Source organism: Thalassophryne amazonica, chromosome 14 (genome assembly GCF_902500255.1).
Source record: "Thalassophryne amazonica chromosome 14, fThaAma1.1, whole genome shotgun sequence".
NCBI classification, from domain to species: Eukaryota; Metazoa; Chordata; class Actinopteri; order Batrachoidiformes; family Batrachoididae; genus Thalassophryne; species Thalassophryne amazonica.
In genome coordinates, this window is record NC_047116.1 from 28,153,183 (window position 1) to 28,285,225 (window position 132,043).

General features: G+C 40.2%; 2 protein-coding genes across 3 annotated transcripts; both read left to right on the forward strand.

Moving 5' to 3' along the window:
- The first annotated feature begins 38,192 nt into the window (after positions 1-38,192).
- atp5mc3a (ATP synthase membrane subunit c locus 3a) lies at positions 38,193-49,393 on the forward strand. 2 transcript variants are annotated; one of them, XM_034187229.1, is made up of 5 exons: positions 38,193-38,278; positions 38,478-38,574; positions 48,296-48,370; positions 48,749-48,939; positions 49,093-49,393. In XM_034187229.1, exons 2-5 carry the CDS (start codon positions 38,536-38,538, stop codon positions 49,205-49,207), a joined length of 420 nt encoding a protein of 139 aa, XP_034043120.1. In that variant the 5' UTR covers positions 38,193-38,278; positions 38,478-38,535; the 3' UTR covers positions 49,208-49,393. The 2 variants fall into 2 exon arrangements, with proteins under 2 accessions (XP_034043120.1, XP_034043118.1); XM_034187227.1 differs by having other exon boundaries at positions 38,271-38,362.
- Positions 49,394-57,001: 7,608 nt separating this feature from the next.
- atf2 (activating transcription factor 2) lies at positions 57,002-118,903 on the forward strand. Its single transcript, XM_034187230.1, has 12 exons — positions 57,002-57,082; positions 60,119-60,191; positions 61,372-61,468; positions 61,543-61,661; positions 61,771-61,896; positions 62,243-62,421; positions 63,856-63,970; positions 97,037-97,123; positions 103,387-103,599; positions 105,481-105,687; positions 110,998-111,103; positions 117,122-118,903. Exons 2-12 carry the CDS (start codon positions 60,144-60,146, stop codon positions 117,340-117,342), a joined length of 1,518 nt encoding a protein of 505 aa, XP_034043121.1. The 5' UTR covers positions 57,002-57,082; positions 60,119-60,143; the 3' UTR covers positions 117,343-118,903.
- The last annotated feature ends 13,140 nt before the right edge of the window (positions 118,904-132,043 follow it).

The following is a 132,043-nucleotide window of genomic DNA, read 5'->3' on the forward strand; positions in this document are numbered from 1 at the left end:
GCTAGCTTATGAGGTACTTGGGTTTTATTTTATGTTATCCCTGTGTTATTTATATTTCCTAATTTAGTTTTCATTATGTTGTTTGCTGCACTGTGTGTGTAATATGTTATTAATGAAATTTTAAAACACAAAATGTTTTTAAAAGTATTCCAATGATAGAATCGTTAAGCACCTTTAGCATTGAAGAAACTGATCAAAACTATTTTGATGTAGGGTTTAAACGGCTGTATCAGAAAGAAAAACACATCCAGCTGCACATATTTCTTTAAATGTTGTAGCAGTAATGTACTGACAATTGCAAAGTAGGTTGGTGACATTATTTGCTGGCTATTTTTGGAGTATGATGGATTTTTTTAAACTCCCAGGACAGCTGCCTTGTTCATGGTTCACTCTCATTCATTCACCAATAAACCAATTTAAAAATAAATAAATAAGTAAATAAATAAATGACTTTATTTTTAATCAAACAATGCAGTTGAGTGCTAATCATGCTTTAATACTAGAGTTGGAAAAAGTAAATTTATCTTTTAATAAGCATTTCTATGTGTCGTTAGCTCTGTTATGAGCATTTAATATTATTACAATGATAATAATAATAATTATTATTATTATTATTATTATTATTATTATTGTGCTTGCCACATAGCTTTTGACTCTTCCTTTATCCCAAATTAATTTAATCCTACATTTAGCCCGGGTGTAAATCATTACGGCTAACACTGAATTATATAAATCTATACCATAGGCTGCTGCACTGAGTGTAATCCATATCTGTGGAAGCAGACATATGCCACTGGCCCACTTATAGCTTAAATGACTATTTTAGTTAACCTTCCTCTTTAAGTCTAACATATTGTTATGACTGCATAGTGTACTGCATAATTTCCATGGCATTAGCATCAGTCATCCCCCGCTTGCTATAAATACATCTGACAGCAGAATGGTTTCAGAACGGTCCTTTTGCAGTATAGCGTGCAAGACTCCAGAGGTGAGGTACTTTGATCGTACAGCTCATGAAATATTTGCTGACTTCTATCACCTATGGGACTGCTGTTCTGATGGAGCCAATGATATGTGCCCCTATTAGTCTCTAAGGAGTATTCCTAGCCCACTTTCACCCGATCTGTGCCAATTAAGTAGCAGAATTATGTATATTAGCCGGAGTCACTTGTACTTCCATGCAAAGGAATGTATATAGGGAAGGATGACAGAGGGATACCATTGAATAATTAGAGTGAATTTTCAGAGCCCTGGAAACTCAATCATATGCTGCCATATGCTAACTATTTTTAACCTATTCTTTTTTTCTCCCCCGCCCTGTCTTCTTTCCTTCATATATTCTGCTGCAGAAATCAAGAAGTAACTGTGTCCTACTGAGCCACTAAAATGATGTGAGCAGTTTTTACTGTTTTGAAACTTGTGCATACAAAACAACTCTGTCCAAGTCTCTGGCTGACATGTTTGTTAGGGAGCACCAAGACTTGACTTGGACATTCATTCTCCTGCACCTTGTACTACTGTATGGTTGTGAGACTTGGACACTAACCAGTGATCTAAGGTGACTGGATGTCTTTGGTACAAGGTCTCTCTGAACAATCGTTGCACACCACTGAAATGACTTAGTGTCAAATAAGCAGTTGCCGCGGGAGGCTTAAATAAGGCATATTACATGCAGGTAACATCAGCTACAACATTATGGCCATGTGGCACATTTTTCTGGGCTTGGTACAGTACACCAGTGCCTCATTCTTGGGGTGCTTTCCAAAGGTGGAAATGGACAAGTTGTCTGTCTGGATGGTTGTTAACCAGAGCGGTTCTGTTATGTGGTGGATTCAGCAATGCCTGGCACAAGTGGATGCTCCCTGTAGTAGTAGTAGTCGTAGTAGTAGTTTGAATGTAAAATGTAAGATGCAGTCTGAATGTAAAACAGCAGCATTTGTTGTCAGACTAGCGTAGAATATTCAAGTACACTTTTATAATCAAAAAGCAGCTTCTGTTACTTTGATGGCCTGGCTGGCAGCAATGCAAGGACACAGCTATTTAGCTAAATTAGAGGTTGCGCGTGGCTGGCATTATAACCGTACAAGCATCCTGCATATGTTTGTATGATAGTATATAATACTACTGATGTATCAAGTTCCTGTTAAGAAGAGTTATATTGTATCAGTGATCTGTTTATATACAGTAGTGAGTGTCTACAAGTCTTTGCTTTTCCAATGAGTCAGCTAAGGCTAGCTTATGCTAGCATGGTACCAGTGAATGATTTAAAGCTCCTTTATTTGCTTTGTTTTTTATGTCAGACCTACTTTGGTGAGAACATTATATTCTGCACACTACATATGTACTCTTTGTGCATGTAAGATAATACTCCACCAAATTTTATCTGATGTAGCCAAGAAACTTGGAAAACAAATTAATTCCACCTCTGTCCCTTTATGAGCTATTTACTGTCCCCACTGCAGCCAATCTGCCAAATTTAATTATTAAAATTCCACATAAGAACAGAGGATGATTAAATCAGCCTGTTCAACCAAACCCTCATGTAAAAATGAAAAAGACCTCAGCAACAGTGTTTTAATCTGACAGGATTTTGATATTTTGTCACATGTTGGCTTTTGAAAATAGCATTTTTGTTTCCACATCCACATCTAATGTTCATTTTCATTTTTCTTTTGTTGTTGTTGTTGTTGTTTTTGCTTATCAGACATCAATAATGAATAAGTAAAAGGAATGTGATGGTTATGCTTGAGAAAACATTGATTGAGCTCCTCAGAGTTTGTGTAAACTCATTATGTCACGCTTGGCTTGTCATCCATTCAACGCTCAGAGCCGTGGCTCTTCTTCACCGAACCGGCTGCTTTGTGGAAACGCGGCATGTCAGAAGCAGACCTCTCATCCTCACAGTCGCACACACTTCCAACAGTCATCAGTATTCTAACGACTCACCACCACCATCCCAGCGTGTTTATTTTTAGAGATAGAGAGATTGATGAGATGCTCATATCATCCTTAACCACCAGCTAATTAACTAATTAGGACATTCAAATGAAGGCTTGCTCTGGATAATTCAGCGTGGCTTTGGCATGGGCGAACAGCTCTTCATTCAAACTTTGACTCAGCTTTGGGATTTCAGTATCACTGTGCCTTTCTTATGCTTCACAATCACCTCAGCGGCACCAAATATTTCCATTCCATTATTGACGACGCTAGGTAGTGATTAAATGTAATGATGCATTAATATTCATGTATTCATATGAGTTCCTCTGTTTCACACACAGGTGGATCACATATAGATCAGTGAGGTGTCACTGAATATCAGTACCAAAGTGCTACAAACAAAGGAATTCCTTTGTAGCGCTCCCCACTGTGTGGTGTGATAATGTGAGTCAAATGTTCCATTTATGTTACAGTTACACTATTGTTCTGTAGCGTTTTCTCTGGAGTGTCTGGGTTTGCAGTTGTCCTTGTTCAAGACTAAGATCCAGGCTTTCAATGACTTACTGGACTCTGCCATCGTACGTGTATTTGTATGTGACTAAACCTACAGGGACATTCACTTATCTTGGTTCTCTGACATAAAGCTTATGGTGTCATAAGGTTAGTGGACATGGGGGTTTGGCAATGCCGATATCTCTTCTGGAGAACAAAGGTCCACGTCTTTATGGTCCTGGTGCTTCCTTGGACACTAACCAGTGATTCAAGGCTATGACTGGATGTCTTTGGTACCAAGTCTCTGGAGGAAAATCTGATCTGCTTCAGGTTTCTTTTTCAAGAAATGTAGAGGGAGTTTTTCCTCCCTACTGTTTCCTGTGTGCTTGTTCGGAGGACCTTCCTGTTATCAAGTGTCGGGGTGACTTTTGTTGAGATTTGCCACTGTATTGAATTGAATTGAACTGAATTAAGGTTCCTCCGGTACTGCTGGAATGAGTTGCTAAAAGGAATGGTTACTTAGGGAGACTCAGATGAGTAGTATCACTTGCTTAGCGAGGGACTGTCAGCTACAACATGTTGGCCATGTGGTGCGTTTCTATAGACATGATCCAGCACATAGTTGCCTCTGTGTTGAAGACCTTAGTGGCTTTTAAAGGCCAACAGGATGCCCACATATCACCTGGATAGATGTTTTGAGGGACGGGAATGGACCAGTTGCCTGCCTGGTTGATTGTCATCCAAAACCCAGGCCAGTTCCATGGTGTGGTGGATGCCGTGACTTGTTTTCTCTGTATTGTTTCAATGTTATTTATAAATGTTGGATAGGAACATTCAAAGAACCTTTGCCTAAACACTCCATCACACAAGTGTGACAAAAATAAAGCAATAGTTGTTTATACAACCCCTGGCAAAAATTATGGAATCACCGGCCTCAGAGGATGTTATTCAGTTGTTTAAGTTTGTAGAAAAAAAGCAGATCACAGACACGACACAAAACTAAAGTCATTTCAAATGGCAACTTTCTGGCTTTAAGAAACACTATAAGAAATCAAGAAAAAAAAATTGTGGCAGTCAGTAACGGTTACTTTTTTAGACCAAGCAGAGGGAAAAAAATATGGACTCACTCAATTCTGAGGAATAAATTATGGAATAACCCTGTAAATTTTCATCCCCATAACTAACACCTCCATCAAATAAGATCTGCTCGTTAGTCTGCATCTAAAAAGGAGTGATCACACCTTGAAGAGCTGTTGCACCAAGTGGACTGACATGAATCATGGCTCCAACACGAGAGATGTCAATTGAAACAAAGGAGAGGATTATCAAACTCTTAAAAGAGGGTAAATCATCACGCAATGTTGCAAAAGATGTTGGTTGTTCACAGTCAGCTGTGTCTAAACTCTGGACCAAATACAAACAACATGGGAAGGTTGTTAAAGGCAAACATACTGGTAAACCAAGGAAGACATCAAAGCATCAAGACAGAAAACTTAAAGCAATATGTCTCAAAAATCAAAAATGCACAACAAAACAAATGAGGAACGAATGGGAGGAAACTGGAGTCAACGTCTGTGACCGAACTGTAAGAAACCGCCTAAAGGAAATGGGATTTACATACAGAAAAGCTGGGGCTGCATGTCAGGTAAAGACACTGGGGAGATGGCTGTCATTACATCATCAATAAATGCACAAGTTTACGTTGATATTTTGGACACTTTTCTTATCCCATCAATTGAAAGGATGTTTGGGGATGATGAAATCATTTTTCAAGATGATAATGCATCTTGCCATAGAGCAAAAACTGTGAAAACATTCCTTGCAAAAAGACACATAGGGTCAATGTCATGGCCTGCAAATAGTCTGGATCTTAATCCAATTGAAAATCTTTGGTGGAAGTTGAAGAAAATGGTCCATGACAAGGCTCCAACCTGCAAAGCTGATCTGGCAACAGCAATCAGAGAAAGTTGGAGCCAGATTGATGAAGAGTACTGTTTGTCACTCATTAAGTCCATGCCTCAGAGACTGCAAGCTGTTATAAAAGCCAGAGGTGGTGCAACAAAATACTAGTGATGTGTTGAAGTGTTCTTTTGTTTTTCATGATTCCATAATTTTTTCCTCAGAATTGAGTGATTCCATATTTTTTTCCCCTCTGCTTGGTCTAAAAAAGTAACAGTTACTGACTGCCACAATTTTTTTCCTGATTTCTTATAGTGTTTCTTAAAGCCAGAAAGTTGCCATTTGAAATGACTTTAGTTTTGTGTCATGTCTGTGATCTGCTTTTTTTCTACAAAATTAAACAACTGAATGAACATCCTCCGAGGCCGGTGATTCCATAATTTTTGCCAGGGGTTGTATGTAACGCAAATGACTGCAATGTTATCACAGTGTTGCTGCAGGTAGTCAATCATGAATCAAAATCATACTTTTTTGCTGTTGGATTTATTTGTGTTTTTTGTTTAGGTTTTTTTAATCTGTCTTTGATACTGAACTTGGAGTTAGTTGCAAATCATTTGAGGTTTGTCAACATACTTTGGACACTATCAAAACTCAACTAAAACTACAGCTATTGCCAGTTTTTTGCAATATAGAAAAGTATGTGCAATGAGTGCCTTTACAGTCAGGCTTCAGGGCCTATATCCTCAATGCCAAAACATCTTTTAAATGCTATGAGAACGAATGGCACCATTACAAAGTGCTAAATGCTTTGCAACACCTTTTTTGGAATGTGTTGCAGGCCTTAAATGCAGGACTGGATGTGTATTAACAATTGAAATGAAGCTGATCACAGAATATGAAATATCTTTGGTGCTTACTGTCTTCAATGAAACAGAAGTCAAAGTAAATATAAGAATCGCTGCCTTTTTTCCATTTTCCATACCATCCTAACGTTTTCTGATTTGGGATTGTAATGAATTCATTGTCTTTAAATTTGGGGGAGATAAAAGATGACAGCATTAATTGTTTTTGAATTATTGCTTATAGAGTAACAATGTAGCACATGTGCGAGTGGTGATTGAGACGTTTTGAGCCTGACTCAGAAAAGTAGGGTGTGGTTCTCCATCTTTTGCATTTCGAGAAACCAACATTGAACCCAGGGAGTCAGAATTTCTGACATTCTCAAGAAATGTTGGTTCCTCAGAATGTAAAAGATGGAGAACCACTCCTTTTGTTTTCTGGGTGAGGCTCAAAACTTTTCAATCATTCCCATAACTCTGCAGGATAAGGAGTTGGGTTACCAATATTACAGACCTGAGATCAGTACCTAATCATACTACCTGTCTGTAACCGTAGACAAGACACTTCATTAACATTGTCCTAGTTTATACAGGTATACATGGGTATTGACTTTTGACTGGGGAAGTAACCTGTAGTGAATTACTACGTGTACGTCGACTATTATCCACTTCACACTACGGAATCCACAGGTAAGCACTGACACCAATGGACCGCCAGGTCTGTTCATGGTTTTAGAGTATCCCAGAATCCTTTGCGCGCTGGGGAGGGAGGCTTGATAATGGCTCAGCTTAATGCTGACTTTAACATCGAAATGCCATAGACATGCTAAAAAGTTAGCATCGGTCCCGTTTTTAAGTTATACATCTTTAAACTGTTTCAGAAGACCATAACAGGGTCAGTTTAACATTAAAAAGGTAAATATTACTCACAGACATATGCTCTTTAGGGTTTTAGCAGGGAAAAAAAAAAAGATTAAGATAAAAAAAATTAAGATAAAAGTGAAATAAAACAAAGAACAAACAAAGCAGCAGATCGAAGATCGAAGCAGTGCTTCATTGGTTCAAGGTTCAAGCCGCGCTGCAGAAACGGTTGATTATACAGACCCACTGCAGGGTCTGTAATCGGTGTCGAGAAATGATCATTTTCCTGACAAACATCCCCAAAAACAACGGCCACTCTGAAAGACCGATAAGGGAATCATTAAGCAAAAAGGCTATTAATGTCGATGGATGGAATAATTTCTTAAGGATACCCGAACACGCTATGTGTATGTATATATATATATATATATATATATATATATATATATATATATATATATATATATATATATATATATATATAGTTGCCACAAACGCTTGTTTACGTGCGAGATTTGACACCGTAAAGGCGTCTATATAGGTAGGACGTCTTCTTCTTCTTACACAATGCTGGCAAGTTGAACTAAACCACACACCCACTCATGTACATTTTTGTTGTATAAACCCAACACTGTTGGGAGCACAGGGAATATCAAACACCTTCTATGTTAGCTTGTAAAAAGTGCAGAATATGACCCTTTACCAAGAGGGTTGTTTCAATCTTCAGAGGTAACACATTGTGAAAACATTATTATTTAACAGAAACACGTGAGAACAGTTGAAGATAGTCTGTGAGCTTTTGGTGTGTTTTTCTGCACTTCTGAAGAGTTTCCATCGCGCTCCCCTTAAGCTGACTTTGAACTCATTTGCTTCATAGGTGATTTCAGAGGCAGAGATTTCACTTTGTGTTGTATAATTACTTTATTACCATTGACTCATTGACCTGCTCACCTTCTGCTCATCGTTTTTAGATTTTCTTCGCTCAGAACCCGGCGTATTTGCACCACACACCGTACTGTGTCAGCATTCTTCAGGCTTGAATTGGACGGAGACATGGATGATGTCTTATTGCTGTTGTCTGGAAGCGATTATGCAGCGCCGAGTCTCTCCATCATTACTGAGTTGATACATGTTTTTACTTCATTCTTATCTTTAAAAAATGCTTCTGACGCTCACATCTGTGGGTTTAATCCCACATGGCTCCATTTTAAAGGTTAATAAGCCTCTTAATTAAAGGATAAACCTGGTATTGAACACAAAATGTAATCACCAAAGGATTACCAGCGAGATGAATATAGTCGTAGCAATTAGTCCAACAATTAAGGTTTTAGTGCCGGACAGAGATGAGAGAGAGCTCTCGTGATGTGTCATAAAATTCATAGAGTTGTTAGTGCACCAGCGAATGCGTCGGCTGCAGTTTTACTGCACGTGCGCCCAGCGTGTTGGCGAAACATGGCGTCCCAGCGGACAGAGCCGCAACAGCTGTTCTCGCCTGAACCCGGCGTTTCGCACAATATGATCGCTCCATTAGCGAGCGAGCTCCCCAAAACAGCCACATCTGCGTTCAACAAAGGCACGTATCGATAAACAAGGCGGCAGAACAATAAAAAGATCTCTGAGCAGGAAATCCAGCCGTGCACTTTAATCACTGATATTGTTAATCAATAAAGCAGCTTCATGTCATTCAATTAAAGTTTTATTTGCAGCAAATGTTTGGTGAATGTGTCTGCATGTGGTTTGTTTTGTTTTTTTTCATTAGCGAGACCATTTGGGGGCCTTGCAGGGGAACGGAGGTGGCAGCTGCTGATGACCAGTCACCGTGGGGCAGTTGTGTTTGTAATTGCATTTTTCCACCTACAGAGGGTGTTAAGAATCCTTGTTAAAAGCTGGGGGGTGGGGGGGTGAAATCTCACAGTAACAATTATTGTAGAGCAAATTACCAGGTAGGTAATATCCAAACTGTCAGGAAAGGTTAAGAGAAATGAGAGCAGAGGAGATGGACTGTTCAGACATTCATCATGGCCATAGTTGCCACTTCCAAATTGAAAATTGGAGGGAAAGCATCCTTCATTTTCTCAAAATTTGCCCGAGTTAGATCTGATTATTACTGTGATTGACAGAAAGGGGGCAGGATAAATAAATAGGAAGGTAATTCATTTGGCTGGTTGCTGCTTAGACGCATTCCAACATCACTAAAGTGTTTTCGACAATAAAAGATGAACATGATGTGGCCACATGTGTCATCGTGTACCATTATAGATGGGCATGAACACATGTTAATAGGCAATATTAGAAAAACAGCACATCTTGGAAGGATTTCTTTAGCAGGATCGCCCACAGGAGAGTTTCTCTCCACCATCTGTCTCTTTCAACTCCGTCTATTACATTTACACCGCACGCTTGGAAATGTAGCTTTCTGGTTTTAATGGGAATGTGAGGAAACCGTAAAATAAATATTCTCCATCCTCTGGCAACGAGCGCATTGTGTGAGCCAAAAGCGCTGTCCGTGTTCATTTGCAACAGCCCCGTCCTTTGAATTCCACTTATGCCAAGCTATAAATTCAATTATTGAAATTATTGATTATTGTTTCTTGCATGAAATCAGTGAAGCACTAAAGAGGTTAAAGTCAAGGAGTCATAAAAACAATAAGCAAGGGTGTGAAAAAAATCTTCTCCACTCAAGATTGGGTCAATATTTAGCCTCTTGCCATATCACAGGATATAATAGGACATGCTCCATGTGTATTTATAGATTGCAGACATCTACTTGAAAAATGGGAAAAGGTTTACGCATTATTGATCCTGGCTTTTATAAGTTTACTCAGTAACACGTAGGTAACTTGAAAGTGACAGTGTGTAGGATTTAGTGTCATCTAGTGGTAAGGTGGCAGATTGCATTATGCCGTTGCCAGTCAATTTTGTTGCCATTCACGTTTTCGCATCTTTGGTGACGGCGATTGCCTTCTCTTGTGAAAAGCAGTATGCGTCATCCTCCATTTCACAAAAATGAGGGTTCTCAAACTTATTAGCCTGCACTAGCAACCAGTAGACAGTTTATAACAGAACAACCACTCACTTCCTTTTCCTTCAGTTTTCTGGCCACGCTGCAAAATGCGAAAGATGACGTATGTCCCTTTTGGGCTACTGTATCAATATGGTGCTACACCTTGACGGTCTCCATGAGGAGGAACCTGCTCCCATCTAGATATGAAGAGTTCATTCTAAACTCATGAAAAAAACAACACTTCATTTAATACACTAATGAATAAATGGCTGTTAATGCTGTATTCCACTTATGCTAATAGGCCTACATCCTACACACTGTAGCTTTAATGTTTTGGGGGGGACATGCATTATTTTGGGACATGATCCAGTTTGACAAAAAAGTGGGTCTGAGTATCACAAAAATAGTCTTGGACAGTTGGTCCTGAGGGTACACATGTTTACGAGACAGGTTTTACCTGCCAAGGAAGCGCGAGCCAGTAAACGGTTTTCTAATGATTTTGCTTATGTTTTAGCATGTACACAATATTTGCATTCCCACATTAAGCTACTAAGAAGCTATTACATTCCCTTTTACTACATGTCATATATGCTTGCATGTCTGTGCACTTATTGCAGTGGCTTAAGCCATTTGCAAGCTGTGACCATTGTTGATTCAAGGTGAGACCTGATATCATTGCCATATATGCCAGTGTTTTTATTGTTATTTTCACGAATTGGCCCATTTTGTCATTTAATTGAGGCTCATGGGCTTGGCTCTGAAACAGCACACAGGGGAATAAGACGTCAAGCGGCTGAATTTCCACAGCCATTAACCGTTCCACACTCAATTAGAATGCATAGAATCCTGACATTTCATAACTTATGGGTCTCCAGGCTGATATAACCCCTGCTATAAAAGAAGCTACATTCCAAAGACGCCCCACCAGATACTTACATCCACTTTGATATTTAAGTGTTTGCTTGGTGCATTTTGCAGTGCAAAAATCAAGGCATGCATGATGTGATAAAACCTTGCAGGGAGTTCATGTTATTACTGGTGTTGCGGCGTTAGTGTAGCATAAACGTATCACTCTGTTGTGCACAGAGGATGCCACAGATTGCTCTTTAGATGCAACGCCTTCTCTAACTATCAATTACATTCAGTTTCATGGCAGCATTCCCATATTTCCAATGTATAATAAATCATGTTGCATAGCAGGAATAACAAGGATGCAGGGTGCATGTGTGACACTGTTGTAATACAACATAAATATGAAATATGAACAGCAGCAAATCGAGGCATTTAATAAAAACTAGGATTTGTTACCCTGGTATTAACTATCTTGGGAAAGGTGATCCTGACAATCAGAATTATGATGATAGAAATGTACTGTGATTGCAGTTTAATTTTCTTTGGTGATCTCTCGCCACCATTATAACTCAGCTTGAGAACAGACAGGTCCTATTTGCCAGGTAATTAATAACAAGCCGCATAGGCAAAATTTAGCTATTATTTCTAATATGTTGCGTGATTGTGAAAAGCACCTTTTCCAACAGTACGATTGCATTCATTTATATCTTGTTATTTTGTAAATGTTTTCCATCGTGTAATTTATACAAAGTAAAGGAAAATTTTCAGCACAGCCATCAATAACCTAATTTAAGGAGAGACTGCTGATTGCTTGTATAATATAGTATGTTACAAAAAGCAGTATTAAGCATTCATAATGCCTAGTATGTTTGTTAGATTAAGTTTTAAATGGTATTTGGTCCCTCAGTTCTCCACCAAAGCATGGTGGACATCAATATACGTCTGAGGCTGTGCCATTCCTTTACATTTATATCGCTGCCATTTGTCTGAAAATTGTGTTGCCCTCATGAATTTGTGTTGATAAGCTTTTGAATGTGATGTCACTTGATTGGATGTTCTGTTGCATTAACCCTAAGTGATCAAGCTATTTCAGCAACCGACTTCGGTCATTTGTGAAGCCATTATATTTTATACTTTTTTAATGGCTGTGTTTGTGTTTATCATATCTATACTCCTTCCTTTATCAGTAACAGATATTGTGAAATGTTAGAATTAATTATTGATTTTATATGATGAAAATCAAATCCTGACCCTACATAACTTTCCGTTATCATTGCTGCACCAATGGGACAATTCCTGTTTAAAAAACAAACAAAGAAAAAAAACTGTTGGAGAAGTAGATTGACAGATTAATGGTAGGACACATATGTCTGATTAAAAATGGCATGTATAAATATTTGGCTGAGGTCATAAATGATCCCATATAACTTGACTATCAGACTCGATAGGCAGGATAGGCTGGACGCAAATGCAAAATGCAGGGACACAGCTCAGTAGAGACAGGACGTTTACTGGATACACAGACTGGGGTCAGTACACAAAAAGGCAGTCCAAAAAGAGCAACAGTATCAAGCATCAGGCAACAAGGTGTGGTTGGAGTACACAGGCAGATAGTCAAAAAACTGATGAGACAAACAAGCAAGGCAAGAGAACAAGAACTGAGCTGGAAAGAAGGCACTAGGCACATCGATCTGGCGAAGAGCAAAGGCAAACAGTAAAGCTTATAAGCACTGCTTATAAGCAGTGAAAAATTGCATCACAAATTTGTACAGCTTTTCATCCTGACTTCATCCTAACAGCTCTTCATGCCTCCAGACGGCTTACAGTGTGGTGGATTTGTGTGTGTGTGTGTGTGTGTGTGTGTGTGTGTGTGTGTGTGTGTGTGTGTGTGTGTGTGTGTGTGTGTGTGTGTGTGTTAGAAGAATTAGCAGCGTCAATTATCTCCTTCAAATTGTCATCTGCCAGCAAAACAAACTCCACCATGTTTAGCTAAACGCCGCCCCCGGTAGTGTGAGCATGCACGGTGGTCGGGACATGCAATAACACATTTCACCAAAATTAAACACAATGGCAAATAGTACAAATAATATATGTCGTATGACATACAAGCCACCAATCAATGACAAGGATCCACTCAACTGTTATATAATCTCCTATAACTGCAGGGATGCAATGATATCGATAGTAATGATAACGGTGCTATTTTGTATATCAGGGACATTCATTAAATATGACCAAAATAACCAACAAGCACCTTGTTTTGAGAACTGCCCGTGTCATGTCCTATTCAAAAAGTCCTACAGGGGTTCAGCCTTTCTTTAACATAAGTAAAGGGCCGCCAAGGGAAAAAGATTGGGAACCACTTGCGTAAAAAACTATACTCAACAAAAATATAAACGCAACACTTTTGGTTTTGCTCCCATTTTGTATGAGATGAATTCAAAGATCTAAAACTTTTTCCACATACACAATATCACCATTTCCCTCAAATATTGTTCACAAACCAGTCTAAATCTGTGATAGTGAGCACTTCTCCTTTGCTGAGATAATCCATCCCACCTCACAGGTGTGCCATATCAAGATGCTGATTAGACACCATGATTAGTGCACAGGTGTGCCTTAGACTGCCCACAATAAAAGGCCACTCTGAAAGGTGCAGTTTTGTTTTATTGGGGGGGATACCAGTCAGTATCTGGTGTGACCACCATTTGCCTCATGCAGTGCAACACATCTCCTTCGCATCATCCGTGAAGAGAACACCTCTCCAACGTGCCAAACGCCAGCGAATATGAGCATTTGCCCACTCAAGTCGGTTATGAGGACAAACAGGAGTCAGGTCGAGACCCCAATGAGGACGACGAGCATGCAGATGAGCTTCCCTGAGACGGTTTCTGACAGTTTGTGCAGAAATTCTTTGGTTATGCAAACCGATTGTTTCAGCAGCTGTCCGAGTGGCTGGTCTCAGACGATCTTGGAGGTGAACATGCTGGATGTGGAGGTCCTGGGCTGGTGTGGTTACACGTGGTCTGCGGTTGTGAGGCTGGTTGGATGTACTGCCAAATTCTCTGAAACGCCTTTGGAGACGGCTTATGGTAGAGAAATGAACATTCAATACACGAGCAACAGCTCTGGTTGACATTCCTGCTGTCAGCATGCCAATTGCACGCTCCCTCAAATCTTGCGACATCTGTGGCATTGTGCTGTGTGATAAAACTGCACCTTTCAGAGTGGCCTTTTATTGTGGACAGTCTAAGGCACACCTGTGCACTAATCATGGTGTCTAATCAGTATCTTGATATGGCACACCTGTGAGGTGGGATGGATTATCTCAGCAAAGGAGAAGTGCTCACTATCACAGATTTAGACTGGTTTGTGAACAATATTTGAGTGAAATGGTGATATTGTGTATGTGGAAAAAGTTTTAGATCTTTGAGTTCATCTCATACAAAATGGGAGCAAAACCAAAAGTGTTGCGTTTATATTTTTGTTGAGTGTATGATGTGATTTACTTTTAGTTCAAATAAGGAAACGATAAGGGGCACATACAGTAAATGACTAAATGTCATGAAGGAAAATGAAATTTCTCAGCCATTAGCTTAAATGCTGTTACAGGTAACATTTAGCAGCTGCTGTTTTTATTTATGTTTTTGTTTGTGTCATAAAAGAAGGCAAATAATGAGCCATGAAACTGTAACGTGGATAGATAAGACACTGCAGAAGACAAATTATTTAGTTATTTCTTTTGAGTGTGAGCCAACAGCAAACCGTAATCAGTTCTAGCCAAATTTTAACTCACTGTGATAAATGAGGAGGGTCCACTAGTCCTAGGGTCCACTGGTCCTAATCTATTTATATTATTTGATGTGTGTATATTACAACCCAAACTGATTTTGAAGTTCACAAATAAACATATTACTTTCAAATAGCTAACAACCCAGATCCAGTTTTGTTCAATTTACAAAAGTAAGACATATGATTCTGTTGACATTAATCACCTTTAATTGTACAGTTGTCTATAAATTTGTTGAATTGAAAATCAAGAAATAATGGTAATTCACCATAATTATGTGTTTTGTTTTGTTTTTGCCACACTTTTGTAAGCCTACCATAAATGTAAAAACAACTTCAACTTGCGTTCCTTAATACTAGGACTAATGGACACTAGGATTAGTGGGAAATTTCCATTATAAACCATCTACAGGTAGCTAGCTGACAGACAGACAGACAGACAGACAGACAAAGATAGGTAGATAATTGAGTGGTCCTAAAAAATAATCGTAGTGTATGAACAGTTTCACTACTTGAAAAATGATTTAGTGTCATTCTGCTTTACAACTAGATGAATATCCCAGTCTGCTTCACACAATGAATTTCAGACATTTTACAATGGTTTTAAAAAATCAGATCATCCAAAAATTGCATGCAGTTTTATTATTGGTATTAAAAGATTAATAGTCAGATCAGCGCATCACTCAATCACTGAATCTGCAAAGTTTCCATTGTCCTCCCTTTAAAAAAGGACACTTTGTTCATGTTGCTATATTGAAATGACATCAGTCTTTATTTTATATGGTTTATACAGTATATCCTTACAAGGCAGAGAAACTATTTAATGACTCAAATAATGAATACCAGCAAATAATGTAGAGGTGATGAGTTTTAAGAGACTACCTCCTAATAATAAGGTACTGAACATGAATTAGGACCAGAGCAAAGAAATTGAAGTCAGAGGTTGGGTAATAGATCGCACTCTCTTTGGGTTCTCCCTTGGTGGTAAACCAATAAAGCTAAAATAGGTGAGGCCCTGTGCCACGCACACATCAGCCATGCCTTGAAGGAGCAGCCTTCTATAGGTCACTGCTGCTGCGACTCTCGGCAATATGGCAGATTAACGACAACAGGTTGAGCTCTGCACTTTTGCCCGCCCGCAATCTCAATTATGTCTGTCTTAATGTACACTGAACAGCCACAATCGCAGGGCCATGGACAGGGTAAACACACTTGCAGGAAGCAGACTAGTGACAGGATAATAAAGTGCCATGATTGATTCAACTTGCTCTGTGCCAGATTGGTTTATTGTGTGGGAGGAGTGGTACCAGATTGTGTAGTTTTCCAAGACATCCTTTGTCTTGATTCAAGAGAAAAGCCGAGGCAGCCTGAGTGATTTTATGCAAATATAATGATCTATCTACCCATAATGTCTTCAATGATATGCCGTATATATAAATTAACTCTACCTATATTCTATTCTAGTTCTGTTTTGCAGTATGTTTTCATGATGCCAAGCATTCAGATGATCTAGAAAGGGTTAAAAAACCTAATTCTGTCTTATCTGTCTGATATGCTGCCAGCAGAGACTGTTTGTCTCTGCTCGTACATTGGAAAGAGAGTTAATGCATATTAATTGGGCCTATAAAAGCAACTAATTGAGCATTCCGGATCTTGCTGACTTGGGAATCTGTGAGTGACATTGTGCAGCTCCAGAACCCACACCAGACTGGCTTTATTAGCTCTCTGAACTGGGATGTAGGTCAGGCCATTAAAAGCAGGAAGGGCTCTTTCACTAAATATTGTTGTGACAGCCTCATATTTGACACCCCAATCTGTGGGAGACATTTGACGCAGCCGTTCAGCGAACAGCCTTAAATAAGGAAACACTATATAATGCACTGCAAATTTAATCTGAGTTTAAAGTCATTTAACTGAGCACAATAAACTGCATGCATATGTGTCCAATAAAAATAAACAGTGTTCCATATGAGTGCTAAGTAGACATGCATTGAATACCAGTATGTTACAAGCCTCACATGCACTATAATGTCATTTTATTAATAAGATTGTTTTTTAAAGACTTCCTTATATGTTTTTGTACTAATTTTTATGGATATTTACTCTTTGTTGTTAAAGATTTTAACATGATGTAAACGTGGCAAAAATTGATTCATTAATTTATGTTTTTACCATACAAAGTCATAAACATCTGATGTCTCTAAATTAGAAACAACTGGGATAAAATTTAAGAAAGTTGTGCTTAGTACAAGCAAAAAAACTCTGTCATATAATAAATGTATACATAAAATGAGTGTTCTGCTTTCTTGATTGCAGTTCTATGCAGTTGTTCTGTTCAGATTTTGCTGTATGTCTGTTGTGTTGATCAGTACGTGGTTCTGTGAATGATGTGTGTGAATTCTTACATTGAGAAGCTGTGTTAAATGGTCCTACTCTTATAATAAACACATAACAATAAAAACAATCTTGTGCCTATGCTGGGATTTAATGCAAACTGTTATTTCTCTAGTGCCAAATTTGCTTGTCAAGATTATTTTTCTTTTTGGCAAATAAATAAATAAATAAATTGAACAATTTCCTAGAAACAACACTTTTTACTTCCCTGAAAATCCTTTATTGTTGTGTATAATAATTCAACATAATTCAACAATAATTCAACAATTTACAGTGATAACTTTGCATCATGGGAGAGGTAAGGTGAACACTGTGGTTGTGTATCTTGTCTGTAAAAAAAAAAACATTTATTTTGACTTTAAAAAGTGTGTTTGGGCTGCTGTAAAGTTTGAAGTTGACTGAACTTGAAAAGATAAGTTGAGACAACTTTTCTAATGATTTAACCACTGCAACATAGTACTCATTGCTTTTCGTGTCCTGAACTATAGATTCATGCTGAGTGTCACATGTTTCAGAAGAAAAAAAAGATATGCATCACAAAAAATAAAATGGGTAATTTCATGTCTTTCCTATGTTCTGTTTTGAGTACTTCATTTTGTGTCACTCTCACATAACTATAACCACCTGGGACTTTGAATCACATGACTATTTTATTTTTATTTTATTCATTCATGTTCTGAACCTGCTTGTTCCTAAACCTGCTTGTCTGGCACCCACCCCTTCCCTTTGGGGGAAGGGGTGGGTGGCAATCTATCACACAGCTGACAGGTATAAACAAACTGTTTTATTTATTTATTAATTGCTGTAGTACACTTTTTTCTGAAATACATGTTGCTGGGCAGTCGGCACAAATCCACAGATCAATTATTTGTGACAATTACATGAAAAACATGATATGATGTTGCAGTTTGAGCATTTGGTGAAATTCTGTTGTACCTGCATTAATGACAAATGCCCACTAGGTGGAGATATTGCTCCATTTCAAGAACCTTGAGCACAGGCTGCTGTGTAATACAAGGACACCAACCTGTTGCTTATATTAATAGATGGTTGAATCATAAACACTACATCTACTTATCTTTTCAAGTTCACTGAAATTAAAAATTGAGCACTAACTTGTTTAAGTTACAACAAAGTTTTGTTCTGTTTTTACACTGTTGTATTGTGATTGAAGCCATACTTGCATTTATTGTTTATGTTTTGTAGGAGCTAATTAAAATTTTAGCTTTAAGATCATTAGCTCAACTTCAGTTACACTTGTTGCAAACACATAGTAATAATAATAATAATAATAATAATAATAATAAGAAGAAGAAGAAGAAGAAGAAGAAGAATTGTATTCATTCAGCACTTTCAGGTACATTTCAAAGTGCATCACAATACCAGTTTGACAGAAAAACAAATAATAAAATGTATTCATTCATTCATTCATTCAAAAACACAACTGTTTAAAAAAATACACAAAAACATTAAATGATAAAACAGATGAACAACAAAACCAAATATGCAGGAAAATTAATTAACATAGTACATAATTACTTAAAATGTAATTTTATGTCACAACAAAAGCAAAACTTTTTATGTAACATCAGAATTCATGAACAGACACATTAAGTTTTATGTTGGGGGGGGTCAGTCTTAAAGTGAAATAAACCTAAACCAAAGAGAAGTAAATAAATCACCATCTTAAACCACAGGTAGGGCCATAATTTTTCAATAGGGAGCAACACACTGCAATTACAGATTGGCCTTAAATCATATTTAATTGCTCTTTTGTGTAGGAGAGTGTGACTGCAGTTTGACTGGAGCTCAGAATGTGCCATTCTTATAATCTACTGTAGTGTGTATGTGTGCCACATTCAGTCTGTCTATCAAATCGTGTCTCCATATGCCTCCTTTAACAACCTTCTGTCTGCAAAACCTAACATGCACATCTTTTGTGAAGCGTTATGATGCAAAAAACCCCCACAGTGGTACATAATAGTAATAAACACAAAGGTCATGCACATTCCATTACAGTGGCTACCTCATTGTCTTTTTTCTGTCATCAGCTTTAGTTGGCATCATAAGCCATTTGACTGTAAATCTTAGTAACCTTGAAGTCGCTAGAGAAAGCTCAGATCCGTAAAGCAATCATCACACGGCTGCCCCTGTCAGCCACGCTCCTGTTCACACAGTCACTGCCTGACTTTCCTGATGTTAAACAGAAGAAGGGAAAAAGAAATAAAAGCGATTGCTCACGCTGGTGTTTGTAAGAACACGGTATCACTTCTAAACGTGCTCAAAATTCAAAAACTATGGGCATTATAGTGGTTCTGCTGAGAAATTACCAAGGAAAAAAGACTGTACAGTTGAATTATCCAAACATGGTAGATATTGATGTGTTGCAGACTTTAAAAAAAGGCAGGATAAAGACCAATGATAGTGCACGCCTAAGCATTTTCAATACTACGTCCAACTGCTCTCCTAACTAGCAGCGAAAAGATCAGCGTTATTATGGATTTGCTGAAAAATCAATTTTCTGACTGCTAACATCCTTTAAATCTTTCAGAGATAAAGAATGCTTGGTACATAACTGTAGGATGATTTCCAGCATTATTAGGAAACTGTCTGCTGACTCCTTTTGTGGATTATTGGGCTACTGTGGCCTGATGCCTGCCAGCTTTCTAAATGAAAAAACTTAAGTTTTATAATCAGAGTTAAAGGAATCATTTTTTTCTTCCACACACTCAACAGTTGTGGTGGGATTTGATATTGTTTGTGTTATAATATCTTAACGGTTTATGTGTGGTAACAGAATATGGAACACTAGATGGTCCATTGACTTACTCCAAATGACAGGATCCCTTGAATGGAATCTTGATTTCATTTGTCATCACACTGCCCCAGTTGCTATGTCTTAAACATATTTTATGGATAAATCATGAGTTTAGCAATAGATTCAACTTAGTATCGCTCCTCCAAACAGTTTATGTGCGTAATTGCCTTGAACATAACACATACGTACAGTAGTTGGTAAAAAAAAATGGCAACATACATTGCAGTGACTCAAATTTTACAAGAGCTTACCACATCTGCTGTACAGTCTGGATCTTGCAAAGTCCCCCTTTTTCCTTTGTCCAAAGGTGTAAGATCACCTGAAGGGGCACTGTGACACAAATGATAAGAATAAGACAGAACTTTATTATCCAAAAGGAAATTGTTTTGCCAGAGTGCCGAGACAGTAGACAGTAAACATTGTTTTTTTTCTTCTTCTTCTTCTTCTCTTTTTTTTACAGTGAACAATGAATACATGTTTATGCAAAATGATTGAAGACACTTGTACAAGATGTTTGACAGTATTGCACATAACTCTGAGTAACTGACAGTGTTGGGCACAGATAACCAAAAAATTAACTTCAATAACAGATAATCAGATAACTGAAAACTTATCTTCGATAAAGTTAAAACAATAAACCACCCAAAAATGTGTCGGAAGTTAGAGATAACCGATAAATTCCAGTATTGTCTCCGGTACACTTACAACTACTAAACAAGCTGATTTTGAGTTTTAACACAACGATCGCTTTTGGAAACATCAAAAGCAACAGCAGACCCAAACAATGAGTCAGCACTTCTGTCTTTGAGCGTCCTGCCCCCTGCTGGAAGCTCCTGTTTACTACATGGTTTCCGGCACAGAAGCAACTGAGAGGAGCCGCAAAGCTCAACTCTCTACCCAATCGCAGCGCTGCTGTCAGGCCGAGGTCGTGGAAAATAAAGCAGTGCTGAGTTATGGTTTGGTGTATAAATAAAATGAATACTGATGGAATAACTCCATTAATGTCAATTCTGTAATTTGTGCAAAGTTAAGATATAACATATCTTTTAATGTTGAATAACGCACTAATTCTGAAGTTTTGTAACAAATACAGACAGATGGCATTCTGGGTAAAATGTTCCTCTGCTCACACTGATTGGATGATTCATTCTATGTAAACCAACACGTTAATGTGAGGTGTGTCGTGTGCTGGTGTTTACAGATAAATGTGCTTTTGTAAAATATGCCCTTTTTTTGTCCAAAAAAAAAGGCATTTTCAAAAAAAAAAGAAAAAGGCAAGTAGTAATTAGATAACCATCTGATATAAACGGTGTCAAAATAAATAGAACACTGCCATGATCTACTGGTGCCAGTGCGGGTTTTGGCCCTTTTTTAGCTGATTTTTCATTCGTGCGAGAATTTTTTGGATCACACAGAGTTTCAGGTTAATGACGTGTCCTGCATCGTTTAATATACATGGAGTAACAAGCTGCGTTTAACATCTTATGACCACCTCCTGATTGGCGATCGTATGGTCGAATGAAAATCAAACCTGTTTGATATTCTGGTCAGCTGTCGTGAGGGTATCCTACTGCTGAAGCGCTACAAGCATCCAACCTCTTGCACTGTGCCTGTGCAAACACTGCAGACCTGTCTTGTAATGTTTTTTGTTTGTTGTTGTTGTTGTTGTTTTTTAAACTTTGATGTCTCCCATCGAGAGTTTTTGTAAATTTAGTTTGAAAAAAGGCTTCTGTTTACGTTTTGCTTCTGGAAACACAAGTCCGACGTGTGGTTTTTGAATGTACAGTGAGTACAGTGATTGAAAATATCAGCCCAGCTTCAGTTTGAATACTGCCATGAACACTACTGGCCAGTAGATGGCAGTAGAGACCTTGAAAACTTGCAAACATAAAATTCCAGATAATCTGTGTTGCTTCTTGCTACGTTTAAGATGCCTGGAATTTAATAAAAGCAAACACAATAGCAACATCTGTAAACCCAGAGAATATATTCACGTGAGTTTTAGGCACTAGAGTTTAATGCTGTTGTCCTGATCAGAGTGTCTGAAATGTATTTCTCCTGTCGTGAACGTACTGAGATTACCGTACTGAGATTACCCTATCACCCATAATGCACCTGGACACAGCATGCCCACACTAAAACCTTAAAAATTAACACATTACTTTAAAACTAAAACATATATCTGATATTTTCATTTTATAAAACTTCAGAAGTGACGTTAATGTAAATAACTTGTTCGAAATAAGTTTGGTTAAAATTTGAACCATAAGTTAAAAAGTTTTTTTTTGGTGACCAGTTCTCCTTTGCCTGCAGAGGATAGAGTGGTTTCTTCTAGAAGCAGCTCTCCTCTGTTTGCAGAGGGTAGAACTACACATCTGTTCACTTTTGTTTACCACGTTAACGGTCTAAAAATTATCCGGTTACAAATTTATCGGAAGATAATTAGTACGATAATGATTTTCAAAGTTATCTGAAAAGATAATCCAGTAATGAAAACTTTATCTTCGATAATTATCGGTTATCGGATTATCGGAACTGTGCCCACCACTGGTAACTGAAAACTCTGATCTTTATGTATTCATCCTGCAGAAGGAGGGGGGCGTTATACAACCCCTGGCAAAAATTATGGAATCACCGGCCTCGGAGGATGTTCATTCAGTTGTTTAATTTTGTAGAAAAAAAGCAGATCACAGACATGACACAAAACTAAAGTCATTTCAAATGGCAACTTTCTGGCTTTAAGAAACACTATAAGAAATCAGGAAAAAAAAATTGTGGCAGTCAGTAACAGTTACTTTTTAGACCAAGCAGAGGGAAAAAAATATGGAAACACTCAATTCTGAGGAATAAATTATGGAATCATGAAAAACAAAAGAACGCTCCAACACATTACTAGTATTTTGTTGCACCACCTCTGGCTTTTATAACAGCTTGCAGTCTCTGAGGCATGGACTTAATGAATGACAAACAGTACTCTTCATCAATCTGGCTCCAACTTTCTCTGATTGCTGTTGCCAGATCAACTTTGCAGGTTGAAGCCTTGTCATGGACCATTTCCTTCAACTTCCACCAAAGATTTTCAATTGGATTAAGATCCGGACTATTTGCAGGCCATAACATTGACCCTATATGTCTTTTTGCAAGGAATGTTTTCACAGTTTTTGCTCTATGGCAAGATGCATAATCATCTTGAGAAATGATTTCATCATCCCCAAACATCCTTTCAATTGATGGGATAAGAAAAGTGTCCAAAATATCAACGTAAACTTGTGCATTTATTGATGATGTAATGACAGCCATCTCCCCAGTGCCTTTACCTGACATGCTGCCCAATATCATCAATGACTGTGGAAATTTACATGTTCTCTTCAGGCAGTCATCTTTATAAATCTCATTGGAACGGCACCAAACAAAAGTTCCAGCATCATCACCTTGCCCAATGCAGATTCGAGATTCATCACTAAATATGACTTTCATCCAGTCATCCACAGTCCACGATTGCTTTTCCTTAGCCCATTGTAACCTTGTTTTTTTTCTGTTTAGGTGTTAATGATGGCTTTCGTTTAGCTTTTCTGTATGTAAATCCCATTTCCTTTAGGCGGTTTCTTACAGTTCGGTCACAGACGTTGACTCCAGTTTCCTCCCATTCGTTCCTCATTTGTTTTGTTGTGCATTTTCGATTTTTGAGACATATTGCTTTAAGTTTTCTGTCTTGACGCTTTGATGTCTTCCTTGGTCTACCAGTATGTTTGCCTTTAACAACCTTCCCATGTTGTTTGTATTTGGTCCAGAGTTTAGACACAGCTGACTGTGAACAACCAACATCTTTTGCAACATTGCGTGATGATTTACCCTCTTTTAAGAGTTTAATAATCCTCTCCTTTGTTTCAATTGACATCTCTCGTGTTGGAGCCATGATTCATGTCAGTCCACTTGGTGCAACAGCTCTCCAAGGTGTGATCACTCCTTTTTAGATGCAGACTAACAAGCAGATCTGATTTGATGCAGGTGTTAGTTTTGGGGATGAAAATTTACAGGGTGATTCCATAATTTTTTCCTCAGAATTGAGTGAGTCCATATTTTTTTCCCCTCTGCTTGGCCTAAAAAAGTAACCGTTACTGACTGCCACAATTTCTTTTCTTGATTTCTTATAGGTTTCTTAAAGCCAGAAAGTTGCCATTTGAAATGACTTTAGTTTTGTGTCATGTCTGTGATCTGCTTTTTTCTACAAAATTAAACAACTGAATGAACATCCTCCGAGGCCAGTGATTCCATAATTTTTGCCAGGGGTTGTACAGTCTGATCGCCACCAGTAGGAAAGATCTCCTGTGGCCTTCTGTGGTGCACCTCGGTAGCCTCAGTCTTTGGCTGAAGGTGCTCTGACAGGACATCAGTGTGGCATGCAGGGCGTGGGAGGTGTTGTCCTGGATGGTGAGCAGTTTCCTCAACATCCTCCTCTCCGACACCTCCATCACAGACTCCACTTCCACCCCAGGACAGAGCCAGCCCTCCTGATGAGCTTGTTGAATTTGTATAAGTCAGCTGCCTTCAGCCTGCTGCCCCAGCACACTACAGCATAGAAGATGAAGTTGGAGACCCCTGAGTGATAAATCATCTGCAACATATCTCTGCAGACATTGAAAGATCTGAGCCTCCTGAGGAAGTACAGTCCGCTCTGACCTTTCTTATACACAGCATCTGTGTTTACAGTCCAGTCCAGTTTGTTGTCAATGTGGACACCCAGGAACTTGTAGTAGTCCACAATGTCCACCTCATTTCCATTAATGGTAACTGGGTTTGAACAGGTCTTTCACCTTCTGAAGTCCACCATGAGCTCCTTCGTCTTAAATTTGTTGAGCTGCAGGTGGTTGAGTCTACACCACTCCGCAAACCTGTACTCAGCCTCCTGGTCAATGCCGATGCAGCCCACAATGGCAGAGTTGTCCGAAAACTTCTACGGGTGGCAGGACTGTGACCAGAACCTGAAGTCTGAGGTGTAGAGTGTGAACAAAAAGGGAGACAGGACCATCCCCTGTGGAGCCCCCGTGCTGCTCCTGATGGTGTTGGATGTAATGATGCTGCAGTGCAAGCAGCTGTGTCACAGGTGCAGACAGAAGACACCCAATTTCTCAAATGACAGGATGTAGAAACCTGTCCGGCATTCGTGTACGTGTATGGTAAGGGAAGATGTCTGTGAAAAAGTAGTGACACTCCCTGATAGAGAACATTACAAGCTTTAAGCAGATATGTGATACATGTGAGTATCTTGCTGGTTATTGAAATAATCGTGCAGGAGAACTGTTAAGCTAGTCTTGTTCATTTGCTACCTAATGTTGTGCTATTGAGCTGAGTTTTTAGGTGCATCACAACATTCAGCAGAAATGGACAAAAACCTGTATAAAGATGAGATTATATTTGATATGATATGCCAGAGCTCAATATCATATGTATGTAATATTTTCTGTGCCGCAGTTAAACGATGGATGAATCAAGTCTGAAACATGAACTCCATCTAACCAGGTCTGTAACTGCAACTTTAGGGGGGAAACAAACAAGAAGTGCATCAAATTCCAAAAGGCAAAACACATTTGCAGAGCTCAAACTGAGAAGTGGCTTGTTACATGGAGCATTGTAAATGCCCTCTATTATTATCATGTGAACATGTCCAACATTTGTTCAAAATGGTTCTAGGAAATGGCCACAGACAAACTGGAGACTATAGGGTGACAGCCAGCCAATGTGTCTTGACCATCATAGTCCAAATGATGTACACTTTTTGGTTGATAATCTATAATCAAAGTAGTTGTAGAGACAAAACATAAATGATGTCTCCCCAGCACACTGTACTGCAACAAATATAAGGTTTTTTCAACATTGCATGTGCATGAAGCACAGATGGAAAATCACTTTCCATTGATATTCAGTCTCACCACAGAATGCTTGAGTACTGCTGGAATGACTTTGTGTCATTTGGGCTGTTATTTAAGGAGACCAAGATGAGACTTACTATTTGCATCACTAGAGTGTGTCAGTTGCAATACTATGACCATGTGGTGTGTTTTTCTGAGGATGAGCAAGTATGTAGGTGCTTCATTTGCTAATGCCCCCAGTAAGTGGACCAGGCAATGGGATGCCTACATAATACATGACTGCTGCAGGTAGATGGCTACTTTCAGGAGGTAGGGATGGACTGCTGGTCTGCCTGGGTGATTGAGGACCCACTGTGTCATTATAAGGCAGTGGGTATGGAAACATAGAACACCATTACATGCTATTAGTCTTGATCTGACCCTGATCCTCCATCAACACAATGCACTATGCCACCTATACAGGAATCACTATATGTGGGGATTATGTACTTTAGAATAATATAAACAACAAATTCAAATGTTTTTGTAATGTCACCATACACCTGATAAATGTAGAGCACATGGCTCTGTGGGATACTTGATTGACTAGCAACATCTAGACTGGGGTTTGATTCCAGATGTGTGCTTCAGGCTCTCTGTCTGTGTCCTTGGACAAGTCACATCATCTGCATCGCCAGAATCCACCCAGCTGTAAATGGGTACAGGCCTTGCCTGACGAGTATCCTGTAATGACGTACTATGCCATTGCAAACATTTTGACCCATCCTCTTTGTTTGAGTGGATTGGTATGACTGATGTGTCCTCACAGTCAATTTTTCCATGTTCCATTTTTACTCACTGTGTTTCAGGTCAGGTCTAGAAGCATACACACGAGTTATGGACTTCCACATCCACCACACTATGAAACTTTCTTGGGACCAGGATTGAAAACATCCAGCAGACAAGCAGTCAGGCCCACCCCTTGAAAATAACATTCTATCTACTGCAAACAGATGAAACATGGATATCCCCTTGGCCTGTTTCAGTCACTGGGGTCCTCAAAACTGAGACACCTATATTTTGGATCATGCCTAGAGAAATTGTCATAGCTGATGTTCCCTTACAGAGCACCTGTTACTACTCATCTCCATTCTCCTTAGTTAACTGTTGTTCACTTGACTGACAGTGTTATGTGGGCCGCTGAAGAGGAGGTACTGCTGGCCCACCACCACCAGAGGGCGCCCTGCTTGGAGTGCGGGCTCCAAGCACGAGAGGGCGCCAGACCCAGAAGAAGTGACAGCTGTCATTCATCCTCTGCACCAGCTGTCACTCGTTCATCATCATCATCATCATCACCATAAAGGCCGGACTGCAACTCCACCTCCTCACCGAGAAATCGACTACTGAAGAGCGACGGCTTCGCCTCACACCCCAAACCAGATAAGTGGTTAATCAGGAGCTGCACGAGTGTGTGATTGGAGGTGGAGGTGCTCCCTCCTAACTGTGTGCAGACTGTGGATTACTGAGTGTGCGGATTCACACTCATTCATCTTGTTTCTGCTTTCTGCCAGCAGTACCAGGGTCGACAGCCGAAGACAGAGGCCACCTGGGGACTCGGGACTTGGCGGCTCCGGTGTTCTTCAGACCGTTGGTGGTGGAAGCCGTGTGGGACGTGGCTTCTCTCTCGTCGGGGGTCTTCTATCTTCGAGCCTGCCCACACGTCACCTGGTGTCAATTGACTTTGCAAATTTTGTGTGTATTTAGTTGTGTATTATCACAACATTAAATTGTTACTTTTTGGCTTATTCATTGTCCGTTCATTTGCGCCCCCTGTTGTGGGTCCGTGCTACGACACCTTCCCAACAGGATTTCTCGGCCATTCGTCATGGATTCCGAGGGGCGTCAACCCGAGCTTGAACGGCCAATGGAAGAGCCAGGAGCGCAGGCGTCAGCGGGAGGCGTGTTGAGTGAGTTGCAGCAGATCTTAACCGCCTTCACGACTCGGTTAGATTTAGTGACCGAGCAGAATGTTCTCCTTAACCGGAGGGTGGAAGCTCTCACCGGCAGGGTGGAAGCGCGCGATCAGGGCGCTGCTGCAGCCACTCCTCTTGCTGGTCCTGGGTCTGTAACAGACGTTCCACTGGTCGTTCAACGACCCCCCCCACCATCCCCTGAAGCATACATAAGCCCTCCGGAACCGTACGGGGGCTGTGTTGAGACGTGCGCAGACTTCCTCATGCAGTGTTCGCTCGTCTTTTCACAGCGCCCTGTCATGTACGCGTCAGACGCCAGCCGGGTGGCTTATGTTATTAATCTGCTTCAAGGAGAGGCACGCGCCTGGGCTACGGCGCTTTGGGAGCAGAATTCACGGCTCCTAACGTCTTATACTGGGTTTGTACGGGAGTTCAAACAAGTGTTTGACCATCCCAACAGAAGCGAGACCGCTTCGAGCGTGCTGCTGTCAATGAGACAGGGGCGCCGCAGGGCAGCCGAGTATGCAGTCAACTTCCGCATCGTGGCAGCGAGGTCCGGCTGGAATAACGTTGCGCTCTGCGCCGCCTTCGTAAATGGACTGTCTCCGGTCCTGAAGGAGCACCTGCTGGCTAAGGAGGAACCGCGGGATTTTGACGGGCTAGTCGATTTGGTTATACGCTTAGACAACCGTTTAAATGAGCATTGTCGGGAGCAGGCCGGGGGGTGTGACCGGGCACGAGCCGTCCCTCCCCCTTCTGGTTCCGAAAAGGTGACGTCGTCCCCACGCTTCACTGCCAGAGAGCTCCGTGTGGCTACAGCTCCCCCTGCTGAGGAGGCTATGGACATGAGCAGGGCCAAAGTGAAGACAAACATCAGACAAAGGAGGCTGGCCCGCGGGGAGTGTTTTGTCTGCGGCTCTTGTGAGCACCGGCAGAAGGACTGCCCCAAACGGTCAAAGTACAACGCCCGTCCTTAGAAACTGGGCTAAGGGTGGGCCATAACACGCACGCGGGGAAACCCCGCAAATCTGCACGAATCCCAGTAACGATCCTTTTGGGGATTTAACCCTTCACGCCCCAGCACTGGTAGACACGGGGTCGGAAGGGAATCTGCTGGATAGCAGATGGGCAAAGGAAGTAGGGCTCCCTCTGGTGGCTCTGCCGGCACCATTGCAGGTGCGAGCACTAGATGGCACCCTGCTTCCATTAATCACACATCAGACACAGCCAGTGACCTTGGTTGTGTCTGGAAATCACAGGGAGGAGATTGTGTTACTTGTAACACCTTCTACCTCCCGAGTGATTTTGGGATTTCCATGGATGGTGAAGCACAATCCCCGGATAGATTGGCCATCCGGGGTTGTAATGCAGTGGAGCGAAACCTGCCACCGGGAGTGTTTAGGATCCTCGGTTCCTCCCGGCACGACGGCTAATGAGGAGGTTAAAGTCCCCCCCAATCTATCGGCAGTGCCAAAGGAGTACCACGATCTTGCTGACGTTTTCAGCAAAGATCTGGCGCTCACTCTTCCCCCGCACCGACCGTACGATTGTGCCATCGATTTGGTCCCGGGCGCTGAGTACCCGTCCAGTAGGTTGTACAACCTCTCACGTCCGGTACGCGAATCAATGGAGACCTACATCCGGGACTCTTTAGCTGCCGGGCTGATCCGGAACTCCACCTCCCCGATGGGTGCTGGTTTCTTTTTTGTGGGCAAAAAGGACGGCGGACTCCGTCCATGCATTGATTACAGAGGGCTGAACGAGATCACGGTTCGCAACCGATACCCGTTACCTCTGTTGGATTCAGTGTTCACGCCCCTGCATGGAGCCCAAATTTTCACTAAATTGGATCTTAGAAACGCGTACCACCTGGTTCGGATCCGGAAGGGAGACGAATGGAAGACGGCATTTAACACCCCGTTAGGTCAGTTTGAGTACCTGGTCATGCCGTTCGGCCTCACTAACGCCCCCGCGATGTTCCAAGCTTTGGTAAATGACGTCTTGTGGGACTTCCTGCATCGGTTCGTCTTCGTATATCTGGACGATATACTCATCTTTTCCCCGGACCCTGAGACCCATGTCCAGCATGTACGTCAGGTCCTACAGCGGTTGTTGGAGAACCGGCTGTTTGTGAAGGGCGAGAAGTGCGAGTTCCACCGCACTTCTTTGTCCTTCCTGGGGTTCATCATCTCCTCCAACTCCGTCGCCCCTGATCCGGCCAAGGTTGCGGCGGTGAGAGATTGGCCCCAACCAACAAGCCGCAGGAAATTGCAGCAGTTCCTCAGTTTTGCAAATTTCTACAGGAGGTTCATTAAAGGCTACAGTCAGGTAGTTAGCCCCCTGACTGCCCTGACCTCCACCAAGGTCCCCTTCACGTGGTTGGATCGGTGCGAAGCCGCGTTCCAGGAGTTGAAATGCCGGTTCTCGACTGCACCAGTTCTGGTGCAGCCTGATCCTGATCGCCAGTACATAGTGGAAGTGGACGCCTCTGACTCAGGGATAGGAGCCGTGCTGTCCCAGAGTGTGGAGGCTGATAAGGTTCTCCATCCTTGTGCCTATTTTTCCTGCAGGTTGACCCCAGCTGAACGGAACTATGACGTTGGCAATCGGGAGCTCCTCGCGGTGAAGGAGGCTCTTGAAGAGTGGAGACACCTGCTGGAGGGGGCGTCGTTGCCTTTCACGGTTTTCACGGACCATCGGAACCTGGAGTACATCCGGACCGCCAAGCGGCTGAACCCCAGGCAAGCCCGCTGGTCTCTGTTCTTCGGGCGCTTTGACTTCCGGATCACGTACCGCCCCGGGACCAAAAACCAAAAATCGAATGCATTGTCCCGGGTGCACGAAGAAGAAGCCAAAGCGGGGCTGTCGAACCCCACCGAGACCATCATCCCCGAGTCCACTGTCGTGGCCTCCCTCACCTGGGACGTGGAGAAGACCGTCCGGGAGGCCCTGGCAAGGAGCCCGGACCCGGGGACCGGCCCCAAGAACAGAATGTACGTCCCACCAGCTGCCGTATTGGACTTCTGTCATGGGTCCAAGCTCTCCTGTCATCCCGGAGTGCGTAGGACCGTGGCAGTAGTCCAGCAGCGCTTCTGGTGGGCATCCCTGGAAACCGACATCCGGGACTACGTCCAGGCCTGTACCATCTGCGCCAGGGGCAAGGCAGACCATCGGAGGACCTCGGGACTCCTCCAACCCCTGCCGGTGCCTCATCGCCCCTGGTCTCACATCGGCCTGGACTTCATCACAGGCCTCCCGCCGTCCCAGGGCAACACCATTATTCTCACGATAGTGGACCAGTTCTCCAAGGCGGCCCACTTCGTGGCCCTCCCGAAGCTCCTGACGGCCCAGGAGACGGCAGACCTCCTGGTCCACCACGTTATGCGGCTGCATGGGATACCATCGGACATTGTATCAGATCGTGGTCCCCAGTTCTCTTCGCAGGTGTGGAAGAGTTTCTGTAAGGAGCTGGGGGCCACCGTGAGTCTCTCGTCCGGGTACCACCCCCAGACAAACGGCCAGGCAGAGCGGGCTAACCAGGAGTTGGAACAGGCCCTTCGCTGCATCACCTCCGCGCACCCGGTGGCCTGGAGTCACCATCTGGCCTGGATCGAGTATGCCCATAACAGCCAAGTCTCGTCTGCTACCGGCCTCTCCCCTTTTGAGGCATGATTGGGGTACCAGCCCCCATTGTTCCCGCTGGTGGAGGGAGAGGTCGGTGTGCCCTCGGTCCAGGCCCACCTCAGGAGGTGCCGCCAGTTGTGGCGGACCGCCTGCTCTGCCCTGTTAAAGGCCCGGACAAGGGCCAAGACCCATGCGGACTGCCGGCGTTCCCCGGCCCCCACATACCAGCCTGGGCAGGAGGTGTGGCTCTCGACCAAGGACATCCCTCTCCGTGTTGACTCCCCAAAACTGAAGGACAGGTTCATCGGACCATTTCGTATCCTCAAGATCATCAACCCGGCCGCAGTGAAGCTCCAACTCCCGGCTTCACTGCGGATTCACCCTGTGTTTCATGTGTCCCGTCTTAAACCCCCTACACCTCGCCCCTCTGTGCTCTGGGACCTACGCCGCCTCCTGCCCGGCTCATTGACAGTGAGCCTGCCTGGACAGTCCGCAGGCTCCTGGACGTCCGTCGTAAGGGCCGGGGGTTCCAATATCTGGTGGACTGGGAGGGGTATGGACCTGAAGAACGCTCCTGGGTGAAGAGGAGCTTCATCCTGGACCCGGCCCTCCTGGCCGATTTTTACACGAGACATCCGGACAAGCCTGGTCGGACGCCAGGAGGCGCCCGTTGAGGGGGGGTCCTGTTATGTGGGCCGCTGAAGAGGAGGTACTGCTGGCCCACCACCACCAGAGGGCGCCCTGCTTGGAGTGCGGGCTCCAAGCACGAGAGGGCGCCAGACCCAGAAGAAGTGACAGCTGTCATTCATCCTCTGCACCAGCTGTCACTCGTTCATCATCATCATCATCATCACCATAAAGGCCGGACTGCAACTCCACCTCCTCACCGAGAAATCGACTACTGAAGAGCGACGGCTTCGCCTTACACCCCAAACCAGATAAGTGGTTAATCAGGAGCTGCACGAGTGTGTGATTGGAGGTGGAGGTGCTCCCTCCTAACTGTGTGCAGACTGTGGATTACTGAGTGTGCGGACTCACACTCATTCATCTTGTCTCTGCTTTCTGCCAGCAGTACCAGGGTCGACAGCCGAAGACAGAGGCCACCTGGGGACTCGGGACTTGGCGGCTCCGGTGTTCTTCAGACCGTTGGTGGTGGAAGCCGTGTGGGACGCGGCTTCTCTCTCGTCGGGGGTCTTCTATCTTCGAGCCTGCCCACACGTCACCTGGTGTCAATTGACTTTGCAAATTTTGTGTGTATTTAGTTGTGTATTATCACAACATTAAATTGTTACTTTTTGGCTTATTCATTGTCCGTTCATTTGCACCCCCTGTTGTGGGTCCGTGCTACGACACCTTCCCAACAGACAGTCATTCCAGAGAACATTTGAGGCAATGTAGTTCCAATGAAATCCAGTCGTCACCTTAGATCACTGGTTAGCGCCCAAGTCTTACAACCATACAGGAAGACATGAAACACCAGGACCCTAAAAACTTGGACCATCATTCTCCTGCAAAGGATTTGGAATCAACAAGCACGCCTCTCGAGTGACCTCATGACTCCATAAACTCTCAATCTCAAAGCCAGAGGACCCTCAATGTTTCCTAAAACCCACAATCAAGACTTTTTTTTTACATTTAAGCACAATACAAGCACAATACAAGGGCTGTACGTATTTTCTTTTGGTTTACAATATGGGATGCAAATTACACCCACAGGTTTCTCCAGTTATATAATTCTGTTGTACCATTATTAGGAACTTTCCAATAACTTTAGACCTTTAACTACCACAATTTACAGAGTGAGAAAGCACCCACTCACATGTCTTCTAACATTGTTATAGTCCTGATTTTTCTTTTATATTTAGCAATGTTTATGCATGTTATATAACTAACTGGGAAAAGCCCTTTGAACGTCTTGTTTCAATTAATACTTTTAAGGAAAAGTCACAGTTCATGGTAGACTGAGGAGGATTCAGTATTAAACTGTGATCGTTACAAACAGCATATGTGAACGGGAGCTTTGTATGCTATGCACATTTGCTCTTGACAAAGAAAAGAGCCTCAGTAGTTCTGTGCAGCATCCAGGGATGGAGAATAGCATGGAGCCATCAGCAGCAGCGCTGCAGTCCCTCCCTACCCTGCTTCTGCTGTCAGACCGCCTCCTCCCTGCTTGTCAGGAGCTCCGACGAGGAGCTGTAAAAACCTTTTCCCCTCTCCTTAACAACTGCAAAACAACACGCACACACCCGGGCTGAGGTGCCTGCTTTTCTGAGGCCTCTGACAGGACGTGCTGCAGGCACAAATTGTAATTCATAAAGGTTAAGGGGGTCAATGCCTTTTATTACCAGTCTGGGTGCATCCAGCTTGATGGGGCGGGCATGCAAATGGAATGTCTGAGAGTGTTCTATGCAAGAACTCAGACAGCGGGTGCGTGCGTGCCTGTGAATGGGAGGAAGTAAAAGGTGAGATAGGCTGCTCTCTCCACCTTCCACAGCCATGTAGGACCACACAACCACTGCCCGGTTAATTAGACAGTATGACATTGACCTCGAGCAGTTAACGACCACTTTGATATGTGCTGCCTAACAATTAATATATTGTAAATCTTCATGTTTTATCATTCGCATGGCTCTGACCTATACAGTTAGTGCCTGCATTACATTTCAGCCGATGCTACATTTTATATTAGCATTAACATAAATATATTGGTTGCAGTGTCCAGCAATCTCTCCATATCTAAAATTAGTAGTAGAATTCACAGATCTGTCACTCTAATCAGTAAAAAAAATATGCTTTTAATTTTTTAAGATTAATCCATTGGTATATCAAAATTAAAAAAACATTCTTTTGCAATTAATATAGTACAATAATCTGGAAAGATTATGCATTTTTTTTCTCTGTTGTGCAGACAGCATGACCCTACCAACAAAGGGTATGATCACATTAGACCCTATTGCACCCTCTGCTGGCCATGTGAAGCAATGATACGTGCTGTCCAGCACACACACACTATGTGTTAGCACAATACCTACACATAGCAGCCACAGACTGCATTCATCAGGACATGTACTTCGGTTTAAAAATTTAAAATGATATACCTTAACATTAATAAATATGAAATGGGCCTTTGACCCACATAACTCACAATTTATCACAAGAAACACATACAGATACAGATATTTTATTATCATTGTAACAGGTACAGTGAAAGGTAAGACGCAAGCATCAAACTAATACTGTCAATAAAATGGGGTAGAACAGAATTTGGGTTATGTTATGCAGCAGATCTGTCGTTTTGTAATCAAATACTCTCTTGATCATCCTTTTTTCCCGTCTGCTGCTTCTTGTTGATACTCATGAGACCTAGTAACTGTGGCTGCATGTTTGCTGTAAAACTGAAAAGATCATACCTGAGGAGCCTGTGGGACTTTACGCCCTTAAAGCCAGCGTGCAGCAAAAACAGACTCCCTGTGCTCATTACCTTTCCATCACAGACCAGATGCTGTGGAGTCATTCATCACGATTACAAATGTGTCTGGTGTTAGTGGCCTACAGCTCCACCATCAGCCTGTGAGATGCACAGGCAGGGCCTCATGCCGCTCCCTCTGGGCACAGAGTTAAATTCACACCACAACAGGTGGCAGGAGTGGACACAGGCAGGCACAAAACTGACACTAAAATAAAATGTTGTTTATGCCTACAGTACAAAATCTAAATGAGGTGATCAATGCTATAATCTTCACATTAGCCAGCATGTGAAAGTATGTGTGTTATTGAGCCAGTTATCTTTTTTTGCATTTCACTGCTGCCATTTTTTGACACTCGAATTTCTCAAGTGACATTACTTGTCATTTTTTCTTGATTTGACCTGCGTGGGAAAACAGTTGATACTTTCCACAAAGGTTCACACACTTTGCAGAAATCTTTCTACACAACATAAATGAGATTGAGATCAAAGGGTAATGAAGGTGTTTGGAATCACATTGCTAATTTGAGGACTGATCTGAATCTCCCCCCCCATACATACACACAATACACACACACAACTTATTATATGAGGACATTCAAGCTGGAATGTTCTGAAACTGTCACCTCTGTATATACAACCCCAATTCCAATGAAGTTGGGATGTTGTGTAAAATGTAAATAAAAACAGAAAACAGGAGGCATCCATTTCAAAATGAGCAAATATTTGCACAAAAACAATAAAGTCTATCAGTTTGAACATTAAATATCTTGTCTTTGTGGTGTATTCAGGTGAATTTAGGTTGAAGAGGATTTGCAAATCATTGTATTCTGTTTTATTTACATTTTACACAACGTCCCAACTTCATTGGAATTGGGGTTGTATTTGTCTTTAATTTCACTTACTTTAATGACATTTTATTAAATAATAATAATAATCTTTATTTAACCAAATAAAATCACATTAAGGTTGAGACATCTTTTGCAAGGGTGACCTGACCAAGAAAGGCAACAGCAACACACATCATAATAGACAGGTTAACATCATCAAGAGAACATAATAACAAATAAAATACCATCATCTTGGTTATTGTGACTTGTAACGATGTGTGGGAAAAAAACAGAGTAGGCATTGTGCAAAAGAATTCCATTTGCAATCTCTTAAAACAGAGCGGAAGGCATTCAAAGAAATTAACTCATACAGTTTCAGTTCAGAATGGAGGACATTCCAGTCAGAGGGAGCAGAAAAACTGAAAGCTTTCTTTCCTGTTTCATTGCGGACATGAGGTACACAGAAACTTAACATGTCGTTCGAGCATAGAGTGTAACGGCTTATGAATTGCTGAAGTAAAGTGGATAAATAGGTCGGAACCAGTCCAATAATAGTCTTGTAAACCAGCGTCATCCAATGTGTATATTGCCTTTCAGTCAAAGAGGGCATGCCAGCTTTGGCATACAACTCAGTGGTGTGTGAGGTGGCGACAGCCAGTGATGAATCTTAAGGCACTGTGATACAGTGGGGTAAGGGACTGTAGACAACTGGTTGAAGTACACCTGTATACAACATCGCTGTAGTCCAGTAAAGGCAGGCATGTGGCAGTTATCAGGACCTTCTGGGCACTCAAAGGGAAACATGACTTATTTCTGAAAAGGTAGCCTAGCTTCACCCTCAATTTGGAGATCAAGTGTTCAAATTTGGAGATCAAGTGTTTAAATAATGGGGCTCCATAATAATTTTTCTTATAAGGCCTACATTGCTCCCAATTTGATATAATACTATCTGGTTGGACTCCATAGCTAAATTAAATTTTGAGCTTTATGTCTATTTTTCGTACTTACTGCACTGTCAGAGCAGTTTTCATTCAGGATATTTGCATTAGAACACCTGCAGTGAGCAGGGGTAGCTATTGAATTTTTGTATTGGAAAGTCGTATTTGAAAAAGAGCAAAAATTCTCAATGTTCTTTCAAAATTAAATGTGGTTTATTAATCAGATGCTCAACACTTTTTGAAAATAGTTGCAACCTGACCACATCTAGTTATATTACAAAAATTCTATTGTACCTGCATTAATGGTAAATGTCCATTAGGTGGAGATATTGCTCCATTTCAAGAACCTTGAGTACAGGCTGCTGTCTGACACAATAAAAACTGTTGTTAATAGTTGTGGATATCTGTAGGAATGGTCAAAAAATGTTACAGTATTAAAAGTCAAGAAGTGCTGGTGGGGTCTGTACCGACCCCAGGTGTACAGATTAGTACGTGTCACGACGTGTACTGGTGAGGGTTAAACTACAACTCCGGCTAGTCCATGAGCACAAAGGCAATCAATTAGGGAATAACCCTGTTGTGTTTGATGATCTGCGGACATTAATGCTGGATTTTATGGTCGCAAATTGAGTTTTACCGGCGTCGCGTTAGCCGCGCTGGTAAAATGGATATTTGGGACTGTAATCCAGCATTAACGTCCACAAGTCATCAGACACAAGGGGGTTATTCCAGTTCTAATCCAATTCCAGTGTTTGCACGGTTTATTTTTAAAAATTGTCAAAGAGTGTGGTCGGCTCGTCAAAGCTTACCGTAGCAACAGCGTCTTCATTCCAAACTGGAAATTCTGTGAGAAGACCCACACATTTCTACATCTCATCAACTGCATTGAGTAATTCTGTATCAGAATCCACATCAATACTTTTGTATTGTATCTTAAATTCGCCCATTTCGGTATCGTTGTGACTGCACTAGTTTCTCTCGCTCTCAGCTGACAGCGCCATTATTGACATCCGCGTAGCAATGCGGTCAGGGCGCGGAGTTATACATCAAATGTGAAACTGTCAAATATTTTGCCACCGTCAACATGATATTTTATGATCTGAAATTTCACATGAACCAATCAGATTTGCAGAACAAATGTAATTGGATTAGAATGAAGGATTATAAACGGGTCAGCATTTAAAAAAAAAAATGTATTTAGTCATATTACAGAGTATACTACATCATTTGTCCGATCAAAGATTACAAAAAGGCATAGTTTGGACCATCTATGATTGAATGTTATGGGGTTACAGGGTCCAAACAGCAAAAATGGTGACAAAGGTCAGTTTATACAGGGGTCAAAAGTTAAAGTTGCTACAATTTTGGTAAAAAGGTGATGCAAATTATTGGTTGAGCTAATAGATTTTAAAAAGGAATAATTTGTGCAGTCTGTTATGCTTAGTTATCTCTTGACGATTACATACACCAAGCATTCAACAGGCTCAAAACTATCCCAGTTATTAATCCTATTAGCTCAACCAATAATTTGCATTACTTAAAAAAAAAGCAGGGAGTAATATTTCTTGAAAAGGAAAAAACACAAAACTCACATCAACATTTTAACTTTTAAATAAAGTTTCAATAATGACCTTCCGTCATCATCATCCGGGACTTTAAGCGCGTCAGTCCGCGCATGCGCAGTGCGTCACTGTGGTTCGACCTCTGCTGTCGGTAAGTGTATAATGGCAGTTTGTATGGGGAGCGGGTCTCTGTAAATCTTTGGCCATCCGCCTGTTTAACTTCATATTGTAGCACGTATGTGCGGACAACCTGCAGGACGGATGGGAACGTACATATGTGTGTGCTTATTTTCGGTGTGGAGCCTTTATACACCCGTTTGACCTTACTTCTGTCTCCTCTTCCTCCACAGAGAGACCCGGGCTTCTTTCACATTTGACCGAACCGGTGCAAAGTCGCTGAATTAGAAGATGTACGCCTGTGCAAAGTTCGTCTCCACGCCGGCTCTGGTGAGTTTCCTTTTTCGGTACTTTTCCGTGAATGTGAGTTTGATGCTGCGATTTGTGTAAAGCGGTGGGCCTCAGCCTGAACTTGATTGTGACTAGCAAGGACAGGCTAATGCTAAATGAATGACAGGCAGCGTTTTGCAGGTTTGCACTGCAGTCATAAAGCTGATTACAACACTGCATGGAAGAAACGTTAATAAACCTGTTGAGAATCAAAATGAGGGCATTGCTGACATTTCTTTAATCCCTGTCAGCTAAGGTCATCTGATGTACCTGTTAGCAGGTGTTGTTGCAGTTGTCTGTGTGCAAAGACATAAATGTCTAATATTTAGTTTGTAGGGATGTTGGCTTTTTGGTCATAATTTAAAGTCATTTTTCCATTTCCTTGAACTCCAGCTTGTCAGTTTCAGTTTACCTTTTAAATGAGGAAGACAGTCCTCTGGGGCCCGATGAATGTCTGGGTCACTTGTGACCGTAGCAATTATGACAGAAGGACAAACGGTACCCATCAGAACTGTGCTCCAAGAGAGCGTGCACATCGTCCTCACGCTAGATTGTGTGTGTTACAAGTTTCTGAGCATGTCAACAAGATTAAACTTTGCATTGTAGCTGAATGTACTTCTATTTAACATGGTTAGTCCCATTGAGGTCGAGATCTCATTTACAAGGGAGACCTGGACAATTATGAAGTTTCCATTCCACCTAACCTGCATGTCTTTAAATGTGGGAAGAAGCCGGAACACCTGGAGGGAACCCACGCAAACTCAAGGAGAACATACAAAATCCACACAGAAAGGCCGCAGGTGGGAATCGATCCCATGACCTTCTTGTTGTGAGGCTCAGTGCTAACCACTATGCCACCGTGCTGCCCATAAATTATAAAACAGATCAGGCTCACTTGTCATTTTACTTCACTCCTAACAAGGCAACAGGCAGAAAGGATGGTGAGATAACCGAGTAGAGTGATTCTCAGGCAGGAATGAGGTGAGCGCTTTCCGATTACCACTGCATACTCTAAATGCCAAATTTTGCTACCAAATATCAGTCTTGTGTGGGTATGGGTATTGATAAGATTTTGATCCAAATCTTTATCCTTAACAATACCTCTTGTTAATTTTGTTATGGCCCAGTCACACAGCACTTAACGAAGGGTGACGAAGACCTGACGAAACAAGAAATCTGGACCTTCGTTGACTCGTTGGCATTGTTTAACCTTTGCGCAGCCTCGTTCCTGCAGCGGGCGCTTCGTCAGGATTTTTAAATTGTTGAAAATTTTGAACGAAGGGCAACGAAAACCTCAATTCGTCTGTCGTTTTGCTGCTGTTCTTGATGTTTTTTTAAGCGTTTGTGTAGTTTTTGTAACGTTATTGTTTAATTTGACTTCGTTGGAGCAGCTGAACGTTTTCACACAGCGCAGAAGTCGGTTTGTGAGCGCTGAGGCTGCTGCTGCGTTCATGTACATCGGAAATTACAGGGCAAACTCAGCCTGCTTGCTTGGATTTTTTTGATCTGTGTGGGGGGGCGGCTTCAATGGGCTCAGGCACCTTACATACGCCAAAATTAATGTTTTGTGTGGATATAATTAATTATTTTGCCACAAGCAACTGTTGAATTTGAAACAACAAAAAAGTTGTGTAACGACGGTACTTGAATGCAGCATCAGCGGCAGCAGGAGCTGCTGCGTGCGCTTATTATTTTTATTAAATATAACACTCTGAGTGTAGGAATGATAATCCAGTCCTTCTGTACATGTGGCAACAGGTAGATGAATCAAAATGATTATATAAAGAGCTGTTCTGGAAGACAGAATTCACGTTGTGGATCAGTGATCAGCTGGTGGAATAACCACACGAGTCAATGCGCGCGTTCACACGCACTGATTAATTTACTGTTCTGATATATTCAAACATCTTTACACTTATATTTATTCTCCCCTTTGACAGTTTTCTGTTATAAATAAATATATATGGCTTAGAACATAATACTATGATACAGCAGTGACCACGGCGCACTTTCTTTTTTTTTTTTTTTATTGGAGGAAGACGGAGTGCGCAGCGTGTCAACAGACATTGTGGATTCTGATAATGATGGACATGATCCCTCTTTTGTTCTGGACGAGGAACCAGAGCAGGTGGTCCACCGACCTGCACATAGATCTCCACAGATTCTATTTGCAGTTTCTCCAGGACTCGGGTGCTATGAGCTCTGTCCCAGCACCGAGTCTTGGAACGCAGAGACGCAGACACACACTGCTCCGGCTGTGGCTCCAGGTGCGTTTCGTCGAGATCGTGAGGTTCGGTTTTGTTAATTTCCTCTTTCGTCCCTTTTGCGCTCTTGCTTCGCAGACTGTTCGGTGATAAAAGCTCTTTCGTCCACCTTTTCTCAACGAATTATGATGTTTTTTACTTTTTCCCTTCGTTCAGGAATCGCTGTGTGACTGGGCCATTAAGAAATAGTAATAGTTTAATATATTTATTATTATTATTAATGACTAAAATGTCTACAGAAGTGGACCTTTACAATAAGGGGGTGGCATTCCATCCCTTTGCCCCTTTGGCTATGCACCTGCAGAGTTTGAACAGGAAGAAAATGCATGACCAGAAGAAAAACTTGTGTAGTTATGTGGAAAGCACAACCGGATTGATAGGTAAGAAGGCTTTATCACGTGTCATCTGTCAGCTACAGACTGTATTTGAAAGATGGCAAAGCGTAAATCTTTGGAACACTGACACTGGTTTGTTGCTGTTGTCCTTGCTTCGGCACCGTGTGACGAAATACAGGGAGACGGCATGTACTGTTGCTCTGTCTTCCCCTTTTAAAGTCTTGAGCTGACGCACAAAGCAGACTACGTAACTAGTTGGCACATAGAGCACTAGGGATGGGTATTGATAAGATTTTATCTATCGATGCCATTATCGATTCTGCTTATCGATCCGATTCCTTATCGATTCCCTTATCAATACCTCGTGAATTTTGTACTAAAAGTAGGCTTTACAGGTTTTCTATGTATTTCATTGCATCTTAAAGTAAATAAATATGAAATTGGTCACTGTACCCTTGATCTCTGGACATAAATAAAAATAAACAAAAGTGTTTCACTTTGAAGTTATTAATTCAGACTGGACTCTATCCTTCTAACTTGACTCATCAGAGAGCCGCGCAGCGTTTGGAGTTGTGTGAACAGAACGGAGGACGATTCTCGTTTCTTTCTCGCAACAAGACAGGAGTCCCAGTTAGTAACTTTAATCCGCACAAACGTGACTCACGATTGACATATTCAGGGATGAAAGTGGTGAAAAACAAAAAAAGCTGAAACCCAAAATTATCCCCCAACACCACCCGCACGAAAATGTTTGAATTCTAGAAGCTCTGAAGTGCAATCTGGGACTATTCCAGACAATAAACTGGAGTGAGTGCAGCATCCATTTAGGTGAGAGAAAAAAAAAATTATTTAAATTCATTCCAGTAGTATTCTACTCTTACTAGGATGCAGCAGTTTTCTAGTTTGGCAGATAGTTCTGAAGGAAATCACTGAAGAAATTAACACATTGAAAATATGGTGTGACCGAAACAAACTGTCATTAAACTTAAATAAGACAGAGATGAAATAGAGGTGTCAGAGTCACTAGGTGTTCACAGGAGACACTTATTTCTGTATGTATTTATTTATGTATGTTCATTGTTAGTTGCTTTTATATTTTCTGTTGTGTTTCTATTCAGGTTCTTTTTGTCTCTTTCTCTAAAACTGTATATAATAAGCATTAGATTATTAATATAAACAAAAATAAATTTAAGAAATATTACAATTTGAAAACAAATGCACCCGAACGTGATGAGAGCTGCAGTTGCGTAATGCTAACTTTTAACATTGAAAATGCCATAGACATGCTAACATGTTAGCATCGCTCCCGTTTTTAAGTTATAAAATACATCTATGAACTGTTTCAGAAGACCATAACAGGTCGGTTTAACACAGAAAAGGTAAATAATACTCACAGACGTATGCTCTTTAGTGTTTTAGCGGGGGAAATTAAGCGAAAGAAAGTATAAACAAAGCAACAGATTGAACCACTGCTTCGATTGGTTCAAGGTTCAGAGCAAAGCCGCGCTGCAGAAAAGTTGATCATGGACCCGCTGCAGGGTCTGTAATCAATGTAGAGAAATGATCATTTTCCTGACAAACACCCTCGCCAAAACAACGGCCACTCTGAAGGACCGATAACAGAATCGTTAATCACAAAGCTTACTGATGGCGGTGGATCGAATCATTTTTTAACGATACCCGAAAGGAACCGGTTCTCGATACCCATCCCTATAGAGCACTGATACATCAAAACATGGTGGCAGTAATGTATATCTTTCCACATTTTATGTTAGTCTTAGTTCAAAATAGAATAAATTAATTTTCCCTCAAAATTCTACCCACAACATGCCATAATGACATGAAGTGTTTTTACATTTTTGCAAATTTATTAAAAATAAAAAAATCTAGGAAGTCACATGTACACAAGTATTCGCACCCTTTGCTCAATACTCTGTTGATGCACTTTTGGAAGCAATTACAGCCTCAAGTCTTGTTGAATATGATGCCACAAGTTTAGCACACCTATCTGTGGGCAGTTTTGCCCATTCCTCTTTGCAGCACCTCTCAAGCGCCATCAGGTTAGATGTGGAGCGTCGGTGCACAGCCATTTTCAGATCTCCAGGGGTGTTCAGTCAGATTCAGGCTCTGGCTGGGCCACTCAAGGCATTCACAGAGTTGCCCTGAAGCCACTCCTTTGATATCTTGCCTTTGTGCTTAGGGTCATTGTCCTGCTGAAAGATGAACTGTTGCCCCAGTCTGAGGTCAAGAGCGCTCTGGAGTAGGTTTTCATCCAGGATGTCTCTGTATATTTTTGCATTCATCTTTTCCTCAATCCTGACTACAACCCCTGGCAAAAATTATGGAATCACCGGCCTCGGAGGATGTTCATTCAGTTGTTTAATTTTGTAGAAAAAAAGCAGATCACAGACATGACACAAAACTAAAGTCATTTCAAATGGCAACTTTCTGGCTTTAAGAAACACTATAAGAAATCAGGAAAAAAAATTGTGGCAGTCAGTAACGGTTACTTTTTTAGACCAAGCAGAGGGAAAAAATATGGAATCACTCAATTCTGAGGAAAAAATTATGGAATCACCCTGTAAATTTTCATCCCCAAAACTAACACCTGCATCAAATCAGATCTGCTCGTTAGTCTGCATCTAAAAAGCAGTGATCACACCTTCGAGAGCTGTTGCACCAAGTGGACTGACATGAATCATAGCTCCAACACGAGAGATGTCAATTGAAACAAAGGAGAGGATTATCAAACTCTTAAAAGAGGTAAATCATCACGCAATGTTGCAAAAGATGTTGGTTGTTCACAGTCAGCTGTGTCTAAACTCTGGACCAAATACAAACATGGGAAGGTTGTTAAAGGCAAACATACTGATAGACCAAGGAAGACATCAAAGCGTCAAGACAGAAAACTTAAATCAATATGTCTCAAAAATCGAAAATGCACAACAAAAGAAATTAACGAATGGGAGGAAACTGGAGTCAACGTCTGTGACCGAACTGTAAGAAATCGCCTAAAGGAAATGGGATTTACATACAGAAAAGCTAAACGAAAGCCATCATTAACACCTAAACAGAAAAAACAAGGTTACAATGGGCTAAGGAAAAGCAATCGTGGACTATGGATGACTGGATGAAAGTCATATTCAGTGATGATCTCGAATCTGCATTGGTCAAGGTGATTATGCTGGAACTTTTGTTTGGTGCCGTTCCAATGAGATTTATAAAGATGACTGCCTGAAGAGAACATGTAAATTTCCACAGTCATTGATGATATGGGGCTGCATGTCAGGTAAAAGCACTGGAGAGATGGCTGTCATTACATCATCAATAAATGCACAAGTTTACATTGATATTTTGGAAACTTTTCTTATCCCATCAATTGAAAGGATGTTTGGGGATGATGAAATCATTTTTCAAGATGATAATGCATCTTGCCATAGAGCAAAAACTGTGAAAACATTCCTTGCAAAAAGACATATAGGGTCAATGTCATGGCCTACAAATAGTCCGGATCTTAATCCAATTGAAAATCTTTGGAAGTTGAAGAAAATGGTCCATGACAAGGCTCCAACCTGCAAAGCTGGAGTCAGATTGAAGAGTACTGTTTGTCACTCATTAAGTCCATGCCTCAGACTGCAAGCTGTTATAAAAGCCAGAGGTGGTGCAACAAAATACTAGTGATGTGTTGGAGCGTTCTTTTGTTTTCATGATTCCATAATTTTTTCCTCAGAATTGAGTGATTCCATATTTTTTTTCCCTCTGCTTGGTCTAAAAAAGTAACCATTACTGACTGCCACAATTTTTTTTTCCTGATTTCTTACAGTGTTTCTTAAAGCCAGAAAGTTGCCATTTGAAATGACTTTAATTTTGTGTCATGTCTGTGATCTGCTTTTTTTTTTTTCTACAAAATTAAACAACTGAATGAACATCCTCCGAGGCCGGTGATTCCATAATTTTTGCCAGGGGTTGTAGTCTCCCAGTTCCTGCTGCTGAAAAACATCCCCACAGCATGATGCTGCCGCCACCATGCTTCACTTGGGATGGTCCCTGGTTTCCTCCAAACATGACGCCTGGCATTCATGCCAAAGACTCCAATCTTTGTCTCATCAGACCAGAGAATTTTGTTTCTCATGGTCTGAGAGTCCTTTAGGTGCCTTTTGGCAAACTTCAGGCGGGCTGCCATGTGCTATTTACTAAGGAGTGGCTTCTGTCTGGCCACTCTACCATACAGGCCTGATTGGTGGATTGCTGCAGAGATGGTTGTCCTTCTGGAAGGTTCTACTCTGTCCACAGAGGAATGCTGGAGCTCTGAGTAGATTGACCATTGGGTTCTTGGTTGTTTCCCTGACTAAGGGCCTTCCCTCGCGATCGCTCAGTTTCGATGGGCAGCCCTGGTGGATCTGAATGTCTTCCATTTACAGATGATGGAGGCCACTGTGCTTAATGGGACCTTCAGAGCAGCATAAATGTTTCTGTACCCTTCCCCATATTTGTATGTCAAGACAATCTTGTCTCAGGGACCTACAGACAATTCCTTTGACTTCATGCTTGGCTTGTGGTCTGACATGCACTGTCAACTGTGGGACCTGATGTGTAGACAGGTGTGTGCCTTTCCAGATCAACTGAATTTACTCCAGGTGGACTCCAATTAAGCTGTAGAAACATCTCAAGGATGATCCGTGGAAACAGGATGCTCCTGAGCTCAATTTTGAGCTTCATGGCAAAGTCTGTGAATACTTATGTGAATTCTTAGTGGTGTGTGTGTGTTTTTGATGATTGTTTTATATATATATATATATATATATATATATATATAATATATTATTAGGGATGTGAATCTTACAACAACTCAAGATTTGATTCCGAGTCTTGGGGTGACGAATCGATTTTCGATTGAAAGAGCGCTGAGAAATAGTTATATTACTTAAAAATGTTTATGTTTAAGAAAATGCAGCTTTACAAGGTTAATCAAGTGATTCTAAAGATGTAAATTTACTTATCCGCTTTGCTCGTTCAGAGTTGGCTGGTGGTTTAGTGATGCGATGGAGTGTGCGCTGGTCAGTAGTCGGCAGAGACCGCTGCTCCGCTTCGTTTAGCTCCGGGTGATGGCGTAGCATGTAGGCTTGCGGATTTGAAGTGTTTCCGAAGTACTTGACTTTCATTTTGTACACTGTGTAAGTCATGTCAAGCTCCTTCTTACGCAGCAAATAATAAAATCCAAAATGCGCCCAAACATTTGCCTTCAGCAAAGACGGTGCTGGCTGAATTAGCTCTTCGTCCGCCATGCTAAGCTGCAGTTCACGAATGTTTGAAGCACGTCGGACCCTTCCCTCACGGGGACGCTGTAGTATGGAGGTTGTTGCTTGACAAACAGTATACGCAGCAAATAAGTAAGACATTTTTTTTTAATGCTTTTTAAAAATCGATTCTTGGACATTTTTGGATCGATTCAGAATCTTAATAAATAAGAATCGCGATTCAGACGTGAATCAATTTTTTTTTTTTTTTTCCCCCCCCCCTCTCCTGGAACCCCCTTTTTTTAAATATATATATATATATAATCTGCAAAAATCATCTTTTTTTCACGTGATCATTATGGGTATTGTCTGCAGACGTTTGGGGGGGATTCATCCAATATTTACTAAGGCTGTATCATAACAAAATGTGGGAAAAGTGCAGCGCTATGGAATTGATGTACTTCTGTCTTTGTTCATGGGGATTCTGTCATTAAGACCTGAACAATTTTGGCATTGATTTAACAGGCCATGGCTCTTTGCCTGAAGTCTCTCAAAATTTTGTTACCATTTAATTTAGGACTGCAACAACTAATAGGCAAAAATCCCTGAATTTGATTATCTTATTACAAATAAACATTGGTGTTGAATAACTGGATTGAAGCTGTAACACACATCACATTTGGCTGCAACATATTTCAACATGATGGAGGCAAGATCTTCAACAACAAAAAAGGGTATTACATCTGTAGTGCAGAACTGGCATGGGAATATGACTCCCCACTTGCAAGTACCTCAAGAAGAAATGTATTGGAGTGAATGGACACAAGAAAATTGAGCCTCACTATTTTAAAGAAAACTTTCAGGCTGTAAGTTGGTAGTTCTACAGTTCTATGCTCTTCCAAGTGTTTTTTTTCTGTACTGCATTTGTTTCAAACTACAAATTAATGCATTATACTTACAAGACCATTTGAAATAAATACAACTTTTTTTTTTTTTGGATCAGACTGTTTGTTAGATCTGAGTTGAATATTTTGGTTTTGTTCCATTAAACTTAGGTTGTTTTGTTTTTTCCCCCTAAATTCTCCCTTTTTAACTCTGGGTTGCCACCGCCAATACGTTACAGATCTACATGTTTGGTACTAATTTTACACTGGATGCCCTGCAGCTTGCAGTAGATGGAAAATGTGCACGGTTGGTCTTAATGGTGGTTTTTCATTGGATAAAATTGAGTAAAGGTAATTTTGTTACTACTTTGACATGTACAGCTTTACATTTTCATGGTGGAGTGGTACAGGGTAGCATTAGATGTCAAATTTCAGATAGTTTTCCACTAGGAACATAGGCTTGAACCAAAATTTGATCTATTTTCTTAGATGGAAATCCTGCTCTGTGCCACTCCATCATTACGATATGACTGGGGGTGCAACAGACAAGATGCGCTATCCACAGTTTCACAGCATTGTATTGAGTTTAAATTAAATACCTTCATTCTGCTTGATGTTTGACTTGCATAAATGTATGCCTGCAGTTTTATGTTCATTTTTATTTAGGTGTTGCATAAATTATTTTTTTATTTATTCCCTTTTCCTGGTCTAACTACATTATTAGCTGTCTGAGGTTGCAGAGACAAGAAAACTGCCTGGACTTCTATGCTAGTTGCTGATCTATCCTGTCATTTACAAACATGAATGATCCGCCATGACAAACATTGGGCTTTTAAATAAATAAATTGGTCACGGTCATGTGTAACATGCATGTAGCTGAGGTGCCTTTCACTTTTCTGGCTACTTCAGGCTCAAGGTGGGGAATAACTGTTAAGACTGTTCAGTGTTGGGCTTGTGGATACTGTGTTGCTGAAACTGTACTTCCATTGTGTCTGCTGCAGGTCCGTGCTGGTTCCCGGGCTCTTTACAGACCCCTGTCTGCTTCTGTGCTGTCCAGGCCTGATGTCAACACAGAGGTTAGAAGAAATAAATGCAACACTTGTGCATTTCTGGCTATTGTGGATGTGCATCTGAATTGTATTTCCTTCAGGACATCTGTTGTAGTGGAACTGTTTTTAACAAATGGTCAGGATGCTGCAGATTATCGCGCATGTAATCCCATCATACATGATTCCATTATCTAAATGGAGTATTTAAAGTGATTTAAGTGAATTGCAATGAAAACCTGCACCTTGTTGGCCTTTTTTTGGAAGTAGCTTTGGGCTACAAAGTTATCTCTACTGTGTGCTAAATATCATTGAAACAGGGTTCATGTTGTTGTTTTGTTTGTTTCCCCTCCTTATGTCTCCTAAACCTGAAAACTAAATAAATAAAAATCTGTTTGGGTGGTCCAGACGAGCACCGCTGTGATGCCACAAAGCCCTCTAACCCAGGTCACACTGAGAGGCTTCCAGACCAGTGCTGTGAGCAGGGACATTGATACAGCTGCCAAGTTCATTGGAGCTGGTGCTGCCACTGTGGGAGTGGCTGGATCTGGAGCTGGAATTGGGACCGTATTCGGCAGTCTCATCATTGGTTATGCTAGGTTTGTTACGCTCTTCTCACAATGCACACAAAATGATTGTGTACATTTGTTTGTTTTAATTTTTGTCCATGTCATTAGCTTGGTATTGCTGACCTGATTTGTTTTGAGGGATTTTGTAGTTCCCCTAACACCATGTTGTTTGTTGTCTTCCAGAAACCCATCTCTGAAACAGCAGCTGTTCTCATACGCCATTCTGGGATTTGCCCTGTCTGAAGCCATGGGACTGTTCTGTTTGATGGTTGCTTTCCTTATCCTGTTTGCTATGTAAAACTGCTCTTATACATTTTCATTACAGATGTGACTACATATTTAATTATGGCTACCAAAATTGCTTTGGGTAGGTGTCAAAGAAATGCACATTTCAAGACTTCCAGACACTGTCAAAATAAGCAAAACATGTATTGTACAAATGTAAGAAATTACGTGATTAAAATACATGTCTTTGACTATTTAACAGTGGCAGTAAATTTTGTCTATGTCACATGATTACAAGTGAGGAGAAATCAGTTTTCATAAATGTTACTGGTTGAAGGAAGCAGCTGTCAAGTTAAATGCTCCAGCCCTGTTTTCTCAGTGCATCACATACCAACTTTATTGGGGCCATCATGATTGAATCAATGGTACAGTTTCAGGTAAAGCGTACTGTAGTTCAATGGCACGTCGGTGCTTGCTATTTGTAAATGGCATTGAATAAATATAGTAAATACAATGGTGCTAATTGATGGGTTTTGCCTTTTGAATCTCATCCCTGCAGGGTTGTTTTTGAGCCACGGCTGTAGTTTGGTGATCAGACACTTTGGCGCATAAACATTTGAATTACATGTCGGTGTGAGCCTGTAAGTAGTATGAGAAACTTCCAAATTTGTGGCAAAAGCTTCTTTGTCCATGGTTTATTTTGACTTTCTGTCTGAAAGATTGAAGGTTTTGTGTGTGTGTGTGATTTGTAGAGAATCAGATTTTAAGCCATTGAGTCCAGTGAGTCTGGAAAATTAATGTCTTAACAATTCTACAGGGAAAATTCCAATAACATAGAAGATTTTATTACATATATAGCACATTTTACACTGGCAGTTACCTGACATTTAGGTGAGACTGCATGATAAAAACTCACTGTGACAAAGATGATGGTTCACTGAGAAGAAATTATTGGGACAGTAGTTTAAAAAAAAAAAAAAAAAAAACACATTGCACATAATTTGCCACTGATTCATGCAAATTCTTCATTCTGTGATACATGAATATATGGTTCTGTGTTCGTATCCATTTTATATTTAGATTTATCATTCGGTTAAATGTATTAAAGTTTTGAATTAACAGTTTTGAATGTGAAATGTAACTCAAAACACTTGTTACTTTTATCTTATTTGCTTAACCTCAGGATCTATAGCATGAAATTGATAAAGAATATCCAACTCCCCCTAGATGGAACACCAGGTTATAGTGCAGCAGATAACTGAAAAAAATGCTTCAAATGGTGATGCAAGCACCAAATTTGGCACACATACTCCTTAGACATTACTCTTTTAAAAATGCCGGGTACCCACGTGAACTTTAAATAGGCGGCCAAGAAGGGGTCAATTGAAGTATTACACAGGGGTCAAAATTTAAAAATGCTCCAATCATATTGAAAGTATTCCATATTATTTGTCTGATCATAAAGATTCCAAAAAGGTATAGTTGGGACTATCTGTGAATGAATGGTCTGGAGTTATGGGGTAAAAACAGCAAGAACACTGAGGTCAGTTTCAGTTTGTACAGGGGTCAAAAGTTAAAGTTGCTCCAATTTTGGTAAAAAAGTGGCGCAAATTACTGATTGAGCTAATATGATTATTAAATGGAATAGTTTTGACTGTTTGTGCTTGGTTTGCAAAGTAAAGGTTAAACAATATCAGCATCCATTGGATTCTGTGACATATGCTACCCTGTAACATAACTATCCATTGGATTCTGTGACATATGCTACCCTGTAACATGATAACTATCCATTGGATTCTGTGACATATGCTACCCTGTAACATGATAACTAAGCATGATACATGATGCAAACTATTTGTTTTTAAAACTGTATTCACCCAACTAATTTGCATCACTTTTTACCAAAATTGGAGCAACTTTGACCCCTGTACAAATTGAAATTGACCTTTGTCACTGTTCTTGCTGTTTTTACCCCATAACTCTGGAACATTCATTCACAGATAGTCCAAACTATACCTTTTTGGAATCTTTATGATCAGACAAATAATATGGAATACCTTTCAATATGATTGGAGCATTTTTAAATATTGACCCCTTCTTGGCCGCCTATTGAAAGTTCACGTGGGTACCCGGCATTTTTAAAAGAGTAATGTCTAAGGAGTATGTGTGCCAAATTTGGTGCTTGCATCACCATTTGAAGGATCCCTCAGTAAATGTTCACTTATCTGCTGCACTATTACTTATCCGGTCAAGGCTGGTACCCAGTTACAGCTGGAAGCTTTGGGACTGTGCGGATTGTTTTTTTTTCCAAGGACATGGGTAGCCTGAGGTGCACACACCTGGAAATGAACCCCAGTGTGTGTGTGTGTGTATGTATGTATGTATGTATGTGTGTATATATATATATATATATATATATATATATATATATATATATATATATATATATATATATATAAAATCAAAATAGTAAGTTTTGTCCTTGGTGTGTGACATTTGATTAACATTTGTAATGATTCAACCAGGGTAAGCAAAAAATGTCAGCAGACAAGGACAGATGAGCCTTGGAGGCCTTAGACCAGACATAGAGGTCCTGCAAAGTGGGTGTGCCAATACCACCCAGAGTTTTAGAACTTAACCACCCATAATTCACTATGTACTATGCACCCCCAGTCTATCTAGTTAATAAAGCTAAGAGCTCTCCCAGGTAGAGGTAAAAGAATAACAGGAGTCAGCATTTAAAATACCCCAAACACATTGAAACATGTCTGGCCATGGACAATCTTGGTAAAGAAGTGATGCAATTGTTGGTCATTTATAACTGGCTTTCATTAAAAACTTGGTACACAGACAATAAGATAAAACTTTACTGATCCCATAGCAGGGGAAATCAAGATTCAAGTTTTAGTGGCTGTGAGTGAAGATGCTGCAAAAATGACAATCCTGTGGCTTTACTAGTGACCACTACATGAAAGTGAACCAAAAGAAAATATCTTTACAAAAAAAAAGTTCACTATAATGCCTGTAAAAGATGAGCCTTCATACACTCCTGTCCAGAAGGAGGTGGTAATTGTCTACATACTTTGCCACACCACCGATGGGTCAAAAACAATCTGGTCAAAAATATATGGAATGAGTGAATTAATAATGTTAAAAAAAACACATGGGAGAATAATTGTTCAGTTTTTTTTTTTTTTTTTTTTTTTTTTTTTTTTGGCCAAGTTGCTTCAAGCTTTTTAAATGTGAATTTTTTTTTTTTCCCCTCTGAAAATGGAATATCTTTGGGGTGTGGAGGTGTGATCAAAACAATACATTTAAGAATGTGATCTTGAGATTCAGGAAGGACTTTTTTTTTTTTTGCCATTTACTGACACTGACAAAAAAAAAAAAAAACTTTTTAAACTATCCTTTTTACTGTGCATTTATAAGGGTGGAAACTTAGTTGCTAAGTGTCCAGTTTTGCACCTTAAGGTCTTGCAGTATTCACACACAGTACGGTATACTTTCTTTCTTATTGCCCGCAAAAAGCTTTAGATTGCTCAACACTGCTTCGGGCATGTCATTGACGAACATAGTTAACAACACTGGTCCGAGCACACTGCCCTGCGGCACTCCACTGTTGACTTATGCCCAATTTCATCTTGCTCCATTCACACACTCTGTTTACATCTGGTGAGGAATAATCTGATCCATTGCAAAAGCTTCCCCCATGATGCCATAGCTATCAGCTTTTGCTAACAGATGTTCAATTGGTACTGAACCGAACACCTTTGGGAAGTTCAAATAGATAACATTGACAGGTAAGTCATGGTACATCCATTTTGTCCAATCTTCTAGGCACTATGTGGTTGTAGATCTCCCTGATAGAAATCCATGCTGGTGCTTTGAAAAGATTTTCTTTCATGTAATGCACAATGTTATCTTTGATGCTGCCTTCTATAATCTTCCTTACTACTGGTGTTAGGCTGACTGACCGGTAGTTAATGGGTGCCTTTTATTTCCCTTTTTGAATATGGGTGTTATATGTCCTACTTTCCAGTCATTTGGTAATTTGCTATCTTCTAATTACTTAAAGATAATATGCAGGGGTGCTATAGTTCCAGCTACAACTTTCCGGACGCTAGGGCATTCACCCATTGTCTATTGCAGATGTTATCAACAAATATTTTGATCTCTAAACTCTAAAATGTTTTTTTACTTCTGGTATATTGTCTACTTTTTTCTGGTAAAATGACCGATAAAGGAATTGATGAGAAATTCTGCTTTTTCTTGGTCAGTGGTTGCCACATTTGTTTCGTCCTTCAGATCCGGTATTCTTTCTCTTGTTTTTGACTCTTTATTCACATTTCCAGAATAGCTTTGGATTTTTCATAATATTTTTTTGCCATGTTTCTCATAGTTCTTAACTGCCTTCCTTGGCACCCACCAAGCTTGATTTTTCGCTTTAGCGTACTTGGCGTAGTCTTCTGGCAGTTTCGTTTTTGAACATCTCTTCTAGGCTTTTTGTTGGGCTACTTATAGTTTCTCTGGTTTTCCACAGCGGCCTTTGTTTCTTCTTAGTTGATATCCTGGTTACGCGTCTGTCAACAGCTGTTCTAACAATATTGGTGAAGAGTGACCACCTTTCTTCTGTATCCTTATTTTGAAGAAGCTCCACTCAATTGAGGTCTAGTTCCTCAGCCATTATTTCATAGATTGCTTTGTTGTACTGGTAGTATTCAGATTTTACTAGAGTCCTGTCTGCAAAGCAGTTGTAGACAAATGACAACACAACATGATCGCTTTTTCCAATGGTGGTCTTGTCTCAGTGTTCTCTATCATCCCGCTTTCATTAGTGAAAACCAGATCAAGTGTGCTGCTCTCTTGGTTAGTCCTTTGTCTTGTAGGAAACATCACATGATACAACTATGAGTCCCTGGTGGCTTCAAGGAATTTACCCCCTTCATTGCTTTCTGAGTTTGTTGCTCTTTCACCTTCCCACCATTTTATGTTTGGATAGTTGAAATCCCTAAATGTGTTACAGCTCTTCATGTTCAGGTTCTCATTACTTTTCAAAGTCGAGTTAGGTCTTCTGTAGACCCCTTCAATCAATAACCTCTCATGTTGTTGCAGTTTCATTTCAACCATTACAGTTTCCAGAACCAGATCTTCTATGATCATGTTGGGTTCCTCAGTCCAAGTCATCCTTAACATTGACAGCTATCACTCGAACTCCCTCTTTCATTACAGCATTTGTAAGTCTGTCATTTAGGGAATAACCCTGTTGTGTCTGATTTGCGGACGTTAATGCTGGATTTTACGGTCGCAAATCAAGTTTTACTGGCTCTGCTAACATGTCGCCAGTAAAACATATTTGCAACCATAATCCAGCATTAACAGCCGCAAATCATCAGACACGGGGGTTATTCCCATTCTAATCCAATTCCATCGTTTGCACAGTTTTTTTTTTTCCTGTAAGTGATTCACTTGGCAAAGCTTACTGTATAGTGCAGCAGATAAGAGAATATTTAGAAGGGAATCCTACAAATGGTGATAAAAGCATCAAATTTGGTAGAAATACTCCTCAGACAATCCTCTTTTGAAAAAAACAATTGGCCACTTGAATTTTCAATCAGTGGTCAGGTAGGGGTAAAAATTAAAAGATGCTCCAATCATATTGAAAAATATTCCACATTATTTGCCTGATCATAGTAAGTCCCTTCGGCTGCTCCCTTGTTTGCGCTCGGGGTTGCCACAGCAAATCCAAGGTGGATCTACATGTTGAATTGGCAGAGGTTTTACGCCGGATGCCCTTCCTGACGCAACTCCACATTACATGAAGAAATGTGGCAGGGGTGGGATTTGAACCCGGAACCTTCTCCACTGAAACCAAGTGCTTTAACCACTTGGCCACCACCCCCTTTGCCTGATCATAAAGATTCAAAAAAGGTATAGTTTGGACTATCTGTGACTGAATTCCATGGAGTTACGGGATAAAACAGCAAGAATGGTGACGGTCAGTTTCATTTTGTACAGTGGTCAAAAGTTGCTCCAATTTTGGTAAAACGTGATGCAAATTACTAGTTAACACGGTTCTAAAAAGGAATAGTTTGGACTATGTCATCCTTATCACGTTACGGGGTAACATATGTCACACGTCATAGAATCCAATGGACATAGACCTTGTTTGACCTTTTACTTTGGAGACCAAGCATTCAACACTGTCAACACGATTCCATTTATTAATCCTATTAGCTCAACCAATAATTTGCAGGAGTGTCTAAGGTGTATTTCTGCTGATTTTGATGCTTTTATCACCATTTGCATGATTGTTTCACTTATCTGCTGCACTAGTAGCAACAGCGCCATCGTCGATCTGCCAGTTTCTCTCGTTTTCTTCATGACGGCGCCATTATTGACATCTGCGTAGCAACGCGGTCAGGACATGGAATAATACATCAAATGTGAAACGGTCAAATATTTTGCCACCGTCAACGCGATATGTTATAGTCAGAAATCTCACACGATTAACCAAAAGATTTGCGGAACAAATGTAATTGGATAAGAATTTTATTTTAATTCTGGAATTCTTGTGATTGGTTTCAGTGGTCACTATAATGTCTGGTTCTTGTTCTAACAGCAAGGTACTCTGTAATACAGTCAGTGTTGGTGTAGATGACCCTAAGTTCCTTTCGTTTTATATATGAGGTCTAATAGAAAAATATCCAACCTTTTTTTTTTTTCTTCAAAAACCATATGGATGTGAATCACGTGTGATTGCGTCAGACAAGCTTGAACCCTTGTGCGTGAGTTTTTCCACGCCTGTCGGTTGCGTCATTCGCCTGTGAGCAGGCTTTGAGTGAGGAGTGGTCCAGCCCCCTCGTCGTCGTTTCATTGCCAGGAAATGGCGGAATGATTTGGGCTTTTTTCCATCAGAATTTTTTCAGAAACTGTTAGAGACTGGCAGCTGGAAACCATTAGAAACATTTATCGGGCTTTCGGTGAAAATGTTACGGGCTTGGTAGAGAATGAGTGTTACTGTCGCTTTAAGGATGGCCCCCAGCGGCTGTGGGGCACGCCGCGCTCCGAAGCCGCCATCGACAGGCTGAACGACCATTTCATTTCTAAACGGATGGCTGTATGGATCCGTGACCATCGTGTGCAATATGGAGCGCGGCGCACCACCAGTCGCTCTGGGCCGTCCTTAAAGCAACAGTAACACTCCGTAATCTCTTTGAAGCCCATAAAATTTTCAGCAAAAACCATCTGAATTTCTCGAATGGTGTCCACTTTGATGTTCCTCACGGTTTCTGAAAAAATTTTGATCAAGCAAAGCGGCAGTCTCTGAGCCATTCCTAAACAATGAAAAAAACGAGAGGGGTGGAGCACTCCTCACTCAAAGCCTGTTCACAGGCGAATGACGCAACCGACAGGCATGAAAAAACTCACGCATGCGCACGAAGGTTCAAGCTTGGCTGATGCAATCACACGTGATTCAAATCCATATGGTTTTTGAAAAAAAAAAATAAGGTTGGATACTTTTTAATAGATCTCGTATTTAACATGCTTCTTCCTTTCTTTCTGTTGCTGTCATCATTCTCATTGTTATTAACCTGTTTGGGGCTGTAGACATTGGACAGTTTTCCCAATCACTAGTTTTCTTCTTTGGTGTTTAACGGCAGCTGGCATCCGTCCATTTTTTTATATAGATAGTTGTACTAACTTGATGAGTCTTTTGTCTCAGATATTTTTAAAAAAATCAACACTTTTCCCTCCCAGTTGACCTTATGTCTAAAATACTTCCTACAGACAATTCCTTCAGGCCTATCCTCCTAAATTCTGAAAGAAGCTCTTGCCTTTCCTGCACGATGGTCACGTGCGTGCTGTGATGTTTACGGAAGATGTCAGACGTGCACTCGCGAGATTTTGGCACAGGTGGGATTTGGAGCTTGCGGGTTGTGGCTGTCGGGTGAGTATCACATAAACTGACACGAATGTGTGAGCGCAAAGCTGCTGTGGAACGTATAATTTCACTAAATACAGCGGACCTCTGCTCCGCTACACTGGAACAACCACGAAACAAACATTATTCCCGTTTACAGCGATATTACTCTCCAAATATGGCGACGGGTTGAGGTTAACGCAGGGCTCAGGCTATTCCCTGGAACAATTTCGCTATTTACGTTTTTATTAAAAATGTTAAAAAAAAAAAAAAGACGCGTTCAAAGTTTCAGCGGAGTGTAGATCAGATGCTTCTTTTTGCACATAGAGAAAGGAAGAAAATAAACTGATCGTGTATTTAGCTTCATTCAGAGAACGTAAACAACCCTTAGGCTTTGTCCGAAAATTCTGATTTTACAGCGCTGGTCCTTTTCCAAACACCTTTAAAATCAGGGCATCCGGAATTGATCAGCTTTGCAATCTATTAAGGAAAAATTGATCACCTCTGCAATGTATTAAGGAAAAAATTGCCTGCAATCCAAGGGGCTCCTCGGTGGTGATATTTATTTATTTTATAAAATAAAGTGTATTTTTTTTATGTGGCTCTTGTCAATCCCACTTTGTTCAGCATTGTAGAACACATACCAATATTGATGAACAGAAATACTGGTTGAATGAAATTTATGAAAGACTAGTTGTATTTTAGTTGTTTAGAAATACATTCATCCTGTTAATATACAGCACATCTGGAAAGTATTCAGTCTTAACCTTTTCCACATTTTATGTTGTCCCCCCTTACACACAGTACCCCTTAATGACAATGTGGGAAAAAGTTTTTTAAGATTGGTTTTTGCAGATTTATTAAAATGAAAAACTAAGAAATCACATGTATGTGAGTATTCACAGCCTTTGTCATGAAGCTGAAAATTGAGCTCAGGTGCATCCAGTTTCCACTGATCATCCCTGAGGTGTTTCTACAGCTTAACGAGTCCACCTGGTGTAAATTCATAATACATGATTTGGAAAGGCACACACCTCTCTACATATACGGATCCACAGTTGACTGTGCATATCAGAGCACAAACCAAGATGAAGTCAAAGGAATTGTCTGTAGACCTCAGAGACAGGATTGTCTCGAGGCACAAATCTCGGGAAGGGTACAGAAGCATTTCTGCTGCTTTGAAGTTCCCAATGAGCACAGTGACATCCATCATCTGTAAATGATAAAAGTTTAGATCCACCAGGACTCTTCCTAGCGCTGGCTACCTGTCTGAACTGACGGGTCTGGAGAGAAGGGCCTTAGTCAGGGAGGTGACCAAGAACGTGATGGTCTGTTTGTCAGAGGTCCAGCATTCCTCTGTGGAGAGAGGAGAACCTTCCACAAGGACAACCATCTTTGCAGCAATCTACCAATCCTGTATGGTAGAGTGGCCAGACAGAAGCCACTCCTTAGTAAAATGCACTTGGCAGCTTGTCTAGAGTTTGCAAAAAGGCACCCGAAGGACTGTCAAACCACGAGAAACAAAATTTTCTCGTCTGATGAGACAAAGATTGAAAGATTGCGGTTGTAATTGCTGCCAAAGGTGAATCAACAAAGCATTGAGCAAAGGGTGTGAATACTTATATGTGTGATTTTCTTCATTTTTATTTTAATACATTTGCAAAAAAAAAAAAAAAAAAATATATATATATATATATGTGCTTAAAGTGTAGGCTCTTTAATTTACCGGGATTAACAAAGTATTGAATCGACTATTTAGAAATTACAATTTTTTTGCACACAGTCCCTTTTTCCCTAGGTCATAAGTAATTGGACAGCCTTAATATAGGGATTTTGAAAATAAGTCATTGCTCTTACAGCCAGGTATAATTTGACAGTTAAGTGGAAAGATGCATGAACATTTCCATATCATTAAATATGTAAATGGACTGCATTTATATAGCGCTTTTCCATCTGTATCAGACGGTCAAAGCGCTTCACAAATAATACCTCACATTCACCCCGATGTGAGGGTGCTGCCATACAAGGCGCTCGCTACATACCGGGAGCAATAGGGGATTAAAGACCTTGCCCAAGGGCCCTTAGTGATTTTTCCAGTCAGGCTGGGATTTGAACCGAGGATCTTCTAGTCTCAAGCCCAATGCCTTAACCACTAGACCATCACCTCCCCGTTTTTTTTGTACCATGCTGTCAGTGTTTATTTCTGCTCTAAAGCTGGACTTTTTAACATGGTCTTAAATGGAATCCTGGTCGCTTTTGGCGTCAGCCACAAGTGGTCAGTCAAGGAACTGCAGCTTTTTCTTTTTCCAGATAGGCTTCATCCGAGACCATCAAAGGTTGCAGCTTGGAGAAAATAGGTCAAATCTGGACCAATTTCCCATGTGTTTTCTGGCAAACTAGCTGAAATTTCACATCTTTTTAAGACCTCCTTTGTGCCACTCCACAGTGAACCTGTATAATGGAATATGGACAGAGGCTGCACAATGTCCAGTCTCTCCGATGGCAATAGATTAAGCAGCTCATCCCACACTTCCCTATCCTTGGCCAAGTCCTCTAACTCTTCCTGGGGGATCCCAAGCCAACTGGGAAATAATAATCCCTCCAGTGTGTCCTGGGTCTTCTCTGGGGCCTCACCCCAGTTGGATGTGACTTGAAGACCTGCCTGTTGACCAGGGGGCTTCATCATCTGATGACTAAACCACCTGGCTCCTTTCAATGTGAGAAAGTGGTGGCTCTACTCAGTCCCTCCTGAATATTTGAGCTTCTAACCCTGTCCCTGAGTGCAAACTCACATATCCGATGAAATTTCATTTCCACTGCCTTTATCTGCAACCTTGTTCTTTAATTAAAGCTGAAAATATACACTACAAACACACCTTGCTCAATCTCAACTGTTGTGGTGTGTACAGAGCAAAAAATTACAAAAACTGTCATTGTACAAATACTTATGTCCCAGATTGTATTAGCTACCCACCATCTTTGCATATTGAATTAACGTGTTAGCTCTTAATTACTTATGTGTGACGTAAACATGTGCATGTTCTACCTTCTGTTTTGTTCTAGTGTGACGTAACAGGAGTTTCTTAATATGAGTGATGACAAACCTTTCCTTTGTACTGCTCCTGGGTGTGGTCAGGTAAGCCTTTATTTGGATATGTCAACATCTTCCATCATATCAAGTTATTTGTACAATGTGGAAACCCAAAAATCCCACAAGATGTTTGTTGTTGTATGCACAAAATTATCTTTTGGGAAGTAATAATTGTCAGGTCTGGGAGCATGTGCTGGTGCCTCATGTCACTGCATATACCACACTATGGAATGGAGTTGGGTTCTAGATGGCAATCACTTGAGGCAGACAACCAAACCATCCTCACCTCTGGAAAGTAACCATCTATCTGCCACAGCCAGGTAAATGTGGGTGTTCTCTTGACCTTCTACAGCTGCTGAGGTCCTCAACACTGAGGCACAATACATGCCCATAATGGCATAATTGACTGGAAGTAAGTCCCTTTGCCTTCTCCCTTGTTTCACTCAGTGTTGCCACAGCAGATCTGAGGTAGATCTCCGTGTTGATTTGGCACTTCTTTTTGCTTTTTTATGCTGGACACCCTTCCTACTTTACTTGGCAAGTGTGCAGGAGTGACCTTGAACCAGGAACTTACCGCACTTTAAACAAGTGCATTTAACCGCTAATCACAGCCTTTCAGGACAGGCTACATTACATTTCGAATTAATGGTGCTGCCCAGATTATTATGATTGTCATCATTAATTTTGGTGCTCTCATGCGCAGCATGTGAGACATGAAGTGGCAGTCACATCTCTGTGGATAAGTTAGAATTCTGACGGCCCTCCTTGGAATTGATCAAAGTTGACCAGTATTATTGCAGCGGAGGTAAAGGTGACTGCTGTTTGTTCACGTTGGGATAGCTATAGGCTGGGGAAGGTCTGGTTAGCACAAGGGTAAATTTGGTGTTATCACCTGAATTTTGATTAGATTGTGTAGTTGTAAGCATGATTCTGACCTGTAACTGCAGCTATCAGAGCTGACGTATAACATTGTGGTGACCAAAGAACATCATGAAATAATCAACACTTATTTTTTGTATCAAAATTTGAAGTGAACATTGATTAATTTGCCCAATCCTAAATTTAATATCTTTTGGTTCTGGACCGTTGATCAGACTTCCTCATAGAAAACTTTGACCTTTTTTGCTCCACAGGAAAAATTATTCACTGAATTATATACTTATAACTAAATTGACCTTAGTTGTATTCTTAAACTGTGAATTGTATTTACTTTTGCCATATGTAGCGTTTTACAAATGAAGACCACTTGGCTGTTCACAAACACAAACATGAGATGACCTTAAAGTTCGGCCCAGCAAGGAACGATGGTGTTGTTATTGCTGGTAAGTGCTCTTAATATTGAGTAATTGTGATTTGTTGATGCTTGTCAGCTGCCTAAGGTTTTGCTCCATTGCAGACCAAACTCCTACACCGACTCGCTTTTTGAAAAACTGCGAGGAAGTGGGACTCTTCAATGAGCTTGCCAGTCCCTTTGATCCAGACTTTAAAAAAGCTACAGAAGATGACATTAAAAAGGTTGTTCTCACGGTGAAAACCCAGTGAGCTTTTTCACCTCTTGTTTGATTGGTAGTTTGTATCTCTTAGATCTGTAGTGCTGAGGCAGTTTGTTCTTACTGCTATGTAGTTGCCACTGGATTTGTCACCTCTTGCAACACCCATCATCCGCAACAAAATTGAAGAGCCCACAGCTATGGAGGCTCATCGAGATAGCCCTCTGCCTCACCCCGAGTCTACCACAAATGACGACAAGGTAACTGGCAAAAATATGCTTCCTGCTAATCAGAGTTCACAAGGTTATCTTGAACAGTGAATGGAGAGTGTTCTGCTGTAATTAATAATTTATTGTGGTATTTTAAAGACACAGTGGTATCAACATTAAAATACTCAGAATTATGATTGAGCTTCACAATACAGTGCTGGTACTAATGTCTCATTCTGTTGTGGAAACACTGAGGGATAGTTATACTGCTGCACAATTATTCCTTATATTTAGAGGAAAGAAAATGAAATAAGTTCATCACAGGACACCATTTTAATTTAGAGTCTGGCTTTTATTAAACGCTTGATGCAGTTAAGGTCTTGTATGATGTTTTCAGGACTTATCTTTGCAGCCAGCCTCACTGCCAGCATCCACTATAGTCCATCCTGCATCCCTCCAAGTTCCCAATGTACTTCTAGCAACCTCAGAGGCTAATGTTGTAATACAGCAAGCTCTCCCATCGCCAACATCTAGCTCTGTTATTACCCAAGTCCCGTCCACTAATAGGCCCATAGTGTAAGTAACTCCAAATGTTAATGTTTAAAAATCAGTGTTATCAACTCATTTCTTTTTTAAAATTTTCAGTGCACTTTTGTCTTTGCTAGTTTGTGTTTTATGAGGCATGTGGTCGTTATTTTGTTAGTACATAGTAAGGTTTTTGTTCTTTAGCACTAGTCTTATCTAGTATACATGTAAATAAAATGGTGACATCAGCCTTGCTCAAATATGGACTAAAGGTAACACACAGCAGTTTCTCTAAATGACCAACATTGTTTGTGTCAGGTACTGTCTTTGTTGTCATATTTGCCTAGAAACCTGCCTTACAGCAGAATAGCTTCCTTGTATGGTTGGTGAGCTAATTCCAGCTTTTCTTACACATTTGTCTCTGTTGAGCTGCATTTTGATGTCGTTGACAAAGCCTTCTTTTCTCCATTTTCGTTTTGTTGTTGTACCAGCCAAGCTTTTCTTCTCTGGAGTGTTGCCACAGTTGCAATACCTCTGTGGTTATATTCAGGGGTGCACATAACTGGTACTCATCGTGCTCGTGTGTGCGAAACATCATTGATGCACAGCAGAGAGAAACACTTTTCCTACAATCAGTAATTGCTTTCCTCTTATGAAGCACTTCCTTTGTGTTTTCTGCTGCGCTTCATTTATTTTTAGCATGCACAAGCACCACACCATGAGTGCCAGTTATGTGTATGCCTTATTGGATCACTGTAATGTTGGATTTTTTTACACAAACAAATCAAGAGTTTACAGCAAGTGCTGTGATTGTATCTTCAGGGTTACAAATGAGCTTTTCGCAGTTTGCATTCAGTGCAAAGTTTTGAATCTTGTATATCTTACTAAGAATGTCCCAGTACTATTCAGAGGAGTGGCGTCAGGCCAGATTTGGGCATTTGATGGCCATGTACTACCAGTGTAATAATCGTTGAGCCATACCTGAGTCCCTTTGTTTATTCCACAGCTCACACACTGCAGATGAAAGCATAAAAATTATTTTATTTAAAATGACTCGTGCAAAAACGTGGTCGCTTGATGTTTGCTGTGACCTATAGAGTAGAAACAGAAGTGACTGCTGAGAAAAATTTCTGGAGTATAAATGAAGATTTGAGAAGTCTTTAAATGTACACTGTCATATGCACTATTTTGTTCAAACCTCATTTGTTTTGCTCATGGAGAAATTATTTTGGAACCTTAAGTTCATATCTGAGCAAAAGTTCTGTCTTGTAACAATTTTGCTTGAGCCATTCTGCCAACACAGCATCTTTATTTTGCCAAAGTCTTAGTGCTTTTGTTTCATTTGATTCTTTCATCAGTTTTTGCTTGATTATACTGTCCTGTTGTTGTTATATTCCGCACGCTTGTCTTCAGTTTGTCACAGATTAATTTTTGGTATCCTTAATTGTGTATTCCTCACTGTGATTTTTCTCTCTCCTCTCTCAGCCCAGTGTCTGGCACCTTCCCTGTGCTCTTACAGCTGCCTAACGGTCAGACCATGCCAGTTGCTATCCCTGCAGCTATTACAAGTGCAAGTGTACATATTCCAGCTACAATTCCAGTGAGTGATTTGTGGTCATTATTAAGTTTGTTCAATTTTACTGCATGGTGAAATTTGTGTTTTTGTTGCAACCAAAGACCAATTAAGAAATGTAAACAGTGATGTTTACTTGCTAAACAAATGGGCACATAAATGCCAATAATTTTTTTTTTTTACAGTGTATTTGCTGCAAATTATGTCAAGCATTTAAACTGAAATATGTCTTGTCTTGGCCAAGACGCTCTTGCAAAAGAGATTTTTAATCTCAGTGAGACTCTTTTCCTGGTTAAATAAAGGTTTAATAATAATAAAATATGACGGGAGAATACAAAAGTGATCGGTTACCCTTCTCCAGTCTGCAGTAAGCAAAATAACAAATTGTCCTGAAGATGCTCAAAGGTGTAGTCCCTTTTTGATTAAAAACAAAAAACCTTTAAGTTATAACACACCCTCCCCCCGTGTTAGTTAGTGTGATTATTTTGTTCTTTATTAATTGCATAAAGGATTTGCCATCTTATCTCTGGTATGATTAACACTCAAAAAAAAAAAAAAAAAAAAAAAAAAAACTTTGGCAGATGGAAAATGACAGACGCAACTAGTAAACATGTGGCCAGAGATCCTTTTGGGGAAAAACTCAAGTTAAAATATGAGCATATTTCACATGAAGGTTTTGCTGGAGATCTACTCGACAGATAAGATAACATTCACACAGGTCTGCTATGTCAGCTGTCAATACTAGCATTAGTTACGGTTACGTTTGTACTTAGTTTGCCAATATGAGTCTGTGGGTAGAAGTGACAGTTTATCATACAACCCCAATTCCAGTGAAGTTGGGACGTGTGAAAGTGTAAAATGTAAATAAAACACAATGAAATGATTTGCAAATCCTCTTCAACCTATATTCAATTGAATACACCACAAAGACAAGATATTTATTGTTCAAACTGATAAACTTTGTTGTTTTTGTGCAAATATTTGCTCATTTTGAAATGGATGCCTGCAACACATTTCAAAAAAGCTGGGACAGGGGCAACAAAAGACTGGGAAAGTTGATGAATGCTCAAAGAACACCTGTTTGGAACATTCCACGGGTGAACAGGTTAATTGGAAACAGGTGAGTGTCATGATTGGGTATAAAAGGAGCATCCCCAAAAGGCTCAGCTGTTCACAAGCAAAGATGGGGCGAGGATCACCGCTTTGTGAACAACTGCGTGAAAAAATAGTCCAACAGTTTAAGAACAATGTTTCTCAACGTTCAATTGCAAGGAATTTATGGATTCCATCATCTACAGTCCATAATATAATCATAAGATTCAGAAAATCTGGAGAACTTTCTACCCATAAGCGGCAAGGCTAAAAACCAGCAATGAATGCCCGTGACCTTCGATCCCTCAGGTGCCACTGCATTAAAAACCAACATTGTGTAAAGAATCTTACCATGTGGGCTCAGGAACACTTCAGAAAATCATTGCCAGTTAACACAGTTCATTGCTACATCTACAAGTGCAAGTTAAAACTCTACAATGCAAAGCAAAAGCCATAGATCAACAACATCCAGAAGCTCTGCCGCCTTCTCTGGGCCTGAGCTCATTTGAAATGGACAGATGCAAAGTGGACAAGTGTGCTGTGGTCTGATGAGTCCACAGGGATGTCCAGCAGACAATACCAAGCCACATTCTGCACATGTTACAACAGCGTGGCTTCGTAGTAAAAGAGTGCAGGTACTAGACTGGCCTGCCTGCATTCCAGACCTGTCGCCCATTGAAAATGTGTGGCGCATTATGAAGCGCAAAATACGACAACGGAGACCCCGGACTATTGAACAACTGAAGTTGTACATCAAGCACCTAAAAAGCTTCAACAATTAGTGTCCTCAGTTCCCAAACACTTATTGAGTGTTGTTAGAAGGAAAGGTGATGTATCACAGTGGTAAACATACCACTGTCCCAGCTTTTTTGAAACGTGTTACAGGTATCCATTTCAAAATGAGCAAATATTTGCACAAAACAAAGTTTATCAGTTTGAACATTAAATATCTTGACTTTGTGGTGTATTCAATTAAATATAGGTTAATGAGGATTTGCAAATCGTATTCTGTTTTTATTTACATTTTACACAATGTCCCAACTTCATTGGAATTGTGGTTGTAGCTTCATTAGGCACAACATATGCATTTTAACAAGTTGGAAGTCAAAAGTCTGAGTTCTCAGTTTCCATTGAATTCAGTATAAAGTTTAAAACTTCATCTATAAAATCTCACGGGGGGAACTCACTATATTTACCATGGAATGTTCCCAAAATAAATACTTTAACAGCAGTAAATTAGCTATCCATTTGTGACAGAATGCAGAAGTCACCAACAATCAGTATGTTATCGGCGTGGTTTGGCAAATTGGAGATAATCTCACCAAATTCATCAAAGAATTACGAATATGGGCCCGGGGTCCTATATACGGTGACAAAGTAACATTTTAATTTTATTCACCTGACCTTTGGCTATATGTGACATCCTGAGCAGAGGCAAATGTTCAAACAAATTATATTTTAGACCCCTAGGAGCCAGTAAGCTAATCCCAGATTTATGAATAAAAGCAACACCTCCGCTTTGTTTTGTATCCCGAGGGACATGACTAAATGTGTACGCACATGTGCAAGCTTTGTTTAAGGGGAGGACAAAGGTAAGTTTCAGCCAGGTTTCATACAAACCGATCATAACTAGGCAGTGTTCCATAATTAGATAATTTATCAACAGTGATTATGGGGACAGTGATGATATATTAATGAGACTCATACTAAGGATATCACTAAGGTTGGCATTTTGACTGTTTGGATGCAGGGATGGTTCCACATTAATATATGTAAGATGCCTTAGAATAGGTTTGGGTTTGTGAAGTTCCACATGGGCTGAAGATAGCAGACATGGAATATTTATATTCCAGAAACAGCCAGAGGGGCACCCTCAGTTTTAGTGCTATCCAGCGTAGTAATGGGCACTAAATTCGCAAAACATATCCCTCTGTTCTTTTTATGGGTGCGTCTGGGTAAATAGGCCACTGTCTCAATTTGAAAAATTTCCCTCCCTGGCACATAAACTACGCAGTAAACATAGTGGATTTCCTGCTCTAATTTTCCTGCTAGACTAATGGATTCTACATCCACATTAATAGTATGCCCTGCAGATTCTCTAATCACCTGCTCCATGGCCTGTTGTAGATTCCTAATGTTACCCTCCCTGTAGGACTCTATGGTTTCAGATAAGATGGTGACACCTTTCCCAGTAGGGTGAAGGCCGTCCAGCATCTGCATTCAATGGCAACCCCAGAAAGAGAGCCAGTTATCAATAAAACTAAAGCTTTGCTGTCTCTAAAACTGCAGACAGCATTATAGTGTTTCTGGTGCTGTGCCACAGCTATCTGCATTCATCTGACGATTTTGTTTGTTTCAAACTGCATCAAATGGTAGCCATTATGTTTTCCATCATGTTTATTGTCTGTCTGGCTTATTTGTGGAATTCAACGGTCCTGTTAAAAGACATGTCGCACCGAAATCATAACAATTTCGATTTGGGCTGTTTGTGACCATCCGATGATCCACCGGGATTACTTTGTGCACTTCCGTGACCGGTTTCAAAATATACAGCATTCACAACAAACAGCTACCAAGATTTCTGAAAACAAAATACTTTGTGTTTCCGACAGGTGGCATGACTATTAGAAGTGTCCCAGCATGTCCTTGAATGGAATGTAGCTGCTAACGTTAAGAACTGAGGCACATATTAATTACAAAATTTACATAAGTATGATGTTGTGTTATGATGACTCGCTTTTAAGTGAAAACTGTCAATTTTGATGCAGTCACTGTAAAAGCTGCAGCTCTGAGAAGGTTTAGTGCTGTTATTGAAGGGCTGTGTCATAAACACAGCCTTTCAATAACAATCTCTGCTCGAGGATCAGCTTTGTGCACTATTAATTATAAGTGCTGTTATCAATAAACAAAACAAAACATCTGCTTCTGGGGAAAAAACATCGTGGAGACACTCATTCATGTTCGCTGCAGCAGTAAAACAACTGCAAGGAGCAGCGAGCTGTACAGCGCATGCACACGCATTCCACATCCAAATTCAACTCCCTGAAAATAAAAAGAAAAAAAAAGCTTGCTGGCTCCACTGAGAAAATCCTGAACATGCCAAACTCACCCAGTTGTGGATTGTTTTCCAAATGTAAACTCCACACGATCAAAGAAGCCCCCACAGACGCTAACATGCATGATCGCCGGTTGCAGCTCCACCTTCAGTCCCCTCACAATTGTGGCACATTAAATAAAGTCCATTAACTCCTGGAAATAATGTATTCTGACTTTTTCCAATTTAACAAATCCATCTCCGTGTCCAGGCAGTCTGTTAAGAACAGCGTCATGGAGATGTCCCATGTCCACGTACCCAGCTTCAGTAAACCAGCATCCACACAAACAGCGTCACCACACTTTAGGTTCCAAAATCCGAACTCTGAAAAAGTTAAGAGTTTTGGGGTGAAGTGTGTTGTCTCCTGTCTGTAAATCCTCTATAAATCTGAGCCATTCATCTGGATGTTTCTGCTCATTCTAAAATGTACACCACACTCTGAAAAATGCAGAGAATTGCCGTGTGAGATGTTTTCCGGAAATGTACCTGCTAACGCTCAGAGAGAGACAGTGTTGTATAAAGTACCGGAAAATCACACTTAAGTAAAAGTACAGATACCCATTTAAAAAAAATGACTTTGGTAGAAGTTCAAGTCACTGACTGAAATGCTACTCAAGTAAAAGTCTTAAAGTATCTAGTATTTATTGTACTTAAGCATGACAAGTAATGTACAACTAAATGTACTCAAGTATTGAAAGTAAAAGTACAAGTAAATGTTAATAATCAAAAACGAACTTTTTTTTTTTTATAAAGTTTAGGCTTGTAAATGACTGGTAGTATTAGTCAAAGTACTGAAAATTGTGCACATCACACAAAAAACACTTCAGAAACAAGGTTTCAAAACCTAAACGAGAGTAGGCCTACTCACTAGGTGTTCACAGGAAACAGGTATTTATTTCTATATGTATTTATTTATTTTCATTGTTACATGGTTTTATCTTTTCTGTTGCTTTGTTTCATTGGGTTCTTTTTGTCTCTCTCTAAAATTGTATTGTAAAATTATTAGTCTATTATTATTGACTATTATTGTTACTATTATTTTTATTCATATATTAAAAATAAATTTAAAAAATTACAAATTGACTCTTTATGACAACGAACGCTGAGCCACTAATTATACAGAAAACAAATCAACACAAACGTGCTGATGCGAACAGCTTAATGCTAACTTTAACATTGAAATGCCATAGACATGCTAACACGTTAGCATCTGTCCCGTTTTTAAGTTATAAAATACATCAACTGTTTCAGAAGACCATAACAGGTCGGTTTAACATAAAAATATTAAATATTACTCAGACATATGCTCTTCAGGGTTTTAGTGGGGAAAAATTAGGATAAAGCGATAAACGAACCCATGAATTGTAGATCGAAGCATTGCTTTGATCTGCGAATCACTGCTTCGATTGGTTCAAGGTTCAAAGCAAAGCCACTCTGCAGAAAAGTTGATTACAGACCCGCTGCAGGTCTGTAATCGATGTAGAGAAATGATCATTTTCCTGACAAACAAGTGCGCAATTGCAAAAAAGCCTATCGGACATGCCTCATGACAAATCGGCCTGACTTCGCTGCAGTCACTAGTAATCAGTGGTGTCTCTGGGTGAAAACACAACTTTTTTCTTGTATGTGTGTGTTTGTATATGTTTTTTTTTTTGTTTTTTTTGTAACAAGTAACGGCATGGTGCCTAGAAAATATATCGGAGTAGAAGTATGCAATTAATGTCGAAATGTAGTGAAGTAAAAGTGAAAGTAAGCTGAATTTAAGAAACTCAAGTAAAGTACAAAGTCTCCCAAAACGTACTTAAGTACAGTAGTGAAGTATTTTTACTTTGTTACTATACAACACTGGAGAGAGAGAGAGAGAGGAATAAAATACATCAGCAGTTAGTAATTATTAGCGGATGTGTGCGGAGAGACTCATGCGTACTTTTATGTTGTCTTGCTAAGTGGGATATTAAAAATGTGCAACATGTCCTTTAAGTAACAGCACGGGCTGTAGTGTGCACAAGTGCTGCACTGTGCTCTTGTCCATTATTAAACTCACCTTCAGGGGAAAACTGTGTTTAAAAAGTGAGTTCCACATTGAAAAAAAAAATAGGTGCAGCTTACCCTGGTGGGACATACAACCCCTGGCAATAATTATGGAATCACCGGCCTCGGAGGATGTTCATTCAGTTGTTTAATTTTGTAGAAAAAAAAGCAGATCACAGACATGACACAAAACTAAAGTCATTTGAAATGGCAACTTTCTGGCTTTAATGTTTTTGTGTAGGCTCTCAGTTGTCCAGGTGGTTTCCATAGTAGAGAAGCTTGAATCTTCGACTGGACTGAGTTGCTTGATGCGAGGACGTCGTAACATGATGTTACGATTGGAGAGAACAGGCAGCTCCAGACGGGTTTACAGAAAACCAACTCACACTGACCAATATCTGCTCTTTGGCTCAAACCACCCCCTTGAACACAAGCTCGGGGTGATCAGGACGCTTCAACACAGAGCCCTACAGGTGCCCACAACTGCAGAGGGAAGGGCTAAAGAACAGCAACTTGTCCGGAAAGCCCTCACAGTATGTGGGTGCCCACGATGGTCCCTGGACAAAGTGCAGAAGTCCCAGAGAACAGAGAGACCAGATAGACAGGAGACGGAGACAGGAGTGTCTCTCCCTTATTTAGCAGGAGTAGGGGAAAAACTACAGAGGATCTTCAGACAGCACAAAATCCCAGTTTACTTTAGACAGAAATTAGTTCACCCTAAGGACAGGATCCCTAGTTACAAACAGAGCAATGTAGTGTATTCTATCAGATGTCAGGAAAACTGTAACGAACACTACATAGGTGAGACTAAGCAACCTTTACACAAAAGGCTATACCAGCACCGCAGAGAGGGCACCAGTGGACCTCAGTCTGCAGTTCATCTCCACTTTAAAGACACTAACCGCACGTTTGAGGACAAGGAAGTTAAAATATTAGCCAGAGAGAAAAAATGGTTTGAGAGAGGGGTCAAGGAGGCATTCTTTGTGAAACGTTTGAAACCCAGCCTTAACGGGGAGGGGGTCTGAGACACGCTTTATCCCCTGTTTACAATGGGGTACTCAGGTCAAAGCAGTTTCAGTCTTTTGTTCATGGTAATGAGTCATTCACGTCATCAGCAGAGTCGTCAAGGGAGCCATCATGAGAGAGTCTGTCCCATCATTAGGAGGGACAGCTACCCTGTCATTAGGAGGGTGCTAACTACAGCACATTAGGTGCTAATTAGAGCTATTGTTTAGTCACCTAGCTTATAGCACTCTGCCTCTCGGTAGGAGGGGTCTGGTTAGGTTTAAAACTCCAGCTTTTGTGACTTCTTGATTATTCTTCTCTACAAGAGTCAAGACAGAAGTCAGACCACCAGAGCAAGAATTTTAGCTGAGGAAGCTTCTGCAATTTGAAGCGAAACGTCCTCGCGTCAAGCAACCCAGTCCCAGTCGAAGATTCAAGCTTCTCTACTATTTCTGGCTTTAAGAAACACTAGCCAGCCAGGGTCTTATATTTTAACTGTAATTGCATACAACCCCTGGCAATAATTATGGAATCACCGGCCTCGGAGGATGTTCATTCAGTTGTTTAATTTTGTAGAAAAAACGCAGATCACAGACATGACAAAACTAAAGTCATTTCAAATGGCAACATTCTGGCTTTAACACTATAAGAAATCAGGAAAAATAATTGTGGCAGTCAGTAACGGTTACTTTTTTAGACCAAGCAGAGGGAAAAAAAAATATGGACTCATTCAATTCTGAGGAATAAATTATGGAATCACCCTGTAAATTTGATCCCCAAAACTAACACCTGCATCAAATCAGATCTGCTTGTTAGTCTGCATCTAAAAAGGAGTGATCACACCTTGGAGAGCTGTTGCACCAAGTGGACTGACATGAATCATGGCTCCAACATGTGATGTCAATTGAAACAAAGGAGAGGATTATCAAACTCTTAAAGAGGGTAAATCATCACGCAATGTTGCAAAAGATGCTGGTTGTTCAGTCAGCTGTGTCTAAACTCTGGACCAAATACAAACAACATGGGAAGGTGTTTAATCGAAAATGCACAATAAAGCAAATGAGGAATGAATGGGAGGAAACTGGAGTCAACGTCTGTGACCGAACTGTAAGAAACCGCCTAAAGGAAATGGGATTTACATACAGAAAAGCTAACGAAAGCCATCATTAACACCTAAACAGAAAAAAAACAAGGTTACAATGGGCTAAGGAAAAGCAGTTGTGGACTGTGGATGGCTGGATGAAAGTCATATTCAGTGATGAATCTTGAATCTGCATTGGGCAAGGTGATGATGCTGGAACTTTTGCTTGGTGCCGTTCCAATGAGATTTATAAGATGACTGCCTGAAGAGAACATGTAAATTTCCACAGTCATTGATGATATGGGGCTGCATGTCAGGTAAAGGCACTGGAGAGATGGCTGTCATTACATCATCAATAAATGCACAAGTTTACATTGATATTTTGGACACTTTTCTTATCCCATCAATTGAAAGGATGTTTGGGGATGATGAAATCATTTTTCAAGATGATAATGCATCTTGCCATAGAGCGAAAACTGTGAAAACATTCCTTGCAAAAAGACACATAGGGTCAGTGTCATGGCCTGCAAATAGTCCGGATCTTAATCCAATTGAAAATCTTTGGTGGAAGTTGAAGAAATGGTCCATGACAAGGCTCCAACCTGCAAAGCTGATCTGGCAACAGCAATCAAAGAAAGTTGGAGCCAGATTGATGAAGAGTACTGTTTGTCACTCATTAAGTCCATGCCTCAGAGACTGCAAGCTGTATAAAAGCCAGAGGTGGTGCAGCAAAATACTAGTAATGTGTTGGAGTGTTCTTTTGTTTTTCATGATTCCATAATTTTTTCCTCAGAATTGAGTGATTCCATATTTTTTTTTCCCTCTGCTTGGTCTAAAAAAGTAACTGTTACTGACTGCCACAATTTTTTTTTTCCTGAGTTCTTATAGTGTTTCTTAAAGGCAGAAAGTTACCATTTGAAATGACTTTAGTTTTGTGTCATGTCTGTGATCTGCTTTTTTTTTTTCTACAAAATTAAACAACTGAATGAACATCCTCCGAGGCCAGTGATTCCATAATTTTTGCCAGGGGTTGTATAAGGTTTTTCTTTTTCAAAAGGCGTTTTTGTCAGGTGCAATACTCTGGGGAAATAGGACTATTTACAAGCTTTTAAATTTGTTTCTTCAAACGTGTGTTTTTTTTTTTTTTTTTTTTTTTTTTTTTTTTTAAAGATTAAATTTCATCAATTCAGACAAAAACACTCTAAATGGACCTTCCTGTTAATAAAGAGAAAAATAACTGCATGGTCACAGTTTTGGATTATAATTGATCCATTTGTGTTGCAAGTACATCAAAATGTGAGCTGAATGTCAATTGAAACCAGAGCTTTTATTTAAGATGTTTTTTATGTTTTTGTTATTGTCTTTGTTGTTGTTCATCTGTGTGCCAAATAAATAAATTCATTCATTCAAGATGGGGAATAATGGACTACTCTCACCTGCCCAGAGTTCGGTCAGTTACATCTGCGCTCACCAGTATGTCTGACTGTATCATTAGTCCTCTAATGATCTGTCTGAAATAATTAGTCACATCCCTTACAACTAATGCCACTCCAGTAAAACTAAAGTCTCTGTCAATGATGTCAAGACTTCACTAGCACCATAGCTGTACATTGTCATATAGCGTCTTTATTTTAGACACGTATTTGCAACTTTGTCACCACAGATTTGGTGTTCGACTGATTTTAGAGAGCAGGAGTGAAATAATGGTTGTCAGGGTGCAACTGAAGTGTGTCACTGTGGTAAAGATGCAGGAATTGGCCGCGGCACAGCCGGCTACAGTCCAGGATCCTTCACTGCTATTTGTCCTTGTATAATTATAATCACTTCTCTTGATTCCTGGCAGAACAGATAGATAATGCTACTAATGTGTTTTGTAATCCAATTCTACCTGCTACCAATGACAGGGTCTCATATAAGAAACATGCAGAAAATTTTTGCTATTATATATCATTTCTTAACTTCTCCCATGTGGAAGGATGTCTCATTTGTTGTTAGTCCTGATTGTCTGTGTGGAAAACTGAGCAGACGATGATATCTCCTGATAGCTGTGCAGCAGGGGGACAAAAAAAAAATCTCTATCGTGCCCAGTCTGTGGGACGGGGAAAAGCTGTTGACAAGTAATGCAGGGCAGAAATAGCTGGGAACATAAGCCGCCAGTGGTCCTCCTCCTTTTTCTTAGATCATTCTTCCCATCCTTTCTTTCTCTCTCTCTCTCTCACTCTCTCGCTCCTCCTCTCTCACCATTCTACACCTTCTTCTGTCTCTGTCAGCGGCTGTGAAAAGAAGCCTGGCTCTGGCCTTGTAACTTGTCTCTCTCCATCGTCTCTTCAGCTTCCCTGTCCATATGCTCTCACGCAGCCAGGCAGAGCTTCATTAGCGTGCACACTGCATCTCCATGTGGTGCTTCCTCCACAAAATAACAGGCCATCCAACCTAATGAGGCTGAGATATGAGGAACCTCTGAGAGCCTTGCGTGTGCGTTGGAGGAGTGCGCAGCCTGCCTTTTACCAGTGAAGACTAATTTTGTCTGTGCTGATCTGTCTCTGCTGCCAGCTCGTCAGACCGGTCACCGTAGTGCCTAACATCCCCGGGATCCCAGGACCTCCCTTGCCACAGCCCACCCAATCAGAATCCAAGTGGTATTTTTTTCATCTCTTCTTTTACATAAAAATGTTACTTCCAGGTTTGTTTTTGCACATGTGGACAGATGATAATAACCACAGTGGGACTCATTAGAGATCATAGTCTGTCACTGATGATATTCAGAATGGAACTCCAGCTCATGATTGTTTTGAATACTTTTTTCACTTCTTTTTCTATTTTGTGATCAATCGATTAGCATATAGTTTTAAACTGAAGAAAAGAAAATGGCTTAGGGGATCTATTTCTCATAACACATTTTCAAATTCCTTTTATGCGACTCAACGTTCTAAACTCTTTGCATTTTAATCCAGTTCATCGTTGTCTATTCAGAATATCTCAAGAACACTTTCAATAGGTCTGAATGTTGTGTTTAGAACCAATTTACACTCGGGTGAACTCATATTTTCTCAGATTTAACCAAACTGAAGCCAGTTTAAAGCGGTTTAAAACCTGCAATATTTGTGAAGCATTTTAAACCAGTCTGTCATTCTTGATGAAGAAATCAAATCAAATATACTTTAATGTCCCCGGTGGGAAATTTTGTTTGGGCAAAAGACACAGCATAGATAAAATCACAGATAAAATAAATTAAAACTGAGGTTTAAAAACCTGCCTTAAAACAACCTAAAAAAACTGATTTAAAAATTTGTTTAAAAAGCTTATTACTATACCTAAGGAATAAAAAAAAAAACCTGATTTAAAAACTGACGTTAAAAACCAGTTTGCAAATATAAGAAGCAGATTATCTCAAGATTAATCTTTCTTTTGAGATGAAAAATTGAAAACCAGTTTTAAGGGGGCATTTCAGAAGGTGTAACAAAAAAAACTTGTCCTTTGATGCTGATAAATTATGTTTTCAGTTAAGAGAGTTGGCTATTGTTTTTCTGTGTATTATTGTTTCATCTCTAATCTGTCATGGTGGAAACACTATTTTCATTGACTCCTACCTACAGATATAGTTCTAATGAACAAATCTCACTCCAGCTCCCTGTCTTCTTGTTAAGATCTAGACCATAATACACTTGTTGGGAATCAGTTGGGCCATACTCAGTCTTCCATTTCTGATTTGTGCATTAGGATGAGAGATATTGGCATAAATAACCAAACCATCTATTTCATATGATACAGCTGGGGCCTGAAAATTAATTTCATGAATTCATGTCTTGGTGTGAACAAAAATTTCAAACTGTGTAAATAAATATTAAAGAATAAATTAAGAATTTGAAACCTACAGACTGAGCTGTAAAGGAAGAATGAGGAATGGGGGACAGAAAAATGGTCAGAACTATAGCAAAATTATATTGCACTTGTAAGCATATGTACAACCCCTGGCAAAAATTATGGAATCACCGGCATCGGAGTATGTTCATTCAGTTGTTTAATTTTGTAGAAAAAAAAGCAGATCACAGACATGACACAAAACTAAAGTCATTTCAAGTGGCAGTTTTCTGGCTTTAAGAACACTATAACAAATCAGGAAAAAAATTGTGGCAGTCAGTAACGGTTACTTTTTTAGACCAAGCAGAGGGAAAAAAAATATGGCATCACTCAATTCTGAGGAAAAAATTATGGAATCATGAAAAACAAAAGAACCCTCCAACACATCACTAGTATTTTTGTTGCACCACCTCTGGCTTTAATAACAGCTTGCATCTCTGAGGCATGGACTTAATGAGTGACAAACAGTACTCTTCGTCAATCCTGGCTCCAACTTTCTCTGATTGCTGTTGCCAGATCAGCTTTGCAGGTTGGATCCTTGTCATGGACCATTTTCTTCAACTTCTACCAAAGATTTTCAATTGGATTAAGATCCGGACTATTTGCAGGCCATGACATTGACCCTATGTGTCTTTTTGCAAGGAATGTTTCACAGTTTTCGCTCTATGGCAAGATGCATTATCATCTTGAAAAATGATTTCATCATCCCCAAACATCCTTTCAATTGATGGGATAAGAAAAGTGTCCAAAATATCAACGTAAACTTGTGCATTTATTGATGATGTAAAGACAGCCATCTCCCCAGTGCCTTTACCTGACATGCAGCCCCATATCATCAATCTTCATCAACCTTCCCATGTTGTTTGTATCTGGTCCAGAGTTTAGACAGCTGACTGTGAACAACCAACATCTTTTGCAACATTGCGTGATGATTTACCCTCTTCTAAGAGTTTGATAATCCTCTCGTGTTGGAGCCATGATTCATGTCAGTCCACATGGTGCAACAGCTCTCCAAGATGTGATCACTCCTTTTAGATGCAGACTAATGAGCAGATCTGATTTGATGCAGGTGTTAGTTTTGGGGATGAATGTTTCTGTGTAGGCTCTCAGCTGTCCAGGTAGTTTCCATAGTAGAGAAGCTGAATCTTCGACTGGACTGGGTTTTGTAGAGTCAGACAGAAGTCGACTTCCAGAGCAAGGAATTTTAGCTGAGGAAGCTTCTGCGATTTTGAAGCGAAATGTCCTCGCGTCAAGCAACCCAGTCCAGTCGAAGATTCAAGCTTCTCTACTATTTTGGGGATGAAAATTACAGGGTGATTCCATAATTTATTCCTCAGAATTGAGTGAGTCCATATTTTTTTCCCTCTGCTTGGTCTAAAAAGTAACCATTACTGACTGCCACAATTTTTTCTGATTTCTTATAGTGTTTCTTAAAGCCAGAAAGTTGAAATTTGAAATGACTTTAGTTTGTGTCATGTCTGTGATCTGCTTTTTTCTACAAAATTAAACAACTGAATGAACATCCTCCGAGGCCGGTGATATCAGGCCATGCTTCCCAAAATGTGTGGGTCCTGGCCCTTGGATGGGCCATGAAGGTACTGTAGGTGCGCTGTGAGAGGTTAGGTCTGGGAGCATGTGCTGTGGCCTCATACTGTCACTTCCACCACACCATGGAACTGCCCTGGGTCGTGGATGTTAACAACCCAGACAGACACCTGGTTTACCCCCACATGTTGAATGTAACCATCAAGTTGCCCCAGCCACATGAAACATGGACATCCCTTTGGCTGTCTCCAGCAGCTTGGGTCCTCAACACTAGCTGAGTTTCCATTACAGATTTGCGCAAATGTTAGGTGATATTTTCAGAATTTCTACAAAAAAAAAAACAAAAAAACAATTGCGAAATAACAGGATTGCCATTTGGTCCTTGAACGTGACAACTTGGTTTTATCATCTTGCGATAAGTCATTGTTGCAAGGCTTTCACAATAAGTAATTCCATTAGTCACGTACCTGTCTCTCCATCTCTTACATTGTCTTTACATATTGTGCAATGTAGGTTAGATTGTCATGTGATGGTTTTGTAGGTCATGTGATCTGTAATAGTGGGAAAAACTGCTTCCATTGTAGCTTTTCAAAATGAGGCTTTTTTTTTGAAAATCCTGGAAATGAAACACCTGCATGAGGTAGTTCATACAAGCATAAAAAACTTATTTTGTGATATATGACAGTTGTTTTTCCCCTCTCTCAAAATACACATGCATCCATTAAAAGTATTTTCAGATTGCTGCTTCAGATTGAGCGTTTTGAGGTTAATAGAAACCCACCTACTGAGGCACCTACGTTCTGGATCATGCCCAGAGAAATGTGCTACATGGCCACAATGTCATGAGAAATAAATGTCATTTAAAATAAATATAAAAAAATATGTTGATTTTGCAGTATTGCCGTAATGCTTAAAAATCACCCCAAAATAAAGACATTGGATTTAAATTATGTTATATGGATTGAAGCGTTGAGTGGGCTGCAGAAGGTTTCAGTTTCAAATTGGGCATAGTTTGGGAATGGCTGTTCTAGTCTGTAATTGCCTTGCTTAGATGATGAAACGGTACCAGAATCGTTTAAGTAGTTTGTAACCAATATTGATTAAAACCATTACATGCTGAAAATGATCTGTTTATTGTAATATATTCCGAAAGTTATATAGGAACGCCATTTTTTGACTTGACATTTTTTGAGAGTTGTATTTTCTTTCTTTGCATTTCAGTATATTAAAATAAAACCAAATTTAGCTGAGTCTTCCATCTTATGACCAGTGTTTCCACAAAGCTTCATAATGGTCACTTCACAGGTAGCACTTTTTTAAAAAAACAAAAAAAAAAAAACAGCCTTCATAGAATAGAATAAATCTTTATTGTTAGCCAGAGTGGAAAATTGTCTTGAGCAGAGGCTAACAGTACAGATATTCTACTCTTGGTTGCCTACAGTCACAGGACTCTGGTATGAAAAGTGAAGTTGAAGGGCAGGCTGGGATATGAAGTGTGTTAGGGAGATCAGTGGCACCGTGATGAAGCACGGATCACGCTACCTGTAAGTGTTCACAGCGTGCTCCGCCTGTGGAAATTAACAGACAAACCGTCAAAGAGGAGGTGTGTGTTGGGAGGATCTTGAGGGGTGAGGCGGGAGGGGTTAGGGGGTTGTCGAGGATTATGGGTTAGGGAGATGACAAACGTGGAGACAGTGTTGTGCTCAACACGCTGTCATCGGGGCCAACTAGAGGGGGGCTACCAGTGAAAGCCAGCTGGGGGCATCCTGGCACACGCTCAGCGAGGCACATTAAGTCGGTCTCACCCTGCATGGAACCTTTTGTTCAGCAGAATCCTGCCTGACCTGCATCCCCCCTCTTACACCCAGCACCTCCCTCTGCACTCAGCTCATCAGCAGACACCTAATGAGCCCGCGTCAAGAAAACAGACCCTCACTCAACCTGCCTGCTCCCCGCCCCTCCCAGCTCTCAGGGGGCGCCGAGACGGCACTTTACAAGGACTGATGATGCTGCAAAGACCACAATAATGATAATTAACTTGCTGAATTTAGAAGATTATGCTGTTAATTAGTTGCAAAATAAAGATAAGTAATATAGTAGCAGATGGTTGAATAACACCCATGAGATGGAGGGTTATTACACTGATGAGGTTTCCATGGCAGAGATGAAATATGAATCTGACTGGCTTTTCCCTCATTCTGTGGGCCATTCCAAGAGAATAATATCTTGTTTCTGCCAGAAGAGCTTCTGGAAGGGTATTACACGATAAACTAATTTGGTAGATAGATTGGCCTGGCAAAGGTAGTTGTTAGAATAATGTGGTCCTCTGTTTTCCCATGTAAATGTATTCCCACTCACTTTGTTATTGCTTCCAAAGGCTCATTCACTTTCACCTTGTTTGCTCGCTGTTTGATGCTGGAGGAATTGGCCAGTGAATCATCGACTACAGTCTGTGGAAATATAATTTGTCTGTGTTGTTCTTGGTGTCTGTCATTTGCACTCTCTGTAGAAGTTTAATAACTACTTGCATTAAAGTACTTTTTTTTTCCCTCCCATCATTTTCTTTCTTATCATGTATCATGTTGTTGCTTTAGTTTCTGTGCACGAGTTGTGACCCCTTTTTCCTGGATATTTATTTTCATTTTAAAACATTATAACCACCCCAGGTTGGCACAGGCTATGGTACTTCAGCTTCCCATATGAGGGTTTTGCCCAGTCTCACTGATTTTACGTGAGATTGGTCAAAGCTTGAATCTAAAATAAAGCTGATATTTTACATGGAATTGGTGTTTTACAAAGCACAGATAATAGTTTGAGTGGGGATGCCTCACATTTCTCTGTTGGCAGCTCTTGTTTCTGATGGTGTTCACGTTTTTCTATAGCTCTTTTTCAAAATATTGCATGTAATTTTTAATCACATTTAATTGAGTTGTGGTTTAAATGTCATGGGTTTCAAGTTTGCATTATCAGCTTCCAGGAAATGCTAAAGTGTTTCTTTTACTTTACGGTTTGTGTTTTTAACGCCATATTTTACACATGCATCTTAGAATTTAACAGGGAGTATGTATGTTTTCTGTCATGATTTCAATACTAGTACAAGTATTTTTACTTTTCTATGCAGAAGTAAAATTGATATGCCAGCTGCATGTAATAATGCATGATTGGCTACAGCCCGTGGGCCATTTTTTGAAATCTCAGTGACATACCACTATGCTGTTGGTGACATTTTTCTTGAAATCATGATCAAATAAATATAGACTGTTAGACCAGTCAAACATAAAGGTGTCTTGTTTTCATTTGTTATCATATTCACTGTTATAAATAGAAACGATCGTAAAACACTGACAGTGAAATGAAGTTTAAACAATAAAGGACTTGGCCTTTATTACATAGTAATAAATCTAATTTTAAAAACTGCCTATTTTTTGTGTAATCTGATGCGGTCACCTCCCATTAATTATTTTCCTTTGCTGAAATCTCTTTGCAGAGAATAAAAGCCACATTAAGCCAGCAGCTTCCTCAGGTATCCAATGGAGACGGGACAGAAGTCCAGAGTAGCGCTGTAACCCATACGGCTGCTCCCACTTCACCTGCCCCCACCCCGGTTCAAGCCCCATCTCCTGGTCCTCAACTATCAACAAGTGAGGAACACTGTCCCCAGACCCTTCAGCAGCCAGCCACGTCCACCACAGAGACACCTGTGAGTGTCCACACTAACATTATATTACACAGGTCATGATCCATAAATTATTATTATTTTGCATTGGGTGTGTGGACCTGGACAAAGGTTTGGTCTGTCGCACTGTGTGAGGACGTTCACAACATTTAGACATGCATGCATTCAGTTTCAGGACAGCTACTGCTACTTGAAAGCATATGACATGACATCACACCTATACAGCTCTTGTTCTACGTGTTCAATGTGAGGATCCTCCAAAAATACATCCGTGTATCTGCAAAGTGCCTTTCGTCAGCAGTGATAGAAAGTCAAGTTTCAAAAAGAAACCGTCCTCACATACACTCAGGTCTGTAAGTAATAGGACAGTTGCACATTTTTCTAATTTTGTCACTGTACGCCAACACAGTGGAGTAAAATGAAATATTTGAGATGTGCTTGGGGTGCAGATAAAGCTTTAAATCAGGGTTTTAACAAATATTTCACACTAACCATTCAGGGATTGCAGCCATTTGTATTCATAGTGCCTGCATTTTCAGAGTCTATCAGTAATTAGACAGACTAAATATAAGGATAATTGTTAATAAAAGTCATCACTGTTACAGCCAGTTTTCTTTAGATAGGTCGAGATGGATACATGAACATTTCCAAGTCAATGAATATGTTCATTTACTTGAACCACTAAGAAATACAAATGGTGTGTGTTTCTGTGTGGTAAATCTGCCTGGAGTAAACAGTTGTCAAAAACTGTGTGACTGCAAGAGGTAAGTGGTAAGGGAAGCCACCAAGATACCCACAACTACTTAGGAGTGCACTAATTGTCTGTTGCACCACCACTCACAGCGTCATGGTGGAGTGGCTCAGGGATTTTCATTAGGGGTGTAACAGTTAATCGATACAAATGGATTTTAAAATAAAAGATATGACTACATAAATACACAGATCCCTGAATCGATCTAAATGTACCATGAACCATTTAGTGGGTCAAATTTTAACTTGGTAATTGAAATTGGTTGAACTCAGCATGTTTCACTGACAATTCTGCAGCTTGTAACAGTTCAGTGGTTGGTGCAATAATCTTGTGAGACTCTTTGTTGTTTGGTGTGCTAACAGCGGCTAGTTTCTTCTGAGCTTGTGTGCTGCACTTTCTGCTATTGTACTATGTGATGGCGCTTGGGCTTCTAATTTGTCATGGAAAATGAATGTCTACATTAAATATGGAATTGTATGTGATTGGACTGTTTCGCTGTAAATTTTTCCATAATTTAAAAAAAACATCATTCCTGAATTATATTGCAGTCTGTGTCTCCAGATGCGTATTATATCATTTTGGAATAGAGGCACACCCCTAATTTTCATACAAAAAACTGATCAAATTTAGGCTCGAATCTCTCCTCAAACACCTTCTGACAAATGGTACGTAAAATTTCATCTTTTTAATTTTTTTTAGAAAACACATCTCTGTGCCAGTTCACCATGAAGCTGTACGACGACTGTGAATCTCAGCACTAATCTAAAATCAAAATGAGTTTGGATGCTCTTCTGAAGCAGTCACTGTATTTCATATACTGTAGCTTTCAAAGGTCATCATGAGTGAATGGAAACTAATCCATTTAAAATGGCAAAAAATGAGCATTAGGTGGTTCATTGGATGATGCAGATCACCGTGATGAGACTAAAAGCACATGCTGGATATTTCGGCATCACTCCTTTCTGTTTGCGTACGAGCCCGTTCAGTCGGCGTAGTTGTGGGTTACTCACTTGCACGACTCCCCAGGCACTTCATCTTACATAAACACATCGCGTTATCATTGTTACGCTGTGAGGAATGCTTAATGTAAGGTCTGCATTTGTGTTCAGATGTGCTGGTGGTTTTGTTGTCGCTTATTGTCCTGTACTATGTCTAGGCTTCCCCAGTGCCCCCTGCCCAGAACACACCAAGCACTGGAGGGCGGCGGCGAAGAACCACAAGTGAGGACCCTGATGAAAAGCGCCGCAAGTTCCTGGAGCGTAACAGAGCTGCAGCTTCGCGCTGCAGGCAGAAGAGGAAAGTGTGGGTCCAGTCCCTGGAGAAGAAGGCGGAGGACCTGAGCACTATGAATGGACAACTTCAGGTGTCCCTTAGCTTTCTCTCTCAACTGCTTCATGTTACAGCGTTGCCTTTAACAAACTTTTATTCCCCCCTCCACTCACCCCCATCCAGTTGTGTATGTACACAAGCCTTTTTTTGTTTGTGTTGTATATGTGTGTGCACAAACCTCCCCCTCTGTGGTGATGAAGTCATTAAAGCAGATTAAGAAGAGCTGTCGTGTGACGGCAGCGGCATGTAGGCCCTTTACATTGATACGTCCCTGTCAATAAAGACATATCTCCAGATGTCAGCCGCACACAAGCGTGTCTTCGCTTCTGTCTCGGCAGTTTACCGAATGGCCTCAAAAATCTCTCAGGAAAGGTGTCTGTTTTTGAACCTTCATTTCGCAGGAAGCAATTAGGATCTGACGCTGACAAGTTCGAAACAGTTCATGTATCCGCTGTCTCTGTTGATAAGTGTGAGCCGGGAGTGCGGCACATCAGTGTTCCAGACAATTAATGAGATGTGGTGTTATTGCTCGCTGTCTAATTTTTTCTTCGAAGGTGCAGTAAGATGTGGAGGAGGGGCCGGACGGCAGCGCTTTGTGTCGGTAATGTAATTTTGCTCCAAAACAGGTTAGCACCACTTGTCACGGGTGGAGCAGTTGAGGTTTCATTTAAATGTATGGAGCATTGAAGTTTGTTTTCTAAACAGAAATGTTGCCGTTAGCTACAAATAAAGGGAACAACATGTGACGGAGAATAAAAGGCTTCTTTATGTGGTGGCATTAATCAGCGGAGCACTCTGACATGGCCCAGCTGATCAGTGAAACTGCCTCTAAAGATGCACAATTATTTTATCATCATCCTTAACTGGCTTTTTAATGAGGTGTCAGACCAGGCAGCTCACAGGGCTCCCAGCATCACCCAAGGCCCATTTGCTCAAATTCTGTTAATTCATAAAGTTAGAAACAAGTTTGAACTCCCAGCAGTGGTTTAATCCTGAATTAAATCCTCTCGTGTTCACTCACTGTTTCGATGCCACGTCTATTTCATACCTAATGTTTTTTGTATAAGTAGCACTCCTCCTGTACAGTATGATGTTGGGGGTAAACTGTTTTATATTTGTGATAAACAACTCTTTAAGCTTTAAATAAGTATATTGTAATGGCATCTATTTTTGAAGTAAGTGTTGCTGTTTTTGTGTTGATTTTGTCTGTATACGGTGGAGGTGCAGCGAGTATGTTAGCGGCTACGTGTAATACATACGGTCCTTCCAGCTGTGCTTAAATCTGTCTTACAGTAGCTCGGCCGTGCCAGCAGCACCTCGACTAAACAGATGGAATCAAATAAATTGGCTGCTTTTAGACTAATAGATTAAGTCGCCCGAAGTCCTTACAGGAGAAGAGAAGGAGCTTAAATCTGCCACCGGGTTGTTCTGTGGGCCCCTGGCTGCTCTAAATAGCCTTGCTCAAATATGGACTAAAGGTAACACACAGCAGTTTCTCTAAATGACCAACATTTTGTGTCAGGTACTGTCTTTGTTGTCATATTTGCCTAGAAACCTGCCTTACAGCAGAATAGCTTCCTTGTATGGTTGGTGAGCTAATTCCAGCTTTTCTTACACATTTGTCTCTGTTGAGCTGCATTTTGATGTCGTTGACAAAGCCTTCTTTTCTCCATTTTCGTTTTGTTGTTGTACCAGCCAGGCTTTTCTTCTCTGGAGTGTTGCCACAGTTGCAATACCTCTGTGGTTATATTCAGGGGTGCACATAACTGGTACTCATCGTGCTCGTGTGTGCGAAACATCATTGATGCACAGCAGAGAGAAACACTTTTCCTACAATCAGTAATTGCTTTCCTCTTATGAAGCACTTCCTTTGTGTTTTCTGCTGCGCTTCATTTTTTTAGCATGCACAAGCACCACACCATGAGTGCCAGTTATGTGTATGCCTTATTGGATCACTGTAATGTTGGATTTTTTTTACACAAACAAATCAAGAGTTTACAGCAAGTGCTGTGATTGTATCTTCAGGGTTACAAATGAGCTTTTCGCAGTTTGCATTCAGTGCAAAGTTTTGAATCTTGTATATCTTACTAAGAATGTCCCAGTACTATTCAGAGGAGTGGCGTCAGGCCAGATTTGGGCATTTGATGGCCATGTACTACCAGTGTAATAATCGTTGAGCCATACCTGAGTCCCTTTGTTTATTCCACAGCTCACACACTGCAGATGAAAGCATAAAAATTATTTTATTTAAAATGACTCGTGCAAAAACGTGGTCGCTTGATGTTTGCTGTGACCTATAGAGTAGAAACAGAAGTGACTGCTGAGAAAAATTTCTGGAGTATAAATGAAGATTTGAGAAGTCTTTAAATGTACACTGTCATATGCACTATTTGTTCAAACCTCATTTGTTTTGCTCATGGAGAAATTATTTTGGAACCTTAAGTTCATATCTGAGCAAAAGTTCTGTCTTGTAACAATTTTGCTTGAGCCATTCTGCCAACACAGCATCTTTATTTTGCCAAAGTCTTAGTGCTTTTGTTTCATTTGATTCTTTCATCAGTTTTTGCTTGATTATACTGTCCTGTTGTTGTTATATTCCGCACGCTTGTCTTCAGTTTGTCACAGATTAATTTTTGGTATCCTTAATTGTGTATTCCTCACTGTGATTTTTCTCTCTCCTCTCTCAGCCCAGTGTCTGGCACCTTCCCTGTGCTCTTACAGCTGCCTAACGGTCAGACCATGCCAGTTGCTATCCCTGCAGCTATTACAAGTGCAAGTGTACATATTCCAGCTACAATTCCAGTGAGTGATTTGTGGTCATTATTAAGTTTGTTCAATTTTACTGCATGGTGAAATTGTGTTTTTGTTGCAACCAAAGACCAATTAAGAAATGTAAACAGTGATGTTTACTTGCTAAACAAATGGGCACATAAATGCCAATAATTTTTTTTTTACAGTGTATTTGCTGCAAATTATGTCAAGCATTTAAACTGAAATATGTCTTGTCTTGGCCAAGACGCTCTTGCAAAAGAGATTTTTAATCTCAGTGAGACTCTTTTCCTGGTTAAATAAAGGTTTAATAATAATAAAATATGACGGGAGAATACAAAAGTGATCGGTTACCCTTCTCCAGTCTGCAGCAAAATAACAAATTGTCCTGAAGATGCTCAAAGGTGTAGTCCCTTTTGATTAAAAACAAAAAACCTTTAAGTTATAACACACCCTCCCCCCGTGTTAGTTAGTGTGATTATTTTGTTCTTTATTAATTGCATAAAGGATTTGCCATCTTATCTCTGGTATGATTAACACTCAAAAAAAAAAAAAAAAAAAAAAAAAAACTTTGGCAGATGGAAAATGACAGACGCAACTAGTAAACATGTGGCCAGAGATCCTTTTGGGGAAAAACTCAAGTTAAAATATGAGCATATTTCACATGAAGGTTTTGCTGGAGATCTACTCGACAGATAAGATAACATTCACACAGGTCTGCTATGTCAGCTGTCAATACTAGCATTAGTTACGGTTACGTTTGTACTTAGTTTGCCAATATGAGTCTGTGGGTAGAAGTGACAGTTTATCATACAACCCCAATTCCAGTGAAGTTGGGACGTGTGAAAGTGTAAAATGTAAATAAAACACAATGAAATGATTTGCAAATCCTCTTCAACCTATATTCAATTGAATACACCACAAAGACAAGATATTTATTGTTCAACTGATAAACTTTGTTGTTTTTGTGCAAATATTTGCTCATTTTGAAATGGATGCCTGCAACACATTTCAAAAAAGCTGGGACAGGGGCAACAAAAGACTGGGAAAGTTGATGAATGCTCAAAGAACACCTGTTTGGAACATTCACGGGTGAACAGGTTAATTGGAAACAGGTGAGTGTCATGATTGGGTATAAAAGGAGCATCCCCAAAAGGCTCAGCTGTTCACAAGCAAGATGGGGCGAGGATCACCGCTTTGTGACAACTGCGTGAAAAAAATAGTCCAACAGTTTAAGAACAATGTTTCTCAACGTTCAATTGCAAGGAATTTATGGATTCCATCATCTACAGTCCATAATATAATCATAAGATTCAGAAAATCTGGAGAACTTTCTACCCATAAGCGGCAAGGCTAAAAACCAGCAATGAATGCCCGTGACCTTCGATCCCTCAGGTGCCACTGCATTAAAAACCAACATTGTGTAAAGAATCTTACCATGTGGGCTCAGGAACACTTCAGAAAATCATTGCCAGTTAACACAGTTCATTGCTACATCTACAAGTGCAAGTTAAAACTCTACAATGCAAAGCAAAAGCCATAGATCAACAACATCCAGAAGCTCTGCCGCCTTCTCTGGGCCTGAGCTCATTTGAAATGGACAGATGCAAAGTGGACAAGTGTGCTGTGGTCTGATGAGGTCCACAGGGATGTCCAGCAGACAATACCAAGCCACATTCTGCACATGTTACAACAGCGTGGCTTCGTAGTAAAAGAGTGCAGGTACTAGACTGGCCTGCCTGCATTCCAGACCTGTCGCCCATTGAAAATGTGTGGCGCATTATGAAGCGCAAAATACGACAACGGAGACCCCGGACTATTGAACAACTGAAGTTGTACATCAAGCACCTAAAAAGCTTCAACAATTAGTGTCCTCAGTTCCCAAACACTATTGAGTGTGTTAGAAGGAAAGGTGATGTATCACAGTGGTAAACATACCACTGTCCCAGCTTTTTTGAAACGTGTTACAGGTATCCATTCAAAATGAGCAAATATTTGCACAAAACAAAGTTTATCAGTTTGAACATTAAATATCTTGACTTGTGGTGTATTCAATTAAATATAGGTTAATGAGGATTTGCAAATCGTATTCTGTTTTTATTTACATTTTACACAATGTCCCAACTTCATTGGAATTGTGGTTGTAGCTTCATTAGGCACAACATATGCATTTTAACAAGTTGGAAGTCAAAAGTCTGCGTTCTCAGTTTCCATTGAATTCAGTATAAAGTTTAAAACTTCATCTATAAAATCTCACGGGGGGAACTCACTATATTTACCATGGAATGTTCCCAAAATAAATACTTTAACAGCAGTAAATTAGCTATCCATTTGTGACAGAATGCAGAAGTCACCAACAATCAGTATGTTATCGGCGTGGTTTGGCAAATTGGAGATAATCTCACCAAATTCATCAAAGAATTACGAATATGGGCCCGGGGTCCTATATACGGTGACAAAGTAACATTTTAATTTTATTCACCTGACCTTTGGCTATATGTGACATCCTGAGCAGAGGCAAATGTTCAAACAAATTATATTTTAGACCCCTAGGAGCCAGTAAGCTAATCCCAGATTTATGAGTAAAAGCAACACCTCCGCTTTGTTTTGTATCCCGAGGGACATGACTAAATGTGTACGCACATGTGCAAGCTTTGTTTAAGGGGAGGACAAAGGTAAGTTTCAGCCAGGTTTCATACAAACCGATCATAACTAGGCAGTGTTCCATAATTAGATAATTTATCAACAGTGATTATGGGGACAGTGATGATATATTAATGAGACTCATACTAAGGATATCACTAAGGTTGGCATTTTGACTGTTTGGATGCAGGGATGGTTCCACATTAATATATGTAAGATGCCTTAGAATAGGTTTGGGTTTGTGAAGTTCCACATGGGCTGAAGATAGCAGACATGGAATATTTATATTCCAGAAACAGCCAGAGGGGCACCCTCAGTTTTAGTGCTATCCAGCGTAGTAATGGGCACTAAATTCGCAAAACATATCCCTCTGTTCTTTTTATGGGTGCGTCTGGGTAAATAGGCCACTGTCTCAATTTGAAAAATTTCCCTCCCTGGCACATAAACTACGCAGTAAACATAGTGGATTTCCTGCTCTAATTTTCCTGCTAGACTAATGGATTCTACATCCACATTAATAGTATGCCCTGCAGATTCTCTAATCACCTGCTCCATGGCCTGTTGTAGATTCCTAATGTTACCCTCCCTGTAGGACTCTATGGTTTCAGATAAGATGGTGACACCTTTCCCAGTAGGGTGAAGGCCGTCCAGCATCTGCATTCAATGGCAACCCCAGAAAGAGAGCCAGTTATCAATAAAACTAAAGCTTTGCTGTCTCTAAAACTGCAGACAGCATTATAGTGTTTCTGGTGCTGTGCCACAGCTATCTGCATTCATCTGACGATTTTGTTTGTTCAAACTGCATCAAATGGTAGCCATTATGTTTTCCATCATGTTTATTTGTCTGTCTGGCTTATTTGTGGAATTCAACGGTCCTGTTAAAAGACATGTCGCACCGAAATCATAACAATTTCGATTTGGGCTGTTTGTGACCATCCGATGATCCACCGGGATTACTTTGTGCACTTCCGTGACCGGTTTCAAAATATACAGCATTCACAACAAACAGCTACCAAGATTTCTGAAAACAAAATACTTTGTGTTTCCGACAGGTGGCATGACTATTAGAAGTGTCCCAGCATGTCCTTGAATGGAATGTAGCTGCTAACGTTAAGAACTGAGGCACATATTAATTACAAAATTTACATAAGTATGATGTTGTGTTATGATGACTCGCTTTTAAGTGAAAACTGTCAATTTTGATGCAGTCACTGTAAAAGCTGCAGCTCTGAGAAGGTTTAGTGCTGTTATTGAAGGGCTGTGTCATAAACACAGCCTTTCAATAACAATCTCTGCTCGAGGATCAGCTTTGTGCACTATTAATTATAAGTGCTGTTATCAATAAAACAAAACAAAACATCTGCTTCTGGGGAAAAAACATCGTGGAGACACTCATTCATGTTCGCTGCAGCAGTAAAACAACTGCAAGGAGCAGCGAGCTGTACAGCGCATGCACACGCATTCCACATCCAAATTCAACTCCCTGAAAATAAAAAGAAAAAAAAAGCTTGCTGGCTCCACTGAGAAAATCCTGAACATGCCAAACTCACCCAGTTGTGGATTGTTTTCCAAATGTAAACTCCACACGATCAAAGAAGCCCCCACAGACGCTAACATGCATGATCGCCGGTTGCAGCTCCACCTTCAGTCCCCTCACAATTGTGGCACATTAAATAAAGTCCATTAACTCCTGGAAATAATGTATTCTGACTTTTCCAATTTAACAAATCCATCTCCGTGTCCAGGCAGTCTGTTAAGAACAGCGTCATGGAGATGTCCCATGTCCACGTACCCAGCTTCAGTAAACCAGCATCCACACAAACAGCGTCACCACACTTTAGGTTCCAAAATCCGAACTCTGAAAAAGTTAAGAGTTTTGGGGTGAAGTGTGTTGTCTCCTGTCTGTAAATCCTCTATAAATCTGAGCCATTCATCTGGATGTTTCTGCTCATTCTAAAATGTACACCACACTCTGAAAAATGCAGAGAATTGCCGTGTGAGATGTTTTCCGGAAATGTACCTGCTAACGCTCAGAGAGAGACAGTGTTGTATAAAGTACCGGAAAATCACACTTAAGTAAAAGTACAGATACCCATTTAAAAAAATGACTTTGGTAGAAGTTCAAGTCACTGACTGAAATGCTACTCAAGTAAAAGTCTTAAAGTATCTAGTATTTATTGTACTTAAGCATGACAAGTAATGTACAACTAAATGTACTCAAGTATTGAAAGTAAAAGTACAAGTAAATGTTAATAATCAAAAACGAACTTTTTTTTTTTTATAAAGTTTAGGCTTGTAAATGACTGGTAGTATTAGTCAAAGTACTGAAAATTGTGCACATCACACAAAAAACACTTCAGAAACAAGGTTTCAAAACCTAAACGAGAGTAGGCTACTCACTAGGTGTTCACAGGAAACAGGTATTTATTTCTATATGTATTTATTTATTTTCATTGTTACATGGTTTTATCTTTTCTGTTGCTTTGTTTCATTGGGTTCTTTTTGTCTCTCTCTAAAATTGTATTGTAAAATTATTAGTCTATTATTATTGACTATTATTGTTACTATTATTTTTATTCATATATTAAAAATAAATTTAAAAAATTACAAATTGACTCTTTTATGACAACGAACGCTGAGCCACTAATTATACAGAAAACAAATCAACACAAACGTGCTGATGCGAACAGCTTAATGCTAACTTTAACATTGAAATGCCATAGACATGCTAACACGTTAGCATCTGTCCCGTTTTTAAGTTATAAAATACATCAACTGTTTCAGAAGACCATAACAGGTCGGTTTAACATAAAAATATTAAATATTACTCAGACATATGCTCTTCAGGGTTTTAGTGGGGAAAATTAGGATAAAGCGATAAACGAACCCATGAATTGTAGATCGAAGCATTGCTTTGATCTGCGAATCACTGCTTCGATTGGTTCAAGGTTCAAAGCAAAGCCACTCTGCAGAAAAGTTGATTACAGACCCGCTGCAGGTCTGTAATCGATGTAGAGAAATGATCATTTTCCTGACAAACAAGTGCGCAATTGCAAAAAAGCCTATCGGACATGCCTCATGACAAATCGGCCTGACTTCGCTGCAGTCACTAGTAATCAGTGGTGTCTCTGGGTGAAAACACAACTTTTTTCTTGTATGTGTGTGTTTGTATATGTTTTTTTTTTTGTTTTTTTTGTAACAAGTAACGGCATGGTGCCTAGAAAATATATCGGAGTAGAAGTATGCAATTAATGTCGAAATGTAGTGAAGTAAAAGTGAAAGTAAGCTGAATTTAAGAAACTCAAGTAAAGTACAAAGTCTCCCAAAACGTACTTAAGTACAGTAGTGAAGTATTTTTACTTTGTTACTATACAACACTGGAGAGAGAGAGAGAGAGGAATAAAATACATCAGCAGTTAGTAATTATTAGCGGATGTGTGCGGAGAGACTCATGCGTACTTTTATGTTGTCTTGCTAAGTGGGATATTAAAAAATGTGCAACATGTCCTTTAAGTAACAGCACGGGCTGTAGTGTGCACAAGTGCTGCACTGTGCTCTTGTCCATTATTAAACTCACCTTCAGGGGAAAACTGTGTTTAAAAAGTGAGTTCCACATTGAAAAAAAAAAATAGGTGCAGCTTACCCTGGTGGGACATACAACCCCTGGCAATAATTATGGAATCACCGGCCTCGGAGGATGTTCATTCAGTTGTTTAATTTTGTAGAAAAAAAAGCAGATCACAGACATGACACAAAACTAAAGTCATTTGAAATGGCAACTTTCTGGCTTTAATGTTTTTGTGTAGGCTCTCAGTTGTCCAGGTGGTTTCCATAGTAGAGAAGCTTGAATCTTCGACTGGACTGAGTTGCTTGATGCGAGGACGTCGTAACATGATGTTACGATTGGAGAGAACAGGCAGCTCCAGACGGGTTTACAGAAAACCAACTCACACTGACCAATATCTGCTCTTTGGCTCAAACCACCCCCTTGAACACAAGCTCGGGGTGATCAGGACGCTTCAACACAGAGCCCTACAGGTGCCCACAACTGCAGAGGGAAGGGCTAAAGAACAGCAACTTGTCCGGAAAGCCCTCACAGTATGTGGGTGCCCACGATGGTCCCTGGACAAAGTGCAGAAGTCCCAGAGAACAGAGAGACCAGATAGACAGGAGACGGAGACAGGAGTGTCTCTCCCTTATTTAGCAGGAGTAGGGGAAAAACTACAGAGGATCTTCAGACAGCACAAAATCCCAGTTTACTTTAGACAGAAATTAGTTCACCCTAAGGACAGGATCCCTAGTTACAAACAGAGCAATGTAGTGTATTCTATCAGATGTCAGGAAAACTGTAACGAACACTACATAGGTGAGACTAAGCAACCTTTACACAAAAGGCTATACCAGCACCGCAGAGAGGGCACCAGTGGACCTCAGTCTGCAGTTCATCTCCACTTTAAAGACACTAACCGCACGTTTGAGGACAAGGAAGTTAAAATATTAGCCAGAGAGAAAAAATGGTTTGAGAGAGGGGTCAAGGAGGCATTCTTTGTGAAACGTTTGAAACCCAGCCTTAACCGGGGAGGGGGTCTGAGACACGCTTTATCCCCTGTTTACAATGGGGTACTCAGGTCAAAGCAGTTTCAGTCTTTTGTTCATGGTAATGAGTCATTCACGTCATCAGCAGAGTCGTCAAGGGAGCCATCATGAGAGAGTCTGTCCCATCATTAGGAGGGACAGCTACCCTGTCATTAGGAGGGTGCTAACTACAGCACATTAGGTGCTAATTAGAGCTATTGTTTAGTCACTAGCTTATAGCACTCTGCCTCTCGGTAGGAGGGGTCTGGTTAGGTTTAAAACTCCAGCTTTTGTGACTTCTTGATTATTCTTCTCTACAAGAGTCAAGACAGAAGTCAGACCACCAGAGCAAGAATTTTAGCTGAGGAAGCTTCTGCAATTTGAAGCGAAACGTCCTCGCGTCAAGCAACCCAGTCCAGTCGAAGATTCAAGCTTCTCTACTATTTCTGGCTTTAAGAAACACTAGCCAGCCAGGGTCTTATATTTTAACTGTTAGTGCATACAACCCCTGGCAATAATTATGGAATCACCGGCCTCGGAGGATGTTCATTCAGTTGTTTAATTTTGTAGAAAAAAAGCAGATCACAGACATGACACAAAACTAAAGTCATTTCAAATGGCAACTTTCTGGCTTTAAGAAACACTATAAGAAATCAGGAAAAAAAATTGTGGCAGTCAGTAACTGTTACTTTTTTAAAACCAAGCAGAGGGAAAAAAAAATATGGACTCATTCAATTCTGAGGAATAAATTATGGAATCACCCTGTAAATTTTGATCCCCAAAACTAACACCTGCATCAAATCAGATCTGCTTGTTAGTCTGCATCTAAAAAGGAGTGATCACACCTTGGAGAGCTGTTGCACCAAGTGGACTGACATGAATCATGGCTCCAACATGTGATGTCAATTGAAACAAAGGAGAGGATTATCAAACTCTTAAAAGAGGGTAAATCATCACGCAATGTTGCAAAAGATGCTGGTTGTTCAGTCAGCTGTGTCTAAACTCTGGACCAAATACAAACAACATGGGAAGGTTGTTTAATCGAAAATGCACAATAAAGCAAATGAGGAATGAATGGGAGGAAACTGGAGTCAACGTCTGTGACCGAACTGTAAGAAACCGCCTAAAGGAAATGGGATTTACATACAGAAAAGCTAAACGAAAGCCATCATTAACACCTAAACAGAAAAAAACAAGGTTACAATGGGCTAAGGAAAAGCAGTTGTGGACTGTGGATGGCTGGATGAAAGTCATATTCAGTGATGAATCTTGAATCTGCATTGGGCAAGGTGATGATGCTGGAACTTTTGCTTGGTGCCGTTCCAATGAGATTTATAAAGATGACTGCCTGAAGAGAACATGTAAATTTCCACAGTCATTGATGATATGGGGCTGCATGTCAGGTAAAGGCACTGGAGAGATGGCTGTCATTACATCATCAATAAATGCACAAGTTTACATTGATATTTTGGACACTTTTCTTATCCCATCAATTGAAAGGATGTTTGGGGATGATGAAATCATTTTTCAAGATGATAATGCATCTTGCCATAGAGCGAAAACTGTGAAAACATTCCTTGCAAAAAGACACATAGGGTCAGTGTCATGGCCTGCAAATAGTCCGGATCTTAATCCAATTGAAAATCTTTGGTGGAAGTTGAAGAAAATGGTCCATGACAAGGCTCCAACCTGCAAAGCTGATCTGGCAACAGCAATCAAAGAAAGTTGGAGCCAGATTGATGAAGAGTACTGTTTGTCACTCATTAAGTCCATGCCTCAGAGACTGCAAGCTGTTATAAAAGCCAGAGGTGGTGCAGCAAAATACTAGTAATGTGTTGGAGTGTTCTTTTGTTTTTCATGATTCCATAATTTTTTCCTCAGAATTGAGTGATTCCATATTTTTTTTTCCCTCTGCTTGGTCTAAAAAAGTAACTGTTACTGACTGCCACAATTTTTTTTTCCTGAGTTCTTATAGTGTTTCTTAAAGGCAGAAAGTTACCATTTGAAATGACTTTAGTTTTGTGTCATGTCTGTGATCTGCTTTTTTTTTTCTACAAAATTAAACAACTGAATGAACATCCTCCGAGGCCAGTGATTCCATAATTTTTGCCAGGGGTTGTATAAGGTTTTTCTTTTTCAAAAGGCGTTTTTGTCAGGTGCAATACTCTGGGGAAATAGGACTATTTACAAGCTTTTAAATTTGTTTCTTCAAACGTGTGTTTTTTTTTTTTTTTTTTTTTTTTTTTTTTTTAAAGATTAAATTTCATCAATTCAGACAAAAACACTCTAAATGGACCTTCCTGTTAATAAAGAGAAAAAATAACTGCATGGTCACAGTTTTGGATTATAATTGATCCATTTGTGTTGCAAGTACATCAAAATGTGAGCTGAATGTCAATTGAAAACCAGAGCTTTTATTTAAGATGTTTTTTATGTTTTTGTTATTGTCTTTGTTGTTGTTCATCTGTGTGCCAAATAAATAAATTCATTCATTCAAGATGGGGAATAATGGACTACTCTCACCTGCCCCAGAGTTCGGTCAGTTACATCTGCGCTCACCAGTATGTCTGACTGTATCATTAGTCCTCTAATGATCTGTCTGAAATAATTAGTCACATCCCTTACAACTAATGCCACTCCAGTAAAACTAAAGTCTCTGTCAATGATGTCAAGACTTCACTAGCACCATAGCTGTACATTGTCATATAGCGTCTTTATTTTAGACACGTATTTGCAACTTTGTCACCACAGATTTGGTGTTCGACTGATTTTAGAGAGCAGGAGTGAAATAATGGTTGTCAGGGTGCAACTGAAGTGTGTCACTGTGGTAAAGATGCAGGAATTGGCCGAGGCACAGCCGGCTACAGTCCAGGATCCTTCACTGCTATTTGTCCTTGTATAATTATAATCACTTCTCTTGATTCCTGGCAGAACAGATAGATAATGCTACTAATGTGTTTTGTAATCCAATTCTAACTGCTACCAATGACAGGGTCTCATATAAGAAACATGCAGAAAATTTTTGCTATTATATATCATTTTCTTAACTTCTCCCATGTGGAAGGATGTCTCATTTGTTGTAGTCCTGATTGTCTGTGTGGAAAACTGAGCAGAAGATGATTATCTCCTGATAGCTGTGCAGCAGGGGGACAAAAAAAAAATCTCTATCTTGCCCAGTCTGTGGGGACGGGAAAAGCTGTTGACAAGTAATGCAGGGCAGAAATAGCTGGGGAACATAAGCCGCCAGTGGTCCTCCTCCTTTTTCTTAGATCATCTTCTCCATCCTTTTCTTCTCTCTCTCTCTCTCACTCTCTCGCTCTCTCTCTCACCATTCTACACCTTCTTCTGTCTCTGTCAGCGGCTGTGAAAAGAAGCCTGGCTCTGGCCTTGTAACTTGTCTCTCTCCATCGTCTCTTCAGCTTCCCTGTCCATATGCTCTCACGCAGCCAGGCAGAGCTTCATTAGCGTGCACACTGCATCTCCATGTGGTGCTTCCTCCACAAAATAACAGGCCATCCAACCTAATGAGGCTGAGATATGAGGAACCTCTGAGAGCCTTGCGTGTGCGTTGGGAGAGTGCGCAGCCTGCCTTTTACCAGTGAAGACTAATTTTGTCTGTGCTGATCTGTCTCTGCTGCCAGCTCGTCAGACCGGTCACCGTAGTGCCTAACATCCCCGGGATCCCAGGACCTCCCTTGCCACAGCCCACCCAATCAGAATCCAAGCTGGTATTTTTTTCATCTCTTCTTTTACATAAAAATGTTACTTCCAGGTTTGTTTTTGCACATGTGGACAGATGATAATAACCACAGTGGGACTCATTAGAGATCATAGTCTGTCACTGATGATATTCAGAAATGGAACTCCAGCTCATGATTGTTTTGAATACTTTTTTCACTTCTTTTTCTATTTTGTGATCAATCGATTAGCATATAGTTTTAAACTGAAGAAAAGAAAATGGCTTAGGGATCTATTTCTCATAACACATTTTCAAATTCCTTTTATGCGACTCAACGTTCTAAAATCTTTGCATTTTAATCCAGTTCATCGTTGTCTATTCAGAATATCTCAAGAACACTTTCAATAGGTCTGAATGTTGTGTAGAACAATTTACACTCGGGTGAACTCATATTTTCTCAGATTTAACCAAACTGAAGCCAGTTTAAAGCGGTTTAAAACCTGCAATATTTGTGAAGCATTTTAAACCAGTCTGTCATTCTTGATGAAGAAATCAAATCAAATATACTTTAATGTCCCCGGTGGGAAATTTTGTTTGGGCAAAAGACACAGCATAGATAAAATCACAGATAAAATAAATTAAAACTGAGGTTTAAAAACCTGCCTTAAAACAACCTAAAAAAACTGATTTAAAAATTTGTTTAAAAAGCTTATTACTATACCCTAAGGAATAAAAAAAAAAACCTGATTTAAAAACTGACGTTAAAAACCAGTTTGCAAATATAAGAAGCAGATTATCTCAAGATTAATCTTTCTTTTGAGATGAAAAATTGAAAACCAGTTTTAAGGGGGCATTTCAGAAGGTGTAACAAAAAAACTTGTCCTTTGATGCTGATAAATTATGTTTTCAGTTAAGAGAGTTGGCTATTGTTTTTCTGTGTATTATTGTTTCATCTCTAATCTGTCATGGTGGAAACACTATTTTCATTGACTCCTACCTACAGATATAGTTCTAATGAACAAATCTCACTCCAGCTCCCTGTCTTCTTTGTTAAGATCTAGACCATAATACACTTGTTGGGAATCAGTTGGGCCATACTCAGTCTTCCATTCTGATTTGTGCATTAGGATGAGAGATATTGGCATAAATAACCAAACCATCTATTTCATATGATACAGCTGGGGCCTGAAAATTAATTTCATGAATTCATGTCTTGGTGTGAACAAAAATTTCAAACTGTGTAAATAAATATTAAAGAATAAATTAAGAATTTGAAACCTACAGACTGAGCTGTAAAGGAAGAATGAGGAATGGGGGACAGAAAAATGGTCAGAACTATAGCAAAATTATATTGCACTTGTAAGCATATGTACAACCCCTGGCAAAAATTATGGAATCACCGGCATCGGAGTATGTTCATTCAGTTGTTTAATTTTGTAGAAAAAAAAGCAGATCACAGACATGACACAAAACTAAAGTCATTTCAAGTGGCAGTTTTCTGGCTTTAAGAAACACTATAACAAATCAGGAAAAAAAATTGTGGCAGTCAGTAACGGTTACTTTTTTAGACCAAGCAGAGGGAAAAAAATATGGCATCACTCAATTCTGAGGAAAAAATTATGGAATCATGAAAAACAAAAGAACCCTCCAACACATCACTAGTATTTTTGTTGCACCACCTCTGGCTTTAATAACAGCTTGCATTCTCTGAGGCATGGACTTAATGAGTGACAAACAGTACTCTTCGTCAATCTGGCTCCAACTTTCTCTGATTGCTGTTGCCAGATCAGCTTTGCAGGTTGGATCCTTGTCATGGACCATTTTCTTCAACTTCTACCAAAGATTTTCAATTGGATTAAGATCCGGACTATTTGCAGGCCATGACATTGACCCTATGTGTCTTTTTGCAAGGAATGTTTTCACAGTTTTCGCTCTATGGCAAGATGCATTATCATCTTGAAAAATGATTTCATCATCCCCAAACATCCTTTCAATTGATGGGATAAGAAAAGTGTCCAAAATATCAACGTAAACTTGTGCATTTATTGATGATGTAAAGACAGCCATCTCCCCAGTGCCTTTACCTGACATGCAGCCCCATATCATCAATCTTCATCAACCTTCCCATGTTGTTTGTATCTGGTCCAGAGTTTAGACAGCTGACTGTGAACAACCAACATCTTTTGCAACATTGCGTGATGATTTACCCTCTTCTAAGAGTTTGATAATCCTCTCGTGTTGGAGCCATGATTCATGTCAGTCCACTTGGTGCAACAGCTCTCCAAGATGTGATCACTCCTTTTTAGATGCAGACTAATGAGCAGATCTGATTTGATGCAGGTGTTAGTTTTGGGGATGAATGTTTCTGTGTAGGCTCTCAGCTGTCCAGGTAGTTTCCATAGTAGAGAAGCTTGAATCTTCGACTGGACTGGGTTTTGTAGAGTCAGACAGAAGTCAGACTTCCAGAGCAAGAATTTTAGCTGAGGAAGCTTCTGCGATTTGAAGCGAAATGTCCTCGCGTCAAGCAACCCAGTCCAGTCGAAGATTCAAGCTTCTCTACTATTTTGGGGATGAAAATTTACAGGGTGATTCCATAATTTATTCCTCAGAATTGAGTGAGTCCATATTTTTTTCCCTCTGCTTGGTCTAAAAAAGTAACCATTACTGACTGCCACAATTTTTTTTCTTGATTTCTTATAGTGTTTCTTAAAGCCAGAAAGTTGAAATTTGAAATGACTTTAGTTTTGTGTCATGTCTGTGATCTGCTTTTTTTCTACAAAATTAAACAACTGAATGAACATCCTCCGAGGCCGGTGATTCAAGGCCATGCTTCCCAAAATGTGTGGGTCCTGGCCCTTGGATGGGCCATGAAGGTACTGTAGGTGCGCTGTGAGAGGTTAGGTCTGGGAGCATGTGCTGTGGCCTCATACTGTCACTTCCACCACACCATGGAACTGCCCTGGGTCGTGGATGTTAACAACCCAGACAGACACCTGGTTTACCCCCACATGTTGAATGTAACCATCAAGTTGCCCCAGCCACATGAAACATGGACATCCCTTTGGCTGTCTCCAGCAGCTTGGGTCCTCAACACTAGCTGAGTTTCCATTACAGATTTGCGCAAATGTTAGGTGATATTTTCAGAATTTCTACAAAAAAAACAAAAAAACAATTGCGAAATAACAGGATTGCCATTTGGTCCTTGAACGTGACAACTTGGTTTTATCATCTTGCGATAAGTCATTGTTGCAAGGCTTTCACAATAAGTAATTCCATTAGTCACGTACCTGTCTCTCCATCTCTTACATTGTCTTTACATATTGTGCAATGTAGGTTAGATTGTCATGTGATGGTTTTGTAGGTCATGTGATCTGTAATAGTGGAAAAACTGCTTCCATTGTAGCTTTTCAAAATGAGGCTTTTTTTTTGAAAATCCTGGAAATGAAACACCTGCATGAGGTAGTTCATACAAGCATAAAAACTTATTTTGTGATATATGACAGTTGTTTTTCCCCTCTCTCAAAATACACATGCATCCATTAAAAGTATTTTCAGATTGCTGCTTCAGATTGAGCAGTTTTGAGGTTAATAGAAACCCACCTACTGAGGCACCTACGTTCTGGATCATGCCCAGAGAAATGTGCTACATGGCCACAATGTCATGAGAAATAAATGTCATTTAAAATAAATAATAAAAAAATATGTTTGATTTTTCAGTATTGCAGTAATGCTTAAAATCACCCCAAAATAAAGACATTGGATTTAAATTATGTTATATGATTGAAGCGTTGAGTGGGCTGCAGAAGGTTTTCAGATTTCAAATTGGGCATAGTTTGGGAATGGCTGTTCTAGTCTGTAATGCCTCTGCTTAGATGATGAAACGGTACCAGGAATCGTTTAAGTAGTTTGTAACCAATATTGATTAAAACCATTACATGCTGAAAATGATCTGTTTATTGTAATATATTCCCGAAAGTTATATATGAACGCCATTTTTTGACTTGACATTTTTTGAGAGTTGTATTTTCTTTCTTTGCATTTCAGTATATTAAAATAAAACCAAATTTAGCTGAGTCTTCCATCTTATGACCAGTGTTTCCACAAAGCTTCATAATGGTCACTTCACAGGTAGCACTTTTTTAAAAAAACAAAAAAAAAAAACAGCCTTCATAGAATAGAATAAATCTTTATTGTTAGCCAGAGTGGAAAATTGTCTTGAGCAGAGGCTAACAGTACAGATATTCTACTCTTGGTTGCCTACAGTCACAGGACTCTGGTATGAAAAGTGAAGTTGAAGGGCAGGCTGGGATATGAAGTGTTGTTAGGGAGATCAGTGGCACCGTGATGAAGCACGGATCACGCTACCTGTAAGTGTTCACAGCGTGCTCCGCCTGTGGAAATTAACAGACAAACCGTCAAAGAGGAGGTGTGTGTTGGGAGGATCTTGAGGGGTGAGGCGGGAGGGGTTAGGGGGTTGTCGAGGATTATGGGTTAGGGAGATGACAAACGTGGAGACAGTGTTGTGCTCAACACGCTGTCATCGGGGCCAACTAGAGGGGGGCTACCAGTGAAAGCCAGCTGGGGGCATCCTGGCACACGCTCAGCGAGGCACATTAAGTCGGTCTCACCCTGCATGGAACCTTTTGTTCAGCAGAATCCTGCCTGACCTGCATCCCCCCTCTTACACCCAGCACCTCCCTCTGCACTCAGCTCATCAGCAGACACCTAATGAGCCCGCGTCAAGAAAACAGACCCTCACTCAACCTGCCTGCTCCCCGCCCCTCCCAGCTCTCAGGGGGCGCCGAGACGGCACTTTACAAGGACTGATGATGCTGCAAAGACCACAATAATGATAATTAACTTGCTGAATTTAGAAGATTATGCTGTTAATTAGTTGCAAAATAAAGATAAGTAATATAGTAGCAGATGGTTGAATAACACCCATGAGATGGAGGGTTATTACACTGATGAGGTTTCCATGGCAGAGATGAAATATGAATCTGACTGGCTTTTTCCCTCATTCTGTGGGCCATTCCAAGAGAATAATATCTTGTTTCTGCCAGAAGAGCTTCTGGAAGGGTATTACACGATAAACTAATTTGGTAGATAGATTGGCCTGGCAAAGGTAGTTGTTAGAATAATGTGGTCCTCTGTTTTCCCATGTAAATGTATTCCCACTCACTTTGTTATTGCTTCCAAAGGCTCATTCACTTTCACCTTGTTTGCTCGCTGTTTGATGCTGGAGGAATTGGCCAGTGAATCATCGACTACAGTCTGTGGAAATATAATTTGTCTGTGTTGTTCTTGGTGTCTGTCATTTGCACTCTCTGTAGAAGTTTAATAACTACTTGCATTAAAGTACTTTTTTTTCCCTCCCATCATTTTCTTTCTTATCATGTATCATGTTGTTGCTTTAGTTTCTGTGCACGAGTTGTGACCCCTTTTTCCTGGATATTTATTTTCATTTTAAAACATTATAACCACCCCAGGTTGGCACAGGCTATGGTACTTCAGCTTCCCATATGAGGGTTTTGCCCAGTCTCACTGATTTTACGTGAGATTGGTCAAAGCTTGAATCTAAAATAAAGCTGATATTTTACATGGAATTGGTGTTTTACAAAGCACAGATAATAGTTTGAGTGGGGATGCCTCACATTTCTCTGTTGGCAGCTCTTGTTTCTGATGGTGTTCACGTTTTTCTATAGCTCTTTTTCAAAATATTGCATGTAATTTTTAATCACATTTAATTGAGTTGTGGTTTTAAATGTCATGGGTTTCAAGTTTGCATTATCAGCTTCCAGGAAATGCTAAAGTGTTTCTTTTACTTTACGGTTTGTGTTTTTAACGCCATATTTTACACATGCATCTTAGAATTTAACAGGGAGTATGTATGTTTTCTGTCATGATTTCAATACTAGTACAAGTATTTTTACTTTTCTATGCAGAAGTAAAATTGATATGCCAGCTGCATGTAATAATGCATGATTGGCTACAGCCCGTGGGCCATTTTTTGAAATCTCAGTGACATACCACTATGCTGTTGGTGACATTTTTCTTGAAATCATGATCAAATAAATATAGACTGTTAGACCAGTCAAACATAAAGGTGTCTTTGTTTTCATTTGTTATCATATTCACTGTTATAAATAGAAACGATCGTAAAACACTGACAGTGAAATGAAGTTTAAACAATAAAGGACTTGGCCTTTATTACATAGTAATAAATCTAATTTTAAAAACTGCCTATTTTTTGTGTAATCTGATGCGGTCACCTCCCATTAATTATTTTCCTTTGCTGAAATCTCTTTGCAGAGAATAAAAGCCACATTAAGCCAGCAGCTTCCTCAGGTATCCAATGGAGACGGGACAGAAGTCCAGAGTAGCGCTGTAACCCATACGGCTGCTCCCACTTCACCTGCCCCCACCCCGGTTCAAGCCCCATCTCCTGGTCCTCAACTATCAACAAGTGAGGAACACTGTCCCCAGACCCTTCAGCAGCCAGCCACGTCCACCACAGAGACACCTGTGAGTGTCCACACTAACATTATATTACACAGGTCATGATCCATAAATTATTATTATTTTGCATTGGGTGTGTGGACCTGGACAAAGGTTTGGTCTGTCGCACTGTGTGAGGACGTTCACAACATTTAGACATGCATGCATTCAGTTTCAGGACAGCTACTGCTACTTGAAAGCATATGACATGACATCACACCTATACAGCTCTTGTTCTACGTGTTCAATGTGAGGATCCTCCAAAAATACATCCGTGTATCTGCAAAGTGCCTTTCGTCAGCAGTGATAGAAAGTCAAGTTTCAAAAAGAAACCGTCCTCACATACACTCAGGTCTGTAAGTAATAGGACAGTTGCACATTTTTCTAATTTTGTCACTGTACGCCAACACAGTGGAGTAAAATGAAATATTTGAGATGTGCTTGGGGTGCAGATAAAGCTTTAAATCAGGGTTTTAACAAATATTTCACACTAACCATTCAGGGATTGCAGCCATTTGTATTCATAGTGCCTGCATTTTCAGAGTCTATCAGTAATTAGACAGACTAAATATAAGGATAATTGTTAATAAAAGTCATCACTGTTACAGCCAGTTTTCTTTAGATAGGTCGAGATGGATACATGAACATTTCCAAGTCAATGAATATGTTCATTTACTTGAACCACTAAGAAATACAAATGGTGTGTTTCTGTGTGGTAAATCTGCCTGGAGTAAACAGTTGTCAAAAACTGTGTGACTGCAAGAGGTAAGTGGTAAGGGAAGCCACCAAGATACCCACAACTACTTAGGAGTGCACTAATTGTCTGTTGCACCACCACTCACAGCGTCATGGTGGAGTGGCTCAGGGATTTTCATTAGGGGTGTAACAGTTAATCGATACAAATGGATTTTAAAATAAAAGATATGACTACATAAATACACAGATCCCTGAATCGATCTAAATGTACCATGAACCATTTAGTGGGTCAAATTTTAACTTGGTAATTGAAATTGGTTGAACTCAGCATGTTTCACTGACAATTCTGCAGCTTGTAACAGTTCAGTGGTTGGTGCAATAATCTTGTGAGACTCTTTGTTGTTTGGTGTGCTAACAGCGGCTAGTTTCTTCTGAGCTTGTGTGCTGCACTTTCTGCTATTGTACTATGTGATGGCGCTTGGGCTTCTAATTTGTCATGGAAAATGAATGTCTACATTAAATATGGAATTGTATGTGATTGGACTGTTTCGCTGTAAATTTTTCCATAATTTAAAAAAAACATCATTCCTGAATTATATTGCAGTCTGTGTCTCCAGATGCGTATTATATCATTTTGGAATAGAGGCACACCCCTAATTTTCATACAAAAAACTGATCAAATTTAGGCTCGAATCTCTCCTCAAACACCTTCTGACAAATGGTACGTAAAATTTCATCTTTTTAATTTTTTTTAGAAAACACATCTCTGTGCCAGTTCACCATGAAGCTGTACGACGACTGTGAATCTCAGCACTAATCTAAAATCAAAATGAGTTTGGATGCTCTTCTGAAGCAGTCACTGTATTTCATATACTGTAGCTTTCAAAGGTCATCATGAGTGAATGGAAACTAATCCATTTAAAATGGCAAAAAATGAGCATTAGGTGGTTCATTGGATGATGCAGATCACCGTGATGAGACTAAAAGCACATGCTGGATATTTCGGCATCACTCCTTTCTGTTTGCGTACGAGCCCGTTCAGTCGGCGTAGTTGTGGGTTACTCACTTGCACGACTCCCCAGGCACTTCATCTTACATAAACACATCGCGTTATCATTGTTACGCTGTGAGGAATGCTTAATGTAAGGTCTGCATTTGTGTTCAGATGTGCTGGTGGTTTTGTTGTCGCTTATTGTCCTGTACTATGTCTAGGCTTCCCCAGTGCCCCCTGCCCAGAACACACCAAGCACTGGAGGGCGGCGGCGAAGAACCACAAGTGAGGACCCTGATGAAAAGCGCCGCAAGTTCCTGGAGCGTAACAGAGCTGCAGCTTCGCGCTGCAGGCAGAAGAGGAAAGTGTGGGTCCAGTCCCTGGAGAAGAAGGCGGAGGACCTGAGCACTATGAATGGACAACTTCAGGTGTCCCTTAGCTTTCTCTCTCAACTGCTTCATGTTACAGCGTTGCCTTTAACAAACTTTTATTCCCCCCTCCACTCACCCCCATCCAGTTGTGTATGTACACAAGCCTTTTTTTGTTTGTGTTGTGTATATGTGTGTGCACAAACCTCCCCCTCTGTGGTGATGAAGTCATTAAAGCAGATTAAGAAGAGCTGTCGTGTGACGGCAGCGGCATGTAGGCCCTTTACATTGATACGTCCCTGTCAATAAAGACATATCCTCCAGATGTCAGCCGCACACAAGCGTGTCTTCGCTTCTGTCTCGGCAGTTTACCGAATGGCCTCAAAAATCTCTCAGGAAAGGTGTCTGTTTTTGAACCTTCATTTCGCAGGAAGCAATTAGGATCTGACGCTGACAAGTTCGAAACAGTTCATGTATCCGCTGTCTCTGTTGATAAGTGTGAGCCGGGAGTGCGGCACATCAGTGTTCCAGACAATTAATGAGATGTGGTGTTTATTGCTCGCTGTCTAATTTTTTCTTCGAAGGTGCAGTAAGATGTGGAGGAGGGGCCGGACGGCAGCGCTTTGTGTCGGTAATGTAATTTTGCTCCAAAACAGGTTAGCACCACTTGTCACGGGTGGAGCAGTTGAGGTTTCATTTAAATGTATGGAGCATTGAAGTTTGTTTTCTAAACAGAAATGTTGCCGTTAGCTACAAATAAAGGGAACAACATGTGACGGAGAATAAAAGGCTTCTTTATGTGGTGGCATTAATCAGCGGAGCACTCTGACATGGCCCAGCTGATCAGTGAAACTGCCTCTAAAGATGCACAATTATTTTATCATCATCCTTAACTGGCTTTTTAATGAGGTGTCAGACCAGGCAGCTCACAGGGCTCCCAGCATCACCCAAGGCCCATTTGCTCAAATTCTGTTAATTCATAAAGTTAGAAACAAGTTTGAACTCCCAGCAGTGGTTTAATCCTGAATTAAATCCTCTCGTGTTCACTCACTGTTTCGATGCCACGTCTATTTCATACCTAATGTTTTTTGTATAAGTAGCACTCCTCCTGTACAGTATGATGTTGGGGGTAAACTGTTTTATATTTGTGATAAACAACTCTTTAAGCTTTAAATAAGTATATTGTAATGGCATCTATTTTTGAAGTAAGTGTTGCTGTTTTTGTGTTGATTTTGTCTGTATACGGTGGAGGTGCAGCGAGTATGTTAGCGGCTACGTGTAATACATACGGTCCTTCCAGCTGTGCTTAAATCTGTCTTACAGTAGCTCGGCCGTGCCAGCAGCACCTCGACTAAACAGATGGAATCAAATAAATTGGCTGCTTTTAGACTAATAGATTAAGTCGCCCGAAGTCCTTTACAGGAGAAGAGAAGGAGCTTAAATCTGCCACCGGGTTGTTCTGTGGGCCCCTGGCTGCTCTAAATCCAGTTAAAGTCACCTTCAGCGTAATGTAGCTCTATTTTACGACATGCAGAAATCCGTAGTTCCCTCGGGAGCTGTAAGCACACAGCAGCGTAAATCTCAGTAGCATCTCTAAAGTTACGCCAACAATTGTAAGGGCTCACCTCTGACAAACGTGTTGGTCGGTATCCAGCAGCAGTCTGTAATTATTGCACAAGAAATTCATTCATTCATTACAATGTTACCTTGTGTTTGATGTATTCTCACGGGAGAAAATGTTAGTTTATCAACAGTAATGTAGTGGTCACATACTCTTCTTGTGCAAAGAAGGTGTAGAGAATTTAACCTTGTGACATGATTAGTAATTGGTTTTAAAATTCCATGATGGATTAAAAATACAGCTCTGGCTCTGTGCGGGTGTTTATAACAGCCCTACATCGTAATATTCTGACTATCATGTGCACAGCAAAAAAACAAAACGTGAAACAAAAATACGCAATATTTTACATGTTCCAAAATGTGGGTTGTACCGTTAAGCCATAAGCCAGAGGTTTTCAAAATGTTGCAGAGTGAGACACCCTCCCCCCTACGACACACATACACACAATTTCAGTATCTTAGTGTGTTTCTTTTTATTCTTTTACAGATTTTAAACTCATTTTAAAAGTATTTGTGCATTTTTAAGGAACTGTTTATGCATTTACATATTTTACAGCCTTTGTAAACATTTTAAACGTGTTTTTAAAGAACTTTCTATTCGTCTATTTTTCTGTCATATTTTAAACATCGTTTTTTTTTAAACATTTAAACATCTCTGTTTTTAAATGTCTTTGGCACAACTATCACATTTTAACATAAATAATAAGGGATGGGTATTAATAAGATTTTATCAATGCCATTATCGATTCTGCTTATCAATCCAATTCCTTATCAATTCACCTCCTGTGAATTTTCTGTGTACTAAAAGTAGGCTTTACAGGTTTTTCTATGTCAATAACATTTTATTGAGTCTTAAAGTAAATAAATATGAAATCGGTCACTGGATCCTTGATCTCTGGACATAAATAAAAATAAACAAAATCTGTAGTTTTTCTCAAAAGCATTTCATTTCAGACATTAATGGCACGAATGTCACCCCATACCTCTGAGCTGAGCTCTTACAGCTGGCTGTGCTGCAAGTCAACATCAGTGTAATTCATAAAGAACGCAGGACGTCTCATTTTGGGAGGAAAAAAAAAAGGTTTTAGTCTCTGTGTTACAATGTTTGGAAAGAGCTGTCATTTGATTTAAAACAGTGACTTGCTTGGAAGTTATTAATTCCGGCCGGACTCTAACTTGACTCAGCAGAGAGCGACACAGCGTTTGGAGCTATGCGAACGGAACATAGGACGATTCTCGTTTCTTGCCTGCAACGAGACCCAGTTAGTGACTTTAATCCCTACAAAAGTGACTCTGTTGACATATTTTAATGGCTTTGAGAGGGGTTAAGAAGCAGAATTCTCGCTTCTGAAAAGCAGCGACGCAATGAGCCAACGAGGCAGCGGATCAGAGCACTACTTCATTGTTTCAAGCTTCAAAGTGGAGCTGTTACAGAAGTGGTTGATTACAGACCTGCTGCAGGGTCTGTAATCAGTGTAAAGAAATGATCAATTTCCCGATAAAACACCTTCAAAAACAATGGCCACTCTGAAAGACCGATAAGGGAATCGTTAAGCAAAAAGGCTATAATAATTCTCGAATAATTTCTTAATGATTCTTGAAAAGAACTGGTTCATGATACCCATCCCTCGCGCCCCCCCACCTCCCGAAGAACTCTTGGGGGGAGGGGTGCGCCTCACACTTTGAAAACCACTGGTCTACACCATTGTTTGTTTTTAATGTGATTATGCAAAATTCAGTGTAAAAATGTCCGATAAAATGTTCAGAATGTAGAAACCATACGGCCTCATGCAAATTGTTGAAAATTTCAGTTGATATTAGTCCTTTTTAAATTTTGAGTGTTTTGCTCTATACCTATATGAGGAAACCTGACGAATATAGCTGGGGAGGGGAATTGATAAGATTTTATCTCAGTGCCGTTATTCATTCTGATTATTGTTTTGGTTCTTTATCAGTTCCCTTATGGATGCCTGATCAATTTTATCTGCAGAAAAATATGGGCATACACAGGTTTGCATGAACATTACAGCTGTTTTCCTTGTTGCTAGATGCAGAGTTTGGCATCATGACATCAGACGTGATGTGAAGCATGAGGTTTTACTCTGTGGAGCTGTCACAGAAACATGCAGGCATTGATATGATGACTTGATAGCATCTGAGGCATACAATTCAGATGGATTGACAAATCTGGAACCAGTTCTCCATTCCCATCCCTCAGTGTACTGTGACATGAACCATACCTTGTCTTTGAAACTATGAATTTTACATAACCATGAGGAAGGTGTACCATTGCAATTCTATTACAACCCCAAAACAGAAAAGTTGGGACAGTATGGAAAATGCATTGATCCAAGATATTTCATGTTTTGAGTGGTCAGCTTAATTTCATTAGTTAAAAAAACATCAATTCCTGCATTACAGGCCTGCAACACATTCCAAAAAAATGTTGGGCCGGGGGCAATTTGTTGCTACCGGTAAGATAAAAAAAAAAAAAAAAAAATCAAATAATATTTCAAACAGGTGATTGTAATCAGCAGCAGTATCCAGGAAATGTTGAGTCTTTGAGTAGCAAAGATGGGCAGAAGATCTCCATTATGTCAAGAGATGCATGAGAAAATGATTGAAATGTTTAAAAACAGTGTTTGTGAAAAAGCATGGGAAGGGATTTGCATATGTCACCCTCTATAGATTATGATGATTCAAGGAATCTGAAGGAATTTGCGTGTGAAGGAAAAGGGTGCAAGCATAAGTTGAACACCTGTGATCTCTGGTCCCTCAGATGACACTGCATCAAGAACAGAATTCATCGATAACCACGTGTACGGGATTACTTTCGGAAACATTTGCCAAGTGCAACAATAAAAGCGTCTGACAAATGCCACTAAAAATTTTACTGTGCAAAAAAGCCAAATTGTGAGCTTGTTTACAAATGGTGTTGACTTCTCTGGACTCTGAGGCATCTGGGTTGGATCTTCACACAGTGTTTTCCGGACCAAAGACAAAAAGGATCATCCAGACTTATCAGCAACAAGTCCAAAAGCCAGGGTCTGTCATGGTATTAGGTTGTATCAATACATGGTGACGGTCATTCACACATCTGTGATGGCAGCATTAACGCAGAATGGTGCATTGAGATTTTAGAGCAGCATATGCTGCCTTTAAGATGACAACTTTTCTAAGGGTGTCCATGTATTTTTCAACAAGACAGTGCAAAACCACAACACCTTATGACATGTTTGCAGGAAGCATGAGACAAAATAACACCTGAAATGCTTCATCTCTTTGTATCCTCCATGCTAAATGTCGTGAGAAGGAATGCAACATTACAGAGTAGTAAATGCTTTTGTGTCCCAACATTTTTTTTGGAATGTGTTACACTCCTTAAATGGAAGAAAGGATATATATTAACAAATTAAATGAAGTTGACCATTTAAAAAAAAAAAAAAAGCAAAACATGAAATATCTTGGGTTCATTCTGTCTGCAATGAAATAGTAAAAAGTAAATGTAAAAATTCTCATTTGGGGTTGTATTTATTTGGGGCTGGGTGGATTTGGGGAGGGGATTGTGTTGGACGTCTCTTTATGTTGTCATGCTGTCTTTCTAATTTAATGAAGAGGCTCTCCATCATATTTTAATTTCCACTCAGAATGAGTGACGTCTGAAGTCATTTTTGGGGTGGCAGAGTTGAAGTGAATCTGTTTTCCAGAGTCCATGTTATTTAGTGCTGTTGTATGTCTCCTCTCGCAAAGAATGAAGTCACCCTGCTGAGAAACGAAGTGGCTCAGCTGAAGCAGCTTCTTCTGGCTCATAAAGATTGCCCTGTAACCGCCATGCAGAAGAAATCTGGCTATCACAGTGAGTAATGCTCCATTATTCTCAGCCTGAGGCTGCCACTGAAAATGAGCTCCAGCCAACCACTGGAAGGACATGCTTTACGTGTAGACACTCTGAAAATGATATTGACATATTGGATCCCCTTAAAAAGAAAACCTTGCAGTTGTTGGGGTATTTGTTAAAAATAAATTTCCAAGTCCTTTAAAGTGGCCACAGGTGGAATCCAGCAGGAATTGTTCTGTTCTTATTTGGTATCAAAATAACATTTGTTAGATGAAGCGAAGTGGCTGTGAAACGTCAAAAGTTCAATCCGTGTGAAAGAATGGATTAAAAAGCTGGACTTTATTTTTCTGAGTTCCACATACTTAGTTTCTGTAGCTCATGTAAGGATGTTTTTTTTATTATTATTTCACTATCAGAGATGTGTTCCTTTTAAATCTTGTGTTATCAGCATCGTTTCATTTAGTACGATGTCCTGCCATCCAGGTTTCTTTGTTTCCAAGCACGGCTTCCTCCAGCCCATTCTCCACAGTGCTCTTGAATGCCTCAGCTGACTTGTATTGACAATGATTGCCTCCGAAATGAGTCCATTAAAGCGGCGAGCTTGACAAGACTGCAGAGCGTTCTCATTGTGAGGTAGCCACCAACCTTCAGCTGGCTCATTATGCCTCCCTTATTGCCAACCGTCCCATTGACACACGTCATGTGCTTTATGGGACTGATGGTTTCCAGGCTGCACCGAGTTGTCAGAACCAGGTCTCATTTAGTATCGTGTGGATTGTTTGTTGGTTTGTTTTATTTATTTTTAAAAGAGGGATTCACAGATGAAGTGGATGATCTTTCTCATGGATTTCTGAAGATGTCTACCCTCTTTTTTTGTGTGTGTGTGTGTGAATGATGACAGTAGGGCAGTTTTTATTGGGGGAGTAGGAGAAAGAACCAAATGCACATCAGACTGATTTGCTTCTGACAGGTAGGGACTATTACTCTTTCAATTTATACATTAAGCATATTTTTGGATGTGGAGGTGCGATCTGACCCAGATATAGTGTGGATGTTGTACTCTTTACTACTCTTTCTGTAGTTTTATTAATATACAACTTTATAACTTGTAATATAGTTTTGTAGAATCCCAGCATTACTTGGCATGTGGCTGCAGCTATAAACTTTTACATTTAGGAGCTATAACTTGTCTATAAAAGGAGGCATTAGTACCCATGGTGATATAAAACGGTATTATTTAGAATAGTTTAGTCCTCACTGGAAAGCAAAATTCTAAGAAACCATTTTATACTTTACTAGTTTCTTTACTCCTCTCTGGAAGTAAAATATAATGCAATGCTAAAATACCCTTGGCCACATAAGCATTGTCTTCTTTTTAATTTGCAATTGCTTAATTGGTATCCCACTGCAAAGTAATAGACTGAACAAAAATGGAAATGCAACACTTGTTTTTGCTCCCATTTTTCATGAGCTGAACTAAAAGATAGAAAACATTTTCTAGATACACAAAAGACACATTTCTCTCAAATATTGTTCACAAATCTGTGTTACTGAGCACTTTTCCTTTGTCGAGATAATCCATCCCACATCACAGGTGTGCCATATCAAGATGCTGATTAGACAGCATGATTATTGCACAGGTGTGCCTTAGGCTGGCCACAATAAAAGGCCACTCTGAAATGTGCAGTTTTGTCAAACAGCACAACGCCACAGATATTGCAAGTTTTGAGAGAGCCTGCAGTTGGCATACTGACTGCAGGAATGCCCACCAGAGCTGTTGCCCGTGAATTGAATGTTCATTTCTCTACCATAAGCCATCTCCAAAGGCTTTTTAGAAAATTTGGCAGTACATCCACCTGGCCTCACAACCACAGAGTACTTGTAACCACACCAGCCCAGGACCTCCACATCCAGCATAAGATCATCTGAGACAAACCACTCGGACAGCTGCTGCAACAATCGGTTTGTAGAACCAAAGAATTTCTGCACAAACTGTCAAACCGTCTCAGAGAAGCTCATCTGCATACTTGTTGTCCTTATCGGGGTCTCGACCTGACTCCAGTTCATCATCGTAACCGACTTGAGTGGATAAATGCTCACATTTGATAGCATCTGGCACGTTGGAGAGGTGTTCTCTTAAATGATGAAACCCGGTTTCCATTGTTCAGGGCAGGCAGCATGTGTGGCGTTGTGTGGGTGAGTGGTTTGCTGATGTCAACGCTGTGAATCAAATGGCCCATGGTGGCGGAGGGGTTATGGTATGGGCAGGCATACAGTGAGGAAAATAAATATTTGAACACCCTACGATTTTGCAAGTTCTCCCACTTAGAAATCATGGAGGGGTCTGAAATTTTCATCTTGGGTAATGTCTACTGTGAGAGACATAATCTAAAAAAAAAAAAAATCCGGAAATCACAATGTATGATTTTTTTTTTTTTTTTTTTATAATTTATTTGTATATTACTGCTGCAAATAAGTATTTGAACACCTGTGAAAATCAATGTTAATATTTGGTACAGTAGCCTTTGTTTGCAATTACAGAGGTCAGACATTTCCTGTAGTTTCTCACCAGGTTTGCACACACTGTAGCAGGGATTTTGGTCCATTCCTCCACATAGATCTTCTCTAGAGCTTTCAGGTTTGGAGTTTCAGCTCCCTCCAAAGATTTTCTATTGAGTTCAGGTCTGGAGACTGGCCAGGCCACTCCAGGACCTTGAAATGCTTCTTACGGAGCCCCTCCTTAGTTGCCCTGGCTGTGTGTTTGGGGTCATTGTCACTCTGGAAGACCCAGCCATGACCCATCTTCAATGCTCTTACTGAGGGAAGGAGGTTGTTTGCCAAAATCTCGCAATACATGACCCCATCCATCCTCCCTTCAATACGGTGCAGTCGTCCTGTCCCCTTTGCAGAAGAGCACCCCCAGAGTATGATGTTTCCACCCCCATGCTTCACAGTTGGGATGGTTTTCTTGGGGTTGTTCTCATCCTCTAAACATGGTAAGTGGAGTTGATTCTAAAAAGCTCTATTCTGGTCTCATCTGACCACATGAGCTTCTCCCATGCCTCTTCTGGATCATCCAGATGGTCACTGATAAACTTCAAACGGGCCTGGACATGTGCTGGCTTGAGCAGGGGGACCTTGCTGCCCTGCAGGATTTTAAACCATGACAGCATCATGTGTTGCTAATGTAATCTTTGTGACTGTGGTCCCAGCTCTCTTCAGGTCATTGGCCAGGTCCTCCTGTGTAGTTCTGAGCTTTCTCAGAATCATCCTTATGCCACAAAGTGAGATCTTGCATGGACCGAGGGAGATTGACAGTCATCTTGTGTTTCTTCCACTTTCTAATAAATAATCATAACAGTTGTCTTCTACCAAGCTGCTTGCCTGTTCTCCTGTAGTCCATCCCAGCCTTGTGCAGGTCTACAGTTTTGTCCCTGGTGTCCATAGACAGCTCTTTGGTCTTGGCTATGGCGGACAGGTTTGGAGTGTGATTGACTGAGTGTGTGAACAGGTCTCTCACAGTGGACATGTACCTAAGATGAAAATTTCAGACCCCTCCATGATTTCTAAGTGGGAGAACTTGCAAAATCGCAGGGTGTTCAAATACTTATTTTCCTCACTGTATGTTACGGACAATGAACACAGGTGCATTTTGTTGATGGTATTTTGAATGCACAGAGATACCGTGACGAGATCCTGAGGCCTATTGTTGTGCCATTCATCCACGACCATCACCTCATGTTGCAGCATGATAACGCACGGCCCCATGTCGCAAGGATCTGTACACAATTCCTAGAAGCTGAAAACATCCCAGTTCTTTCATGGCCAGCATACTCACCAGATATGTGACCCATTGAGCATATTTGGGATGCTCTGAATTGGTGTATACGACAGCGTGTTCCAGTTCCTGCCAATATCCAGCAACTTCACACAGCTATTGGAAGAAGAGTGGACCAACATTCCACAGACTACAGTCAACGTTTTTCACTGTTTTATGACTTTTTTTTTCTTGTCCCAACAAATAATTGAGAAAATAATCAGTCAACTTTTCATGAATGTAATCGTTAGTAGCATCTCTGCTGCAGGGAAAAGGGTGCATCAGTTTTCAAATAATGAATGTTCATGAGTACACCTTGTCAAATGGAACATTCGACCTTTCAGCTCATTCAAATATTCTTTCATTACACAAATTGGAAAACATTTGTTTTTATTTTTTATTTGATTTTTATTTGACACCTAAATAGATTCATGTCATTTCATTTTTTACTTACACTTGGGTGTTTCCTCTAAGAACAGGAAGCTGTCAGTAGTGAGGCACAGACAGCTTTGTGTCCATCTAGCAAGCGATTTGCTGGGTAGCGCTGAGGACTGAAGCACAGTGCGTGTAGAAACTCATGTTTGCTTTCCTCAATTCAGCCAAAAATTGTGGTAGTAAACTTCTCAAATCTTCCTGAGAACACTGTGTAACCTTCTGATTAGCTTTAGGCATACTGGATTTAGCTTCCTCAAATTGTGGATGCATTTTTACGTAAAGGTAGGGCAGGTTTTCAATGGTGAGAAATTATTTAAACAAAATGCACAAAAAGTGATATAGAATGGACTATGTTTCCATTTTTCTGGGCACGTCCCATTGGGAGGAGGCCCCAGGGAAGACCCAGGATACGCTGGAGGGACTACATTTCTCGGCTGGCTTGGGAACGCCTTGGGGTTCCCCCGGAGGAGCTGGGGGAGGTGTGTGTGGATCACGAGGTCTGGGCGGCTTTGCTTGAGCTGCTGCCCCCGCGACCCAACTCCGGATAACGCGGAAGAAAATGGATGGATGGATATTTTTCTATACAGTGGAACAAATGATCAATACCATGTGACATCACATGACAAGGATCGATTTAGGTGTTTGTATAAAATGCTTTGACTTAATAACTGCTTTTGCGAATAAGTAAAGCAGATTATTAAACTGAATAATCTTTGGCCCTTACTTGTGTAATGGCATCATCACGCCCTCTGTTTAACCAGTTTTACATTTCCCATAAGGCCACACTGCCCACCAGACCTGGTAATACCCCTTATCTCCCCGCCAAAGCCCAGCCATGGCAGGTGGATGAAAATTACCCAGCCTGCCCCGCAAACAAGCCAGTACATGTCTTCATTTGGCACGCCAAGCTGTCCATCTGCTTTTGGTGGAAGGCACTTCAGAAACCAAGGGTGCAGAAAGAAGCTCTGGCTTTGGAGGGACCAGTATTTCTGGGCTTGATGAAGCAACAAGCAGATGCCCCTTAATGCCATTAGAAGTAATAATGCACACTTGAACATGGAACAAACCCATCGGGCAGATTTATTCTGGGGTTGACCTTCTGTGTGGCAAAAAAAAAAATGGCAGAGTTTATAGCGCTTTGACATTCACTTGCTTTAAATCACGCTGCTTAAAAGTCCAGTGAAGCCTCTTTTGTAATGCACTTTAATTGCTTCCTTTGCTGTGGAATCTGTTATATTCTGAAATACCAAACCCAGTCATTAATTACCAAGTGCCATAACAAGTGACTTCATATCATTAGCAATATTAATTATCATTGTGCTCCTTATTCCTTTATGAAACAGAGCATGAGAGTAGATTCTTTTTTTTCCCCATCAGGATCCAATTAATTCAATGCAACTGCCTAACAGCTGGTGGCATTTCGACTCCAAGTCTTCGCTACTCTCCAGTGTGAGCATCATTAAAATCAGGTGCTGTAATCATCTGTCGCTGCAGTAGTTGGCAAGGTAACAAAAAACAAATGAGAACGCAGTTAGGGATGGAAATGCTGCCACATGCCCCAGAATGTAATGTACCCTTATGATGTGGGTTTAAATTGACATTGGAGCTTTAATTAAAGGAAGGAGTGCACGAGTAGCATTATGGGGATTAATGAAACACTTTGTAGGCGCTACATGCAAATGGCTGTTTTTACGTCTGATTAGACCTTTCCAGCACTGCTGAAGGGAAATATCATGTGTGTTTAAGAGTTACAGCAAAAAAAAAAAAAATACTGTGTCTTGCAGTTGCGGACAAAGACGAGAGCTGCGAGGACATGTCCATCCCCGGCAGCCCCCGGAACGAGGCCATCCAGCACAGCTCTGTCAGCACCTCCAACGGGGTCAGCTCCTCCTCCACAACCCCGGCCATCTCCGCCCCGTCCAGCGGCATCATCACATCCAACCAGAGCACAGAGGAGAGCCAGCCACCGCGGGGCGCCGCCCAGTCCCAGCCGTCAGGGAGCTGATCGCCGCTACGTCGTTCTCACCAAACTCTCTGACAAACACAGGAAATGGATTGTCTCTCAGCTTCAGTTGTCACTGTATGTTTTTATTTATTTATTTGTTTGTTTGTTTGCATCAGTTTGTCCTCCATGGGCGGTCTTTGTATGTAGACATGCAATATTTTTCTGGTGAATTGATGAAGACAAAAGAAAAACGGCACTTTACGTGTAACAATAAAGTTGTAATATAGTAGTGGTTCTGAAATGTTCAAGTTTTTTTTTTTTATAATTATGTGACATATTTATTAAGTATATTTTAATTTATAAGTGACTGATCAGTGACTTGTTAATAGGACTTCACCAAAGTGTGTTGTGGCTCATTGGGATTAGTTTGACTTTTATCAGCACTAAAAGATTCCATGAAGAAGCCGTTAACTTATTGTAACTTTCTTTGCACATTTTGAGAGCTGACGGGTTTACCTTTTTCAGAATGTTAACAGTCCACATGCTAAGTACTGGCAGCTTTTAGACGTAGATTTGATTACAGGTGTGTAAATGGCTCAATCAGATTTTAGATTTGATGTTTCTGTGAGATCAGCTGTAGTTGCATTGTGCAGTTTGAATGTGTGAGTTTACCTCTGAAATAGTTTTTAAAAAAGAGGGCTGATTACAAATGTGTGTTATTTCATTAACATTCCATCGGTAGCACTGATTGTAGGATCACAGTGCGATTTCATGACTGATGTTGACTTTAATTCAGTGCCATTAGTGTTCTTATATGGATGACTTAAGTACATTTTCAGTGCAGATTAGCTCCAGTGAGTTGCTGTTTATTTCAATTAGGGCACCTGTGGACATGTTCAGTATTTTTTTTTCTTTTGTATTACTGTATTTATGTAAGTGACTTGATGGCTTTCGTGTCTAATTCAGAACACTTGCAGTCGTAATGCTGTTTTCTTTGCCATTCTAGAATAAAGTTTTTAGAAAACGTAAATAACATGATCTTTATAGGTGTTATGTACATTGTTTTTATTGATTTAAAAGTTTTTTTTTTTTTTATCAGTTTTTGCCAGACTCAGTACTTTGACATAGGAGGAAAAAAATCTTACAAATGTGAACTGGAATCACCTGCAGCTTCGCTGTTTAACAGCTAAGCTAATGGAGATATGTTAAAGTAACACTGCTTATACAACTTTTACGTATTTAATTGATGTAAGACACAAATGCCACCACAGTGTCCATTAGGTTTTTTTCTGTTAGTCTGTACTGGCTTACTACTGTGTAGTTTTCTAAGAACATTGTTTTCTTAAAATATGATTTCAGCAAAATGCCTCTTGTTTTGTGCTATCTGCATGAAATAATGATTCTCTACGAGAATTTTGTTGATCCAGTAATGTCTGTCAGATAAATATCATTAAACAAATTGTTTGAACTTGAGTTGTGGTTTCTGAAAGCTTTATTTGTTTTACTTAACTACAAGGGGTGTGATACTGTGTTCAAAGTGTACTTGTAACTTGTGAAAGTTATGTATTATAAAATTTGATGACTTGATAAGTTGTAATAAACCTTTTACTAGCTCTTTAAATCCGTATTTGTTTCATTTTAAATATCGGGTGTGACTGTTGTAATTTAGATTTAAAATGTGTACTGTTTAACTTGGGGTAAAGCGGGTTTTGGCGACTTTTCTGTGGTTTATGCTGCCACCTAGTGGGAGGGCTGTATAAACTCGCCTGCATCAATGATTATATGTAGAATTGCCACTTCTTAAATGTAGACATAATGAATTGTTGCCACAACTCGAAAGCATCAAAATACACACATTTTGAAGTAATTTACATTTGTGTGTGATTATGAAACACCTGCAGAACCTTCTGGCTGTGTAAGCTCCAAATTCCTCAGTGGGTTATAAAGTCTGCACCCAACAACGTGTGGAATGTGTTGACAATCATTTTTGGAGACAGGAGGGATCTCTCCAGAGATGTTACACAGTGCACAGAAATAAATATGACCAAAAAAAAAAGACATTTCTATCTTTAGACAGAGATAGGAAAACTTACTGTCTTCATCAAATAAAGTTATCAAACTGGTTTCACACAGCTCTAGGATTGCAGAGGTTACAGGGTTTCAACATTCCCTGAACCCTCTGGCCTCAACAGCGATACTACTGGCAGTCCGGCCACGTGTGCACAGCATGCACACGTCATAGCATTCATCTGATGAGAACTAAAGTCTGCAAACACAATTAATTAGAAACAGTTTCATACAGTGTTATGAAAATGTTTGTGCTCCTTGGAGCTTTTGCAGATTTTACTTTTTTATGACAAAATAAAACAAGCGATGCTCGCTCATGGTATGGTCACTGAAATCTACACTACGCAGTGTAGAGTTCAGTGGGTATGATACACTGTAAACCAAACAGGAAGTGCCAAATTTTGAGTCCACAGTGAAATAGGAAATGTTGAACACTTCTTGGGTCAACACCTCTTGGATGAGATCTTTTGGAATCTCACAGGTATTCCATGGCAAGTTTACACTGAAACAGGGAGTGCCAAATTTTAATGCCAGAGTGAAATAAGAAATGTCAAATGTACTTACCTTTAGAAAGTTTTTATTTTTAAATAATTCCCCCATAGTCATGATGTTTTGTTTTTTTTTTGTTTTTTTTTAAGAATTAACCTGTTTTTCGGTGTGTTGTTGTTGTTTGTTTGTTTTTTTTTCGTTATGGACACGCCTGGTGCCACCCCAGATGATTGACATGTCATGGCACCGCACATCTGGTTGAAAAGAGCCATTTTGAAATCGGTGACACATATTGACTGCTAGGTCCCTCCTGTACAGTAGTTGGTGCTGTGTTCCGCAAAAAGTTCTAATCCACTTTAGTAGAAGAAGAAAAATGTTTGAGCCAGCTTTGAACTTGAACACTTCATCTGAACCACAGACTTCTGACACCAAAGTTATATTAGTGAGTAAATGGCCATATTTTATGCCAGAAATGAGGTCCTTTTAATTTGTTGATGCCATTTCAAATACAAAAAATAAAATAAAATAAAATTATCTTCCTTAAACTCAAACTGATAGCAGATCTCTACAACTTGACATAAATTTAATTGAAAATATAAAATACAGCTTCCTGATGAAATGGTGTAGAAGTGGATAAAGTTCAGGTAATTTGGCTATATTTTCCAGCCTTACTGTCAACTAGCTGAAAAGTCTGAATATAAATTTACATCTACATGAAAAAAAAATGCTTAAAGTGGCAAGGGGTTAAGAGGGCTGTAGTTAGCCCCCCAAAGCTGAAAGGTTTTAGCTGCTAATGCTCCCCAGAAGCATTTACTTAAAAAAAAAAAAAAAAAAGTCTGAAGGACCTAAATGACATGGTGATATGCTGAAGAGCTTCACTCATTCATGTCTGTGATATACACATATTAAAAGCTGTAAAACTGTGTCCTTTAAACTTAGATTGAACACAAATATCTGCAGCCTTACATAAATCAAAATATCAATGCTAAAACAATGGAATGCAATGGAATGTTCATATAACAGAACTCAATCATCACTTTTACAGCCACTTTTATTCAGATACACAAATATTTACAAGTGTCCGAGTATGTCTTGGACTTCATTTGCAGCTGTCATTAAGAAATACAGTATGGTAAATCTGTCTGGAGTAGGCAGTCCTCAAAACAGTGGCCATTTAAGAAGAAATGTGAGGGAAGCCACCAAGACACCCATGACAATTCTGAAGCAGGTATATGCTTCTGTGGCTGCGATTTGGAGCAGTTGTGCTGTGCATGGAGCAACTTTTGTCTGTTGCATCACTGGTTATACAGCTCCATGGTTGAGCGGAACACAGAAGGATTTTCTCAAATAGAAAACATGATATTTTAGTTCCAGTTTGTCAAAAGGCACACTGGGTTGCTTGAGCTTAGATTTGAGGTGTTTTCTTTTATGAACGTATGTTGTTCAACTTCATCACAACAACAATCCTTATTTTTTGTTTGTACGGTTACTAGGAACTAAGTACTCAAATAGCTGTCATTTCTAAATGGTTAATGTGATATTTTTCTGAAACCTCTTGAATTTTAAGGTAAAATTCTACACAATAATCTCATCTTATTCATTTCATTTTAACCATTGTGGTAGTGTACAGAGACAACTTCACTAACAACAAATTAAATGCCTGAAGTAATTCCTTTAAAATGTGCCATTTCGCTATGGATTCGTATTGGGCCAAAATTTTACCTTGATTTCTGACTTTGATCATTGACTGAGCCTAACCAAAATAAAATAACCTGTCTCCATCCATCTGCCAAATGTACCTGCTAAATGTGATCAAACTCAGATTAGGCATTCTTAAGATATCTTGCTAATATACAACCCCAATTCCAATGAAGTGTTTGTGTGAAATATAAATAAAAACAGAATACAATGATTTGCAAATCCTCTTCAACCTATATTCAATTGAATACACCACAAAGACAAGATATTTAATGTTCAAACTGATAAACTTTATTGTTTTTGTGCAAATATTTGCTCATTTTGAAATGGATGCCTGCAACAAATTTCAAAATAGCTGGGACAGTGGTATGTTTACCACTGTGTTACATCACCTTTACTTCTAACAACACTCAATAAGCATTTGGGAACTGAGGACACTAATTGTTGAAGCTTTGTAGGTGGAATTCTTTACCATTCTTGCTTGATGTATGACTTCAGTTGTTCAACAGTCCGGGGTCTCCGTTGTCGTATTTTGCACTTCATAATGCGCCACACATTGTCAATGGGCGACAGGTCGGGACTACAGGCAGGCCAGTCTAGTACCCGCACTCTTTTACTATGAAGCCATGCTGCAGAATGTGGCTTGGCATTGTCTTGCTGAAATAAGCAGGGACGTCCCTAAAAAAGATGTTGCTTGGATGGCAGCATGTGTTGCTCCAAAACCTCGATGTACCTTTCAGCATTGACGGTGCCATCACAGATGTGTAAGTTGCCCATGCCATGGGCACTAACACACATCCCATACCATCACAGATGCTGGCTTTTGAACTTTGCGCTGGTTACAATCTGGATGGTCTTTTTCCTCTTTTGTCCAGAGGACATGACTTCCATGATTTCCAAAAACAATTTGAAATGTGGACTCATCAGACCACAGCACACTTTTCCACTTTGCGTCTGTCCATTTCAAATAAGCTCGGGCCCAGAGAAGGTGGCGGTGTTTCTGGATGTTGTTGATGTATGGCTTTCGCTTTGCATGGTAGAGTTTTAACTTGCACTTGTAGATGTAGCGATGAACTGTGTTAACTGACAGTGGTTTTCTGAAGTGCTCCTGAGCCCACATGGTAAGATCCGTTACACAATGATGTTGGTTTTTAATGCAGTGCCGCCTAAGGGATCGAAGGTCATGCACATTCAGTGTTGGTTTTCGGCCTTGTCCCTTACATGTAGAAAGTTTTCCAGATTCCTTGAATCTTCTGATTATATTATGGACTGTAGATGATGGAATCACTAAATTCCTTGCAATTGAACGTTGAGAAACATTGTTCTTAAACTGTTGGACTATTTTTTCATGCAGCTGTTCACAAAGTGGTGATCCTCACCCCATCTTTGCTTGTGAATGGCTGAGCCTTTTGGGGATGCTCCTTTTATACCAAATCATGACACTTACAATTAGTGTCCTCAGTTCCCAAATATTTTTGAGTGTTGTTTAAAGGAAAGGTGATGTAACACAGTGGAAAACATACCACTGTCCCAGCTTTTTTGAAACGTGTTGCAGGCATCCATTTCAAAATGAGCAAATATTTGCATAAAAACAATAAAGTCTATCAGTTTGAACATAAACTATGTTGTCTTTCTGGAGTATTCAGTTGAATATAGGTTGAAGAGGATTTGCAAATCATTGTATTCTGTTTTTATTTGCATTTCACACAACATCCCAACTTCATTGGAATTGAGGTTGTATTTAATGTTATCTTTTTTTTAATCTCTAATATCAATCAAACATGGCACTTGACACACTGTTATGTGGATAGATTCTGGAATTGCCCCAATGAGATCAAATTCACCAAAGGTCCTTTATTGGGGACAAAGGTCAAAATCCAAGTGCCTCACATGGATTTCCACCAAATGTGGGACATGTTTGGAGGTGGGTTCTAGAATACAGAAATGGTTGGGGGTCAAGATCATGTCTGGCCTGCTCCTCTCAGGTCCTCTTCCTGATTCATACCAAACTTGATATGTCAGTAAAGGTGACCCTGAAATTGTCCTTAAAGAATTCACTTTGGCAAAGGTCAAGGGATTTGATTTTCACCCCAGTTTGGATCAAACGTGACACATAAGTTGGTAGATTCTAGAATTGCCCTGACAAGGTCATCCACAGTTCAGTCATTTGGGTGAAGGTCAAATTCTTTGGGATCAAATGAGATTACTGTCGCCTTTGCTGTGATCATACACACAGGCGCGATTACCAAGTTATGATAAAAGTACCAAGAAGAGGCCGACCGTCTGATCTGCAGCCCATTTTAAACACATATTCAAACTGATGCCTCTTATATCTATATCTTCATTTGTAAGCTACGTAAGTTCAAAGCCTGTATATCCCATCAATCGGAAATCTCACTTTTTATTTATGAAATACTGACAAGCCAAAATGAGGTGGATGGTAAGGAGTTACACTTTTTTTTTGTTGTGAAATTTAAGATTTCATGATTATTCATTTGACTTTTATCTGCACGAGAGCTCCACTAGCACCGTCCTGAATTATCCAACAGGTGGCGATAAATCCAAACCTAAGCTCACCCATCCAACGTCACGTCATCATTCAAGAGGAATCACGGCAAAGGTCACGTTTAAGAACTGTTGAACAGAAAAAAATGGCATTTTACAGTTTTTCCCAATTGCTAAAGCACATTTTTGAAACCTCCACCCATTTTCTCAAAACCTTAAACATAAGTCCAAAAATTCAAACTACATTCACAAACCCCCGGACTCTTTCATCAAAATCAAACTATCACCTCAAAAATGAGTTTTCCTGTGATGAAAAGCAAACAATGTGTTCAGATCAAACACACAGCAAGCAAAAATATATTCACCAAAGAGCATTTGTTACATTGACAACATAAAGTAACTTAAAGGACACATAGCATCCAGATAGCTGGAAATGTTGACTAAATGTATTTAGCCAAAAAATTATTGTAGTCAATATGATATCTACATTCAGAAATGTCAAAACAAAAAATAACACTGGACAACAATTTTTTTTTTTTTTCTTGCATCAACTTTGAGAACTGATTTAGGGTAATGCTGGAGTGCTGGATTTAGCTCCATACACATCTAGCATCAAGCCACACTCTCACGAGCGCCACTAGCTTAGCTTATGACAAGCTAAAAGTGGATGGCCGAACAACTTTCCACAGTTTCTGGGGATTCTGTGTTAGTACGCGTCCGCGGCCGATGTGCTTGATGAATTCCTGCGCAAAAAGTAGTTCCCAGATAATTGTGATATATTCCTGTGAGATAATGAGTATATCTCATCTAAATCAATTCTAAAATTTACCAGTAATAAAATTATAAAGAGAACTGAAGTTTTAAGAGTGGCCATAATAAATATTTAAGAAACTTAAAAGTTTATGAGCATTGTAAACACTGACACGATGGAGTTTGATGCGGAAGAGTTCAGATACAATTGGAATGTTTTGATTACCATTTACAGTTGGCGATGAAAGACTTGGGTCTTAACTTCGTGTAAAAATCAGAACAAGAAGCTGCACTGAATGAGATCTATCTGGGAAAAGACACATTCTGTGTGCACCGCTGGACTGATAGTATTGCACACCGGGCCTTTGCCCGCTGGCCTGATGGCCTACTGGCCTGCGGATTTTTTTTTTTTTTTTTACGAAGTAAAGCGAGCTGTGAGCTTTTCATCCGCGTTTTTTTTTTTTTTTTTTTTTTGTAGCAGCTACGACTCGTCCTCACCTCTTAAAGCGCGGTGACAATAGCACACCTGCACTGAGCTTTACAAAGACATTTTTATGCTTTTTTCCTCCTTTATTTAGAGCTGAGCTGAGCCGCTCTGTATCTGCACATTAAAACAGCTGATCCTCCTGGACGCGTCAACAACTAACACTATTTTCCACTCAAATGCACCTAAACTCTCTTTCTGAAGACCACATGATGTGAAAACGCAATAAAACTTTCTGACCTGTAAATCTGGTCATGTTTTCTGCATAAATAAATGTTATCCATTCTTTGTGCTCAAACGCCAAAGCAGGGGCGAATCCAGGTGGAATGGGGGCGTGGGGCAGGGATGTCCCCCCTCACAACACCCCTAGATTAAAGGTCCAGTTTTGATGCCTTTTTTTACTACAACTACTAATACTACTTAAAATAATAATAATTTCGACAAGTAAAATGTTTAGAGAAAATTTAAATGTTAGAAAGAATTTAATAGTTACATTTATTAACAATGTAGGTTAGGAATTACAAGTTTTACTGTTACAGTGCTGTCAACAGTTAAATATGAGGTCAAGAAAGAGGTCTTTATTTTACTTTTTATAAAACAAGTATATATTTTTCATTGAAGTCAAGAAAGGGTGACTATAAAGTGAGGCGGGGACCACTACAGCCATGACGGTAAGTAAAGGTTAACTTCAGCTATTAATTGATGAACAGCAATCTATCTTGTTCATAAATCAGACATCTGTGTGTGAGAGAGACATTCTGATCTTCTGGTCTGAAGTAAAGTGCTGTCTAACTGGGTCACTCAGATATGAATTAAGGTTGGATATTATTTTCATTCGTGCTAACTCTGCCAGTCACGTAACCTAGCCTAGCAATGTAACCTGTGCAAATGGTGTGCATGGCTAGCTACCATGCTGTCGCCGCCAGGTTGTTTCTTTATTCTTTATTCTATTTGTGTGACGGTCGTGCATCGGTCATACGAAGTATGGTGTTTTGCACAGTCTGCGGTTCGGTGGCATGGTATAATGGCGTCCCTGTCTAAAATGTATTTTCCCAAGTCCTGGCATAATTTCACATACGTAACATTTTACTTTAAATTGAGAGTCATTCTCTAAGTTGATTAGCAACACAAACTGGTAATAAAAGAAATCCTTGATGTTACTTGTAGCTTGTAGTGAGATAGACAACTGTCTCCATCTTGTGGCCTTTTTGTGTATTGCAGTTTCAAAAGTTCAACCTTTGTATCCAGGCATTGGTCCAGTCATCCAGTCATTTCTTGCTTTATATGATGAATTGTATCACACAACTAATGATATATTATTTATAGTATAGCCTACAGTATTTCTATAACAAATGTTTTTATATAATTTCTATTTCTAAATTTAAGTAACAAGGCTGAATGAAATTACGGCTTATTATGTCTAAAAAGTAATGTGACCTACTCTCAATAGATCGTACTTTTGATAAGCCTATGATAACTGTATTTTGGGAGAACTTTTCATAATGCTTCTTATAGTGTTAAAATGTATGTGTCTCCTGGTGCACATTGATCAGTTAAGGGACCAAAAAAAAAAACACTGTCACAGCAGGCTTAATTTTTTTCCCCTTCGATACCTGGTGGTGGCCTGGTCTTGGTTAAAAATGCCCGGCCTGAAAAATTGCCCCGGTCCAGCCCTGTCTGTGTGTTGTTGCTCCAACAAGAGTGGCACGCTGAGCAGTTTTGCGAAAGTAGTCCGGCGAGCTCAGTCTGTGGGCGTGAGCTATCTCACAATGCTAAAATAGCAGAGATGTTGGTCCAGTGAGAGCAGCACTCTGAGCAGGGTGGCATCAAGCATCAAGTCTAGCATCATCATCATCATCTAACATCAAGCACATCACTGCACAAAGTTACTGAGATCCATTGTCCAACATCATGTCTTTATGTATGGTCTGGCCAGAAGACTTCCACGTTACAGGCAATATTTTTCCTTGCCAGGCAAAGGAGGTGGGCGGATCGATTCTAATATCGATAATATTGATACCAACGCTGGTATTTATATTGAACGATCCTCGTGTAAAAAGATCGATACTCAAGCTTTTTTCTCCTCCAAACGCAATGACTGCTGCGCACGCAGATTCATCAAAGTCTCCTCTCTGTCTGTAAGAGCAGTGCAGCACTGTGTCACACAGCACGGAGCAGCGCACCCTTGTATTGTGGTTTGTCAGCCCTTTACCACAAGAAATTTTGTTTTAAGTTGTGTTGAGTGATATTTTTTTAAACAAAAATGTTGATTGTGATAATAAAGTATTTTGTTGTCACGTACACAGTTTGGTGAAATTCTATTCTAGGTTTTTTGGATCCTTTGGATCTATGAAGCTTAAATATGAAAAAGTATTGGTATCGGTATCGGCGATACTGGGCCTGTATTTATTTGGTATCGGATCAATGCCAAAATTCCCGGTATCGGCCACCTCTACTCTGGTGTGCCAAACCCAGCCTTTTGTGTTTTTGGTATTCCATCTAACTTTAAGCCCCCCCTCCCCGTTCAATCAGTGAGTTGGTATGTTCCAGTAGCTGACAGTGAGGGGAGGGAGTACACTGATTTTTTGGTCATTGAACACACCCTGCCGTGCGGTGGTACATTCGCATTAGAAGTTCTCGCTCAGTCTGGAGCTGAGACAGAGAGGTATGTTGATGGAGCGAATTCGTTTCTAAAAGTTCTCCCAGCGTTTAACAGTATTGTAATGACAGTCTATATTGTAAAGTGTTTTGATATTACTTCTGGAAGCACTGCATCGTTTTCAACTCTGTCCCTTGAAGTGCCGCTGCTTGTGTGAAGTCGTGCCCGGCGTCGCAAGGCATTATGGGACATGTAGTTTTTCCTCTGGGATTTGTATAAAATGAACATAAGGTGTATTTTCACTTGTCTAATGTTGGGTATGTGTTTACTCTGTGATGAATTAGACATGTGAGACAGGGCATATTTGTTTTAGTTTTGTCGGTTGCTCTACTTTGTTATTTTATGCATCCTTTACAGTATTTTGAGAGGAGAGAAGGATGTAAACTGATGCAGCCATTGTTGCATGTTGTATCATTACAGCCTCTCAGTAAAAAAAGACCTGAAGAGAGTTGTGGTGATTTTGTGGCATATTCCAAACATGCTACAATATCATCACAGGCCTCCTTTTCCATTGCCTCCAATAAAGTTTCCTTGATGTAGGGCTGAGGAAAAACTCCTCTATTGGATTGAGGAAGGGGCTGTGAGATGGAAAGAAACCCTTTATGAAGTGCTGCTTGTTGGTGGACCACTTGCGTATCAAGACAACATGGTGGACACCCGCATTGTCTCAAAGTATGACATATACAGGATGCAGTGCTGCTGAATATTGTAATTCCTTGTAATATACCGCCCCTTATAAAGAATAAACTCGATATATTCCTCAGTTTGAATTTATTGAAAGTCGCGCTGAAAACCAGGCCCGGGTCCCCAGAAACGAAGCCCACACATGGACTCCATTTCCTGAAACGAACTGGCTATACGCCCAACCGTTGGTTCAGTAAAGTAAATATGCCAGCATATATGTCCAACCACAACCGACCAATGAGCGCGCTTGTAAGTTCACTTCCATTTTCAACGCAGGGGAAAAAGGGTGGATATTTTCTCACCGGTTGCAGGAGAGTTCACAGCCCACGGAGGGGCTGTGATCTAAAGCGGTTCTGTTTGGCTCATCACACCCAGGTAACTGTGTCAAACTAACACCATCTTACAGGCAACAAGCAGCATTTTGTTCATAAAAACTGTTTTGTCATCGTTAACAGGCTTCCGTTCAAAATGTTTATGAAGTTTGTCTGCTTTCATCCATTGCAGTGTTTTTTTTGCAGTAATTAAAGACGGCGCCATTAAATGTGCCAAACATATGCCGCTTTTCATGCCGCAAAATAGCCTTAAAAAAGTTGTGTAAAAAAACATAGTTTAGATGCACAAAACATGTCAAATACACGATCACGGTTTGGCGAATAAGGTAAGACATATTTATCTGCCCAACGGTTGGGCGTGTAATGTTCCATGTATGACTTATCTGCCCAACGGTTTAGCATGTAATGTTCAATGTATGACTTATCTGCCCAAAGGTTGGGTGGGTAATGTTCAATGTATGACTTATCTGTCCAACGGTTGGGTGTGTAATGTTCCATGTATGACTTATCTGCCCAAAGGTTGGGTGTGTAATGTTCAATGTATGACTTATCTGTCCAACGGTTGGGTGTGTAATGTTCCATGTATGACTTATCTGCCCAAAGGTTGGGTGTGTAATGTTCCATGTATGACTTATCTGTCCAACGGTTGGGTGTGTAATATTCAATGTATGACTTATCTGCCCAGCGGTTTAGCGTGTAATGTTCACTGTATGACTTATCTGCCCAAAGGTTGGGTGTGTAATGTTCAATGTATGACTTATCTGCCCAACGGTTGGGTGTGTAATGTTCAATGTATGACTTATCTACCCAAAGGTTGGGTGCGTAATGTTCAATGTATGACTTATCTGCCCAGCGGTTGGGTGTGTAATGTTCAATGTATGACTTATCTGCCCAGAGGTTGGGTGCGTAATGTTCAATGTATGACTTATCTGCCCAGCGGTTTAGCGTGTAATGTTCAATGTATGACTTATCTGCCCAGCAGTTTAGCGTGTAATGTTCACTGTATGACTTATCTGCCCAAAGGTTGGGTGTGTAATGTTTAATGTATGACTTATCTGCCCAACGGTTGGGTGTGTAATGTTCAGTGTATGACTTTTCTGCCCAAAGGTTGGGTGTGTTATGTTCAATGTATGACTTATCTGCCCAAAGGTTGGGTGCGTAATGTTCAATGTATGACTTATCTGCCCAACGGTTGGGTGTGTAATGTTCAATGTGTGACTTATCTGCCCAAATGTTGGGTGTGTAATGTTCCATATATGACTTATCTGCCCAACGGTTGGGCGTGTAATGTTCAATGTATGACTTTTCTGCCCAATGGTTGGGCGAATAGCCTTTGCCTTCCAGAGAAAACCTCAAACATGGCTGGCATCATGCTTTTATACACGACAATGAAGGCGGTACTGTGGGTTGGTTTTAGTCTCACAAACCTAATCTTACTGGCTCCCCACAGAGCGAAGCCCTCTCTTTATATGAAACTTGTGCATGCGTAATGAAAGTGAAACTTAACTCTTTGTTGAGACTTTGAACCAGGTTTGGGAAACTACTAAACAGATAGCAAAAGCAAATACTTGATAACTAACATAAAATAAGGAATTAGCACAGAGATTATTTAACCGTATCATCAGTAATGGTTGTTCTTGGTCTTCCTCGTCCTCGTCTTCCTCATCCACCACCTCTCACATGAACTCTTCCTTTTCTGCAACACAAGTGTAACGTTGTGTTTAGTGAATGAGACAGTGTTTGGAGTTTTGCAAAAAAATAAAAAGTGTGCATGAGACCTGCAAATTTTGTCCAAATCGGTGAAAACTGCTCAAGGTTTTGCCAAAAGGGTTGCTTGATTCAAGAAATGAGTTCAGGCAATTTAGCAGGTCAGAAAAACTATAAAATAAAGATGAACTAACCCAATACTATATAATCAACTTTTTCTAACTTAATTTTCAGTGTGAGAATAAAAGGCAAACTAATTACTTTATTATTCTTAAATAAAATGAGAAAATTATGTATTTTTTTCTTATCGTTTTCTGCTTCTTTTTTTGGTTTAAATGATAGCTAATTTGTCTAAGTAGGGCAGCCTTGAAGTAGTGATCAGAGGGCAGAATTGTAAATGATAAAAATGTGGGTCACAGCATTTGTGAATAACTAAACACTTTCAGTGATGTGTTCATAAAACTGACACTGTGCTGCAGTTCCAGTTCATGCAAATTGAAAGAAAAAAATGTTTTTGTTTCTTTTTGTCATCATGCAAAATAAATAAATAAACTGGGATTGTTTGATTAACGACATCCCTGCAAGCAAATGGCTTTTAATTATTCATCCCGTAATGATTTCAGTGTTAATGTAATTAGTTTTTCGTATGATAATTAATGAATGCATTGGGTTCAGGGGTCGCTGTCAGACAGAAAACTGATCCACTGCATCTGTAAAGTTGCAAATTCCCAAAATTCAGTTTGCACTCTCCTGCAGCACGTTTCACAAAAGGTTGATGTGGGTACGCAGCCACCGTGTGCTGCAGAGCCGCCGCATAAATAAAAAATGGCACCATCTTTACAATAATGTGCAGCTGATGTGCTGCCAGGCGACCTGCTCCAGCTGTTGCCATAATTCGACAGGTATTATTACACCCCGCCCCTCAGCAGGCTGCCACTTCATTAGGAGAAGATTAAGGCCAAACCGCCTAATTTTCGTGTATGGTGACATAAATACAAACTGGCGACCCTTTCGCTGGAGGGGCCAAGTGTTAAAAATCCCTCAGTTGCTAAAAAAGTGGCTCCGGGCCTGTTTCTTTGCATGGTGTAGGCCTCGTTTCCCCCCTGCAGCGATGCGCTGTAAGCACAGGCTTTAACCCCTAACATCCACGGAGACAGAGATGAAACAGGTTGATTTACATTTCATTCAAATTATGTAAATACTCTGGTTGTGTCCCAAACCAAACGCGGTGAGCGGCGCCTGCAGCAGCCAGAAGCGAAGGCCTCCATTGTTATTCAAATCTTTAGTGAATAAAATATTTCTTTCACACATACTCTGGCTATTAATTGAAGCAAGCCTTCAAAAGCAGATCATTATTTTCCACATCTTGCATTGTGCGAATCGCTG

Bases quoted from the DNA above. Each gene is read 5' to 3' on its own strand.
- atf2 (XM_034187230.1), top strand. From the start codon at position 60,144: ATGAGTGATGACAAACCTTTCCTTTGTACTGCTCCTGGGTGTGGTCAG. The intron at 103,600-105,480 runs GTGAGTGTCCAC...TACTATGTCTAG, and splicing joins CGTCCACCACAGAGACACCT to GCTTCCCCAGTGCCCCCTGC. The intron at 105,688-110,997 runs GTGTCCCTTAGC...CCTCTCGCAAAG, and splicing joins CTATGAATGGACAACTTCAG to AATGAAGTCACCCTGCTGAG.
- atp5mc3a (XM_034187229.1), top strand. From the start codon at position 38,536: ATGTACGCCTGTGCAAAGTTCGTCTCCACGCCGGCTCTG. The intron at 38,575-48,295 runs GTGAGTTTCCTT...TGTCTGCTGCAG, and splicing joins TCGTCTCCACGCCGGCTCTG to GTCCGTGCTGGTTCCCGGGC. The intron at 48,940-49,092 runs GTTTGTTACGCT...GTTGTCTTCCAG, and splicing joins CTCATCATTGGTTATGCTAG to AAACCCATCTCTGAAACAGC.